The 124117-nt window shown below is 52.0% G+C and overlaps 3 protein-coding genes and 1 non-coding gene across 14 annotated transcripts; 2 read left to right on the top strand and 2 right to left on the bottom strand.

Annotated features, from left to right (window-relative positions):
- Positions 1–11117: 11117 nt before the first annotated feature.
- Positions 11118–39951, bottom strand: PDE4A (phosphodiesterase 4A). 6 transcript variants are annotated; one of them, XM_052644204.1, is made up of 16 exons: positions 39697–39835; positions 39401–39574; positions 27954–28145; positions 26896–26932; positions 26702–26772; positions 25871–25920; positions 25599–25771; positions 22099–22192; positions 20363–20586; positions 18256–18354; positions 17980–18144; positions 17647–17746; positions 17363–17517; positions 16884–17006; positions 15835–16017; positions 11118–13714 (listed from the first exon to the last, which is right to left on the bottom strand). In XM_052644204.1, exons 3-16 carry the CDS (start codon positions 27998–28000, stop codon positions 13016–13018), a joined length of 2220 nt encoding a protein of 739 aa, XP_052500164.1. In that variant the 5' UTR covers positions 28001–28145; positions 39401–39574; positions 39697–39835; the 3' UTR covers positions 11118–13015. The 6 variants fall into 6 exon arrangements, with proteins under 6 accessions (XP_052500164.1, XP_052500161.1, XP_052500163.1 ...); XM_052644201.1 differs by lacking the exon at positions 39401–39574 and having other exon boundaries at positions 39697–39951; XM_052644203.1 differs by lacking the exon at positions 39401–39574 and having other exon boundaries at positions 25599–25711; positions 39697–39951.
- A 22171-nt stretch (positions 39952–62122) lies between these two features.
- CDC37 (cell division cycle 37, HSP90 cochaperone) lies at positions 62123–75124 on the top strand. Its single transcript, XM_052643588.1, has 8 exons — positions 62123–62318; positions 68814–69095; positions 69444–69552; positions 69657–69772; positions 70118–70240; positions 70838–71020; positions 71111–71182; positions 72868–75124. The coding sequence occupies exons 1-8, from the start codon at positions 62217–62219 to the stop codon at positions 73021–73023; spliced, it is 1143 nt and encodes a 380-aa protein (XP_052499548.1). The 5' UTR covers positions 62123–62216; the 3' UTR covers positions 73024–75124.
- A 2424-nt stretch (positions 75125–77548) lies between these two features.
- Positions 77549–77655, bottom strand: LOC128051793 (U6 spliceosomal RNA). The gene has a single exon (XR_008199732.1). It is a non-coding gene; the product is annotated as a U6 spliceosomal RNA (small nuclear RNA).
- A 15706-nt stretch (positions 77656–93361) lies between these two features.
- TYK2 (tyrosine kinase 2) lies at positions 93362–122517 on the top strand. Of its 6 annotated transcripts, none has more exons than XM_052642498.1 (25): positions 93362–93490; positions 94775–94841; positions 95153–95368; positions 99159–99282; positions 99400–99547; positions 99868–100031; positions 104578–104944; positions 105650–105859; positions 105957–106114; positions 110720–110894; positions 110984–111179; positions 111269–111372; positions 111549–111731; positions 111807–111894; positions 112777–112904; positions 114089–114224; positions 114304–114458; positions 115794–115944; positions 116751–116848; positions 117121–117313; positions 117685–117803; positions 118198–118370; positions 118600–118717; positions 120240–120350; positions 120536–122517. In XM_052642498.1, exons 3-25 carry the CDS (start codon positions 95173–95175, stop codon positions 120668–120670), a joined length of 3630 nt encoding a protein of 1209 aa, XP_052498458.1. In that variant the 5' UTR covers positions 93362–93490; positions 94775–94841; positions 95153–95172; the 3' UTR covers positions 120671–122517. The 6 variants fall into 6 exon arrangements, with proteins under 6 accessions (XP_052498458.1, XP_052498461.1, XP_052498460.1 ...); XM_052642501.1 differs by having other exon boundaries at positions 94775–94873; positions 110786–110894; positions 110990–111179; XM_052642500.1 differs by having other exon boundaries at positions 94775–94873; positions 110786–110894.
- The last annotated feature ends 1600 nt before the right edge of the window (positions 122518–124117 follow it).

Below are 124117 nucleotides of genomic sequence, written 5' to 3'. Positions count from 1 at the left end.
AAGCTCCCCCTTGCTTTGTGCATGCTAAGTTGCTTTGGTTGTGTCTGACTCTTTTCGATCCTATGGACTGTAGCCCTCTGGGCTCTTCTGTCCATGGGATTCTCCAGGCAACAATACTGGAGTGGGTTGCCATGCCCTCCTCCAGGGGATCGTCCCAACCCAGGGATCGAACCTGCATCTCCTACATCTCCTGCATTGGCAGGTGGGCTGTTTACCACTAGTGCCACTTGAGAGGCCCCATATCTAGTTTTTTTTTTTCTTTAATCATAAACGGGTGTTGGATTTTCTAGACATCTCTCAATCAGTAGTTGGATGCCAAGAAACTACATTTCTAACAAGTTCCCAGTTGATGCTGATAGGGCTTGCACAGGAACCATATTTGGAGACACTGGTATAGAACAAGAACAATGGGTTAAAGGCAAATTCTGAGAAATGACATTTAAGGAGTAGAGGAAAGTAAGAGAAGTCCTGATAGAAACTCAACAGCAGTATAAAATTATGAGAAAAATCAAGAAAAGTACAGTGTCACAGAAGCCAAGTCGTGAAAAATGTGAGCACAAAAGTTTAAAAGAATCACACTATTGAATACAAAGAGGCTTCCCTGGTAAAGAGAAGCCTGCGCAATCAGCCTGCAGTGTGGGAGACCTGGGTTGGATCCCTGAGTGGGGAAGATCCCCTGGAGGAGGACATGGCAACCCACTGCAGTATTCTTGCCTGGAGAATCCCACGGACAGAGGAACCTGGAGGGTTGTTACAGTCCACGGGATCACAAAGAGTCGAACACGGCTGAGTAACTAAGCACAGCACAGCACATTGCATACAAAGAGGTTGGACTTCCCTTATGGTCCAGTGGTTAAGAATCCACCTGCTAATACAGGGGACACAGGTGAGTTCGATCTCTGGTCCGGGAAGATTCCACGTGCTTTGGAGCAACTAAGCCGGTGCATCACAACTACATCCCATGCCTAGAGTGTGTGCTTGGCAATGAGAGGTCATTGCAATGAGAGCACTACGCAATGCAACTAGAGAATAGCCCCTGCTTGCCACAACTGGAGAAAGCCCACGCCCAGCAATGAAGACCCAGTGTAGCCAAAAATAAATAAATAAAATCTTTTTAAAAATAATCAATACAAAGAGGTTCAAATGCTCACTGGATTTGGCATTCAGACGGTAACTTTACTAAGAGCATTTTCAGTAGAATTGTGAGGGTTAAGCAATAAATTTTGTAAACATTTACTAAGTGCCACCTGAGAAATCCCATGGACAGAGGAGCCTGGTGGGCTACAGTCCAGGGGGGTTACAAAAGAGTTGGACATGACTGAGGACGTACAGCAGAGAAAGAAAAATTAGAACAGCCACTGTTGCCAAGGAGACAACACTGAACCAGTGAAGGATGCTGAAAAAAGGAACATCTCTTTTGAGACATTTGGGTGAGAAGAGGCCAAAAAAAAGGATGCCTGAGTATGCATGACAGCTAGAAAGGAACGAAGGTTTCAGGGAGGGCTTGGGGTTTTGTTTTACGATTCAGAAAACAGAGTGTATTTATAACTGAGGGGAAGTCCCAGGACAGGAAGAGAAAATGAAGGTGATGGTGAAAGACAGAATGCACTCAGTGATGACAAGCAAGTAACTTCCCACTCTGAATTAACTGGGCAATGTCGAAGATACCATTCGGCTCTGTGAAGGCCAGTATAGTTCTGGATGCTAAAGTATCTTGCTTTGTGCAGTACAATGTGCCTTCAATTCAAAGACTAATCTCCTTTGGGAGTGTATTCTGGTGTTTTGGGTTTTTTTGTTGTTGTTGTGTTGGTGTTTTTTAACCAGGCAAAGGAAGGATTTATAACTTGCCACAAGGAAGAATATTAGGGATCCTGGTTTTAAAATATAAATATTAGGGACTTGCTTAGTGCTCTAGTGATTAAGAATCTACCTGCCAATGCAGGGGGCACGGGTTCGATTCCTGGTCCAGGAACTAAGATCCCACATGCTGCAGAGCAACTAAACCCGTGGGCCACAACTACTGAGCCTGCCTGCTGCAACTCCTGAAGCCTGTGAGCCCTAGAGTCTGTGCTCCCTGACAGGAGAAGCCACCACAATGAGAAGCTCTTGCACCATAACTAGTGAGTGGCTCCTGCTTGGTGCAACGAGAGAAAGCCCCCATGCAGCAATAAAGACCTAGAACATCCAAAAATAAAATAAAATAAAAGTGTTAGTGGGAATATATGGTATTACAGAAAGTAGAATTTAAGAAAAATTAAAAGAAAAGAGAATACTGTAGAGAAAAGAGGCTAGGTTTAAGACCCATAAATGTCACTTACTAGGTGCTAATCCTCTTTGGGCCTCGTCTTCCTCCTTTGTAAGATGGGAAATAGTAACAGAATTTAGCACCTGGAATAGTGAAAGTGTTAGTCCCTCAGTCGAGTCTGACTCTGTGTGACCCCATGGACTGTAGGCTCCTCTGTCCATTGAATGCTCCAGGCAAGAATACTGGAGTGGGTTGCCATTTCCTCATCCAGGGGGATCTTCTCGACCCAGGGATTGAACCTAGGTCTCCTGCAGGCAGATTCTTTACCGACTGAACCACCAGGGAAGCACACAGTAAGAAAACAATAAATATCAGTTCAGTTCAGTTCAGTTCAGTTGCTTAGTCATGTATGACTCTTTGCGACCCCATGGACTGCAACACACCAGGCTTTCCTGTCCATCACCAACCCCCAGAGCCAACTCAAACTCATGTCCATCACGTTGGTGATGTCATCCAACCATCTCATCCTCTGTCATCCGCTTCTCCTCCTGCCTTCAATCTTTCCCAGCATCAGGGTCTTTTCCAATGAGTCAGTTCTTTGCATCAGGTGGCCAAAGTACTGGAGTTTCAGCTTCAGCATCAGTCCTTCCCATGAATCATTCAGGACTGTTTTCCTTTAGGATGGACTGGTTGGATTTCCTTGCAGTCCAAGAGACTCTCAAGAGTCCTCTCCAACACCACTGTTCAAAAGCATCAATTCTTCGGAGCTCAGCTTTCTTCACAGTCCAGCTCTCACATCCATACATGATCACTGGAAAAACCATAGCCTCGACTAGACGGACCTTTGTCGGCAAAGTCTCTGCTTTGTAATATGCTGTCTAGGTTGGTCATAGCTTTTCTTCCAAAGAGCAAGCGTCTTTTAATTTCATGGCTGCAGTCACCACTTGCAGTGATTTGGAAGCCCAGAAAAATAAAGTCTGTCACTGTTTCCATTGTTTTCCCATCTATTTGCCATGAAGTGATGGGACCAGATGCCATGATCTTAGTTTTCTGAATGTTGAGTTTAAAGCCAACTTTTTCACTCTCTTCTTTCACTTTCACCAAGAGGCTCTTTAGTTCCTCTTCACTTTCTGCCATAAGTGTGGTGTCATCTGCATATCTGAGGTTATTGACATTTTGCCTGGCAATATATAACAATAAATATAATCATATTGAATAGGAATGAGGCGAGTACTAGAAACCTGAAATGCTAACATTAACCTGACTTATTGGAAAAGACCCTGATGCTAGGAAAGACTGAAGGCAAGAGAAGGGGATGACAGAGGCTGAGATGGCTGGATGGCATCACCGACTTGATGGATGTGAGTTTGAACAAGTTCTGGAAGTTGGTGATGGACAGGGAAGCCTGGTGTGCTGCAGTCCGTGGGATCGCAAAGAGTCAGACACGACTGAGCAACTGAACTGAACTGAAATTTAGATTGCAGAGGTGGGAGAAAGGTTCAAGAGGGAGGGGACAGATATTTACCTATGACTGATTCATGTTGATGTATGGCAGAAACCAACACAATGTCATAAAACAATTATTCTCCAATTTAAAACAAATACTTTTTTCAAAAGAATAATAATGATAACATGTAATGACCTCAGTGCACTATACCTGGGTTATTTAAAACTCCTCACTGGCTCTCATAACCTGTGAAAAACCAGTGCTTCCACCAACCTACTCATCTTATTTTGGTTTTGTAGCTCCCCAAGACCCTCAGCTCAGTCGGTAGAGTTTGCCTGCAATGCAGGAGGCCCAGGTTCGATCCCTGGGTTGGGAAGATCCCCTGGAGAAGGAAATGTAAACCCACTCCAGTATTCTTGCCTGGAGAATCCCATAGACAGAGGAGCCGGGCGGGCCACAGTCCATGGGGTCACAAGAGTTGGACATGATTCAGCAACTAAACCACCACCACCAAGAACCTCAGGGCTGATACAGAAGTGTGGTCTAAAAGAGTACAGCTCCCTCTTGTGGGCCCTTAGGTGAGAAGAGAAACTATTTACAGAGAAAAACACAAGCAAGATTGGATGACCCCCAGAGTGTAGAATGCCCTGACCTTGTCTTGGTCCTATTTTTTTTTTTTTCCAAATTAGGATTCTCCAAAACCTCTGGGAAAATTACATTTTTATAAATGAAAAACAACTTCAAATATGTCCAGGAAGTTACCTATTTAAAGGACTCTCCTAGACGAGTGAGTAGAATTGAAACACATATATTACCATATGTAAAATAGATAGCCAGTGGGAATTTGGAACTCAACCCAGTGCTCTGTGACCACTTAGAGGGGTGGGAGATGGGGAGGGGGGTGGGAGGGAGTTTCAAGAGGGAGGCGACATATGTATCAGTTCAGTTCAGTTCAGTTGCTTAGTCGTGTCCGACTCTGTGTGACCCCATAGACGGCAGCCCACCAGGCTCCCCGTCCCTAGGATTCTCCAGGCAAGAACACTGGAGTGGGCAGCCATTTCCTTCTCCAATGCATGAAAGTAAAAAGTGAAAGTGAAGTCACTTCACTCATGTCCAACTCTGTGGGACCCCATAGATGGCAGCCCAGCAGGCTCCTCCATCCACGGGATTTTCCAGGCAAGAGTACTGGAGTGGGTTGCCATTGCCTGCTCTGGAAGAGATGAGGCAGGAGCAACAAATATTTCAGTACTAACCATGTCCAGGAGATGGTGATGGACAGGGAGGCCTGGCGTGCTGCGATTCATGGGGTCGCAAAGAGTCGGACACGACTGAGCGACTGAACTGAACTGAACTGAACCATATTCCAGCCACTGTGTAGATACAACTGGGAGCAGAAGACATGGTTTGTGCCTTCCAGTAGCCTGTGGTCGGCCCGGGTTTGATCTCTGGGTTGGGAAGATCCCCTGGAGAAGGGAATGGCAACCCACTCCAGTATTCTGCCTGGGAAATATCATGGACAGAGGAGCCTGGCAGGCTACAGTCCATGGGGTCACAGAGTTGGACACAACTGAACAACTAAAACACACAGCCTGTGGTCAATGTGAGTGGGTAGTGGACAGTTATTTGCATTTCATTAATGTACAACCAGAAACTCCTAGAGGATTGCTCTAGGAGAAAGGAGCTTGCAGAAGTCATAAGCAAGCTATTTTTGGCCTTGTATTCATGATTATTCTTCTATTCTTCATCTTGTTCACTATTTTATTTACTGGCACACAATAGGAGCTTCACCCATATTTGAACGCTGAGTAAATTTTTTTTAAATACTTTTATCTATTTAATTTATTTATTTGGCTGTATCAGGTCTTAGTTGCCACCCATGGGATCTTTAGTTGCGGCAAGAGAACTCTTAGCTGTGGCATGTGGGATCAAGTTCCCTGATCAGGTATTGAACTTGGGCTCCCTGCACTGAGAGCATTGAGCCTAAGCCACTAGACCACCAGGGAAGTCCCAAGTAGATGAATTCTTGATCACAATGGATGTATAAGAAACATTTGTGAATGGAATTGGTGAGGCCTCCAAGGGGGTAAATTTCACCAACTCTGTGCAGGAGTAGAACTACTTAGCCTATCCTGATTTTAGTTCAACCCAAGAAGTCCTTTTGACCTTTCTTTAATCGTTACCATCAGATTCCTTGGAACTTCATGACAGAGGAATTGCTCTTTCAGGTAGCAGCCAGCACATATCCAGCTCCATAAGTACCTGCTGATAATGTCAGGAACCGTGAGGAGCTCTTGAGGAATATTTTAAGGCAACTTTAGATCCTTCCTCCAGCTCCCATTTGAGGAGAAACAGCCGCAGTTCCTTAAAAAGTTTCTCAGGGGACATGGTGAGTTCCTTTATCTAATTTCACTACCCCCTCATATATTTTGAGGGTGATTTGAATCTTGCCTTCCCTCTGTCCCCAAGCGCAGGAGGGAGCTTTGGAACTTTTTATGTATGGGGACCACGGAAGCCCTTGGATCCTTCTCGAACTGCAAGGGAGGATGAGATTACCCTCAGAGAGAAGGGGGTTATGGGTCCTGTCAGGGTGTGGGGATGACTATGATGACAAACCATCAGGACGGGAGGGGCAATGCCAGACCCTTTCTCAGGAAGAAGCAATAAGGACCCTTAGGAAGGGGGTGGATGACCCTGAGGGGTCCCATTAGGAAAGGATGACATGGGAGGGGGTCCCTCAAAAAGAGCGTCGGTCTCCCTCAGGAAGGATAATACTGGGGGACCCATCAGGGAGGGGACCGACACCATGATTCCGTAAGGAAGTTGGAAAGACCCTGGCGTCGCTCTCGGAAAAAAGAGATGTTAGGGTTCACACTTCAGGAAGGCGAGAGGATGCTGCGGCCCCCTCAGGAAGAGGGGAATGATGCCAGGGTCCCCCTAAGAAAGTGGGAACGGCGCAGGGGTCACTCCCAGGAAGGTAGACAGAGAGTGATGCCAGGTTCCCTTAGGGTTCCTCGTACCTGCTGGGGTCCAAGCTCCTCAGCTCCGCTCAGTCCTCAGGGGCGAAAAGCTAAGCGGTCGCGCCTGTCATTGGCTGATTTCTTGTCTCATGACAACTAGATAGTCCGTCGTAGCGCGGGGGAAGAAAACCTGCCGCGCGTCCTTGTCACGCCTCCTACCCAGTCGGCGCGTGCGCACCTTTCTGCCTGCTGTAGTTCCTCAGACCCACTCTGGGGGGCGCGCGGGGGTCCTATCGCCCAGTCCTACCTCCCTCGCCTGTGACCCATTTTATAACAGCACACACTTTGAAGGGCTGTTGCGAGTACTAAGTGCAATGATTTATGTAAAATAAACAGTGCCTGGCACAAAGTAATTGCCTGGCAAACCGGTTATTGTTTGTATTTTACAGCGAGGGAAACTGAGGCACAGAAAGAGTAAGTAATATGCTCAAAACTAAGTCATTAACTGGCAGTGGCAACCAGAATCCAGTCTGTGTGCTTATCTACCATGCTTTTGTGGCTCCCCAATAACAAATACTGGCTATTTCTTTCCTCTGATTATGAAATAACTTCCTCTTGATTATAAAAGTAATACATGCCCATTGAAAAATTCAGAAAATATTGAGGACTACACAACAGAAAACACTCTTTTAATCCCATCACTGGAGACACTTAATATTTGGATGAACAAACTGTCTTTTCTATGCACATACGTAAGATGGTATGATGCAGAACATTTTGAAGCCTGCTCTTCTCACTGTGAACATCTTGTCATTTCAATAAATATACACCCAACTCCTTGTTTTCAATAAGTGTATATTACTCCATCATACAGGAAACATAACTTAATGACTTCCTAAGTTTGGACATCTGGGTTTTTAATTCTTCACTATTCTGATCAAAACACCATTTGGTACCTGCAATTTTAGGTACCAGCTGGTTCTTTAGGATACGTAGTTTTAAAAGTGCAACATCTGTGTTGAATGCATGCAGCTACGTTTTTAATAAAGATTGTCAGACCACTCCCAGAAAGCTATATGTGCCAATTTCTACCAGCACTAATGAGCTATGAAAGTGCTTCACCCACCCCCTGAATGGTCCGTCTTTTCATTATTTGCCAATTAGTGAAAAAGGAAAACTGTCTTCATTTTACTTCCTCATATTTTCTGTGCTGAGAAAGGGAGAAATATTACCCACACCTCAGGATTTTGTGCATGTGAACTAAAATAGCAATAATAATATAAAAGTACCAGGCAGCTAGGGTTTCCCAGGTGGCACTAATGGTAAAGAACCTGTCTGCCAGTGGAGGATATGAAGAGACACAGGTTCAATCTCTGGGTCGGGAAGGTCCCCTGAAGGAGGGCATGGCAACCCACTCCAGTATTCTTGCCTGGAGAATCCCATGAACAGAGAAGCCTGGTGGGCTACAGTCCATGGGGTCTCAAAGAGTTGGACATGACTGCACAGATCAGGCAGCTATCATTGTCAAACAGGCATCGGGTAAAAGTAAGATTCCCACCTTATTTCCCTGAATTTTTTCAACACTGTGAGATCACGTCTCAGCCTGTTTCCTCATCTGCAAAATGACAGTGTGTGTCTCAAGAACAGCCCAAAAGCTGATAAAATAGTCTGAGTGATGAGTTGAGCACAAGGCAGGGCCCTCTAAAGGTTGGGCAAGGCGGAGCCATTTGCCCCAGAACCCTGTAGCCTGCAAGTGGCTGATGTCAACTTCATAGAATGAACTGACTCCACCCCTTGCCAGGGCCCCTGTCCTGTTCAGATTACAGAGCTTCTCTGACCTTGCTCATCTTTCCCCAAGGAAAGATGAACTCCCAACAGGAGAATTTTAAAGAGGCAGCTGACGGTCATGTGCTACCTCTGCCCTTTGACCCACATTCTGACTGTCACCAAGTCCCAACTCAGAAGGCATATGGAACATCACACCTTCCCTTTTACACTCTGAGGAAAACTGAGGCCTGGCACAAGGAGGCTCAGCCAATTGCTAATTGCTGCAGGCTGGGATTGATACTGTCGCCTCCTGACCCCCAGCCCGACACCCTTTCCCCGACTCTGCTTGCCTTTGGAACACACTCGGGAAAACATCCATGTCTCTTCAATGCTTCTTGCGCAAAATTCAGATTCCCTGGCAACTTCTGCCTAGTTTTCCAGCTTCGTTCCTCCCCTCTGGGTCCAGGTTGGTCCCTGCTCCTCTGGGCCACGATATCTACACGAATCTTTAAGCCAAAGTGAAGCAGGCAAAGCTTTGTGTGCATTCCATCCTCTACATTAACTCTCTTGCTAAGTGCCAATAAGGAACATTCGGATATAGTTGCCAGTAGCTGCATGTGGCTACTTAATGTAAAAGAAAATTAAAACTCCAATTTGATTGCACTAGACTTATTTCAAGTCCTTAACAGCCACCTGGGGCTTAGTGCTTACCGTTAGATACTGCAGACACAGAACATTTCCACTGACACGAAGTTTTACAGGATAGCTCTCTCTAGTCCGGAACTTTTGTCCTTCCCATTTTACCAATGAAGCAATTGAAGGTCAGAGAGATCACACCCAGGGTCACACAGCTAGAGTTGAGATTCACATTAATCCTTGGCCACTAGAGACAACTAGCAGAATACGTGGTCACGCGTGCATGCTCAGTCGTTCAGTCGTGTCTGACTCTTTGTGAACCCGTGGACTATAGCCCTCCAGGCTCCTCTGTCCACAGAATTTTCCAGGCAAGAATATTGGAGTGGGTTGCCATTTCCTACTCCAAGGGATCGTCCCAACCCAGGAATTGAACCCAGTCTCTTGCATCTCCTGCAATGGCAGGTGGATTCTTTACCACTGAGTCACCAGGGAGGCTTGTCAATCTTTCCTCAAATCCAGGGAAGCTGCCATCATTTTGTTTCAGAAGACTCATGCTGTGAATATATACTGATCCCACTGTGCTTAATGGCTTAAGCACTGCGTGTGTACACGTGTGTATTACACACCAGAGGCAGCCAGTATTCTAACCTGAAAGCCTGCATCACAAACACTTCCTCTATCTTTATCCACAAGGGAAGTTTTGCTTATTAGCATAATGAATGGCAGAAACAGTTTTACTCATGAAATCGAGGCTTCTTAATTATCCTGATAAAGGTTGGAAAATGGGCTCCCATGGGTGGGATTAACAGTATTCAAACATGTGGATTATTTAAAATATATCTGAGACTCACTCACTCCCAACCTTGTATGAAGACACTAGAAAAACAAGAGCTAAAAAGTGGCAGCCTGGATGGGAGGGGAGTTTGGGGGAGGATAGATACATGTGTTATGTATGGCTGAGTCCCTGTGCTGTCCACCTGAAACTATCACAACATTGGTAATAGGCTAAACCCCAATACAAAATAAAAAGCTAAAAACAAAAAAAGAGCTAAAATGCCGAGCCGGTCCTCTGTGAACTTGGGAGGATTCAGCTTGCCTGATATACAGCATTAAGGTTCACAGGCTTTAGGGTATTAATTTTTGTTTTGTTTTAATGCAGCATTGAGGGGGGTTTCCTAGGTGGCGCTAGTGGTAACGAATCCACCTGCCAATGCAGGAGACATAAGAGACTTGGGTTCGATTCCTGGGTTGGGAAGATCCCCTGGAGAAGGGCATGGCAACCCACTCCAGTATTCTTGCCTGGAGAATCCCCATGGACAGAGCAGCCTGGCAAGCTACAGTCCATGGGGTCACAGAGAGTCAGACAGGACTGAAATGACTTACCACAGCATTGATGGTTGCAACACCATAATGACTGGAATTCATGGAACTTTCAGATGTCAATTCTCTTGTGCTGGTGCATCAAGTTTACTGTCTTCACAGCAGAATTTGACCCAGGATCTTTTATCATGACCTGGCCACCAGATGTTGGAGGCGTGGTCAATCAGATCCTCTTGGTTTCCAGGAACAACTTCGTGCTACCAGAAGGACCCGAGTTGCGTCAGATACGCTGCACGTTCAGAGAAACAAGGCTTACCTGGGTCTGTGTGCTCAGTCACATCCGACTCTTTTGTGACCCCATGACTGTAGCCCGCCAGGCTCCTCTGCCCATGTAATTCTCCAGGCAAGAATACTGGAGTGGGTTGCCAGGCCCTCCTCCAGGGGATCTTCCTGACCCAGGGATCAAACACTTGTCTCTTATACTGGCAGGTGGTTTCTTTACCTGGGTTTCCTAGCCTCCAAAAACTGTGTGGTCTGAACCCACACTTTATAACCCGCAGCAGTCCCTATATCTGGATCTGGCCCAGGCCCGGGGGCTGCCTCTTGCCAAGCTCTCAGAACCCCCTCAAGTTCTATCTGGGCAGGGATTGAGTCCATTCCTTACTCCTACCTGGCCCAGACAGACAACTCAAAAGACACACCTTGAGAAACAGGATGGAAAAAGAAGCCACATCAGCCATGAAGATCGGTGAAAGCCTTGGTTTAATTGGAGACAAGATCGAAGGGTTGAGTATCGATCAGCAGACCGACTGATTGATTGTTAAACTGGACAACACTTGAGCAGCTCCGGGGCACAGGGGTCGTCCTGGGCTCCCCTCCCCTGGGTCCCTGGGGACAGGGAGAGGGGCAGCTACTGCCCAGCCCTCACCTCCCCCTCTGATCACATGACTCCCTGTTAAACAGCACTGAGTCCACACTCCTGGGGGTCTATGGTACAGTTTGTATAATACAGCAGGAATGGAGACTCCCCCTGGGAGACCCCCACCCCTCTTTCCCCTGACTGAGTCAGTGGGGGGGAAGGGCAAATTTATTTTCCCTTTTTGCCTCTGTAGAATAATTTACAAACCAACCTTACAGTATGTACAAAAAAAAAAAAAAGAGAAAGAAAGAGAACTGAAAGAAAAGGCCCCCTCCGGTCGCCGGCTGGGACTGAAACTACTTTCGCTACAAAAATGAACCCTGTACAGCATCTTGGGGGTGGGAATGGGTGGTACTCCCCACAGGGAAGGACAGACAGATGGAAGGCTGGGGGGAGCTGGGGGCTACAGTACCGTGTGCTCAGAATCGGAGGGGAGGAAGATGAGAGAGGCCAGTCCTGCCCAGCTGCAGAACCAAGCTGAGGGGCAGAGCGGATAGGGGAAGTGGGGGTCTTTCCTTCCAAATAGTCCCCCCATGGCTTGAAGAAAAATGGCCTTGCGTCTGTCCGTTGTATTGCTCCAGGGAACAGCTAGGGGAAGACAGGGAGGCTTGGCAAGGTGGGGGATGAAAGGAGAAATGACTCTGATGCCAGGGTAGGGTGGGCTGCCCAGAAAGGGGATGTGGGTGTACACCGTTATTGCTTCCTCCTAGGGCAAAGAGTTGGGGGAGGGCAGGAGGATGCTGGGGAGGGGGCATACCCAGGCTGGGAACTCTGGGCCTGGCCCCGCCCCACTCGGGGTGCAAGTGGGAGCCACTGCAACCCCCTCTCCTATGGCCATGGGAACCATTAAGGCAAAAACAAGAGGAGAAGCAGCTGGAAGGAAAGGGGGCGGCTCCAAATCATCCCCCCTCTCCAAACGGAGAAAATTCAAACTGAAACCCGGAGTGGAAGAGGAAAGGGGTGATGGGTAGAGGGGGGAGTGGGATCAGGCCCTCCTCAAACCTCAGATCCCAGGTTGGTGGTGTGAACGTCCCTCTGACACCCTCCCCTTGCCTCCTGAAGCCCAATGGCTCCCTCGAGTCAGTATTGCCAGGTTTGTGCAAAATGAGGCGGAAGACTTCTGGGCAGGGGAGGGCAGAAAGCCAGAGCAGGACTGGAGCTGGGCTCCCCCCTACAGTGGGCGACCCCTCCCCACCCCTAGGGCCCCCACCCAGAATGGCTATTCCTGGCTAGGTTCTAGAGACCCTCCCAAAATTCAGAAGTCTGGAGGGAGATTCTACACGAGGCAAAGAGCCCCAAGAGGCCGGAAGACTAAGCCTGGAACCTGGGTGGTGGTGTTGAGAGTGGGGGGCTGGAGAGGAAGGGTCGGGGGGAGGTGGTTGGACCTGGACAAGGGGAGCCGGGAACAGGAGCGTCTACAGTTGCTGTGTTTCATCCTTTTTTTTTTTTTTTCTTTTTCTAAAAATGTAACAATTAAAATTCCAAAAATAAAATCACTTCCGGGACCTCAGCCCCTGGTTCCCCAGCCCCCACCTCCAAAAAGAGGCCCCTGGGTGGGGGTGGGGGGGGAAGAGGAAAAAAAGAAAAGAGAAAAAAAACCCACTTTTCTGTTTTCTTTTTTCTCAGGAGGCCCAAGAGTCTTTGAGGCAGTGGAGGAGGTCAGGGGGTGATGGTGGTGGCGGTGGCGGGTGGCACGGAGGCCAACCGGGTGCAGGGGCTGACGCTCAGGTAGGGCCACCAGCTGACCCCCAAGCTCCAGGAGCTGGAAGCGCTCCAGGAGTGGGGTCCTCGCTGGCTGTCCCCGTGCAGGCACAGCATGCCCTCTTGGCAGCCTGATGCTCTTTTTGGGCCCCCACCTCGGCTGCCACAGAGGGGAGGCCCAGAAGGCCCGGGTCGTCCTCTGGAGGGGGCGGTGTCCTCAAGGCAAGCGGAGCAAGGCTATTAGGAGACAGGGCAGGGATGTTGCAGCAGCCCACACAGACATCCACGGACGCGCCTCGGGGCACAGACACATCCTGGCCAGCTGCCACACTACCTGTGGAGTCCACTTGCTGGGTCAAGTACATTTCCTCTATCTCCACCTCCGCAGATGGATCCTGGCCATCAACCTCCAAAGGGTCTTCAGGTGGGGAGGCATCCTGGGCCATGTACAATTCCTGAACTGCAACTGCACCCGGGGCACTGCACATCTCCTCCTCCTCTTCCTCGTCCAGCGTCAGCTCGAACTGGAACTTATCTGGTGGTGGGGGGTGGCCCGGTCCCCCAGGCTCCTCCTCGGGGGGTGGCGAGGGGCTCTGCCGAATAGCGCTATAGTACCAGTCCCGGTTGTCTTCCAGAGTGTCCAGGATCTCTTGGGCGTCTGGGTGGACCAAGTCAGCCCACGTCTCCCACAGCGGGTGTACGATATAGTCGATGAAACCCACCTGAGGGAGCGGGAAGGAAGCATAAACCACAGATGGCACCACCATGCTGCAGGATCTGATAAAATTTAAAAGATGCTGAGGCAGGGAACTTCCCCGGCCATCCAGGTAAGGTTAGGACTCTGCACTTCCATGGCAGGTGGACAGGGTTCGATCCCTGATCTGGGAACTAAGATCCTGCATGTCACGCAGTGCAGCAAAAACTAAATAAAAATAAGAGATACTGATACCATTTGACTTAGCAAGTTTGCTTCTCCAGATCCATCCCTGGAAAAACTCTTGTGTAAGTAAGAGGGGAAAAAATCACATATGAGATGTAAACAAAAACTTGAAACACCTCTATATATACATCAGTTGGGAATTACTTTTTTTAAATGGTGGTAAATCAAAGATATTCATGAAAGCCCCCCCTTTTTTTGCCTCGCTGTGTGGCTTGCAGGATTTTAGTTCCCAGAATGCATGTGTTCTCAGTTGCTAAACTGTGTCTAACTCTTTGAGATCCCATGGACTGTAGCCAGCCACGCTCCTCTGTTCATGGGATTTTCCCAGCAAGAATATTGGAGTGAGTTGCCATTTCCTTCTCCAAGGGATCTTCCCAACCCAGGGATCAAACCCTTGTCTCCTGCATTGGCAGGCGGATTCTTTACCACTGAGCCACCTGGGAAGCCCGTGGGGATACTACACAGCAGGGAAAAAGGATGAGCTTAATCCATGTGTAATAAGGTGGATAGATGTCTAAGTCACTGTTGGGAAGAAAAGGTAAGCTATGTAAAAATAAGTATATACTGATACAATTTATACTTTTAACAAAGCTAAGCCCACAAACTATTCCTGTTAAGTTACCTGTGAATATAAATGCGTAACAAAACAAATAAATCTGGTTTTCATCAGGGGTTAGGGGGCTATGTGGATGACCAGGGGACATTTGGAAGTGTCTGGACACAGTTTTGGTTATTACCACAGGAAAGGTAGGGTGTTCCTCGGATCCCATGGGTGGAGGCCAAGGATACTGCTCAACACCTTACAATGTAGAGGGTGGGCCCACCACAGAGAATGAGCCATCCCCAAACTTCAATAGTGCTGAGGGCTGGTTAACCCTGCATGGGAAATATACACAAACCAAGACAGGAAGAGGAGATCTCACCAGGGAAGAGGCTAGAAGCAGGGAGAGTGAGAAACTCTCATGTTCAAAAGCTTTATCCTTTTTATTTTTTTAGGCCAGCTGTGCAGCATGTGGGTTCCTAGCCCTCTGACCAGGGATGGAACCCATCCCCTCTGCACTGGGAGAATGGAATCTTAACCACCAGACCTCCAGGGAAGTCCCCAAAGTGGGGTCTCTTACAAGACCGTGTTTCTGTCCCTTTTGTTAAACAGGCAGATGAAAAAGCTGAGTCATTCCGTTCCATTTCAAAATCCATCAGGACTTCCTGGTGGCGCAGTGGATAAGAATCTGCCTGCCAATGTCGGGGATATGGGTTCGATCCCTGGTCTGGGAAGATTCCATATGCCATGGAGCAAATAAGCTGGTGCACCATAGCTTCTGAGTCCATGGCTCTAGGGCTCCTGAGCTGCAACTATTGAGCCTGTGTGCTGCAATTACTGAAGCCCACGTGCCTAAAACTAGTGCTCCGCAACAAGAGAAGCCACCATAATGAGAAGCCCAGACACCTCAATGAAGGGTAGCCTCTGCTCATTGCAACTAGAGAAAGCCCACAAGCACCAATGAGGATCCATGCAACCAAAAAAAAAAAAAAAAAAAAATCCACCAAAACTCAGGCCCAAAATGAGTGGCCAGATCACAGGGAAACCAAGAGGCTGAATGGACATGAGGTCTGTAACTAACGGTCAGACGAATATTATTACTGATGTTATGGCAGTTGCAACAAATGAGTTAGAACTGTCTGGGCACAAATCTACAAATTAAGGAGTTGGAGGCTCAGTTCAGTTGTTCTGTGGAGCAGAAAGTATTACGTATTTCTCATCATGATAGAGAAGGAAAAAACAAAGAAAAACTTGACACTGTGGATGGGCAGCTTAGGGCCTCCTGGGGGCCTTGGAGCTCGAGGCCAGGATGTGAGGCAGTGGGGCTTTCCCTGCTCCCTTCCAGCACCCCGAGGCTCTACCTGAGACTTCTCCACTGAGGCTGTGTGCTTGTCGCACATGGGACTGATCTCCATGCCTCGCTCACGTTCGCGGTCGCCCTGCTGGAAGAACTCGGCCATGATGCGGTCGGTCCACTGGCGGTAAAGCTCCAGCGGCTTGGTGGGGTTGCTAAGGTCTGCGCAGTGCACCATGTTCCGCAGAACCTGCATGGGGTGAGGGGAGCTTTAGAGGCCATGGCCCCCGACCCAGTTTCAGGCCCCAGGCTTTCTTACTTTCCCTTTGGAAAGATAGTAGGGGAAGGGGGCGGGGGTGGGGCGGTGGGTAAGGGGGGAGATGGAGGGAGGAAGAAGAGGTAAGGGAAAAGGGAGATGAGTGGAAGAGAGGAGGAGAGAGATGAGAGGTGACTGATGAGCAAAGGGCAGAGGAGGGAAGGGAAAAGAGACAGCGGGGAGACAGAGGTGTGGGAGGAATGGAGACAGGGCTTGATGAAGAAAGGGAAAAGGGGGGCTTCTCTGGTGGCTCAGTGGTCAAGAATTCACCTGCCAGTGCACAAGACATAGGTTTGATCCCTGGTCCTGGAAGACCCTACATGCTGAAGGGCTACTGAGCCCGTGCGTCACAACTACTAAGCCTGTGCTCTAGAGCTCGGGAGCCTCAACTACTGAGCCCACATGCCACGGGAACTACCGAAGCCCTCGCACCCTAGAGCCTGCGCTCTGCAACAAGAGAAGCCACCATGATGAGAAGTCTGTGCATTGCAACTAGAGAGTAGCTCTCACTTGCCACAGCTAGAGAAAAACCTGCACAGCAATGAAGACCCAGCACGGCCATAAACAAACAAACAAATTAATAATTAAAAAAACACCCACATTATGTTAGAAAAAGAAAGGGAAGAGGGAATTGAGTGAGATGGGGGAGATGGGAGTTGGAAAGGGTTAGATGGCAGAGGAGAGAAAAGACAAGGAAGATGGGCAACCTGGGGGCTGGGGGCAGAGCGAGGGGCAGCAACCCAGACCTAAGGGAGGGAGGGAGGGAAAGAGCCCTTATATTGTGTGTGTGGGGGGGGCACCTGGATGCGGTCGGAATAGTTATCCAGCAAGAGGACCCCTGAGCTGGTCACTTTCTTAGTCTCCACCATGGTCTTCAGGTCAGCCAGGAGGGTCATGTGCTTGGACATATCCGTGGCCAGCACCTGTGGGTAACGACTTGTCATGGCCTGTCGAAGCCTGGCCACCCTCTGTACCCACCCAACCCAAAGTTTTCACTGAGCACAATCAGCCCCTGTGGAATTCCTTGGCAGACCAGTGGTTAGGACACCCCTTCAGCTTCCACTGAAGGGGGCACAGATTTGATTTCCAGTCAAGGAACTAAGATTCCACATTATGCAGGGAGTGGGTAAAAAAAAAAATCCAACCCCCACAACCCTCTCCCAAAGGACGGCTCTCCTACTCGGGGCCTGTCTATCCCAGACTCAGACCACACCCTCCCCCAATTTCCCTAGGCCCAAAGGCGACCTTCCGCACTGTCCCCACCCCTCGCCCCGCCCACCATGTCGATGACCATCTTGCGCAGGCTCTGCCGCTGGCGCTTGCCGAGGTTCTGGAAGATGTCACAGTTGTCTTCCTGCAGCAGCTTGAAGCCCACGGCCAGGTGGTGATTCTCCAGCACCGACTCGTCGTTGTACATGAGCGCCAGTTCTGAATCTGGGGCCCAGGTCAGGTTGGGGCAGTCAGAAGAAGAGACGACCCACCCAGGATGCCCCCTGCAGGGAGGGGCCAGCATAGGCCCCGCCCCCAACCCAGCAGGCCCCGCCCTCCCGGAGGGCCGCTCACTGGTGTTGATGAGGAACTGATTGGAGACTCCAGGGTGGTCCACGTCGTGGATGGCGGCCGCGAAGAGGGCAGCGAGAATCTCCAGGTCCGTGAACACGGCCTGGGGGCGGAGCGAGGGGGTCAGAGAAAGGCAGGGGTTAGAAAGATGGGGAGTCAGAGAGACAGGGTAAAAGAGAAATGGGAGGATCAAGAAAGATGGGGGTCAGGAGAGAGGAACAGGGTCAAAGAGAGAAGGGAGGTCAGGGACCCAGGGTCAGAGAGAGAAACAGGAGATTCAAGATGGGCAGTGGGAGAGGGGAGGCTGGAGAGACGGGGTGCCCAGGTGGTGCTCACATCCAACGCAGGTGTGGCCAGCAGCACATGGGTGGACTGCAGCACGTCGGCCGCGTGCAGGCTGTTGTGGTAAGCCACGTCCGGGTGGTAGTGGTCCTCTAGGGTCAGCATGTATGTCACCATAGTGTCCACCGGGATGCGGAACTTCTTCAGCAGGTCCCGCTCCTGCGGGCAGAGGTCGGGGGCCGGTGACCCTCCCTGGCCCTCAGCTCCTCAGCCCTCCCTCTCCCTCGCAGCTGGCCCCACTCAAGCCGCCCCCCAGGAATCTCACCCTACCTGGAATACCGTGTACATGATGCAGCTGAGGGAACGGCCCCCAGCGTAATCTGACACGCGAAAGATGTTCAGGCCCCACTTGTTCAGGTTTTCCAGTTCCTGGTGGAGACGGAGGCCACAGGTCAGGAGCCCCTGAGGCCAGGACCCTCTAGACTCTTTTCTAGGAGTTCAGAGGTGTTAGTTGCTCTGTCTTGGCCAACTCTTTGCGACCCCATGGACTGTATGTAGCCAGCCAGGCTCCACTGTGCATGGAATTCTCCAGGCAAGCATACTGGAGTGGGTAGCCCTTCCCTTCTCCAGGGGATCTTTCCCACCCAGGGATTGAACCCGGTTTCCTGTGTTGTAGGCAGATGCTTTACCATCTGAGCCAGTTGTTCAGAACCCTGGTCCGAATAGTGGGACCATTATCACTCAACCAGTGGGTGATGTGCTCAGCAGTATAGACTTTACCACCCAGGTCCTACTGGGCCAGAAAATAACAAAGCAACCCCAGTGTCTATTGAGTGCCTATCAGCTACCCAGCATTGCACTAAGTGCTTGATTTCACACAGCAGGTGAAGGAACCCAAACTCCAAGCAGTGACAAGACTTACCCAAGACCTTACATCTCACAAGTGGCAAGGCTGGGATGTGAACTCAGTATGGCTGACCCAAAAGCACAGTTCAGCCTCAGTTAAACTGCTCTTGGGCACCGGGAGGAAAGGAACATGGACTAATTTTTCATGTCTTCACAGAATTCAGAACAGTGCCAGGGACTTCCCTGGTGGTCCAGTGGATTCTGCACTTCTGCTGGGAGCGTGGGTTCAATCCCTGGTCAGGGAACTAAGATCCCTCATGCCCTACTGCATGTCCAAAAAAAAAGTGCCAGTACACAGTAAGTGCTTAATCAACACTGGGTAACTGCATATAGCACTGACCATTGCTGGCACATGGAGGGTTACAAGAAAAGTCAGCTGAGTAAGCCACTGAGCTTGTGTCGAGTCCACTGTACAAATCAATGTGGGAGTCCTTTGGCCCAAAAATTTCACAGAAAAGCCAGGAGGCGAATCCGGGTTTGGTCTGTAGTGGATGCTGTTGGATTCTGTGCAGATTCCTTCCACTGGTAAGCATGTCCATCCCCCAGCTGCTGGAGCTGCTACACATTCTCACAGCTGTCCCCTCTCATAAATCTGCTCTGGGGGGAACACGAAGATCCCATGTGCTGTGTGGTGTGGCCAAAAAAAAAAACCCTCCACAAAACTGCTCTTTCTGCACTAGAGCTATGTAGAGGGGGTGAGGGCATTCACCCTGGGGACAGCCTCCACCACAGTGCAGCCACCACAAGACTTTCCTGGTGGTACAGTGGATAAGAGTCTGCTGCCAATCCTGGTTCAATCCCTGGTCTGGGAAGATCCCACCTGCCATGGAGCAACTAAGCCTGTGAGCCACAACTGCGGAGACAGTGCTCTGGAGTCCGAGATCTGCAACTACTGAACCCGTGTGCCACAACTGCTGAGCCCACGTGTCACAACTACTGAAGCCCGTGTGCCTAGAGCCTGTGCTCTGTAACAAGAGAAGCTACTTCAAGAGAAGCCCATGCACCGCAACAAAAAGTAGCCCCCACTGCAACTAGAGAAAGCCAGTGCACAGCAACGAAAACTCAGTGCAGCCAAAAATTAACTAATTAAAAAAAATAGGCCAGCAGGCTCGCCTCCGGGTGGTTCAACTCAGTGGTGCTGTTCATACTCCAGAGCCTCGTTGACTCCAGCTGAGACCACCTGCCTCTTTGCTCATTGGCTCCTTCCTAAACTGCTTCCTGGACTTCCCAGAAAGCGCTAGTGGTAAAGAGCCCACTTATCAATGCAGGAGATTCGGGTTTGATCCCTGGGTGAGGAAGATCCCCTGGAGGAGGGCATGGCAACCCACTCTAGTATTCTTGCCTGGAGAATCCCATGGACAGGCACACAGCGCATACTGTTTCCTTCACTCCTCCTTTCCTGAGAGTCTCAAAAGGCAGGTATACCGCAATCCTCATCTCAGTCTGACCCAAAGCCCAGTCCTTCACTGCCCCCACCCCCAGAACCCTGCCCCTCCCTCTCCAGCCCCATCTCCGCTGAGGCCCCACCCACTTGGGCTAGGAGTTCCTCTTGGTCAGTCTTTACACCAAAGCGGGGGATGCTGGAATCGTTGAGGCTGCTGCTATGCATCAGCTTCTTCACCCCAGTTATATGAGACATGGGCTGGAGCTGTGGCCCAGGGGCCAGGGGCTGCTGGCAAGGTCTCTGTCGTGGCGCTTGCTGTTTTTCCCGATCTTTGATCGTGGGTGATGGGATCTCCACTTCATTCCGCTTGTCTGCGGAAGACAGAGGAGAGGCAAGCATGGTTACCCCACTGAAGCTCCCTCATCTGGCTCTCAGACCGTGCCTGCCTTACCCCCTCAAGCCCTGAAAATTCTCACCCAGGAGGGCAGACCTAGTCCTGGTGTCATGCTGTTGGTTGCTTATAGACTGGAAACCAGAGCGGAGGTAGGAATTCTTCTGGGAGGTGGTGGGCTGGAGTGGGGACCCCAGAGCCAGATGAGAGCTGTGGGGTGGCCCCAGTTCAATCACCAGGTTTGGCGAGGGGGTGGCATGGGAAGTCAGGAGGCTGGGTGGGGGCGCTAGAGAGGGCTTCTGCCTGCCTCGGATAGGCAAGGTCCCTTCTCGGGCTGGGAAGACAGCCCCACGGTGAACCAGAGGGCTGGTGGGGGTGGAAAGCGCTGGGAGGCGGGAAGGAAGGGTGGTCTCTGGCTCCATGGGCCCACCCCTACCCTCTGGACATCAGCCTGCCTGGGGGCCAGCCCCAGAAGTCTCTTTTCCGGAGCTCTTTAGGCCTTCCAGAGTCCAGCCAGGGCCACCCATTGTGACCTGGGTCCCAGCAGTCAATGACAGGGCCCAAGAGGGCTCATTTGCATGCTGTGCTCTTATTGGCTGGGTCTTCGGCATTCAGGCACATCACACACTCACTGGTGGGAATGTTTGAAACCTTCTATCCAGCTTGGCTGGGGGGGCAGGTAGCCTGAATTGGGGAACTTTGGTGATCAATTCTGAAGGTGAAATTACCCTGACTTTGTCAGGGATAGTCTCAGTTAAGGCCCTTGGCTTCAGGACGAGGGGAAGGCTGACCTTGGAGGTCCTTGTGAGCTGAAGGGTTGCAGTGAATCTGGGTATTCTACCTTTAAGTTTCTGAGTTAAGGAATTCTCCAGAGTTTGGGGAATCACTGTACAGGTTTAAGCTAAGCAAGAGAATCCTACTGAATTTGGGTATCTAAAGTTTGGGGGTCTACTGAATTTGGGGGTATTGTACCAAGTTTGGGCATTCTATTAAATTGGGGAGATTTCAGCTTGGAAGTTTTTTTTTTTAAGGTTTGGGGGTCTTTATGGACTTTTAAGGGCAGGAATTCCCTTAAATTTGAGAATTCCACTGAGTCCAGGCATCTCTCTTGAGTTTGAGGGGTCTTCTGAGTTTGGGGCAAGGAAATTCAAGGTTGGGGATTCTACTGAATTTTGGGAGACTTTGAGTTCTATTTGAGTTTGGGGGTTTCTTGGGGTCCTTGAGTTTGAGAGTTCCAATGGGATCCCACTGAGTTTGGAGGGACTTTGCAGCTTTAAATGTAGGGGTTCTGCAGGAGTTGGGGGGTCTCACTAAATTTGAGGGTATCAGAGTGTAGGAACTTTTGATGTGGAGACTTTGACCTTTGGGGAGGTAAGTCAGGGTCCCTTGGGCAAATGTGTGCAACAAGACCTAGGGTCTGGGGTGTCCCCCAACAGTCCAGTTATGCATCCCCCCCGCCACACACACACACACAGTGCTGCCCTTCACTCACCCAGGAATGTGGTGGAGATGTACTCAGAGACCTGGTTTCCTGACCTGCTCATCTCTGACAGGTGTGTGAGTTCACGGTTTAGCATCCTCTTGAACTAAAGTGAAGGAGGCAAGAAGGAAGGCATGATGGGGTGATGGCAGGGGTTGGGGGGGCAAGGTCAGGCCTTCCCAAGAAACCTCTGAAGAACCCAGGAGCCCCTCTCACTTCTCTGCTCAGCCAGCACAGCCCTCAGCAGGCTGTGAGAGGGGAGGGGTCAGTCCTTCCTCTCCTCCCAACTCTCGATGGGGGTCCCCAGGCTTGGGGAGTGCAGCTCTCCCTCTCTGAGGAAGGGGGCTTTCTTTCACCATACTCCCTCTTTCTGCCCCCAAAGAGGAGCCAGAGGGGCACCTGTGGAAGGGAGGAGCTCCTGCTTAACAGGGAGCCAATGGGGTGCCAGGAGAATCCCATCACCATGGTGATGGGAGTCTCCTTAGCAACTCCCCCTCCAACCAGCTGCTGAGCTGGGGAAAAGGGGGCAGGCCGTGGGCCCCTTAACCCCTGCCTTCCCAGACCTACCCCTGGCCCTGGTCTTCCCAGACAGGGACCCCACACCCCAGGGTCCTGGCCCCCCAGCCCTCAGCCTGGTTTGGAAGGAAGGAATGAAGTCCTGAAATTCTGGGTGAAGATGTTTGGCTGGGGCAGGGAGAAGGGTGAGCAGAGGAAACCCTAGTTCAGTCACTAGAGGATGGGGGTTTCCCATCATAGCCCCCTCTTCCCCCAACCTCAGAGGGGTGGACAGATGCACAGATGGACAGGGGATGCCTAGAACCAGGCCTGGGGGCTCCTTTGGGTCTCCCTGTCTCTCTTCACACAAGTGGCTGCTGTGACATTGTGCATGAGGAGAAAGGGCATCGGCTCCCCACCCCCAAGCTCCACCAAAGCGCCCCCTGAGCTGGAGCCGACTGTCCAGAGAGGCAGGAGGGACTCTTGGCAGGAAGGGTGAGCCCGCCCGGCCGGCCCACATCGGGAGGGGCACTCACTCCTCCCAGGGCTGCCAGAGGCCCTGGGCACCCATAGAGAGACACACATCCACACACAAGATGGACCCACAAAGTCACACAACTGCACAGAGTCACAGACTCCCCACTCACACAGTGCTACACAGCCCCCAGACACACACATCAAGGAGCACACACAATAAAGCAGTCACTGAACTCAGGGTCCCATGCCCCAGAAAAATCATGCAGCTCTGGGCTCATAAACATGGCCCAAAACACACCACCACAATCAGAACCATGTGATCTTGGCCAGGGCCATCCCCCGGTCCATGATCCAGGCACACAAGCCCACGGGCCTCAGGCAGCCCCCCACCACTCCAGACACACACACACATGCACGCTGACGGTCACACCCAGAGAGAGACCCACACCCCCAGCCACCCACCTTCCACGCCCAGCCCCGGGCCACACACAGAGACACAGTCACCAGGCTTCATCTCCAGGCCACACACGTGCACAGATGCACACACAAGCCCAGACTGGGGGCTGGAAGGTGCGAGGTGGGAGGGCCAGAGCTGGGTCTCTTGCCCATCCTCCACCCTGAGTTCCCCTACCTGGTCCCACCAGCCCACCAGCCACGGCTTGGAGCAGGTCTCGCAGAAGAAATCCACCAAGGGCATCGTGGAGTCTTGGCCCCGCTCAGGGCTGCCGCACACAGAGGCTGGGCTTGGGGAGTCCCGGGGTTAGCAGCTATTGTGGCAGGGGGCGGGGTGCTGGGCAGTGGAAGGGGGAGCCGCGGAGGGGCCCGGGCCGGCCCAGCAGGGCTGGGGGGCTCCCTTCCCCTCCGCGCTCCCGGCAGCAGCCCTGGTTACATGGTCTGCCTGCCGTGGGCCCTGCTGAGGCCCCCTGCGGCAGCAGCAGTGGCTGGAGGTGGCCGGGGACCCCTGCCCATGGGGGGAAAGTGCAGGGCGAGGGTCCCGGCAGGAGGCTTCGGAGGCTCTGGGCTCCGTGTGTTCGCCTGTGTGTGTGCGTGTGCGTGCTCACTGCAGCACTGGCAGGCTGCATGCGATGTCAGGTGGTGCTGGGGGTGGGGGGGCATTAAAGGAGCACTGGAGCCCACGGGCCTCAGGCAGGACCCAGGTGAGGTTGCCAGGGATGGGCAGGGAGGCATACGCACCTGGTAGAGGGCATGCCCCCCACCCCGCCGTGGACACACCCAGCGACAGACACACACACCCACATGCTCCACACACCAACACACAATCAGACACAAACTCCACTCCACACCACTACAATCAGACACTTGACAGACCTGACCACACTCTGACACCCAAATGCTTTCAGTCCTATGCTAACCACACAAACACACACACACACAGTCACAATTCTGTTGTTCAACACATTTCTAGGTGTAAAATTGAGCACACAGAGGTACAAATACCTCTAGACACCCATTCCCAGAATATGGACTCACAACCAGAAGTGCAGGCACACACTAAGGGATAAACACCCAGATACTGGACACACTTGCAGACACACTCAACACACCCACAGACACACTTGTAAACAAACATGAATACCCGTATGGCCTCAGACACAAATGTGCCCTGACTAATCTATAAGGGAATACGCACACTCACACCCACGGCTCCACAAGGCACACACCCCATTGCAGAAATACACCCGCAGACCTACATTCAGACACACAGTCACATTCTCAGATGCTTCACACATACCCTCAGGGACACAATTGCCCTCAGACTCACATGTTCCCAGACAAACCTCCACCCACGGGTGTGCGCACCTCCCAACACAGACGCCCCCACCTGCACATTCATTTCCTGACAGGCATCCTCCCACCAAGCTGTACAACTCCAGGCGGCATCATTCACATTGCCCGCTTCCTGAATGGCGCCCCCTGGAGTTGTGCAGTGCACAGTCAGCACAACTGTACATGGATGCCTTGCACTCTCTCCTGTGGCCTTGCAAGCACACACACACACACACACACACACACACATACAGAGTCACAGACACATGGAGATACACACTCAGATTCACATCTGGACTGACTCACACCTCTAGACATACACCCCCCCCTGCTACAGCCCCCTACACTGACAGCCCCACATTGTCAGCTGTGCATACCTTTACACCCTCCATAGATACACTTGTGCATGCCACTCCTGATGGATCTTATTGGGTTACCCCCCACTCCCCCTCCCCTCCTCCCTTCCCAGCACTGCAATTGTATAGCCAACCAACAGCCAGTCATATAGCCACAGATACACACTCATAGACCATACAAACATACAACCTGCTCCCCCCAGGAGAGAAGGTCACCTAGGGACACACACACACACACACACACACACACACACACCCCACACACACACACACCAGGTCTACAGGAGATACAAAGTCACCCACAGGCTCTAATCACAGGTCGACCACGCCCACTGGCCACGCCCCATAGCTACCCCCGCCCCCAGCAGTTGGCTCCACCCCGCTGCTCCTACACACCTTATGGGAAGCCATCTCACTGACGGAGCGGTAGGTCTGCATGGTTTCCAGCTGCTCCAGACACCAGTCCAGCTCCTCCAGTGTCTCTCGGGCCAACTGCTGACACGTCTCCTCTGGAGAAGGGGCAGCCGGGGTGGTGACTGTGAGGGTTCGCGTGGAGACCCCCAGAGGTGCTGGGGGCCGGTCAGATGAGTAGGGTGCTGGGAAAGGGGCTGAGGGACCCCGCACTGGGGCACCACGAGGGGCCCTTCTCCTGCCCCGGGCTTAGTTACCTGATAGCGTGGCCTTGCAGATGGGGGTTGGGCCGCCCAGCGGGGACCGCCTGCAAAAAATCGGGCCCCAACCTCAGCCTGGCCCTCCCCGCATCTCTGCCTTCCTCTCTGCATGAAGAGTACTGACCTTCCTTTTATTGAGCCCTCTCTGTGTGTCCCAGGCATGCTGCCATTTACTCTGCCCGCTGCCTCTCACAGAGCCTCACAAAAACCCATTTTACAGATGAGGAAACTGAGGTTCACGAAGTTGGAGCCAGCTTCTTCAAGACTATATGGCTGGTTGGGTCAGACTGTGTCTCCAAAGTCCCTGCTTCCCTAAGCACCCCTCCCCCGAGTTCCTTGAGCCCCAGGATAACTCTGCCCCCTCCCCACAGGGCTCCCAGAGGAACCAGCAGCTCTCAGCCTCACCCCTGCCCCCAAATAAGAACTACTTCTATTCAGTGAGCACTTACTATGTGCTGGGCAATATTCTAGCACTTTCTATACATCACCTTCTCAACTTCTTACAGCGGTCTCCAGTTGACAGAGGCAACACAGGAGGCTAATTGCCTGGCAAGCTGGCATCACTGCCAGGAGTGGCCCAGAGGCTGGGGTGGCTGGCCACTCATGACCTCAGCCCTGAGTGTCCATACCCCTCCATCTTTGTTTATAAAAGTTTCCCCGACTTAAGAATTTGAATCGCAATGGTTTACTGGCTCAGTGGCAGCTGTTGGCTAAACAGAGGCTCAGAGAGGTCAAGTGCCTGCCTGAGGTCACACAGCAGCTGTGAGAGTTGGTCCCAGGTATGTTGAGCTTCATGATCACAGGCCCTGGGGCCTAGCCTCCACTTACTTGTTGCTGGGAATGGGCACATTGGTCAGGAGGGAGAAGTTGCTGCGAACGCTCCGGAGACTGGCCAGCACCTGGGTGGGGGAGCTAGGGTGAGGAGAGGGGTCCACCCAGAGCGGGGAGCTGGGGCTGGGCCCCTGTCCCCAAGTGTGGGGGAGAGTCAGAGCCCCTTCCCTTCTTAGGGAAGGAGGTCTTACCTGGGCAAACGGCGTGACGATGAGGTCCTCTGCATGCCTGCAAGGACAGGGGTAGGTCAGGGGTCCTCACAGTGGGGCTCCCAAGGGTCTGGGGTGGACAGGGGCTGGGGCTACCAGAAAAGCAAGTCCCTAGGGTGTCACTCTGTGGGGGACTGGCCCCCGGAAGGCTGGTGGACAGGAAGGGGGCTCTGTGGGGTGGGGGAGGGGTGCTTATACCTCACAAGGATGGTCATGCAGGGGCTCGTTCTGAAGGAAATGGTCAGGGAGAAGGGTTCAGGTGGGGCAAGGTGAGGTGGCGCAGAGACAAAAGGAGGGCGGTGAATACACCTCAGAGGTTGAGCTTGGGGAGGGGGCGGAGGACAGGAGCTGGGGGGAAGGTGAGAAACGGATGCCTCACCGGACAGGGCTGGAGGATTCAGTGAGAAGGAAGCGGGCTGAGGAGACGGGGGTGCTCACACCTCTATGCTACTGTTGTTTAGTTGCTTCAGTTGTGTCTGACTCTTTGTGACCCCATGGATTGTAGCCCGTTGGGCTCCTCTGTCCATGGGATTTCCCAGGCAAGAATACTGGAGTAGGTTGCCATTTCCTTCTCCACACACCACTATAGGTGGTCATGATAAGGGGGGCTGGTTTAGGGAAGCCTAGACATGGGGAGGAAGAAGAGGGTCAGCCAAGGTGGACCCTCTGGAAGTGGTGACCAGGAGTGGCTCAAGTGGGGTTCCCTTGCTGGAGAGATGGGATAAGGTGGCACCAGGCCCCTGAAACCAAGGGGTAGGAGTGGGCATGGGCAGGTTGGGTGGGTGGGCACTGTAAGGACATGGGTGGGGCTGGGCCTGGGCTCAGAGTGGCTGGGTGGCAGGGCAGAGACAGGGTGGGCATTCATACCTCACTGGGTGGGTATGCTATAAGGGGGCTGAGTCCTCAATAGGGAATAAGGGTGCTGTTTAGTTTTTGCCAAGGACCACGGGGTGGGGTGGGGGTTGGGCAGCCCCCGCCCCCCTTTGCTGGGGCCAGGAGGCCTGGAAGAGCCAGCCAGGGGGGAGATGGCGGGTGCTCACGCCTCGCTGGTGACCGATGAGTTCCGGGACATGGTCTTGGGTGACATGTCATAGTCGCTGTCTGAGCGGTAGAGAAAGGACTCCCGGCGCTGGCTGGTGGCCACCCCGGCATGCAGCACGAGGCCCGGGCTCGCCTGCGAGTCCAGCGGGCTGCGGCCTGGCGACGGTGTCGGTCCATTCTCTGCCTCCAAGCTGCAAGGGGTGGGCGGGAAGAGGGGTCAGGGGGCTGAGATGACATTGGTCGGGGAGAGTCGAGAGGAATAAGGGGACCCAGGAAATTCCTGACAAGAGACAGATACCTCCGAAAAGGTGGGAGACAGGAAATTAGAGAGACCACCTTTGTGTGCCTGGTCCTGCTGCCAGAGCTAAGGGAAACTGCCGTGACCCAGACAGACCATGATCTGTGCCCCTCACAAACATGACACCAGGAGGGCTGGTCTAGAAACAGGCTAACTGAGCAGCACTGCACACCCCCAAAAGTTGTGGGGTCCTCCTTGCTCTGTTCTTTCCTTTGTACCTCAAAGCAATCAAATCTATTCAAGAATAATCCGTCTGCTTCATACCCCTTCCTTGGCCAGCCTCCCCACCATCACTTGCCTAGGCCAGGACGTTTGTCTTTGCTCTGGGCCCTAGCTTCTTCTGTCTATACCCCTGTCTGCTTCCCTCAGCCGCCAGAGGAAGCCTGTGAATACCTGAGTTGGGCCACATCCCTCCTCTGTTTAGAACCTTCTCTGGCTCCCAGTTTACTCAGAGCCAAAGCCGAAGTCCTTGCTGTAGCCCACAAGGCCCTGCCCCCATACCCACTCTGCCCTTCATGGACTCTGGTGCAGCCATAATTGCTATCTGGCTGGTCCCCAAATATTCCAGAAACATTCCTGCCTCAGGGCCTTTGCACAGGCTGTCTCCCTGGCCCAGCTCTCCGGCGGCTCCCCCTTCACCTCCTTCAGGCCTCCTCTCAAATGTGGCCTCTTCAGGAAGGCCTCCCTCAACCAACCCATCTGAAATGTCATCCCCTGCCCTTATATTTCATATTTCCCTTCCTTAAAATAAATACTACTTACCCAGCACATTCTATGTTTTACTTCTCTGCTGTTTGCCTTCCCTTCCAGAACTAAGCTCTACAGAGCAAGGATTTTGGTCTGCTTTGTTCGCTGCTGGATCTCTGGCTAAGATCATGGCCTGGACGCCCAACAAATGTTTAATGTATGAATCAATCTATGAATGAATGAATGAATACACAGGCTGGATGGTGCCATCCAGGGAATTAAAACTAGGTGGGTGGCTGGAAAGGTGATTTTTAGCTGCTGTGGTGGAGGCAGGTCTCTCTGAGGAGGTGATATCTGAGCAGGGCCTGCAGGATGAGAAGGAGCAGGCCATGGGTCAGGAGGTGGGAGAAAGCACTCCAGGGTGAGGGAACAGTAAGTGAAAAGGCCCTGTGGCAGAATCTGTTTTTGTTGGAGGACCAGCAAGGAAATTGGTGTCAATGGAGTGGAGATATAGACAGATAACAGAGACACAACTACATAGAGGGTACAGCAGGACTCCATTCTGTTGACACTGGCAAGACAGAGCCTCTGGATGAGGTAGGAAAAAGCTGGCTATGCCACTTCCCAAATGTACAACTTGGGGGAAAAGACCAAATTTCAGTTTCCTCTTCTGCAATATGGGGGCAACCACTACCTGCCTCAGGTCATCCAGGTAACCAGAGTTAACACAGGTAACATGCTCAGGATGGTGCCTAACAGGGAAGGGAGCTCAAGAAACACTGGCAGCTGTAAATCTATCAGCCCCCTAACTGTAAATCTATCAGTATCCCTGGGGAGGGAACTCAGCTAGGCAATTGATATGAAGGTTTGAGGATAAGCGTGGGGAGCTGTGTGCCTGTGACATGCTGTGTGACCTCGAGAAGGTCACTGCCCTCTCTGGTCTGTGACTGTTAAAATGAGGGTGTTAGACTGGTCAGCAGATTTCAGGCTGTGCTCTGGTGAGTACAACCGGGTAGGGAGAGAGGAAACAGAATCCTCCCTGCACTTTCTGGTCCTACTATTGAATGTCAGTCTAAGATTTTATTTGAATGTTCCCTCTGCTAAGAAATAAATCTGAGGGAATTCTCTTGCGGTCCAGTGGTAAGGACCCTGCATTTCCACCGCAGGGGGCCCAGGTTCCATCCCTGGTCAGGGAACTAAGATCCCACATGCCATGTAGCCTAGTAAAAAAAAAAAAAATCTGAAATCTCCTAGACAAGGGCAGCAATACCAGCTTCTATGCTGCTGCTGCTACTAAGTCGCTTCAGTCGTGTCTGCCTCTGCAACCCCATAGACGGCAGCCCACCAGGCTCCCCCGTCCCTGGGATTCTCCAGGCAAGAACATGGAGTGGGTTGCCATTTCCTTCTCCAATGCATGAAAGTGAGAGTGAAGCTGCTCAGTCTTGTCCGACTCTCCGTGACCCCATGGACTGTAGCCCACCAGGCTCCTCCATCCATGGGATTGTCCAGGCAAGAGTACTGGAGTGGGGTGCCATTGCCTTTTTCCACCAGCTTCTATACATGGACTCTTTTTCCTGGGCCAGCCCTGGGACGGAGGGATGGGGGCGGGGGGCGGGACTTCATTGCCTCCATTTTACACATGAAGAAACTAAGGTTCAGAGAGGATGATTGGTTCCAGGTCACACAGTAAGGTCATGGTGCTGTCAGAATTCCACCCCAAGTCTTGGGACTCCTCAGATCAAAATGTTAACTGCTGCCCTCTTGTTGACGACCCCTCAGGGCACATTCCTCTCATTAGAGTAAATTTTTCCAGGGGCCAGGCAGCCAACATAAAAAGCAGAGTGGGGCTGGGGGCCCTGGGTTCCAATTTTAGGAAAGAAACCGGAAATTTTAAATAGTTGAAAATGCAAACTTCTTTTGAAAACAAACTTCAGAAAGCATTTTAAAAACACTGAACCCTGCTCTGCAAAAGACACTGTCAAGAGAATAAAAAGACAAGCCACAGACTGGGAGAAAATATCTGACAAAGGACTGGTATCCAGAATATATAAGCAGCTCTGAAGATTCGATAAGAAGAAGACAGATGACTTGGACTTCCCCGGTGGTGCAGTGGTTAAGAATCTGCCTGCCAATACAGGGGACACAGGTTCGAACCCTGATCCAGGAAGATCCCACAAACCGCAGAGCAACTAAACCCATGCGCTACAGCAACCAAGTCCACGCGCCTAGAGCCTGTCTGTGTTCCACAAGAGAAGCCACTGCAATGAGGAGCTGGCGCGCCAAAACTAGAAAGAGCCCTTGTGCAGCAACGAAGACTCAGTGGAGCCAAAAATAGATAAACGAAAATTTAAAAAGAAGACAACTCAATGAAAGAATGAGCAGAAGTATGGAGAGTTCACCAAAGAAGAGACACAGATGGCACATTAGCACAGGAAACATCATTCCTCCTTGCTGCTGCTGCTGCCGCTAAGTCGCTTCAGTCGTGTCCGACTCTGTGCGACCCCAGAGACACCAGAGCCCACCAGGCTCCCCCCCGTCCCTGGGATTCTCCAGGCAAGAACACTGGAGTGGGTTGCCATTTCCTTCTCCAATGCATGAAAGTGAAAAGTGAAAGTGAAGTCGCTCAGTCGTGTCCGATTCTTTGCAACCCCATGGACTGCAGCCCACCAGGCTCCTCCATCCATGGGATTTTCCAGGCAAGAGTACTGGCGTGGTGTGCCACTGCCTTCTCCATCATTCCTCCTTAGAGAAATGCAAATTAAAACCATGAACTATCCCTTCACACCTACTAGGGTGCTAAACAAACAAAAACTGACAAGGATACCAAGTGGTGATGAGAAGGATTTAGAGCAACTGGAACTCCCATTCACCGCTGATGGGAATGCCAAGTGGTGCAGCCACTCTGGAAGACAGTTGGTTATTTTCTTATGAAATTGAGCATACCCTAATTGTACAATCTGACAACTGCAGTCCTATATATTTACCCAAGATAATTAAAACATATCCACTCAAAGACTTGCTGACTAGGGACTTCCCAGGTGGTCCAGAGCCTAGGACTCTATGTTCCCAATGCAGAGGGCCCCAGTTCAATCCCTGGTCAGGGAACTACATCCCTCATGCTGCAACTAAGAGTTCACATGCCACAACTTAAGATCCTATATGCCACAACTAAGACCTGCCCAGCACAGCCAAAATGAGTACATATATATATATATAAGCCTGCTGACTGGTGTTTGTAACAGTTCTCTTTATAATCACCAAAAACTAGAAACAACCACACCAAACATACATCAACAGATGAATGGATAAATGGTAGCAGATCCATGCCATGGAATGTGTGTATGCTCAGTCATTCAGTGGTGTCCAGCTCTTGCAACCCCATAGACTGTAACCTGCCAGGCTCCTCTGTCCATGGGATTCTCCAGGCAAGAATACTGGAGGGGGTTGCCTTTTCCTTCTCCAGGGGATCTTCCTGACCTAGGAATTGACCCCAGTTCTTATGCATTGCAGGCAGACTCTTTACTGATTGAGCTATAAGGGCATTCAGCAATTAAAAAATAAAAATAAAAATAAACTACAGACCTGCTTTGACTTTTTAAACTGGGGTGTTTTATTAGTGGCTTGGACTAAGATGTTTGTGGTGAGTTACTGAGAAATGATTGTATTTGGAACTTATATTTAAAACCTAAGGGATTTATTTTTGAATTATTTGTATAGGATGAAGGAGAGGAGTCAGTGATTTCCTTGACTTATGATATGTCCTGATAAACCCATTGTAAATTGAAAATATCAAGATAGCCAAGGGCTTCCCTGGTTGTCCAGTGGTTGAGAATCTGCCTTGCAATGCAGGGGATCCCTGGTCTGGGAAGATCTCACATGCCACGGGACAACTGAACCCGAGCACCACAACTACTGAGCCTGTATTCCTGAGCCCACAAGACGCAACTATTGAGCTTTTGTGATGTGACTGCTGAAGCCCACACGCCCTAGAGCATGTGCTCTGCAACAAGAGAAGCCACCACAAGGAGAAGCCCCGTGCACCGCAATTAGAGAATAGTCACTGACTGCTGCAACGAGAGAAAGCCCTTGAGCAGCAACGAAGACCCAATGCAGCCAAAAATAAATACATAAATTTGGAAAGGATAGAGAGCCTAGAAATAAACCCTCACATATATGTGGTCAAATGATTGTCAACAAGGAAGCCAGGACCATTCAATGGAGAAAGGACAGTCTTTTTAAAAGATGGTGCTGGGAAAACTAGTTACCCACTTACAGAAGAATGAAGTGGGATCCTTACCTTATACCATACACAGAAATTAACCCCCAGTAGATCAAAGATCTAAATATAAGGGCTAAAACTATAAAACTGTTAGAAGCTTCATGACATTGGATTTGGCAATGATTGTTTGGACATGACATCAAAAGTATGGGCAACAAAAGAAAAAATAAATTAGGGAGTTCATCAAAGTTAAAAACTTTCGTGCATCAGAAGACTATTCAGGGAGTACAAAGGCAATCCATAGAATGGGAGAATATTTCTTTAATAGTCCTTTTTTTCTTTTTTCGGCCGCACCATGGGGCACATGAGATCTTAGTTCCCTGACCAGGGATTGAAACTGTGCCCCTGCAGTGGATGGAAACTTGGAGTCCTAACCACTGGACTAAGGGAATTTCTGGGAGAACATTTTTGCAAATAACATATTTGATAAGGGATTCATGTCTAGACTGGGCTTCCCTGATGATTCAGACTGTCAAGAATACAATGCAACTCCTGCAACACAGGAGACCTGAGTTCGATCCCTGCGTCGGGAAGATCCCCTGGAGAAGGAAATGGCAAGCTACTCCAGTGTTCTTGCCTCGATAATTCCATGGACAGAGGACCCTGGTGGGCTACAGTGCATGGCGTCACAGAGTCGGACAGGACTAAGCAACTGAGCGCACATGCAGTGTCCAGACTATATAAAGAACTCCTAAAACTCAACAACAACAGAACAAACAACCTAATTAAAAAGTGGGAGGGAGTTCCCTGGTGGTCCAGTGGTTAGGGTTTGGAGCTCTCACTTCTGATATCCTGGATTCATTCTGGTTAGGGAAATAAGATCCCACAAGTCACGGGCATGGCAAAAAAAAAAAAAAAAGTATATCCTTTAAACATTTCTTCAAAGAAGACATACATATAGACAATAAACACATGAGACGATGCTCAACATCACTGGTCATTAGGAAAATGCAAATAACCCCAATGAGATACCACCCATCAGGATGGCTATTATTAAAAAAAAAAAGGAAAATAACAAGTGTTGGAGTGCATGTGGAGAAACTAGAATACTTATACACTGCTGGTGAGAATATAAAAAGGTGCAGCCACAGTAGAAAAGAGTTTGACGGCTCTGCAAAAACTTTTAAGTCCAGAACTACCATGTGATCCAGCTATATGCCTTCCAAGTACGTATACCCCAAAGAATTGAAAGCTGGGGACTTCCCTCGTGGTCCAGTGGCTATAACTCCACACTTCCAAGGCAGGGGCCCTGGGTTCGATCCCTGTCAGGGAACTAAACCCCACATGTGGCAACCAAAAGATTCAGTATGTGGCAACTAAGAGCCAGCACAGCCAAATAAATAATTTTTTTAAAGAGAAAGGAAATTCTGACATAGGCTATAACGTGCATGAACCTTGGAAACATCGCACTAAATGAAATGTCAGACACAAAAGGACAATATTGTACAATCCCACTTACATGAGGTCCCTGGAGGAGTTAAATTCATAGAAAAGAGAAAGCATGGTAGGGGCCGGGGGCTGAGGGAGGGGAATGGGAGTGAGTGTTCCATGGGGACGGAGTTTCGGTTTAGGAAGATGAAAGTGTCCTGGCAATGGATGGCGGGGTGACACTTGCACAACAATGTGTGTGTACTTAATGACACTAAATTGTACAGTCAAGTTAAAGTGGTAAATTTTATTACATATATTTTACCACAATTGAAAAAAAAAAAAAAACCTCTCATGCAACACATACTAAAAAGGGTGAATTTTGGAAATCCCCTGGAGGCCCAGTAGTTAGGACTTGGTGCTTTCACTGCCGGGGGCTTGGGTTCAATCCCTGGTCAGGGAATTTAAAATTCCACAAGCAGCAGGGTACAGCCAAAGGGGGGAAAAAAGTCGAATTTTACTATATGTTAAATTTTTAAGTCAATTAAAAAAAAAAACAGGAGTAAAAATACTCTTAGATCATGAACTTTGGCCTTTGATGATAATGCCCATTTATTGAGCACCTGCTGTGTACTGAGTGCCAGGTTAGATCCTTTTAGATTCATAGGAATAATAAGGTTGCTGTTTAGTTGCTCAGTTGTATCCGACTCTTTTGCGACCCCCTGGACTATAGCCTGCCAAGCTCCTCTGTCCATGGGATTTCCCAGGCAAGAATATTGGAGTGGGTGGCCATACCCTCCTCCAGGGGATCTTCCCCACCCAGAGATCGAACCAGTGGCACTCGGATTCTTTATCCCTGAGCCAACAGGGAAGCCCCAATAATAAGATACTCAGTATTCGCCTTGTGCCTGGTACTATCTGTAATTTTGTGTGTTTGCCATTGTTTTGCTCTTTATCTTTTGGCCACACCACATGGCACGTGGGATCTTAGTTCCTGGACCAGTTCTTGAACCCATGTCCCCTGCATTGGAAGCGCAGGAGCTAATCTCTAGACCATCAGGGATGTCCCTCCTGGTGCCATCGAAGTGCTTTGTACACATGAACCCAATCAGGTCTCTCACCAATCCTATGAGTCGGGTTCTATTAATGTCCTGGGTCAATATGGAGGCTGAGGTGCAGAGAGGGAGCAAGGGGCTAGTGGCCTTCCTGCCTGTGAATGAGATCCTGTCTCCCAAGGCCCCACCTGGATTTTGGGGCTCTGCTGAGTGCCACTGGGGAGGGGAGGAGAGGGACACATACCTGCATCCTGAGGACCTCAGGCCCACCCCAGGAACTGAAGCTGCAGTTGGGGGGACTTGAGACTCAAGCCCAGAGGACACCCAACTAGACTTGTGGGCAGATCCCACAGCCCCAGGGGGACTCAGCTCACGTAAGCAGGAGCCCAGAGGCCCAGATGGGAAGAAGAGGTTCTCTGGGGCCCTGCTGTTTTTGCTTCCAGGAGCGAATGTCCCCTGGGCTGTGGAAGGACAGAGGAAAGAGGATCAGGTGTGTTGAACAGCAGCCTGAGAGGGACAGAGAGTGTGTGTGTGGGGGGGTGGCGGGCAGGTGTCTCAGCTACCCCTCAGAATCAGACCCAGAGCTGTCGGCATTCACTCCTCACTGACCTGCTACTGCTCACAGTAGCCAAAGTCAGGTTGGAGGTGGCTCCAGCAATGTCCCAATGGGACCCAAAGCTGCAAACCCGAGTCAAGGACAGCCAACAGGCCCTGACCTCACAGGCACATACCCAGACACTTCATCAGAAAGCAAACTGAAGGACTTCAGGGACTTCCCTGTTGGTCTGGTGGTTAAGACTTCCAATGCAGGGGGAGCAGGTTTAATCCCTGCTTGGGGAACTAAGAGCCTACAAGCTGCACGGTGAGGCCAAAAAAAAAAAAAAAAAAAGGAAAGGACTTGCCCAAGACTCTCCTTTGGACAGGCTGACCACTTGATGGCATTCAGATGGAGCTGCTACCTGCCTCTGCTCCTCTGAGGGCCCTGGGCCCACCCACCTGGGCTCCTGGAGCATCAAACTGGGCCCCTGGAGGACTGGGCAGCCCAGGGACAGATCCAGGCTTTGGAGTTCTGCCGCACAGGCCGATACGAAACAAACAAGCAGTGGAGGTGGAGGGGGCAGGAGAGGAGACGCGTCCCCGTTGGTCAGACTCATAGCAATCACAGTAGCCAACTGCTATCAAATGTCACATGCTAGGCACTCTGGTATGCCCAGACGGGTCCTCATGCTCCATTTTCCACAGATAAAAACTGAGGCACAAATAGGATAAGTAACTTGGCTCATGGTAAAGCACGATTTCAACCAGGGCCACCAGGCTACAAGGCTGCTGCCCAGTAAATCACTGGGTGTCTGTCTCCCCCAGGCAGGCCTGGCGTCTCCCCGGGCTCCCTGCCCCACTCCACCTGACTCCCTCGCAAGAGGTGCCAGGCAGCCTTCATGGAAAGGCCTGGCATTTGCTTTGTGAAGGTCACACGGAGGTTGGGGGCGGGCGGTGGTGTGTGTCTGCCAGGCCAGCGCATGGTGCCAGGTGACACGGCAGTGTGTGGGGCTGGTTTGCAAGGAGGGTCTGTATATGTGGGAGTCCAGGGGTGTGTGTGCATGCTCTGGAGCCCCCATGTGCATACACTCGTCTGTGTGTGTGTGCAGGGTCTCTGTATTGGAGTCTGCATGGATCTGTGTGTCTATGTGTGTGTGAACTTGGGAGAGGGTACCTGTGTGCTGCGACTGTCCCCGACTCCTCAGGGGGTATGAGACATGATGCTCCTGTGTGTAACAGAGGGCAGGTGGAAATCGGTCCTGAGTGTGTGTTGCAGTGCGAGTGTGCTCCTGCAGTCAGTGTAGTGAGTGCAAAGGGGTGTGAGACCTGGGTTTCTGGGGTGTGTTTGTCACCACAGCCACGGCTCACCTGTGCTCCATCAGCCACAAGACCCATGCCTTGCACAGACCACACCAGGTGACCTCAGTTACCCTGTGTGGGGGTGTGTCTGTGTTTGTGTCTTATGTGGCTGCGTCTGTGGATTGTGTGCACCCATGTGAGAGTGCATGTGTGTGTCTCGGTGTCTGAAGGGGTTGATGCAGCGGAGCAAGAACAAGACTGGAGTACTCTGAGAATTCTGAGAACCTAGAGACCACTTCTCTGCCCCAGTGCTGTCCAGCAGATTCGAAATGGCCCCCTACCCCAGGAGTTCCAGCAGGAACCTCCTCCCCACCCCCACCCAACTTGGTTTTCAAGCCTGGTAGCCCCAGCAAGGAAGGAGAGAGGGTAAGGTTGGAGGCACTGAGCAGACAGGGCCAGAGGGACCTGGCTTGAAGCCAGTGGCCTGGGAGTGGAGCCCAGGTGACGCAGGACACCCATATTTGGTGCCAGGGTGAATGCCAGAAGCCCAGGTTTAGGGGCACAAGGAGCGTGGAGGAATCCTGGGTAGGTGGGAAGGGGGCAGGACCCAGCACCCATTCTGGGGGCCACCACCTGCAGGAAGCCCTAGGCAGCACCCAGACAGTTTAGGGCCAGAGAAAGAGGGTGAGGCTCCAGGCAGAAACTAAGAACCACTTTGGGGACTCCTCCAAGGCAGACTGCTCCCAGCACACACCCCCCCCCACCCCCCCCCCCCCACACACACACAAAGCAGTCAGAGCCCTCCGGTGGCAAAGGAGGGGACTGGCCGCGGGCCACCCACCTGACAGATCTGCCTGGAGGGTACCAACAGGTGTCCTCTTCGCTGAAGGAGAAGTGGACCAGTGACTCAGGGCCCGCGGGAGGCAGTGCCAGGGCAGGGGGCCGGGGCCGGACCCGGGGTGCCGCACTGGAGCGCATGAGTGCCAAGCGCCGACGGCGTGCGCATGGGTACGACCGCGCGGCGGGGTGGCACGCACTGCTCGCCAGGCCCGAGGTGTTTGCGACGGCTACGGCCGGCGCCGCCTCCACACCCGCCCTCCCGGTGACCCCCCCAGGGACGTCCCCGGGCGTTCGGGCGTCCCCTCGTCCGCTGCGCCGGGGAGGGCTCCGCGCCTGCCTCCTCCCGCGGGGGGCCCTGCGGAACTCTGCGCATACTTCCCGCTTGCCTCCCTTCCCCCGGGCCTCGGAGGGTGCCCCAGGCTCCGCTTTCCCGGGCTCCGAGCCCGCCTCTGACCCCGCCTTCTCTCCCGCTTCCCTGACGTCGAGCTGGGCCCGCTGGAGGTCTCTGAACGCCTCGTGTTCCCCGGGGGCAAACGACTTGCCCGCGGGTGCAGTACAGGGTCCGGTGACATGGATGCGGGGGAGGAAGAGTTGGGGGCTTGGGGGGCGGCGCATGTTGAAGACAAGAGACACAGAGAGAACCCGGAGGCAGGCACTGACTGCCCCGCCCAGCCCTTTCCAGCCCCAAGCCTGGCTCCCAGGGACCTCGACCCCTCCTCCTGACCGTGCCCCGCCCCATCTCATCCCCAAGTCCCCTGACTCGGGTTCTAAACAAGAGAGGGCCGGAGAGTACAGAGGATGATGGGGGCTCCGGAGAAGCGCCCCCCGCCGTCAGCCCCGCGCCTACCTCTGGGCCGCCAATCTGCAGTTTCCAAGATAAACGGGACACCGGAGAGTCACACCGGATGTGGCCTCTCGGCTCCGCACCCCGCAGGCTTCCCGCCCCCGCGGCCCACCCTGGGTCTGGGTACGAAGGAAACTTTCATTTGCCCTCTTTGTGCCTCCTGGCAAGGCAGCCCCCATAGGGCAGCGCTGGCCGCATTTCACAGGCCGTTCCATTAAGGATAACACAACCCAACGTACGTCCCCAGACCATCCTGGATGGCAGGTGGGCTCCACTCGGCCCCAAAGCCCGACCGCAACTTCAGGTCTGCACAGGAAGTGGGAGGCACGTGGCGTTTATTGAGCGCCTACTGCATGCCTTATCAGATGTCTCCACGGCAACCCTGACGGGCAGAGATGATTTTTATCGCTGCCCTGTGACGGAAGAGGAAAAAGTGAGGCTGAGCGAGCTAGTTGCGAACCCCAAAACCCGCGCGCGGCTCGGCCCTGATGGCCAGGGTGGGGACTTGAACCCACAGCCACCGGTGTGCACTTACCCGGCCCAAGCCTGGCGGCCCAAATCCTGAAAGCCACGGAGAAGTCGAAGGCGCCTGCGAAAAGTTGGGGATGGGCTGGCAAAGAAGACTGGCGAGGCAGGCGGAGAACGTGGGCGGCGGGGCGCGCGCGGGGCGAGGGGCTCGGGCAGGAACGCCTCGTCCTCGGTGGCCGCCGCCGGGAAGGCCTCCAGCTGTCGTTCACGGATGCGGCCCAGGCCGCGCGGCCGCGCCATGGCCTGGGGGGCGCGGGGCGGCCCCGCCTCGGCGGGCGCTGGAGAGCAGCGCCGCCCGCCCCGCGCGGCCCACGCAGGCCGGCCGCCCTACCGCGGGGCCCACGGGCCCCTCCCCTCCCGTTCCCTCCCGGCCGCCTCGGCCCTTCCGGCTATGCGCTGGGGCCGCCCCTGGGGCGGGGCGGGCCAGGGGCCCCCGCGCGGCCGCGGCGGGGACACCCCACACACCCCGGGGGCCCCTGCAGTTCCCCTACAATCTCTGGAAGCGTCTCTAGAAACTCTGGGGATGCCCCCTATATTTCTGGGGTGCACTCACACACACCTCCCACGATGTTGAGAGGCCCCACAGACCTCAGGGGCCTGAGACCCAGAGCCCCACTATCCCAGGGAGTGCCCACACACAACCTGAGATACCCCCAAATTCCTGGGTTCCCCCACAAAATCCAGATGCCCTGAGTCCCATAGACCCACACACAATCTCATGGCCCCTCTGGTGTCTGCTCTTTGTTCCTGAGACATTCCCACAATGCCAGGGGCACCCCAAGAATCTCAGGAAGCACCCACAAATATCAGAGGTGCTTTGAGAGCCCAGGAGAAACCCCTTCAGATCCTAGGACAATCTCTATGGTTCTCAAATGCCCACCAAACCCCCTAGAGCGTTCCCACCAACCCTGCATCATGCTGAGACCCTCCAAACACCCCAAGAAACTCTGACAGCTAGAGCATTCCCACAGATCTCCATGAAGGCCTCCCAAATCCCAGGGTCCCTCACAGACCTCAGGACTGTTTCCACAGTCCCTCAGATTTCCCACCCCCATAGCTCCACAGCACCCCTGAGATGCCTCTAGTGCCGAGACCCCAACATAAACTCAGGGGTGCCTTAGGCTTCAGGGGATGTTTCCGTAACTATGGGGATGCCACCAAAATCTTGGGGTGCCCCATGGACCCCAGAGGCACAACTAGATTCCTCTATAGCTCTTAAGACAGTCCTGACACCCTGTGCTACCCCTGGAATCCAAGATGTACCCACAATCCTTGGGGCAGCCCCAGAATACCCCCCACAGCCTCCGAGACATGCCTCATAACTCTTAAGACACCCCCGGAAACTCTGAGTGTGCTCACAGCCCGCAGACACTCCTAGGGCTCCCCCAGTCCTGCTACTCCTTAGACTCTCTGAGGTATTCTTTAGAATCAGGGCCCCCTCAGCTCATGAGGTGGCTCCAAGAACCTGACCTCCCCTCAGCAGTGATTTCCATGGGGCCCAGTGGTGGTGGCTTTGAATGTGCAGTCCCTGTGACTCTGTTGCGGTGGCCTATTATCCCCTTTCACAGATGAGGAAACTGAGGCTGAGAGGGGAAGATTCTTGAATAAAGTCAGTTCTGCCTCTGCTCAGTCACTTCAGTCACGTCGGACTGCGACTCCATGGACTGTAGCCCGCCAGGCTTCTCTGTCCATGGGATTCTCCAGGCAAGAATACTGGAGTGGGTTGCCATTTCCTTCTCCAGGGGATCTTCCTGACCCAGGGATCAAACTCAGGTCTCTTGCATCTCCTGCCTCGGCAGGTAGATTCTTTATATACTGAGCCACCTGGGAAGCTTGAAAACCAGCTGCTGCTGCTAAGTCACTTCAGTCGTGTCCAACTCTGTGCGGCCCCATAGACGGCAGCCCACCAGGCTCCCCTGTCCCTGGGATTCTCCAGGCAAGAACACCGGAGTGGGCTGCCATTTCCTTCTCCAATGCATGAAAGTGAAAAGTGAAAGTGAAGTCGCTCAGTCGTGTTGGACTCCTAGCGACCCCATGGACTGTAGCCTACCAGGCTCCTCCGTCCATGGGATTTGGCAGGCAAGAGTACTGGAGTGGGTTGCCATTGCCTTCTCTGTGAAAATCAGCTAACTAGTTATAATTCCAATGCCTACCCCTCCTGTCTGTGACTCTGGGATTAGGGAAGAGGGAGAAGTTTGTTTAAAATAAGAAAATGGGGCAAATCTCTAAATCTAAATCATCTCTGTGAATCTCTTCCCCTTTCTACCTGTTGGCTCCCAAGTCAAGGGGCCCAAAGCTGGACTACCTAGGCTTGAGGCTGGCCTCCAGTATTTCTTATTCATCTGACCTTGAGCCAGTCACTTCATTTCACTGAGCCTCAGTTTCCCCACCTGAAAAATGGGTTCAATAACACGACACACCTCAGGGATGGATAGGTAAAAGGCTCAGAGAAGTGTCTGGACATAATAAGCACTCACTGAATGTTAGTTACATTTTCTTTTTTAAAGTTTGTTCCAACTACCAAGCGCTGGGGCAGCCGGTGACACTTCAGGGAATTTTGAAGGGCTGATCCTTAGAACAAGCGGTCCTGGCAGCTGGTATGGCCCTACCCCCAAATTCCTCCACCAGGGCAGCAAAGAGAAAGCAATGGCAACCCACTCCAGTACTCTTGCCTGCCAAATCCCATGGACGGAGGAGCCTGGTAGGCTACAGTCCATGGGGTCGCTAGGAGTCCGACATGACTGAGCAGCTTCACTTTCACTTTTCACTTTCATGCATTGGAGAAGGAAATGGCAGCCCACTCCGGTGTTCTTGCCTGGAGGATCCCAGGGACAGGGGAGCCTGGTGGGCTGCCATCTATGGAGTCGCACAGAGTCGGACACGACTGAAGCGACTTAACAGCAACATCAGGGCAACAAAGCTCACGACACCCATGTCAAAATTTGTTCCCGAGTCCAAGCTTGGACTCCTCATCACACAACAGGTCAGTAAATTAAGAGATGAGTTGTTGGGGCAAGAAATATCGACATTATTTGGAAAGTCAGCAGGCCAAGGGGATGGTGAACTCATGCCCTGAAGAACCATCTAGCAATGATTATTGTTATTGGAGAAACATTTATGGAGAGCTTATAATGTGTAAGCCGTGCACTAAGCAGAGGATATAGACAATGGTTATGATGATAATGATGATACAGCAGCTAACCTTCAGAACGCTTCCTGTGCATTCACCACCTCTAGCTCTGATCTCATTTAATTCTCACAAAACCACCATGGAGTGACACTAGTGTCTCATTTTACAGATGGGACATCTCAGTCTTGGAGAAAAACAGCCTGCTCAAAGTCACACAGCCAATGAGTGGCTGAGCCAGGCTCTAGCTCAGTGGCTGTCTCTCTTTATTTCATGACTGCCCCCGAGTGCCTTTTTTTTTTTTTAATTTTTTCTTTTTTTTTTTTTGCCACACTGCATGGCATGTGGCATCTTAGTTCCCTGATCAGGAATTGAACCCAGGCCACCTGTACTGGAAGCATGGAGTCTTTTTTGTTGTTGTTGTAGTGCTGGGGCTTCGTTGCCACATGCTGGCTTTCTTTCCTTGCTGTCAGTGGGAGCTACTCTCTACTTGCGGTGCACAGGTTTCTCATTGCGGTGGCTGCTCTTGCTGGGGAGCATGGGCTCTAGAGCAGGGCTCAGTAGTTGTGGCTCACAGGCTCTAGATCGCAGGCTCAGAGGTTGTGACACATGGACTTAGTTGCTCTGCGGCACGTTGAATCTTCCTGGACCCAGGATCAAACTCGTGTCCTCTGGATCGGCGGGTGGATTCTTCACCCCTGGTGCTGTGTACTCAGTCTCTTCAGTCGTGTCCGACCCTTTGCAACCCTGTGGACTGTAGCCCGCCAGGCTCCTGTGACCATGGGGATCCTCCAGGCAAGAATACTGGAGTGGGTTGCTGCCAGGGAAGTCCTCCTGAGTGTCTTTTTAGATGCTCCCCTCCCCCCGACAGTTGCCTCCTCCATGTAATAATGTTAATGACATAGATATGCTGTCTATCTATTTACATACTGGGTGTACATCCAGGCTTTATACATTAAGCTTTTTTTTCACATATCCGCTCCAAGAACCAGATTTCACCTCCTTGGAGGGGACGTCACCTTGTTGAGAATGCAGGGTTTCCCTATCTTGACACTATTGACATTTACCACCTATGATTCTTTGTCCTGGGGGGCAGTCCTATGAGACAGTAGCGGCAGCAGTCTAGCGCCTCCCCGCTAGATGCCAGTAGCAGCCCTGACACCCAGTCACAAAGACTAAAATGTCCCCAGCCATTGCAGATTGCCCCTGGTTTGGAACTATTGCTCTAAACCCACTAAGACCCATGCCCTGGCCACCAGGACCCTTCAGTCCAGGTACAAACAAAAAGGAAAGGCCTTCATACTTACCTGCCCTCAGGGTTCCTTGCATTGTTTTGCTGATTCTTCAAACCAGACTTTGAGAAAATAGGGTTCACACTAGGCCCATTTCGGAGATGGGGAAGTCAAGCCCACCAATTCCCTGGTGATCCAGTGGCTAAGACTCTGCACTGTCAACGCAGGGAGATCAAGTTTGATTCCTGGTCAGGGAACTAGATCCCGCACACTGCAAATAACGACCTTTGGTTGCCTCAGCTAAGACCTGGTGAAACCAAATAAAAATAAGTGTTTAAAAAGAGAGAAAGAGATGGGAAAGCTCAAGCCCCAGAAAGGGAAGTGACTTGGCAGGAGTCACTCAGCCTGGAAGGAGCACAGCTTGATTATGATTTTTTTTTTTTTTTTGACCACACCATACAGCTTGTAGGATCTTAGTTCTCCCACCAGGGATCGAACCCTGGTCCCTAGCAGTGAATGCACCAAATCCTAATCACTGGACCACCAGGGAATTCCCTCAATTATGTGCTGAGTTGTCCGATTTGGAGACTGGAATTCTGCCCAACAGGGCCTTCATGGTTCAGTTTCCTTCCAGCCGTTTGATCTTTGATCCTTCCTAGGAAGTCAGATATAAACTGAGGTCTAGGGACTTCCCTGGTGGTCTAGTGGCTAAAAGTCTGTGCTCGCAATGCAGGGGTCCTGGCTTGAATCCCTGGTCAGGGAACTAGATCCCACATGTTGCAACTAAGACCTAGCACAGCCAGAGAAATTAATAATATTCAAAATAAATAAAATAAAGTGTTGGTCTAAAGCCAACCCTGACCCTGACCTACAAGGCCCTACATGAGCTGCTCCATCACCTCCCACCTCATTTCCTTCCAGCACCCCTTGCTCGCTCTGTGCCAGTCACACCTGCCCTCCATGCTTTTCCTCCAGCATGTAAAATGGGTTCCTACCTCAGAACCTTTGGTGTTCCCTCTGCTTGTTACCCTCATAGCATCTTCTCTCACTTCATTTAGGTCTCTGCTCAAAAGTCACTTCCTGAAAGAGACCTTCCCTGACTTCAGGGTCCCTCTTCTCTTCATGTCCCATTGTCACCATCTGAAATTACTGAATGCCTTTCCGTGAGATTTCCTCCTCGCTGACTAGTCTGAGAACTCCAGGATGGCAGGACTGGGTCCATTGCATTCTTCACCACAGGCTGAAGATGCTCAATCAGTGTTTGTGGAATGAATGGCCCTGTTACCTATGAGGAAACTGAGGCTCAGACAAGGGAAATCCTTTACTGAGGTCACACAGTGAGTCAAGGGCAAAGGCTGGATTTGGGCTCTTAGAAGTAAGAAAACAGCAGGCTCTGATGTACCCCCCAAACTCTCTCCTCACCCTGAAATCTGCAGTTTCCCAAGGCCCTAGTTTCTTCCAACTCAGAGGAGCTTGCTGGTCAACGAGGGGGCACCCTGGCAGCCAGGGTTTGAGGTTTGGGGGATGCCCCCTTTCTCTCTCTCTACTGAGGAAGTGCCTTTTGAGGAAGTGCAGGGTCTCAAAACACTAGCTCCAGACTGCATGGCCCCAGTGTCAGCCAGCTCAGCCTTACCACAGCCCTACCCAGATCTACCCAGGGCAGATCTTTTTCAGCCCCCGTTTACTGAACAGGAAACTGAGGCACAGAGAGCCGTGATGCTGGTCCGAGGTCACACAGCGAGTCAGCGGTTAGGGCTACAATCTGAATCTCACCTACTGGTCTGGAGTCTTGTAGACTTGGTTTTTAACATCAGTTCTGCCTTGCCCGTGACCTTGGGCAAATCACTCATCTCTCGGTTTCCTCGGCAGGAATGCAAAGCCAAAGATGCCGGGAGTTAAAACGCAGGTTGGTGTTGGGAGACCGTAGCATCGGCATCGGCTTGGACCAGGGCGCGCGGGGGCGAGCCGGGAACTCCGCGTCCTCAACTTCGCGCGCCAAATTCCTCTGCATCCGCCAGGCGGCTGTCTCCACCACGCTCGGCCAGGGGTGGAGGATGGAGGTGGTAGCCTGGTCCCAACCTCGGGTGGGCGAGGACCTCACTCGCGAGCCTGCGGTCCGCCGGCCTGGCGTCCGCTCTCCCGGGCGCTCAATAAACATGCAATAATAATCCGGGGGCTCCGCAGCAGTGGCGGCGGCGGCGGCGACGTTGCTCGACTCTGGGGGACGAGAGTCCCGGGGGCAGGTCCGGACTCGGAGCTCATACTCAGCCTGTGCCTCCCTTGTCACCCAGCAGAGGGCGCGCGGAGGGCGGGGCGCGAGGAGAAACCTGCTCTCAAAACACACACGCAGGGATGTGGGGGCGCCAGGGACTGGGGAAGGCGAAGCCCCAGTGGAAACCACTGGCCAGAGAGAGACCCCAATCCGGCTTCGTCCAACCCCTCCTGGGACCAGGCAGCGCCCCTCTCGGCGGGGAGCGTGTGGAGGTACCCAAAAGGGGTCTCTACACTGGCCTCGTGCCTAATTTCAAGTTCCCCCACCGCACCACCAGAGTCCTCTTCCTCCGGCTCCATCTGCTTCTTGACAGTTCGTGGTGGTGCCGTGACTCAGCCCCACAGGGCGCCGGGAGCTCAGGCTCTTACAGTCCCAGGTCTGGAGGGGGTTGCGCATGCCATCTCAGATGGAGGATGGAGTGCCTTCTCTTCGGAGGTTCCTGCGATTCAAGTCTAAAGGGCTCTCCGGGTCCCTTTTTCAGTGACTGCATGAACTCTAATGTGGGTGGTACTGGAATCCCGCATGTGTGCACCATTTCTGGTGAACTGAGCTGGCTGAATGCCCATTTCAAACGAGTGCAGTTCCCACTGGCCGCCTCTGTTTCCCCTTCTTCCTTCTGCCTGGGGGTGGGGAGGACGCTGGCACCATTGCCCTCCCTCCAGTCGCCAGAGGCTGCACAGGCCCACAGCGGAAGAGAAACCTGAGCCCCTGCGGGGATGTGGCTGAGGTTCCTGTTTTTCCCTCCAGTACTAGAGGGGCAAGCTTCCCTGGTGGCTCAGATGGTAAAGAATCGCCTGCAAGGCAGAAGATCCAGGTTTGATCCCTAGGTCAGGAAGATCCCCGGGAGAAGGGAATGGCAACCGACTCCAGTATTCTTGCCTGGAGAATTCCATGGGCAGAAGATCCTGGTTGGCTAGTCCATGGGGTCCCAAAGAGTTGGACATGGCTGAACGACTAACACACACTAGAGGAGCAGGGTCTACCTAGGTCCCAGCTCCTCTCCCAAATCCCGGTCCCTGAGTGACTATCTACCAAGCACTTTACACACATCCCCAGTCTCACAGAACTCTCAAAATGAGCCCTACAGGGGACCTTCCTGATGGGCCAGTGGCTAAGACTCTGCACTTCCAATGCAGGGGGGCTGGATTTAATCCCTGGTCAGGGAACTAGATTCCAAATCCTGCAACTAAGATCCAGCACAGCCAAATTAATTAATTAATATTTTTTAAAAATGACCCCAGGTGGTCCAGAGGTTAAGAATCCACCTTCCAATGCAAGTGACACAGGTTTGATCCCTGGTCGGGGAACTGGGACCCCACATGCTGTATGGGCAAATAAACCCAAGAGCCACAAGGAAAGAGAAGTCCTTGCATTGTACCTAAGACTCGAAGCAGCCAAAAATAAATAAATGTATTTTTTTCAAATGACCCCCACAAGGCAGTTCCAGGAACAGCCTCGCTGTACAGATGGGGAAACTGGGGCTCAGAGAGGTCAAGACACTTGGGCCAGGGTGCACAAGAATCAGAGGGGACCTGTGTTGGAATGAATTTCAGCTCTGCCATTTCCTGGTTGTGTGAACCTGGGTAAGAAGGAGAACAGGCTTTGCCCCTCTGGGCCTCTGCTTCCCATGTGTCCAACAGGAATACCTCATGGGTCACCGGAGATGAAGTGTGGAAAAGTTCCCGGCATGGAGCCCAAGAGCAAGCCATTATGAGTTGGATGCCACTAGGATAATGATGGTTATTATCACTCAGTCATTGTCCCAAGAGAGTCAGCACCCCAGAGACCAGGGTAGGAGGAATCTCTGGGGCCTAAAAAGGGAATAACAATCTGTTCCTATTGCACCCCACCCCCTTGTGGGTATCTCAGGACAGTGACCTGAGCCAGTTTGGCAAGTTGCCCCTGGTCTTTGGCATTTCCTGTTGATTCCAGCTTTGTTTTCCTTCAGTTCCCTCTGGGAAATAGCAGGCTGTGAGTACTGGATCCATGACACTTGCTTCCTGGGATGGGGTCAGGGATGCTGAGGCTGGGGTGTTCCCTGAATGGAGGTGGGTGGGTGATCTAGAGGCTGTGGTGCCAGCTGGAGGTCCCCAGAGAAGGCCAGAATAGGAGGGTCCCAGCCTAGAGGGGCCTCCCTCAGGAACTCTGAGAGGCCTGCATCTGACTGGCCCAGTGATGTTCCAAACTCCCATGGGAGTCAGACAAAGCACACAGTCAAAGCCATGAGTCACACATGTCACCAGGGCACAAGGTCAGACACCAGAGCACATAGGAACATTAGGTAATTAGAGCTCGGCACGCCAGGGAGTCAGATGCACACCCCAAAAGTCAGAGCACCAACACCCAGGCATGGGGCACACAAGTAGCCTAGAGCAGTGTCTCAATCACAGTGTCTCAGGGAGCACGAATAGTTCTGTTGACACAATCACATGGCCCCCAGGAGTATACACATCACAGGGTAACCATCACTGCATCCCAGAGACACCCTGTCACAATCACTGCCCTACAGTCACTCTGTCTTAATGACGGTCCCAGGAGTCTGTCCTGAGTCTGTCACCATCACTGCCCCAAAGACACACCATCACCTTGTCATAATCACTGTCCCAGGAGCAGACAGTCACTATGTGACACTCACTCATGGGCACGCACAGTCAGTGACACAATCGCAATATCCTGTGAGCACACACAGCCATGCTGTCACAATGACAGTGTTCCAGTAACATGCACAGCCATGCTGTCATAATCACAGCATCCCAGGAGCACACAGAGTCACCCCTGCAAAGTCACTGTGCCCCAGGGCTACATGAAGTCACCGTCACAGTCACTGTACCAGAAGCACATAGTCACATAAGCACAGACCCGGAAGCACACACAGTCACAGGGTCCCCCATCACCATGTCCCTGAAGCACACAAGTCACACAGACAACAATCACTGTCCTGGGAGTACGGAGTCAGCATGTCACAAACTACACTATCCTGGAAACATACACAGTTATGCTGTGACAGTCACAGGACCCCAGAAACCCAGGCAGAGCATGCAGCCATGGCTGGCCATTCCCAATAGATGGATGACCAACTCAGGTCAATGAGAGGGTACCCAGCACTCATCACTGTCATCAGAGGAGGCACGGATTCCCTCACCCTACGTTGGTACTGTGCGCCCCCTGAACACTGCTCCCTCCCTCTAGGCAGCTACTGAGCCTTAACATTCCTGCCCTGAGAAGGGGCTCCCACATCGCGCACAGCCCCCAACACAGGGCCCCCTCAGAGGCCCCCTTTAGATGACTGACCCCAGCTGCAGCGCAAGTCCAGGAACCCCACTCCCAATAGGCTCTTGCCGGCTCTAGAAGGACTCTGAGAGCTCGCCAGTCTGCAGGAAGCATTGTGGTCCTAGCAGGCACGCCACCCCCCACCCCCCGCTACAGAGCTCCCCAAACACAGTGAATCTAGCCCTTAAAACAGCATCCCCAGGAAAGCCCGGTCAAGTGGTTCCCAGCCTAGCCATTGTCTCGCTCTGTCACCGTAGACACCTAAAGTTGCAGCCTTCAGCTAAGATCCCCGTTAACAGCACACGCAGCATGGCGCCTCCTAAGTTGACCCCAGGATCAGCTTCAGCTGGACGCCTCGCTTGCGGTGCACGATCAGGGGGCCCAGGTCCTGGACGCCCCCGCAGAACTCCCCTTCGGTCCCCGTCAGTCACACTGACCCCACCCGCAGCACAGCGCCCCCTGCGGTCAGTGGAAAGAGTTGCGTCCTCTCTGCGCGCCTATCCGCTCCGCGCGCGTCCGCAGCTCGGAGTCTTACCGCCTGCAGCTGCCTCCGCCCGCGCTGCCGCTGCCGCTGCCGTGAAAGGACGAGGGCCAGGACATGCGGGATGTGCGCAGGCCGGGCCGGTCGCCGGTGTCCACGGCGTCGGCGCGCTCTATGGGCCGGTGTGGCGGCCGTTCGGGCTCCGCGCGCTCTGCGCTGTCCGAGTAGCCGCGCTGCTGGATACGGATGGGGGTCCGCGGCTGCCGCCACAGGTGCTGGGGGGGCGGCTTCAGGGTGGCCTGGCCCTCCCGGGGCCCAGGCAGAGACAAAGACAGGCTCCTCTCCGAGGGGACGGCCGGGGGCTCCATGGCCCCGGCCCCCACCTGCACCCTAGGGGCCCCTGGCCTCTCCAAAACAGCTGAACCCTGTTCAGCTGCGCGCGAGCTGATGCGCCCGGGGTCCCGCAGGTGCGCCTGGCCTCGGTGGGGCCATGGCGTCCCGGGGAGAGACCCGGGGGCGCTGCGGGCCGATCGCCCCCGGGCCGGGCGCGGAGGTTTCCTGTCGGCGCCTTGGCTCTCCGCTCGATGCTCGGCAGCGCTCTCGGCGTTCAGCGTCCCGCTCGGAGCCAGCCCAGGCTCCCCCGCCCCGTCCCGCCTCTCCCCGCCCCCCGCCCGCCGCGGCTGTCAGCACCGCCCCCCTCCTCCTCCGTCCGGGCCAGTGGGGGGCAGCCACCCAAGGAGGGGGCCCTTCCCGCCCACGCAGAGCCCCGCTCCCCGCGGGGAGGGGGAGCCGGAACTCGGCTCTCTCCAGAGCTCCCTGCCTTAGTCGCGGTGCACACGGGTACCAAGGAGTTAAACGGTTAATCCGATCATGAAGGAGACACCCGACTGGTTGCCAGTGTGTCAGTCAGTCTGTCCATCACGGTGGGGGCGGAGCCCAGTGCGGACTTGTCCTCGCCGCTACCCCTGGCCAGGGGGAGCTGGTGAGGAGTGGTCCCGGTGACACGGACGCGGTCCCTGCAGCGGGCTGCGACGGTGTTCGGGGAGTCTCCTGTTGGTGGGTCGGGGGATGGCGATGGTGTGTGCCTGGGGCGGGATGTGCGCGCACGTGGCCTCTTCCGAGGGTTTGTCTGTGTTTTCGTTGTCTGCTCGAAGTGTGTGTGCGCACGTGGTTGGCTGCTGCGATCTGCCTGTTTATCTGGATTTCGCTGTGCGTGTATCTGCGTGTCTGTGTCTGAAGGAAGTGTGTGCACGTGTGCTGCCTGTTTGGAGGGTGTGCGCCTCTACAGGGTCTGTTCTGGTGGCCTGGGAGCTGTGCCTGTCTTCCCACGCGATTGGGTGTGTACTGTGGTCGGTCCGCGCTTGCGGAGTTTTGCACTCGACTCTGCCTCTGTTGTTTGACTGGTGTCTGAGAGAGTCAGCGTGTGTTGGTGTGTGTGTATGTGGTCGACCTGGGGCCGCTTTGAGGTGTTTCCCTTTGGTTTCTGTGTGGCTCCGGGAGGATACCCGGTGGCTGATACCCCGACTGCCCGCCCACCGCTCTGTGCGTCTCTGCCTCTTCTAAAGCGCCTCTGCAGGAGGTAAACTGAGGCAGGTCCCGGGCAGCCGCGGGACGCACTCCCGTGCCCTTTTCAGGCGAGTAAACAGCCGCGCCTCCTCCCCGCTGCCCCCGCCAGCAGAGCCCCCCTTCCGGCACCTAAATCGGGAGTCGCCGTGACTCACGCTCCCGCCTCCCTCAGCGCCGCGCCGAGAGCGAGCGAGCAAAGAGCTAGCGGGATCCGAGAGCTCTCCCACCCCCCGCCCCGGTCCGGGGCCGAGCCCTGGTGAAGGAGGCTGCGGGGCAGAGGGCCGTGTACACACCCTTGTGCCCCATCCCCCAACCGTGCCCGGGCCGATGCGCGCTCGGATTAAGGAGCTCGGAAGCCAGTCCACGAAGCCAGGCCCCGCCCCCATGCGCCCCCCTCAAGGGCTCCCCCGGGCAGGCCGTGCCGTCTGCCACCGCCCTCCCTCTGCACTGTTCTTATTAAAAAAAAGAGAGAGAGAAAGCTCCAACCCCCACAGCAGTTTTTCTCCCTGCCAGAGGGGGCTCCGGGCGTGGGCGAACGCGGAGCTAGAACCGCCCTGCCATTAGCAGCCGCTGAATGTCCTAGAGGCCACAACTGTGTCCCCCACTTCTCTCGGGGACCCTCCCCACAAGTGCATACCCAAAAAAGGCTTCTAGGGGATTCACAAGGGCTGTGGGTCCTCCCCAGATCACTTGAGGGTCTTGGGTTGGACCAAATTCTTGGGGTCAGTGGTGTTGTTGGGTTGGCCAAAGCTCAGAGTGGGGTAAATGGAGGAGGGGGGATCAGGTCACAGCGGGGGTGGCAGAGAAAGGAAGGCCCAAGGTAGTGGGCCAGAGTAGGTCACTGGCTCTGTGGCCTGAAGGAGGCTAGAGGGATTTGGAGGAGGTGGGGGGGGGGGGGTTCGTTAAGCCATTTGGAGAGGAGAATGACAGTCACTTCTTCCCTCATCTGGAAATGAATCATTGTAGCATGATCCAAGCAGAGACCCTGGAGCCCTCTGACTGACTAGACAAAGGGGCGGGTGGGGAGATTGAGGCTGCAGAGAATAGTAGCCCAAGGAGGGCAGTGGGGACAGGCCCCGCCAGCTGCCAGGACTAGCTGTCATCTGGCTTTCAAATTCATCCTTGGGCCAAGAGGAGGGTTGAAGTACCCTCTGAGGGCCCCAGATGAGAAACAGCAAGGAAGTTCAGTGTGAAGCTAGGCTCAGAAGAAAGAAAAATGCCAGTCCAGACCGCCTCCAGTGTCCCACCATCCCCTCTTAACGCCTTGAAGAAATGACATCCTCTTAGAAAGGGAAATAGAGGGGCACATGGATTGGTGGGATGTGTACTCCCTAACCTGTTTCAGCTTTCTGATTATGGGAGCGTTCCTGCAGACTGGAGGGTCCAAACCCTTTCTGAAACCCTGCCCCTTGCTGGCTGAGGCAGCTGCAAAATGGAAGAAGGGGTTCCTCTAAAGGCTGCAAGAGGTGCCACTTAGGGGCGGCGGGATGTCACAACCTGACCCACCAAGCTCCAGGAGAACTTTCAGCTGGTTTTGCAAAACTCAGGAAGCCAGGAGCCCGGAGCAAAGGAAAGGGCTGGTGGCTGGAGTTAGCCCAGCTGGCCCTGTTTCTCCATCCCACCTCCCAGCCTGGTCCACCTCCCGCCTACCTATCAGCTTTGGTGATGGAAATTCTTGGAGGGATCAGCAGCGGCAGAGTGGTGGGCCGGGGAGGCAGAGGGACCCCAGGATCCAAGGGCTCAGGCTCAGCCCAGCCTAGGCCTGGACCCGTGGAGAGGCGACGGCGAGGGCGTCGGAGGTCAGCCCCCAGCATGTTGGCTTGGCCCGGCTCCGGGGTCTCTCGAGGCCTCTGAGGTGAGACAAGGGTGGGATAGGGGTACAGCCAGGTCAGGCAGCTCTGAGCCCCTCCCTGCAATAACGTGCCTCCCTGGCCATCTGAGAGGGTCGCCTATGGGGATTAAGGCTTCTGTGCCCCGCTCCCATCTTAGCATCCCTCTCACAGTGGGGGCATTCCCAGTTCTTACATCTGAAAGGTGCCCTTTCTCAGCCATAATTTTTGTGGGATTCCCTTTTGATGTCTCCGTCCTGGGGCTTCTGGGCCCTTATGTCTGTAGTCTGTCCTCACCACGAAACCCTTCTAACACATCACAACCTTCCACGTCTACGAAGCCTCCTTCGTAGAGAAGGCTAAATGTATGTGGCCTCCTCCCTTCCTTACATCTGAGACCCTCAAGACCTTCACCCCCAGCAACTCTCCGCACCCACCCTACAATCCTCTCCCTATTGGGAAAATCCCTGGAAGGCCCTGCCTTCTACCCCTGGGCTAAGAGCCTCTTAATCCGGGCAGCAGCAGAATAATGAAGTCAATGGAGTAAACTGAGGCACGAGGAGACAAGACTTGCTGCCTCGAGGAAGTGGGACCAGGCTTAGTGAGCAGCTGTGGTCACTAGGGGGCTCCCGACCCCCAACCCAACTCAAACCTCGTCCCCAGCCCCGCCCCGCCTCTCGCACCTCGTCTCCGGTTCCGGTCACCGACAGGACACTGCGACTCCTCTTCATTTCGCCAAACTAGCGCGTCGGCTTCATGTCATGCCCCGGCTAGTGCCTCCTACAGGACCAGGCCAAAGGCGTCTGCCATTAGCGCCCTGGGGCTCCCCCTGCGGGCTGAGCATGGAATCCACCCCCGCCCCTCGCCAATTGCCTCTCCCGGGGCGTGACGTCAGCGGGTGACTGACGCACTGCCTGTTGGTGACGTCGCATGCATGTTGCCAGAGCAACAGCTGACGCATGGCCGGGCTCTGAACAGTGTCAATGCCTAGATTGGCCACTGGGGGGCCGGGAGCCTCGGGCCCGGGTCGCCCCAGCCCCCACCGGTCCTCCTGCGGGGGCTTCCGCAGCCTGGGGATCCCTCAGAGAAGACCGGGAGCTCCCAGAGCCGGCCACGTGTGGCGCGTGGTCTGAGCTGGGGGCCGGAGGAAGCGTCTCCTCCGAGCTGTTGGGATTTTATGCCTAAACCCGAAATAGATCCGGTGTGCGGGGGCCGGGCGCAGCGAGACGGCGGTTTGGGCACAGATGGGGGACGCGCAGGCAGAGACGCGCGGAGACAGACAGGGACGCATGGAAATAGAAACAGACAGACAGGGACACAGACGCAACTCCCGGTGATGAGTGCGCTCTGCTGCCGGCAATCCCTATCTAAAAGCTTGGGGGAGGGGAAGCCTGGCTCGCTCTACCTTTGCACCCAGGCGCTGCAAATTATGGCTGCATGGCCGTAGGTCAGTGCATTAAACTCTCTGAGCCTGTTTCACCTCTGCGAAATGGAATGATAATTCTTACAGGTTCTATATGAGGAAGAAATGAGATCAGACCATATTGAATTCTTGAAGAACTGGCACTCAGTAATTGCTTAATAAATGCTATTGACATCCTAGCCTGCTGCTGTTCAGTCGCTAAGTCCTGTCTGATCCTTTGCGATCCCGTCGACTGCAGCTCACCAGGCTTCCCTGTCCTTCACCATTTCCCACAGTTTGCTCAAATTCATGTCCATTGTGTCGGTGATGCCATCCAAACACATCTCATCCTCTGTCACCCCCTTCTCCTCCTGCCCTCTGTCTTTCCCAGCATCAGGTCGTTTCCAGTGTGTCGGCTCTTTGCATCAGGTGGCCAAAGTATCTGAGTCTGTGGGAGCCCGTTAGAACCCACATCAGTTCATGACCCTCCTCTGCTCAGAGCCCTCCATGGCTTTCACCTTCTTCAGAGGAGACATCAAAGTCCTCAACAAGAGGATCACAGAGTCCTGCATAATCTCTCTGTCCTCATTCCTCCCACTCTCCCCCAGGCTCACTCTGCTCCATCTACACTGGCCCCTTGACTGTTTCTGGACACACTCGGCATTCTCTAACCTCAGAACCTTTGCACTTTCTGTTCCCTCTGCCTTAAATATCCACAGGTCCCTCACATCCTTCAGGTCTTTGTAACAGCTCACCTTTTCAGTATTTCTCGCCTCCCCACTGCTGTTTAAAGTTGCTAGCCTCTCAGGATTCCTGAATTTTCTTATCCTGCTGTATTTTTTTCATAGAATTTATCACCTAAACACATACTATGTAATTTACTTATTACATGTGTTGTTGGTCTTGTTCTACACCAGAATATCAGCTGCAGGAGAACAAAAATGTTTTATCTGTTTTATTAATTACTATATGCCCAGTGCCTAGAACTGAATCTGGAACATAGTATTCTCTTAATAAGTTTTTGTTCAATGTCTGGTTATTATTTTGAGGACTCAAGAGCATATTTATTAAGTTCCTAGCAAGTCTGCTATGGACTGGCCACATTACTCCCTACCTTGGCTCTTATTACTTTTTCTTGCCTTATAGCTCTAGCTATAGCACTTCAGTTCAATGTCAACTGGTAGACATGAATATAAACATCATCTCACCCATGCAGTGCTTAGCACCAGGCAAGCTCATGACAGACAGCTGTTGAACAAATGGATGTATGTATGAATATTGTTCATTGGTCACCTTCACTTCTCCACCAGACTCAATCAGTCGGTGCCCTGGGCTCCCACTGCTGCTTATTCTGCCCCTATTAAAGCACTCATCATTTGAGGTTATATTTTTAGTCCCCACTACAGCTCGGTGAGGGCAAGAAATGGTACCCATTCATCATGGTCTCCTGCACATAGTCTCAATGAATGCTGAAAGAATAAGTGAGGGAACAAATTAGCATAAAGAGAAAGAGGCACCCTCTCTTCTGTATGTAGATAGACCAGACACATATGCTCAGACAGGCAGAGAGAGGGTCAGGTAGTAAGGACCATGCTTCGGCTCCAGTGTTAACACTGACCTGTGTTCAAATCCTGACTGTACCACTCCTCATTAGCTGTTTACCTGGGGGCAAGTTTCCCGGCCTCTTTGAGCGTCAGTTTCCTGATCTTCAGTTTCCATCGTAAAATAGAGATAATATTCCTACCTACCTGAGGAGGTTGTCGTAAAGATGAAGTGAAGTAATGCATGTAAGGTTCTGAGCACAGTGCCTGGTTCTGAGTATGTGCTCATGGAACAGTAGCCACTATCATAATAATATTATCACTGTTGTTGATTCAGTGGACCTATAGACATATTCCCAGGTGACACTAGTGATAAAGAACCCTCCTGCCAGTGCAGGAGACATAAGAGATGCAGGTTCGATCACTGGGCCAGGAAGATTCCCTGGAGGAGGGCATGGCAGCTTACTCCAGTATTCTTGTCTGGAGAATCCCATGGACAGAGGAGCCTGGAGGGCCACAGACCATAGGGTCCCAAAGAATTGGACACGAATGAAGCGACTTAGGAGCACATTAACAGAGATTCCTCCCATCCTCCCCCTCATCCCACTGGCCTCCTCCCTGTTCCTCAAACACTTTGAGCATATTTTGATATTAGGGCCTTTAGGCTTGATCTTCCCTCCCCTGGAAAACCACCCTCAGATATCCTGTGCTCTTCCCACTCCCAATCTCCCTGACTCCACCTTAATTTTGTTTTAGAATTATGACATTCTAACAAGATATATAATTTACCTATTCATTTATTAGCTATTGCCTGTCCTTTGGTTAAGACATGAGGTCAATATGTTGATCTGTTTTGTCCCCTGCTAAATCTCCAGGATCTTGGACAATGCTGGTAGACAGTAGGTGCTCAACAAATGTCTCTTGAGTGGATGAATAAAACCACTTGACTCCCTTATCTCCTTCACCTCTCTGCTCAAAGTTACCTCTTTTCAGAGGCCTTCCGACATGGATGCCTCCCCCTACCCCATCTCCTTCTGCCTCTCACTCAGCTTTGTTTCTCTCCTCAGCATTCATCTCCCCTGGGGTATTATATATTTCTGTTTTTGCTTGCCCTACCCCTTAGTTCCATGCGGTCAGGGGATTTTTCTGTCTTGTTCTAGGGCCAGCATCATGGACACATGACCTGAGCAGTCACACAGGGCCCCATGCTTAGAAGGTTTAATGTGCTACTGTCATGGTCTTATCGTGGTCTAAATTCTTACATTAAGAATTTTTTTAAATTAAAAATTAATTTTTGGCCACTCAGCATGTGGGGTCTTAGTTCCCCAACCAGGGATAGAACCTACTCTCCCTGCATTGGAAGTTCAGAGTCTTAGCCACTGGACTGCCAGAGAAATCTCTTAATAATAATTTTAAACTGGGGTCTTGCATTTTCATCTGGCCCTGGGCTCTGCAAAATTCTGTAGCTGATTCCGGCTATATCCGCAGTGCCCAGAACAGCCCATGGTAGGTGTTCAAGGATTTGTGGAATGAAGGAAGGAGTGGAGGAGGCCAAGGGGTGGAGGTGGAGACACACACATGCCACCACTGCCTGGACACTTGTGCAGCTTTGTAGAAATCAGCCCTGGCAGAAACCTGGGCATGAGAGGCAGGTCCTCAGAAACTGGCCTGAGTGCCCAGGTGGTGGGGGAGCCGCTAAACCTGCCTTCCCCCAACCCTGGGCAGCAGCCCACTGGGGAAGGGGTCCAGATGGCCAAGTAGGCTCAGGCTGAGGAGAGGCCTCTTGACTCATCCAGCCGCTCAGTGCTCCTGGCCTGACAGGAGCACTGGCTTCACCCAGCCCCCACCACCTTCAGGAGGACATGGTGATGGGTGGCCAGAGAGGGACGGAAATGACGATAAATGCCCTTGTCTGCAGCTTGCTCAGATCGTTCAGGCCTAAGTAGGGACAGTGACTACCGAAGCTCCATGCCTTGGAGCTGGGAAGGACTCTCAGCTCCACCCCCTCCCCACGGGGCATATGTGTGTGTGCACGTGCATGTATGTGAACACGAGACTTTGTACATGGTTGTCCATTTGTAGCTGGACGGGTAGAACTCGCTGGGAGTCTGAGTATTGTATAGATGAAAGCAGATCATACTTGCCAGGAGTGTGTGTACGTGACAAAATGATACCACATCAGTCTATGTGGGCATAAGGCTGGCTGTGTGTGTGTGTGTGTGTGTGTGTGCACGCACACATGTGAGGAGGGTGCCTGCATATGGATGCAACATTTTACACTGGTCAGAAATGTGGATTCTGGGTTCAGATCTTTGCACAGCCACCCAGTAGCTATGCAGCCTCAGGCACTTTTGGTTCTCCAGCCTGTATATGGTGTTTGTGTGCCTACGTTTGTCTGGATCAAAGTGTGTGTGTGTGTGTGTTTGAGGAGCAATACAACTCTTCTGGGAGGTCTTCCTGGATACCCATCCCAAAGTGGAAGCCTCAATTTTTCTCTTTTGTGAATTGAATTGTTCAGTTGCTCAATCAGGGTCCATTCTTTTCGACCCTGGACTGCAGCCTATCAGGCTCCTCTGTCCGTGGAATTCTCCAGGCAAGAATATTGGAGTGGGTTGCCATTTCCTCCTCCAGGGGATCTTCCTGACCCAGGGATGGGAACTGTCTCCTGTGATTCTTTACTGCTGAGCCACTAGGGAAGCACAGTTTGTTGTTATATATTTATGTTGCTGTTTCTTCACTGATTACTAAGTGTCAGCTCCTTGGGGGTAGGGGGTTTTGATCTGTTCACTGCTGTGTCCTGATCACTGGGTACACAGTATACAGAGTAAATACCGTTTCAATGGATGAACATAGGGCTGTGTCTGTGTGGTATGAGGAGAGAGATAGGGGCTGATAGACGTCATGGGTGCCTGGAGGGACCTGTGCTCAAGTCGGGTCTCTATTCTCTTCCATTCCCAGCTGTTCACAACCATTTCTTCAGCCGTCCTCACTGTATGGGAATGACAACGTCCGATCAACTTCCTGTACTGCCTTTGATGACATCTTTCCCCTTTTCTGGGTCTAAGGGACTCACTTGCCTCAACTGTAACATGGGAGAGAGGATGGGTTGGTTCATGACCAGCCTCGTATTTGACCTAAAGCACTATGAAAATAGTTTCAATCAAATTCCCTCTTGAATTAATTCAATATTTATTATGCACCTATTGTGTACCAGGCACTCTTCTAGACCCGCCCTGCCCCCGTAGCGCAGAAAGTGAATGATGAAGGCAGATACAAACCATAAAATCTCATTGAATCTTGGACACCCTCTCCTGAAATCACTCTCCATGCCTCATGGAATTTTAGTCTTCACAGTCTAAAATCACTGAGGGGATTTCTCTGTTCACATACTGATCTTGCTCCCTCAGCAGTCTCCAGGGTCAGCCAAGCCGGGACCCAGCATGTCTCTTTGGTTGCTGTAGTCTGCCCACCAAGCCACAGGGCCCTGACATACAGTAGGCACTTGGGAAATACGTGTGGAATGAGCTTGAAAATAAATGACGGACTAACGAAGACTGGAAAACAAGACCTCCCCTAATCCTGGGTGAGTCATCACCCACTTTGCAGATGAGGAAATTGAGGCTCAGGAAGGCAAAGCCGTTTGCCCAGTCCCACAACCGCAGCTAAGCAGTGTGTGGCTGTGGGATGCAGCAGAGGAAGCTTGGGAGCCCAGAGGAGCATTCCCACACCCCCACCCCCACCCCAGAGATGCCACACATCCAGCTGGAGATGTGCTGATGGGGGGTGGGTGGTTGGGAGGTCGAGGGACAGTGCGAAGCAACTCAGGGGTCTCTGTCTCAGTCCCCAGGAGTGGAGATGATGTGTTGGCAGGAGATTAGTAAAAGCCTGGCGCTGATGGGGGAGCTTCCGGCTCCCTGTCCCCAATTCTGGGAGCTGGGGCTCCTGGGACCCTGATTCGTTGGGGCCGGGCAGCTCCAGTCTCCGAAGCTGGGTAGACATCCCCCGCCCCCACCTTTCCCCCCCTCCCCGAGCCTACCCGGGAATCCCGATTCGGGGTCCTCCCTATACACCCTCAGCCTGGAGGCCAGCCTGCAGCCCTCAACCGGCTACGTGGGGGGGCCCTGCCTTTCTTGGGGAGCGATGGAATTCCCCCCTCCCCGCCCGGAGCCCCTCCCTCCCAGGGGCCAGGTCCCCCTCCCGGCCGCAGTCGTAGTCCAAAGCTTACCTTGCAGGGGGGCTGGGGAGGGGATGCCCCGCCCTCTCCGGCCTGGGGGGCAGGAGGGGACCGGGGTGTCCAGACCCTTTGTTTGCCGGGGTGTGTGTGTGTGTGTGTGTGTATGTGTGAGATCGGGAGCCCCGCTGGGATGTAGGTCCGTGCGCGCGCGTACCCGGGCCTTGACGGCCGCTGTGATGCTGAACTGCCAGGGTTGGAGGAGGAGGAGGAAAGGGGGACTCCCCCGCCCCCGCCCGCCTACTCGCGGGTTTGAATGGACCGTGAGGGGGAGGGGCAGCGGCGGGCGGGCGCTTTTGTCCGAATGGCCCCACCCCTTCCCGGGGCCGGGGAATCCCCCACACCCCACCCATTTAAAGACCTTTACTCCTTCCTCTCCAGCGCCCCCCCAAACGCCTGCTTGGTTGGGGGGAGTCCGGAAGAGGCGCCCTTCACTCAAGTGGCTGAATCTCTACCCATTCTCCCTGTCCCCCGCCCTGCGCCCTTTAATCTGAGATAATCCTGGCCCTAGGCTGCAACGCAGCCTTTTATCCCGGTATCAAAGCGTGGGTAGGGATACATGAAAACGTGTGGCTGCGGTCGCCCAAGCTCAGTATAATGGAGTTCTTAGAGTCTGGAACGAGGAAGGGGATCCCAGACGAAAGAGGGAGGGACTGCGAAGAGTCCCAGAGTACCTCGACGGAGAAAGACCCCCTGCGTGCGCACTTCCAAGCTCTTCCACCCCTCCCCCACCTGGCGCGGGGCACCCGCACTGGCCGCTAGTTAGACACTAGCGACACCCAGCGGACGCATGGGGAGCCGCCGTAGACAAGCTCCTGAGGCCCGTTAAGTGCGGTCGGGTGATTCCAGAGCGGGCGTGTATGCGCGAATCCCCGCTAAGGAGTGGCAGAAGATGGGGGAGGCAAGAGGGGAAGCTGTGGTCCGAGCCAGGGAAACACCAGTTCTCAAGGCAGGGCCACATCGCCCCCATCTCGACTCCTCGAGGGCAGGGCCACAACCTTCCTTCACTTAGACCCTCCTAGAGCAGGGCCTTGTACTCCTTGTACTGGGAAGGTCCTTTCCCATCAGGCACCATCTCCAGGACAAAGTTAAGTCCCTCTTCACAAAAGACGGGAGCGAGGTCTTTTCGCTGAGGCCGAGCCCCAGTAGTGGGCTCAGGCTGACGTCACTGTGGCGTGGCTAAGAGGACAATCCTCTTTTTCAGTCTCGCCAACTGCCCCCTCTCCCAAGGCTGCCGTAAACGCCCACCGTGGGGTAGCGGGAGATGAGGGGGGCTCGAGGTTGGAGAACCCACCCGTAAGTCCCCAGGAGGGGCCTAGTAGAGGCCGGAAGCCGGATGAGGTCTCAGCGGACTCCGGAGAGCCGGAACACGTGCGCAGGGCTCTTTAAGAACTTGGTCGCCAGTGCCGCTGCTGAGGTTACTAAGGATGTGACGTCACGCGAGGGCGGGGTGTGAGCGTCAAGGCGGAAGCGGAAGGGGCGGGGCTCCGCGGGCTCAGTTTCAGTGCTGCCGCTGCTGCCGCCGCCGTCGCCGCCACCGCTACCAGAACCCTGGAGGGCTGGGCCCCGAGGCAAGATGGTGGACTACAGCGTGTGGGACCACATCGAGGTGTCTGATGATGAAGACGAGACGCACCCCAACATCGACACCGCTAGCCTCTTCCGCTGGCGGCACCAGGTAGAGCTCGCGCGCCCAGCCCCTTCCCCCACTCCCGGGACTCCGCTTCAGAGTTCTGACCCCCTGATACTGCCGGGGGGCCCCAGCCATTGATACCTGGGATTGCCCCCTACAGCCTGGACTTTCCGAATAGCCTAGGGTTCTTCGATTCAATTCCGGGGCCATAGAATTGCCGGGACCCCTGAGTTCCTTGCCCGCGATGCCGGCGCCGCCCCCCCACCCCCACCCCCACCGCCCCGCGCTTCCAGTTTCTTCTTGAAACGCCAGGTTGACCTGTACGGTATCGTTTTAGAGTTTAGACTGCCAAGACAAGCTTTTGACGTGCCTCCCAATCCTGCTTGGGATCTTCCATTTACACCCAGATTTCTACCTCAGAATCTGGATCCTGAACCTAGTCGGGTACCCAGTTAAGATCTTGGCTGTTCCATGGCCCCTCCTAACCCCTGTGCTCAGTCGCTTCAGTCGTGTCCAACTCTGTGACCCCATGGACTGTAGCCCGCCAGGCTTCTCTGTCCGTGCGATTCTCCAGGCAAGAATACTGGAGTCGGTTGGCATTTCCTTTTCCACGGGATCTTCTCGATCCAGGGGTCGAACCCGCGTCTTTTATGTCTCCTGCATTGGCAGGCAGGCTCTTTACCACTGGCCCCGTCTGGAAGTCCTCCAAAACCCTAGAGTTCCCGATAGTTTAAGTCTGTTCTGCGACCTGCTTTTCTGGATCCTTATGGTTCAGATCCAGAAGTCTTACTCCTCTGAATAAAAGAATTCTGTCTTCCCCTGAGATTTCTATTCCTGGCTTGGGACTCCAACCCACACCCAGGACCCCTCCCCTAGAACAAAGATTGGTACCCCCTCCCCCCAAGGCCCTCAGTCTCATCTAGGCCTGGAATTTTGAAACCTGGGTCCTGTTCAGAATGAACCACCACCTCCACCCTGATGGAGCCTCCAATTCCGGAGGCTCTCCTTTAGCCTCTGGTACTGTTAGACCCAATTTCCCATTACATCAGGAAACCCTACCCACGTGGCTTCCTGCCCAGCCAGAACCCCTGCCCCTCCTTGGTACCTCACACCCAGTCCCCGCCCACCCCCAAGACAGACTTCCAGTGGGAACCTTTGCCAGCTTCAGAATGCCACATTCAAACCCAAGTCCAGGACCCAAATCCACCCCATCTCCCTTCTGACCCAAACTTGGTGTGCTATTCTTAGACATCCACAATGACCCTGCTGTTACAAGGAACCCGCCCATCCTGATTCCAGATTCACCGCCCCTTCTTTTATCTATTTTCCCCCAAATACAGACCCCCAGAATCCCAAGTCTGTATGTTCTTTCGACAGCCTGCAACCCCCCCCCCCCCCCCCCCCCCCCCGCCCCGCAGCCGCTCAGCTGTGCTCACAGGCCAACAGAATGGCTCTCCTGAGACCTTGTGTGCTAACTTCTTGCTCCACCAACTCAGAGCTCCTACACCCACATTCCAGGGGCTGCTCTGCTCTCACACTTATGGAATATACCTTCTAGAACTTTCCAGTTAGGAAAGCCTCATTCTGTCTTTCCATGTATCAGCTCGCAGTTGTTTATCCAGAAACACCTAGAAGCGCCCTTCCTCATCCTGCTGAGACACAGTATCCGTGCCTACATCTAGTCCCAGTTCTGGGTCCAACCCATTACTTAAAGCAGCAGCCTCCTGGCTAGGGCTTCCCTGGTGGCTCAGATGGTAAAGAATCTGCCTGCAGTACAGGAGACCCAGGTTCAATCCCTGGGTGGGGAATATCTCCTGGAGTAGGGAATAGTGACCACTCCAGTATTCTTGCCTGGAGGGAGAATCCCATGGACAGAGAAGCCTGGCGGACTACAGTCCATGGGGTTGCAAAGAGTCGGATACGATTGAGCGACTAACCCTTTCATCTGGCTAGTGTACCTGGTGGGCAAGCCACTGGAGTGGAAAAAGAAAGTTCTAGTATTTCTCTCTTGCCACATGTGACATTTTATGATGAAATATTGAAGCTCTCCGCAAAGCTCTAAAGCCCATTCTTGGGAACACCTATTCTTGTCACGAAGTTGATCTCTATCACCAGGTTTGGTCCTGCTGGTTTGGGAGGCCATGCCCGCTCTCATACAGCGTCCTCCTCTCACCACGCCCAACTTCCTCCTGGTGCAAAACCTTTCCCTGTCCAACCGCTCAGGACCCAGGGCTGTCGTGGAGATGAGTGGAGGCAGGGAGCCTAGTGTCTCCAGCACGAGGTTCAGCTGCCAGTGACTGGCAGCCTGGGCTCCAGCCCTGCCACAGGACCATCACTGCTTTGGGGGAGCGGGCCCTCCGCCTCCATGAGGCTGTTGTGAAAATGAAATGAGATTAGATCTGGAAAGAACTTGGCTCGGGGCCTGGGAGGAAAGAGTAAGCAATACCAAGAGTGGAAGAGGGGATTAGCCAAAAGGTAGCCTGGTACCCTTGTGAGCGCAGGCCTGCCGGACTAGGTTCATATCCTGGTCCTTCTGCATATCACTGACTTGCTATGATCCAGTGAGGGTTTTTGTTTTTTTTTTAATTAATTTGACCGCACAGGGTCTTAGTTATATTGTGCTGGATCTTTAGTTGCAGTATGTGGAATCTATTAATAGTTCTCTGACCGGAGATCAAACTGGGGCCCCTTGCATTGAGAGCACAGAGTCTTAGCCACTGAACCACCAGGGAAGTCCCCAGAAGTGAGTTTTGATCGCTGTGTGCCTCAGTTTCCCCAGTTGGCAATCTTAATAGTATCCACCCAATAGGCTTGTGAGAGCCACCTTATGAATTTAACATGTGTACTGCTTGCAGGAGAGCACTGGAACATAATAAGCTTTTTGGAAACTTTAGCTCCTGTCATCATCATTGCTTGGATAATTCATGCTCATGGTAAAAAATAAAAACTAATCCCAAGGCTCCAGAAGGGGACAAGTGAGTCTTCCCAGTTCCAGCTCCCTGGCTCCCTTGGCCAGAAACAGCTGCCAACCCTGGTTTCTTGTGGCTCCTTTCAGTGAGCCAGGCGGCATCCAGGTTCTGTGAGCCTTGGGTCCTCCCGTCTCTGTGTAAGGCAGGGAACAGGGACGCCTGTGGCCCCTTCTCACCACTGAGCTTTCTGCCCTGCCTAGCCTGACAGCCTCTCCCGGAGGTGTAAAGTCCAGGTCGGGCAGGCTGCCACCCCCAGCTGCTCCACGAGGCCTTTATTTAGCTTTGGCCTCCCTGGCGGCTGCTCAGAGGATGCTGGAGGATTTTGATGGCCACCCAGCAGACACCAGCAGTGTGGTAGGTTCCTGCTGTCCCCTGAGGCCAGCGGTGATGCCAATAACCCCTCTCAAGGCAGGGGGAAGGTTTCAGAAGGACACAGGCCTGTCGTGAAAAAAGGGAGGCAACAGTGGCTGCAAGGCCTTAAGGGTCTTGTCCACCCCTTAACCAAATGGGAAAAGTGAGGCTCATGATTGGCCATGTCAGTCCAGTGGGGTGTGAGAGAAGGGCTCGGGTCTCCCGGTTCTCACCCATGAGTGCCTGGCCTGTGCTGGAGCCTGGAGATGCAAGCTCGAGTAAAGCACAGAAGTCAGTTAGCAAACCATTCTGGTGACCGTGGCCATGGCGGTGGTGAGGACAGGATGTTGCAAGCGGTTTCCTTGAGGTAACTCATTTAATCCTCACAACCACCCTGTGAGGCCCCATTTCATAGGGCTTCCCAGGTGGCACTGGTGGTAAAGAACCCGCCTGCCAGTGCAGGAGACACCAGAGTTGCGGGTTCGATCCCTGGTTGTGGAAGATCCCCTGGAGAAGGAAATGGCAATCCGGAGGAGCCTGGCGGGCTGCAGTCCATAGGGTCACGAGAAGTCGGACACGACCGAAGCGATTTAGCACACCCATTTCATAGAGGGGGACACCAAGGCAGGGGGAGGTGTAAGCGACTTTGCTAAGGTCACACTGCCGGTAGGTGTGGAGCTGGGTGCTCTGATGCAGTAGCAACTGCTCCCAGTTACCAGGCATGTACCAGGTATCGAGCTAAGCACTTGAAGTGCACTTTCTTGTTTGAGCCCCAGTACCATCCCCAGAAAGGGAGACGGTCCTGTTGGACAGACAGTGATGACAGCAGCCAGTGTGGTAATGGGCTGACTGCACGTCCAGCACAGCTCTGGCTGTACAGCCTCTTTTGTGTCTTCCAGTGCAAGCTCGTGAGGTTGGCACTGTTTTCTGCCTCTGACAGATGAGGAAACTGAGGTTTGGGGATTGGCCCAGAGACTCCCGGCCATTATGTGGTGGCCGTGGGGTATGACCCCCGGTTTGGGGTCTCAAGGCTTTCCATCAGCGTGTCATCATGTCACCTGATGACCACTGAGGGGCCTTTGGGGTTCAATGACTCTAGGGGTCTCGCACTTGGGGAAGGCTTTATTGAAGCTGAGACTTATGGACAAAGCAGATGGAGCGAGGGGAGTTCCAACAAGGAGGAACAGCATGTGCAGAGGCTAAGAGGCAGGAGAGAGCTGGTCCGTTTGGGGAGCCACGAGGGCCGGCGTTGGTCTGAGACCCAGCCCCTCAAGGAACGTTGGTGCCGTCTGGGCAGCTTGGGGCAGGAATTTGGGGTCCCCTCTGAACAGGGAGGGCTGTGGTCAGATGGGTGTGTTTCCAGGACTCCTCTGGCAGCTTCTGAGCCTGGAGTGGGGGGATGGTGATGGCATCTCTCAGGGTTCAGTGTGGCTCTGGGTTGAACAGATGCTGCGGGGAACCAGGGGCAGGTGATGGAAAGCCGTGGCACCTCTCAGTGTTCAGGCTGTGGCTCTGGGTTGAGCAGACATTGCAGGGAGCTGGGGGAGGTGATGGGGAACTGGGGCAGGGGTGGACAGTGACAGAGCCCTGTGATCCATTGAGGGGTCTGGATGAGGAAGCTGAGCTGACGTGTCGTCACTGAGCTTGGGGTTCAGCAGAAGAGTTCTGAGGAGCACCGTTTAGGATGGGGGTATACAGGAGTCTGGTGGGTCTGCCCCACGCTGGGCTCCAGAGGCGTGCTGGCCTGGAGATAGCTGAGTGGGCCCTGCGGATCCAGGTGCAGCCCGTGGGGTGGAGCACATTAGAGGGACGACTGGAAAGGAAAAGTGTGGTGATTTGGTGGCAGAGAGGGAGGGAATGACTCACAGCAGGCCTCAGCTGGGGGCAGGAGGCAGGGGCGAGGGTCTTCCCTGAGGGAGGACACAGCAGAAAAATAGGTTTGGGGGAGCTCAGGTAGGGGGTTGAGTTGGGGAGTTCAGTCTTGGGCACAGAGCTGGTGGTGCCTGTAACACACCGAGACAGCAGTGGCTGGAGGGCCATGTGGCCAGAGTAGGGTGCCTGAGTGTTACTGAGGGTGCTCCAGGCAGGAGGGGAGCCTGAGACCCTGGGGAGGGGGGAGGCCTTCTTCCAGCGTGTGATTATTACATCCAACAAGTCTTAAGTCGCTGCTGTGCACCAGGTTCCTGGCTCTAGAGTCACAAGAGTGACCAGATCCCCACCTTTGTGGAGCCAGTCTCCTTGGAGGTGGACAGCACCCAAAACAGGAGAGAGAACTGTCACAGAATGTTGTCAGGTGACAAGTGCTGAGGAGGAAGATCAGGCAGAGCGGGAGAGGGGGCGGTCGTGACCCTCAGCAGTATCAAGGAAGGCCTCATCTGGAAGGGACATTTTTTTTGAGTGCACTGCATGACTTACAGGATCTCAGTTCCCCATCCAGGGACTGAACCCTGGTCCCCAGCAGTGGAGCCTCAGAGCCTTAATCACTGGACCACCAGGGAATTCCTCTAAGAGACATTTGAAGATGATGAAGATGCAGGGTCTGGGGAGGTGGGGTGGTTCTGAAGAGAGAGCATTCCAGGCCAAGGGAACACACAGGCAGTGCAAAGGCCCTGAGGCTTGAAGTGAGTTCGGGAAAAGGTGAGGCAGCCAGTGTGGCTGGAGGGAGGGGGTGAGCAGGAGGAGATGAGGCTGTGGAGGAGACCAGACAGGTTGTGCTTGGCTTTATGGGCTCCGGGGAGGACTTAGGCTTTTGCTCCAAGTGAGGTAGGAGTCATAGAAGGTTCTTATTTTTTTTTTAACATTTATTTATATACTTGGCTGCATTGAGTCTTAGTTGTGGCACACAAGATCTTTGTGCCGCAAGATCCTTGATTCTGTGTATTGCAGTACACAGGCTCTTTAGTTGTGACCCCGGCTTAATTGCCCCAAGGCATGTGGGATCTTAGTTCCCCAACTAAGGATCAAACCACTTTCCCCTGCGTTGGAAGGCGAATTCTTATTCACTGGACCGCGGGGGACGGCAGCCATAGAAGCTTCAGTGCAGAGAAGGCACCCGCCCTGGCTCAGGCCTACCTTAGGGGTGAGAGCGGGAGCCGGGCATCCAGTGCGTGGAGGTCGGTGTGGACCTTCTCTGGGGTCATCCCAGGTGCGACTGGAGAGCCCGGGGCTGAGGACAGGGCCAGGCTCTTCCCCAGAGTGACGGGCCATGCCCAACCCTCAGGCCCGGGTGGAGCGCATGGAGCAGTTCCAGAAAGAGAAGGAGGAGCTGGACAGGGGCTGCCGTGAGTGCAAGCGCAAGGTGGCCGAGTGCCAGCGGAAGCTGAAGGAGCTGGAGGTGGCCGAGGGCGAGGGCAGCAAGGCCGAGCTGGAGCGGCTGCAGGCTGAGGCGCAGCAGCTGCGCAAGGAGGAGCGGAGCTGGGAGCAAAAGCTGGAGGAGATGCGCAAGAAGGAGAAGAGCATGCCCTGGAACGTGGACACGCTCAGCAAGGATGGCTTCAGCAAGGTTGGCGGGGCCTGGGCCTGACGGGCAGCGGGCAGGGGCAGGGAGCACTGCGCACGTCCCGGAATGGATGGATGCTGGCGGAAAGGGGAGTAGTGCCAGAGGGGAAGAGAGCAGGTGGGGGGGCCTGGCCGGTGAGGCACCCCACCAGTACCCCTCCCTCTGATCTGCCCGAAGGCCCCAGTCCGAGGCCACACCTGCCACGCCCACGCCACACTGATGTGCACGGCGCCGTCACCGCCTCCGCTGTGGATGGGATGGGCGTTGCGGCCGCGGCCGGCCCGGCCATGTTCGAGGCGCCCCACGGCCGCAGCCTCGCCCCAGCCCACTCCCCTTCTCGCCTCACCACAGAGCATGGTCAACACCAAGCCTGAGCAGGCAGAGGAGGAGTCGGAAGAGGTGAGGGAGCAGAAACACAAAACCTTCGTGGAAAAGTATGAGAAACAGATCAAACACTTCGGTGAGTTGGGCCCAGGCGTGGGCTCCAGGTGGGTGGTGCGCATGCGGTAGGGCTGGCCCTCTGCGTCCGGGGGGCTGGAGCACCTCACCATCACCTTCTGGTAGGCATGCTACGCCGCTGGGACGACAGCCAGAAGTACCTGTCAGACAACGTCCACCTGGTGTGTGAGGAGACAGCCAACTACCTGGTCATCTGGTGCATTGACCTAGAGGTGGAGGAGGTGTGTGCAGACAGTGCTGAGTGGGGGGGGTTGGGAGGGCCCAAAAGGCTCTGCCTTTTTTTTCTCATATTTTTAAAATTCTCTTCATCATTCATGTTTGTTCAGAAAATTACAGTAGGCATGAAGGGAAAAAGAATGCATTTTTAAACACTGTCTGGAGTCTAATATAGGAAGCCATACCATTATCTCTTAGGGGGAAAAGGGCGTTAATTTTACATTGAAGTTAAATATTAAGACCAGCGTCCAAGTAAGCCACGGATAAGATTTAAGTGCAAGTTGTGTTTTCACACAGTGGGGGCTGGGGACAGGAGCCTGCCACTCGGTGACGCTGTCCTCCCTTGGCAGAAATGTGCCCTCATGGAGCAGGTGGCTCACCAGACCATCGTCATGCAGTTCATCCTGGAGCTGGCCAAGAGCCTCAAGGTGGACCCCCGTGCCTGCTTCCGGCAGTTCTTCACCAAGATCAAGGTAGGGAGGTGGTCCTCCTCAGGGATCCAGGCTGCGGGCCACTGGGGGAGGCAGACACGGATCCACTCGGACTCAAGCCTCTGTGATCAGAATCTCATCCATCAGCAGAGGATTAGTCCGTGGAGGAGCTGGGTAGTGGGTGGCTCCAGTGGAGATTTGGAAAGCTAAGCTGGCAGCACGTGCTGAAAATCCCAACCTAGGTGAGGGCCGGAGTCATGAGCGCCTGTGGGTTTCTTACCTGAACACCTGAAGAACAGAGCTAGGGGAGATTCAGGGCAGACCGGAGGATGATTAAGGGCAGCTATGTTGAGTTTGAGGTGCCTTCGAGACTCCACAGGAGGATGTGGAGCAGGTGGGTGCCACGAGTCTGCAGTATAAGGGGACGTTCAGTCAGATGATTGTAAGTACAGGGGTATAAGGCTGAGCTCAGAGAAGACAGAGGAGGCTAGACAGAGCAGAGGAGAGGCCTGAGCCTCAGAGTACCTGTGATTTAGTTCAGGACCAGCTGTGGGGAGCCCTGGGGCGCCCTGAGGACCTGCACTGGGAGGGTCCTGGGCTCCCAAGTCTCCCCTGGTGAACACAGTCCCTCCCCTGCAGACTGCCGACCGCCAGTACATGGAGGGCTTCAATGACGAGCTGGAAGCTTTCAAAGACCGCGTGCGGGGCCGTGCCAAGCTGCGCATTGAGAAGGCCATGAAGGAATATGAGGAAGAGGAGCGCAAGAAGCGGCTTGGCCCTGGCGGCCTGGACCCTGTCGAGGTCTACGAGTCCCTTCCTGAGGTGAGGCTCCCCAGACCCTGGCAGGTGGCAGGTGGGCTGTCAGCAGGATCCCTGGGACCCAGGCCCTGACCCTGCCCCCTGCACCCACAGGAACTTCAGAAATGCTTTGATGCGAAGGATGTGCAGATGCTCCAAGACGCCATCAGCAAGATGGACCCCACCGTGAGTAACCACACACCCAAGCCCACCTGGTCAGGCAGTGTGTCTCCCCCACCTCCTCCAGCCCTGCTGACCACGTTGCTGCTGGCAGTGCCCCTCCTGGGCTTCTCAAAAGAGTCAGGGAGGTTTTGTCACCATGTGGCCAGCACACAAGATAGCCAGGCTTCATGCCCCACGCTCTCTCACTTTTGTTGAGCAGCTGCTATGTGCCCATCATCTAGATTGAGTGTCCCTGTCCCTGTGGGCTGTTTATGAGCTCACCCAGCTGACTCCACCTTTGCCAGCAACTCAGAGCGGCCCGCTCCACAGTCTCAGTTACCCCATCAAACCAGTATCTCTCAAAAAACATATTAACTCACAAAATCCATAAGCAGGGCCAAGTATGTGGTTGGTGCTGGTGAATCTCAGCTCTTTGGAGCAGTAGCAGCGCTGGTGGATGAGTACCCTGAGTCTTAATAAACCTCTGTTTAAGCCCCTTCCTGCTGCTTGGCTCACTGGTTGGCCACACTGGTTCCCTCGTCTGTAAAATGGATCTAGTTTCTAGACCAGCTCAGGGTTTCTAAAAGCTTCTATGGGGATAAACATGTAGACCAAGGGTCTTCAGAGAGTCTGGCTCAAAGGTTCACTGCCTGTCTGTAAATAAAATTTTGCTGGAACCGCAGCAGCCAGGCTGGTTTATTTTCATCTTGTCTGTAGCTGATTTTGTGCTGCAGCCATATTGAGGTGTGATGGAAAGAGAGGTTTTGACAGGGACTACAGGGCCTTCAAGCCAAAAATATTTGCTGTCTGGCTTTTTTTTTTTTTTTTAAGTTAGCTGACCCTTGTTCTAGACCTACACTTTTAAATTTGAGTTGTTCGTGCTAAGTTGCTTCAGTCATGTCTGACTCTGTGACCCCATGGACTGTAGCCTGCCAAGCTGCTCTGTTCATGGGATCCTCCAGGGAATAATACTGGAGTGGGTTGCCATTTCCTCCTCCAGGGGATCTTTCCGACCTGTGAATTGAACCGGTTCTCATGTCTTCTGCATTGGCAGGCAGGTTCTTGACCACTCGGATTCCCAGGTGGTTCACACAGTAAAGAATCTGCCTGCAGTGCAGGAGACCTGGGTTCCATCCCTGGGCGGGGAAGATCCCCTGGAGAAGGGAACGGCTACCCACTCTGGTATTCTGGCCTGGAGAATTCCATGGATTATATAGTCCATGGGGTCGCAAAGAGTCACACATGACTGAGCAGCTTTCGCTTCACTTCTTTACCACTAGTTCCACCTGGGAAGTTAACTTTGAATTAAAGTTACGTAAAATTCAGGGACTTCTCTGGTGATCCAGTGGCTAAGACTCCACGCTCCCAGTACAGGGAGCCCAGGTTTGATCCCTGGTGAGGGAACTGGATCCCACATGCCACAACTAAGACTCAGCTCAGCCAAATAAATGTATTAAAAAATAAATGAAGTAAAATTTCAAGCTCTGTCCTTGCCTTGCACCAATCACATTCGAAGTACTCAGTAGGCACCCACGTCTGGTAGCTGCCATGTTGGATAGCACAGATTACAGACAAAGATTACAGTTTACCCTCCTCCCAGACAGCTCTGATGTAGAAAGAGCAGAAAGCGGGCTTGGGGATGCGCAGGGGACGGGGGTGCCACCACCAGGCGGCAGCCCAGCCTCACCCACCCACCCTTCTCCCCACAGGACGCGAAGTACCACATGCAGCGCTGCATCGACTCAGGCCTCTGGGTCCCCAACTCCAAGTCCAGCGAGGCCAAGGAGGGGGAGGAGGCGGGTACTGGGGAGCCCTTGCTGGAAGCCACCTCCAAGTCAGGCGACGAGAAGGATGTCAGCGCGTGACCTGCCCCGGCTGCCGCAGGCCCCCGTGCGCCCCTTTTCAGAAAACAAAAATAGATGCCATCTCCCCAGGTCCGGGCTTCCTCCGCTTTTGCTGCTCCCCCACCTAGCCCGGAGGGGCCCCCTATGCCCCTTCCATCGCCCCCCTCTCCCCCAGCCCTCATCCAAGTCTTTGCTTTGAGTCAAAGGGGCTTCACTGCCTGCAGCCCCCCATCAGCATTAAGCCAAAGGCCCGGGGATCCAGGGAGGGGCAGAGGTTGCCAGATTGGTCCATGGGCTGGGGGTGGCTCCCCAGCCAAGGGGCCTGCTCCAGTCACCGTGGGCTCTGTTTTCACTGTTTGCCCGCGTCAAGTCTTCTATATGGTAAACAACAATTATCTTCCAATAAAGGATTTCAGCTGCTCTGTGGGGCATCACGAGGGCTGTGGGCACAGCTCTTCTCTGGGGGGTGGGAAGGGACCTGTGAGTGTTGGCGGTTGGGCCCATGACACCCCTGGCTTTGCCCTCCAGCAAATGGGCTGTGTCCCCCATCCACACTCCAGGCTCTTCCATCACCTGGAACCCTTCCTCAGGTCACCTTTGGATCAGAGCTCTCACCCCACCCCCGTGAAGTCTCTGGCTCATCCCATTCCCCTAAGCCCCTCCCATCATCCATTTGGGAGCATCGCCCTCCGCTGTGTCTCACCTTCCACGGGACCAGCTCTGCCTCCAAGATTGATCTTGAGTCTGTCCACTGCCCTTCATTCTCCACCCTGGTCCAGGACCCGTCACCTCTGGCCTAGACCCCTGTCCCCAGCCTCCTGTCTCTTCCACCTTCACAGGACCCCAACAGGCAGGCAGGGAGCGCCTATGAACACGAGTCCCAGCACATCCTGCCCCAGAGCAGAAGCCTAAGTTCTTGCAGCTCACCGGGGCCTGTACCATCTGCCTGGCCCCCTCCCTGCCCTCATCACCTCGTGGCCTCCCACTGCCCCTCTCGCCAACTCCCTCCTCTCTGCTCTTTGAGCACTCTATCAGTGTGACCTTGAGCAGCTTAATCAGCCTCAGCACTCGTCTCTGTATAGTGATAGAAATGTTCGTGCCTTCTTCCCAGGGTTGTGATGAGTGAGTGAGAGAGATGATGAGCAGGTGCGCATAGCACCTGGTGCATGCTCAAGATCTGGGCCCTGGCATGTCCCTGTCCCTCACCCTGAACACCCTTCCCTGCAGTCTTCCTCTACAAAGTAGTATTTGGGCCCCAGGAAAGACTTAAAGAATAATATCATAAACAAGGACACAGTTTTTAAGACGTGAGGTAATCGAGAATCCAGCTGAAGCCCACTAGCCACCTCTTCTGGGGGATACCACCACCTGGCCAGTGCTCAGCCTGACCAGAGCTCTGGTACCTCCTCGCGGAAGTTTCCTTGACCCTCCTTCTGAGTCATCCCTCACATCCAGCCATGTTGCTTCTTCACCTGCCTGGCTTTGCCAGCCTGTGTATTGCTGTCTCTTTTATGCTGTGAGCACCACCCGGACACAGAGTCTTGGTCCTAAAATGATCCCAGCAACCCTCAGATTCTGGCCCTCAGTGAATGTCTTTGTGCCCAAGGTGATTGCCACCAGAGGGCAATAGTGAACTGCAAACAAGTGGTGTTGCCCGATGCTTTTCATAGAGATTAAAAAGGCAGAGACTTCCCTGGTGGTCCAATGGTTAGGACTCTGTGCTTCCAGTTGGGGCGGGGGGTGGCAGGGGCGGGAAACGGGACGAATTCAATTCCTGGTCTGGGAACTAAAATTCCATACGCCACATACATGGCTGAAAAATAAAGATTTTTAAAGTATTTAAAAATGGCAGGTGGAGGATTGGAGGATTGGGGAGACCCTCCTAAACCCCGTTTATCTGAGATCATTTCAAAATTGTGAACTTTTTAATTCTTTACCACGAAAACTTTCAGAGGTAGAATCTGTATTTCTGGTATTTCCTTTCACCTCGGCCTCCAGTACAACTCAGCACTGCTGTTACTGATCCTTGACTTAAAATTTAAATATTTTGTTCATCATGGATTTTTTTTTTTTCACATTAATGGTGTTTTTGGAAAATATTACATTAAAATATTTATCTTGATTACTGAGTTTGTGACCTCTTTGCTTTCATGTCACATGTACCTCACCCTAGCACTGTTTAACATTTAAAACATCAAATGATATTGAGATACACAGTAAAGGGTCTTTCCTGGCAGTCCAGTGGTAAAGACTCTGGGCCTACACTGCAGAGGGTGTAGGTCCCATCTCTGGTTGGGGAACCAAGATCCCAGATGCCCCATTTCCTTTGTGGCTCAGTGGTAAAGAATGTCTGCTAATGCAGGAGACTAGGGTTCAATCCCTGATCCAGGAAGATGGACCAGGCACGACTTGGAGCCCCTAAGCCCATGCACCACAACCACTGGGCCCGTGCTCTAGAACCTTGGAACCGCAGCTACGGAGCCCAGGTGCTGAAACTGCTGAAGCCAGTACACCTCGAGGCTGTGCTCTGCAGCAAGAGAAGCCCAGGCAGCGAACTGGAGAGCAGCCCCTTGCTTGCTGCAACCAGAGGAAAGCCCACCCAGCAACAAGGACCCAGCACAGCCACACACACACAAATCCCACAGGCCGCAAGTCAGGGCAAAAACAAACAAACCCGGTTCCCTGCCCGCAACCACGGAACCCCATTGTCTCTGGTGTCTTGTGACTTCTTCCAGGGTTTTTCTTTGTAAGATCAAATGTAATCTTATCCCTTCCGTTCCTTTCTACACAAAGCAGAACACACTGCAGTCAGTGACGCATCTTCCTTTTTTCACTGAACCCTGTGACCCCGCAGATCTTTTCTTATCAGTCCATCGGCACTTCCTCATTCTTTCTACTCTGGTAGTCTGTGCTCATCTCAGCATTTATTTCACCAACAGTTTTTTTGAATTAACGCTTGCCGGTTTGTTCGTCTACTTCTACAAGCAACGCAGAGAGGAGTACCCTCCTGCACCATTGCTCACAAGGGCAGGCATCCTACCTAAAGAGTAAGCTCCCAGAAGCAGGATTGGCTGAGTCTTAGCGGCAAACAGAATCCCACCCAAATGTTTCACTAAACAGTGTAATGATGGGGACTTCCCTAGTGGTACAGCAGATAAGAAGGCTTCGCCTGCCAAGCAGAAGACCTGAGTTCAATTCCTGGGTCAGGAAGATCCTCTGGAGAAAGAAATGGCAACCCATTCCAGTATCCTTGCCTGGGAAATCTCATGGACAGAGGAGCCTGGCGGGCTACATTCCATGAGGTCACAAAGAATCCGGCATGACTTAGCGACTAAACAACAACAGTGGATGAATCTGCTTGCCAACACAGGGGTCACCAGTTCAATTCCTGATCCAGGAATATCCCACAAGCAGAGGAGCAACTAATCCTGTGCGCCACAGCTACTGAGCCCCTGCACCCAGGGCCCGGGCTCTGCAACAGGAGAAGCCACTTCAATGGGAAGCCCACCCGCTGCAACGGAAGAGTAGCCCTGGATCGCCACAAATAGGGAAAGTCCACTCGCAACACGAAAACCCAGTGCAACCAAAAATAAATAAATATATATATTTTAAAGTGTGATGATGTGAGTGGGGTAGGAGACCAACAGAGTGGATTCACTTTCTGGAGCTGCTGTAACAAATCACCACATTTAGTGGCTTCATCACAAACAGATTACTTGCACAGGTCAGAAATCTGACGTGGGTCTCTTTGTGCTGAAATCTAGGCACTAGCAAGGCTGTGATCCTTCTGGATGTTCTGGGTAGGATCCATTTCCTGTTTCCAAATTCTAGGGGTTGCCTCCATTCTTTGGCTCACAGCTACCTCCTTCCATCTTCAAAGATGGCAAAGATGGGGCCTTCCCTGGCTGTCCAGTGGCTAAGGCTCCGAGCTGCTAATGCAGAGGGGCTCAGGTTCGATTCCTGGTCAGAGAATTAGATCCCACATGCCACAAGTAAAGATCTCATATGCTGCAACTAAGACCCAGTGCAACCAAGTAAACAAATTCCTACCCCCCTCAAAAAAAAAAAAAAATGACAAAGATGACATCAACCATGTCACTCTGACCTCTTTTTCTGCTTTCCTGTTTCATTTGTAAGACCTTTTTTTTAAAAAAAAAAAAATGTATGGTTTTTATTTTTATTTACTTATTTATTTTTGGTTGTGCTGGGTCTTCATTGCTGTGAGGCCTTTTTCTAGTTGTGGCAAGTGGGGGCTACTCTCTAGTTGTGGTGCCCGGGCATCTCTTTTTGTGGAGCACAGGCTCTAGTCACACAGGTTTCAGTAGCTGTAGCACGTGGGCTCAGTAGATGTGCTCAGTAATTGTCGTGCATGGGCTTACTTGCTCCACGGTATGAGGGAATCACCCTGGGTCAGGGATTGAGCCCATGTCTCCTGCTTTGGCAAGCAGGTCAATTGCCACTGAGCCACAGGCAGTCCCTAAGGACTTTTGTGATTACCTGGAATCCACTAGGCTCATCTCCCTATCTTTTTTTTCTTTTTTTTTTTTTAAACATAGAATGATTCAGGCATTTGCATATCACCTTTCTGCAGGGGCCAGGCTAATCTTCTCTCTATCTTTCCAATTTTAGTATACATGCTGCTGAAGTGAGCTTGCTAATCTTCTTTCTGGCAACGCCACATGGCATGCGAGATCTTACTTTCCTACTCAGGGATGGAAACTGCAGCCCCCTACTCAGTGGGAGCAAAGAGTGTCAACCACTGGACCACTAGGGAAATCCTCATTTTAACTACTTTGAGGGGGTACAGTTCAGTGGTGTTAAGTATGAGAAATTCTGTACCCATTCAACATTTAACTCCTCACTCCTGAAATATCTGTAACTTCGTGCCTGGCTTATTTCACTCAACATAGAGTTTTCAAGATTCATCCATGGAGCAGTGTGTGTCAGAAGGTCTCTCCCTCTCTTTTTTTTAAAAGGCTTTATAATATTCCATTGTAGAATACATCACAGTATGTCCATCCATTCATCCGCTGATGGACACTTGGGTTGCGTCCACTTCTTGGCTGCTGTGAATAATGCTGCTATGAACTCTGGACGTGCAGGGACTTCCCTGGTGGTCCAGGGACTGAGACTCCGAGTTTCCAACACAGGGGGCCTGGGTTCAATCCCTTACCAGGGAACTAGGTCCCCCATGCCACAACTGAGACCCCAACACAGTCAAACAAATATTTTTTTTAAAAACATGGCAGATTCATGTCAATGTATGGCAAAACCAATACAATACTGTAAAGTAAAAATAAATAAATGAATGAATAAAAACATGGATGTACAAATATCTGTCCGAGTTCCTGCTTTCTTTGTTACATACACCCAGAAGTGCAATTGCTGGATCACATGTTAATCATTTTTGAGGAACCACTAAACCATAAGCAAGTTTTGAATTCAGTAATGAGTTGGATGTCAGGAGCCTGGAAGCAGAGTGGGGACTTGTCCTCAAACCCATTTTGTGCCTTTTTGATTTAGAAATTTGTGAATGAATTACTTACTTAAAAATAATTATCTAAAATAATTTTTAAAAAACATTGAAAGGAAAAGAAGAGCAGGATCGGCTTGTTTCCCGGAGCCATTGAAAACACAAAATTGGAACTCACACAACTATCCATGGCCTATTAAAGTGTATAATGGGGCTTCCCTGGTGGCTCAGTGGTAAAGAATCCCCCTGCCAATGCAGGAGACGAGGGTTGGATCCCTGGGTCGGGAACATCCCCTGGAGGAGGAAATGGCAACCTACTCCAGTATTCTGGCCTGGAAAATTCCATGGACAGAGCAGTCTAGTGGGCCACAGTTCATGGGGTTACAAAAGAGTTGGACACAACTGAGCGCATGCACTTAAACACCAATGTGTACAACACTGCGTGATAGAGCAGTGAAGCTAAAGAGAGTGATTCACACCTAGATGGATGAAATTCATGAACAGGAACTCCAATGAACAAGCAAGTTAGGGGGCCCAACAGACAGATAGGAATTACATCAAGTCCAAGAACAGTGTCTCCTCCAGACCTTGGCCTCCGCTCTTCCCCCTGCCTGGTACACCCTGCCCTGACATCCATGTGGCTCCACCTCAGCTCCCACAGATCAGAAAGATGGATCTAGAACCCCCAGACCTCCAATGACATCGTCTCCTTCCTTGCTTTGCTTCTTCTATAACATGTCACCATCCGCTACGCTATATATTTTTACTTGTTTATCCTCATTCTTGGCTGTTGTCCCACCTAAACGTGCAGGGAATTTTATCTACTCTCTACTCTGTTCCCAGGACCTAGAATTGGGCCGAGCATACAGTAGGTGCTCAAGAGGTATGTACTGATGAAATGGAAAGCAACCCTTCCTCATTGCTTTAGAGGGTGGAAGGGGAAACATCCACTTCCCTCCAGGAATGAAAACGGAGAGTGGAACTCTGAGACCCACCATGGGCTTGATGCTGTTTTGTTTTTTGACCTGAGTGGATTGAATACAATTTTTTTTTTTAAGTTTTAGAAAACTGAGATATAATCGATACAGAACATTTATGTTAGTTTCAGGAACAACAGAAGGATTTGACGTCTGTATACCTTGTGAAGTGATCACCACTATAAATCCAGTTCACATCCGTCACCATACAGAGATACCCGTTTTTTTTCTTGTGATGAGAACTTTTAGGATCTTCAATCTTCTTCTTGTTGCTGTTTGGTAGCTCAGTCCTGTCTGACTCTTTTCGACCCCATGGATTGCAGCACGCCAGGCTTCCCTGTCTTTCACCATCCCCCCGGAGTTTGCTCAAACTCATGTCCATTGAGTCAGTGACCCCATCCAACCATCTCATCCTCGGTTGCCTACTTCTCTTGCCCTCAATCTTTCCCAGCATCAGGGTCTTTTCCAGTGAGTCAGCTCTTTGCATCAGGTGACCAAAGTATTGGAGTTTCAGCTTCAGCATCAGTCCTTCCAATGAATATTCAGGGTAGCAACTTTCAAATATACAATACAGTATTATTAATCATCACACTGTGCAGTACATCCACAGGGCTTAGTTATTTTATAACTGGAAGCTTGTACCTTTTGACCACCTTTGTCCATTTCACCACCTTTGTCCATTTCACCAACACCATTTCTTGCTGATTAAAAAAAAAAATTTATTTCTTTATTTGGCTGTGTCTGGTCTTGGTTGTGGCATGTGGGATTTGTAGTTGCAGCATGGGGGACCTAGTTCCCTGACCCGGATTGAACTAGGGCCCCTGCGTTAGGAGCATGGAGTCTTAGCCACTAGACCACTAGGGAAGTCTCAGGGATTTCCTTTCCTTTTCTTTTCTAAAACTTTAAAAACATTTCACTTATTTATTTTCTCTAGCTGTGGTACACGGACTTCTCATTGCGGCGGCTTCTTCTGTTGCAAAGTAATGTCTCTGCTTTTGAATATGCTATCTATGTTGGTCATAACTTTTCTTCCAAGGAGCAAGCGTCTTTTAATTTCATGGCTGCAGTCACCATCGGCAGTGATTTTGGAGCCCCCAAAAATAAAGTCTGACACTGTTTCCACTGTTTCCCCATCTATTTGCCATGAAGTGATGGGACCGGATGCCATGATCTGCATTTTCTGAATGTTGAGCTTTAAGCCAACTTTTTCACTCTCCTCTTTCACTTTCATCAAGAGGCTTTTGAGTTCCTCTTCACTTTCTGCCATAGAGTGGTGTCATCTGCATATGTGAGGTTATTGATATTTCTCTCGGCAATCTTGATTCCAGCTTGTGTTTCTTCCAGTCCAGAGTTTCTCATGATGTACTCTGCATATAAGTTAAATAAGCAGGGTGACAATATACAGCCTTGATATACTCCTTTTCCTGTTTGGAACCAGTCTGTTGTTCCATGTCCAGTTCTAACTGTTGCTTCCTGACCTGCATACAGATTTCTCAAGAGGCAGGTCAGGTGGTCTGGTTTTCCCATCTCTTTCAGAATTTTCCACAGTTTATTGTGATCCACACAGTCAAAGGCTTTGGCATAGTCAACAAAGCAGAAGTAGATGTTTTTCTGGAACTCTCTTGCTTTTTCCATGATCCAGCAGATGTTGGTAATTTGATCTCTGGCTCCTCTGCCTTTTCTAAAACCAGCTTGAACATCTGGAAGTTCACGGTTCACGTATTGCTAAAGCCTAGATAGCATATTCAAAAGCAGAGATATTACTTTGCCAACTAAGGTCTGTCTAGTCAAGGCTATGGTTTTTCCAGTAGTCATGTATGGATGTGAGAGTTGGACTGTGAAGAAGGCTGAGCGCCGAAGAATTGATGCATTTGAACTGTGGTGTTGGAGAAGACTCTTGAGAGTCCCTTGGACTGCAAGGAGATCCAACCAGTCCATTCTGAAGGAGATCAGCCCGGGGATTTCTTTGGAAGGAAAGATGCTAAAGCTGAAACTCTACTACTTTGGCCACCTGATGCGGAGAGCTGACTTATTTGAAAAGACCCTGATGCTGGGAAAGATTGTGGGCAGGAGAAGGGGACGACAGAGGATGAGATGGTTGGATGGCATCACCGACACAATGGACATGGGTTTGGGTGGACTCCTGGAGTTGGTGATGGAGAGAGAGACCTGGCGTGCTGCGGTTCATGGGGTTGCAGAGTCGGATACGACTGAGCGACTGAACTGAACTTAACTTTTGGATGCCTGAAATATTTCATACTAAAATAGTTCTGGAGAATTCCCTGCTGGTCCCGTGGTTAGGAAGTGCTTTCACTGCCACGGGCCAGGTGTGATCCCTGATCAGTGGGAATGCACTCCAGTATTCTTGCCTGGGAAATTCCATGGACAGAGGAGCCTGGTGTGCTATCGTCCATGGGGTCAAAAAAACAGTCAGACACGACTCAGCGACTAAGTGACAACAGTGACGCACAACTAAGAGCCCACAAGCTGCGTGGCACGGGGGTGAAAATCTACACATAGTGCAAAAGAAAGATCTCTAAGAAATTCTGTGTGATAAAGAAGATAATAGCACTTGGTCTGCACCTGGCTCTGTTTTAAATTCTTTGCTTGTTTGGGTGCATGCTCAGTCCTGTCTGACTCTGTGACCCCATGGACTGTAGCCCACTAGGCTCCTCTGCCCCTGGGATTTTCCCAGGCAAGAAAACTGGAGTGGGTTGCCATTTCCCCCTCCAGGGGATCTTCCCAACCCGTGGCTCCCACATCCCCTGTATTGGCAGGTGGATTCTTTATCACTGAGTCACCAGGGAAGCCCCCTTGCTTCTGGAAACCAGCACAGAACGAACTTGCCTGTGGCTCCTCATGAGAAAGTTTAAGAGGCCATGTATTCACACATACACAGAGAAGGGTGTGGAGTTTCCTTAGAGGGATTCTAAACCCATCTCAAGGTTATTTGGGGGAGGAGGCTGACTGTTCCCTGAACCCTCCCATTCAAAAAGACACAAAGGGATTTTTGTTTTTAATTTATCAGCCCTTGACTTTTCCCAGGCTTGGTGGGAGCTCTAGGAAGGTCCCATAAGACCGCTGAGTCTAGGGAATCCCCCCGTTCTAGCTTCCTCCTAAAAAACCCACTGGGGTAGGGTGACTAGTTGTCTCAAGTTTAGCCTGGAAAGTCCCTGGTCTGGGAACTCCCCCTCACTTCTAGGCAAACCCCCATAGTTGGTGGGGTAACCCAGAGCTTCTGTGCTGGGTCTGGACCCCCACTGTGATGTAGGAGTTCAGCAAAGAGGTCACAGGCATGAGGGGCTGCCTGTGAGCTTTGCCAGTGGCATCCATGGCCTCTTTTCTCTCCATCTGTCAAGCGGTGTGCTGGTCCCACTTTAAAAGAACCCGAGGGACTTCCCTGGCAGTCCAGGGGCTAAGACCCCAAACTCCCAATGTGGGGGACCTGTGGTTGGTCCCTGGTCACAGAGCTTCTCTAGTGACTGTAAAGAGTCTGCCTGCCTGGGTTGGGAAGATCCCCTGGAGAAGGTAATGGCAACCCACTCCAGTATTCTTGCCTGGGAAATCCCATGGACAGTGTAGCCTGGCAGGCTACAGTCCATAGGGTCACAAAGAGTGGGACACAACTGAGCAACTAACACTTTCGGGAACTAGGTACCACATGAGGCAACTAAGACTGGGCACAGCCAAATAAATTAAATTAAATTAAACAAATAAACATTAAAAAAAATCTGAGAGAGCTCAAAACATTCTTAGCACCTAGGCCTGGGCCCAACTGGCATCCAGGCTGGGAAAATGCAAACTATTATTAGAGTTTATTGTTATGACTGGGTTTATTACTATTATTGTTATTGGGCTTCCCTGGTGACTCAGATAGTAAAGAGTCTGCTTGCAATGCAGGAGACCCAGGTTTGACCCCTTGGGTCAGGAAGATCCCCTGGCAAAGGAAATGGCAACCCACTCCAGCATTCTTGCCTGGGAAATCCTATAGACAGTGGAGCCTGGTGGGCTACAGTCCATGGGGTTGCAAAGAGTCAGGCACAACTGGAGAGCTAACATTTTCACTTTCATTGATGTTATTAATCACCCCACCTGACAATTCCTGTTGGTCTGGCCTCTGGGCCCAGCAGAGGCCACCCCATCTCATCACGCTGGGGCTGGCTGTTGAAGAATCTGGCCCACTCCATTTCCTGCTATTGCGCAGTGCTAGTGGCAAAGAGGAAGTCGAGGTGGAAGGCCATGGCCAGCTCTTCCCGAGTGGGGCAGGACAGTTGCCCAGGGCCTAGATGTCTCTGGAGATCATTCACTCCACCAGCTTCTTGGCACCTAAGGGTGCCAGGCACCATTACAGGTCCTGAGGACACTGTGGGGAACCACACAGATCCCACTCTTTTGTGGAGCTGACATTCTAGAACGGAAGTCAGGCCTTAAAAATCAGTGCTCAAAGAAAGTTCCAGTGAAGTAGACTCTCATAAAGGCTGCTAAGCAAATGTAGCTGGTGAAGGAAACAGGAAAACAGGCTTGCAGATTCAGAATGAGTAGCTTCTGGGAGGGCTGAGGGTTCTGGGCCTGGGTATTTGGTTTGTTGTTTTTTTCATTTAAACACTGGGCCTACAGTGTGCGTTAGTCACTCAGTCATGTCTGACTCTTTGTGACCCCGTGGACTGTAGCCCCCAAGCTCCTCTGTCCATAGGATTTCCCAGGCAAGAATACTGGAATGGGTTGCCATTTCCTTCTCCAGGGCCTATGGTGAAGCTCATGAAAATTTTCTTTCTTCTTCTTCTGTTGTAAAATATTTATTTTCTTGGCTGTGCCAGGTCTTAGTTGCTGCATGCAGGATCTTTGTCAAGGAATGTGACATCTTTAATTGTGGCTTGTGCATTTGGGAGTGTAGAGTCTTAACCACTGGACCACCATGGAGGTCCCAAAGTTTTCTTTAAAAAAAATTTTTTTTTTTTAATTTTAGGATTTCCCTGGTGGTCCAGGGGTTAAGAACCCACCTACCAATGCAGGGGACACGGGTTCAGTACCTGGCAGGGAAGATTCCTTGTGCTGCAGAACAACTAAGTCCATGAGCCACAGCTACTGAGCCTGTGCTGTTTTCAATATAGCAGTGTGTACATATCATTTTCAAACACCCAGTCTATCCCTCCCCTCAACACTTCCCCTTAGAACCATAAATTCCTTCTCTTAAGTCAGTGAGTCTGTTTCTGTTTTGTAAATATGTTCGTTTGTATCTTTCTTCTTTTTTTTTAAGATTCCAACTATATTCCACATATTTTCCAAGGGCTTCCCTGTGGCTCAGATGGTAAAGAATATCCCTGCAATGAGGGAGACCTAGGTTCAGTCCCTGGGTTGGGAAGATCCCCTGGAGGAGAGCATGGCAATCTACTCCAGTATTCTTGCCTGGAGACTCCCCATGGGCAGAGGAACCTAGCGGGCTACAGCCCATGGGGGTCACAAAGAGCTGGACACGACTGAGCGACTAAGCACGGCACACATATGAGGGATATCATATATCTGTCTTTTTCTATCTGACTTACTTCACTGAGTATGATCATCTCCAGATTTAGCTATGTCACCTCATTAGCATAAACTTAGGTATGGTTGCACAGGTTTATTATGAAACACAAAAGATGTTCTTTTCACCTCTATCAGTCAAGATATTGGAAAGGTTTTAGGAGCTCTGAGCCAGCGACTAAAGCCAAATGCTACAGTGAATCACGATGCTATCCACCTCTTTCGCTCAGGAAGTTTCAAGAGTAGTCGAAGTTCTGTGCCAGGAATTAGGGATGAAGATCAATATATATTTCTTCTTATGTCACCGTATCACACATGGAAGGGCCAATTCCCTCAGACAAGGGTATTGATGGGTCAATGTTCTCAGGCTCATCTTTTATTTTATTTTAATTTTTTGGCTGCCTTGTGCGGCATGCAGGATCTCAGTTCCCCAACCAGATTGAAACTTTGCCATCTGCACTGGGAGTTTGAAGTTTTAACCACTGGACCGCCAGGGAAGTTCCCCTCTCAGGCCCATCTGTGTCTGCCCAATATTCTCATTCCAAACCTCTAGGACCCCCTCCTCCCCAGTCAGTGCTCTCACCTTTGCATAAGAGATCCTTAGCATTTAAAGTGAAAGTGTTAGTTGCTCGGTCACGTCCGACTCTTTTCGACCCCATGAACTGTAGCCCGCCACGCTCCTCTGTCCACGGGATTTTCCAGGCCAGAATACTGGAGTGGGTAGCCATCCCCTTCTCCAGGGGATCTTCCCGACTCAGGGATCAAACCCGGGTTTCCTGCATGACAGGCAGATTTTTTACCATCTGAGCTGCCAGGTTAGCATTTAAATGGTGTTACAATGCTGTAATCCATACAATCAGGCTCTGAGCCTGATCACTCATATCTATAACGGATAAGAGATTGTGCTCAGATGCTCACAAATACTGTGGACCATGCAGGGAGGCCAGATTGAGGTGGGGGTGGGCGGGGCAGGGGGAGGAGCCTCAAGACCCTGATAGAAGCGACTTCATTGGTTCAGGAGAGTGATGGTGGGACTGGACCAAGTGGCGCGAGATTTTGCTGATGAACCAAAGATGGGTGTGAGAGAAACGTGAGATTTCTTTTCTGCATTTTGATTTTTGCTGTTGGTTTTTTGGTTTTGTTTTTGCCGCGCCACGGGTCATGTAGGATCCTAGTTCTCCACAGGGATTGATCCGCACCCCCAGCAATGGAAGCACAGAGTCCTAATCACTGGACCCCCAGGGAAGTCCTTCCTGAGATTTTCTGAAAATTTTTTCCTTGAACTAACCAATATTTCTATATTTCTCTTGAGTTCTTCCACAGGTGGGCTGAGCAAACACAAGAAAATATAGTACATTCTTTTTATTCTATATATTCTTTTTCTTTCGTCAGGCGAGCTTATGCTCCTCGGTTTTGTTTCGTCACAACAAAGATTTGGAGTGACAGACGTTAAAGCTGTCAGCGTGTCACAGTTCTCGGGTCTTGGACAGATCGTGTTATAGCTCTTAGACAAATCAGTGTTACAGCTCTATTTTATTTAGAGAATAACAGGAATATCCATCCTCCAGGCGTGAAGGCATGTCGACCCAAAGTCCCGAAGCAAAGAGCGCCTCAGCGCACGCGCGGAGTGGGGGTGGGGGGCTCTCTGCCCCCCAGCCCTTTGGCTCCTCTTTTTATGTCCCCCCAACCCCCCAGGCCTGCCCTGTGTAAATCGGGCCAGCCAGGAGTGCTGTTTGTTCTCCCTGAAGTCCTCACTCCGGTCCTCAGACCTCCCTTTGTTCTATTTTCGCGTGCTTTTCTCTTCCTTATCTTTTAGCCACCGCCATTCTGCACTCCTTTTCCTTATTCTAACTACCTAACACTTTCTTTCTGGCCATGCCACTCAGCATGTGGGGTCTTAGTTCCCTGGCTAGTGAACAAACCAGGACCCGTGAAGGCAGGGAGCCTTAACCGCTGGATCACCAGGAAAGTCCTATTCTATATGTTCTATATATTTCATTCTCTGTTAGGAAATATACAGACACTCTGGAGATGTCACCATACCAGTACAGAATTCTGCTTTTTTTTTTTCCTTTTTTCCCCAGCTGCAAATGATTCTCTTGTCAGGGTGAATCACTATTAATTCCCCAATCCCCAAGTTCCCAGCACTCACTATCCTCCAGGCTCTAGGCTAAGTTCTGTTTACAACTTCACATGGAATCTCCATAGCTGCCCTGTGAAAAAGGGTCTGTTTTCCCCCGTTTTCTCAGACTGAGAAGAGTAGTCACATGCTCTTGGCCACAGCTGTTATGGCTCCAACTTCAGAATTAAACCTGGCTCTGCCCTTTGGTGCTTTGGGACCTGGAAAAGTTCCTCAGTTCAGTTCAGTCACTCAGTCGTGTCTGACTCTTTGCGACCCCATGAATCGCAGCACGCCAGGCCTCCGTGTCCATCACCAACTCCTGGAGTTCACTCAAACTCATGTCCATCGAGTCCGTGATGCCATCCAGCCATCTCATCCTCTGTCGTCCCCTTCTCCTCCTGCCTTCAATTCCTCCCAGCATCAGAGTCTTCCAATGAGTCAACTCTTCTCATGAGGTGGCCAAAGTACTGGAGTTTCAGCTTTAGCATCAGTCCTTCCAAAGAGCACCCAGGACTGATCTCCTTTAGAATGGACTGGTTGGATCTCCTTGCAGTCCAAGGGACTCTCAAGAGTCTTCTCCAACACCACAGTTCAAAAGCATCAATTCTTCGGTGCTCAGCTTTCCTCAGCCTCTGTTAAAGACAAATTTATACTGATACTTGTTAAAAGTCGTTAACTAAACGAAACTTTTAGGTGGCGTTTCGGGGGGTGGGGTCGGTTCCGAAGATCACCAGTCCTCCTTTATGTCTTGGTGCAGAAAAGAATTCAGCAAAAGTCAGAGTGATGGATACCAAGTGATTTATTAGAATAGGATGCTTGTAAAGCTTACCAGTGGGCAGGTGAGAGGGTGCCGAGCCCCTCAACTTAGTGGGTTACAGTTTTATAGTCAAAGGAAAAGTGGGGAGAGGGGAAAGACCGCTTTCTTCCTCATTCTTTTTTAAAGTCATATATTTGTTATTTATTATTTTTTAATTTATGTATTTATTTGGCTGTGCCTGGTCTTAGCTGCCACACACAGGCCCTTTTAGTTGCAGCACCCGGGATCTAGTTCCCCAACCAGGGATCGAACCTGGGCCCCGAAGCATTGGGAGTGCAGAGTCTTACCCACTGGACCACCAGCAAAGTCCCACTTCCTCATTCTTGAGTAGGTGTTGTGCTTTGATCATCAGCTCCTCCTCCAGACCGGGCAGGGATGTTTTCTTGTCCCCACATGGTTAAGCTGAAACTCATAACATAATGGAAAAATTATTTCAGGTTTCAGTACAATGGGGATATTTACTTTGAAATGTCACTTTCCCATAAATTATTGTTTTCATGTGTGCAGAAAGCATGTCCTAGACCTTGCTGAGCTCCCTGGGAAGGCTGTGGGTCTCATGCTGCCATTGTTTTATTGTTTTGAAGCTGGCCTCCTGTTTGTACTGCATGCTTTGTGGTTAAGCAAGCCTGCTTGGTTTTGTGGTTAAGCAAACCTGTTTTCTTAAGTGACCATTAACTTACTGGGGTCTCCCATATTTTTTCTACTTACAATCCCCTAGTGGGATTAACTATTTAATCACCTACTTTGTCCCTTTACTCTGCCCTTATCATAAATGGTACAGATGAACTTATTTTCAAAGCAGAAATAGAGACACAGATATAGAAAATAAACTTATGGATACCAAGGGGGTAAAGAGGGTAGGATGAATTGGGAAACTGGGATTAGTTATTGCTAGATAATTAATAAGAACCTACTGTAGAGCACAGATAACTCTACTCAATGCTCTGTGGTGACCTAAATGGGAAGGAAATCTAAAAAAGAGGAAATATATGTATATGCATAACATTCACTTTGCTGTACAGCAGAAACTAACACAACACTGACAAGCAACTCTACTCCAATTAAAAAAACACACAAACTGTCAACTGGGACAAAAAAAAAAAAAAAAGCACAACCTAAAAGTTGAGAGTTATATTTTATTTGGCAGACAAACTGAGGACTGAAGTCTGGGACACAGCATCTCAGATAACTCTGAGAGATTGCTCTGAAGAGGTGAGGGGGGAGCCAGGATATATTCAAGCTCTTACAACAAGGTTATTGTTAATTAAAGAAAATCAGATATCTCAAGTTAAAGAGTTTAGTGCTTTTCTATGTATGGGAAGATGCAAGAGTCTGGGCTCACTGAAATCATTCCTTTGACAGGTACCTCAGCTGACCTGTGCTTTCTCATCCTGAGTCTCCTCATGGTGCATCTCTGCAAGGGTGGCTGCAGTGACTTCCTAGGTGGCGCTTGTGGAAAAGAAGCTGCCTGTGCAGGATTCGTAAGAGGTTCGGGTTTGGTTCCTAGGTCAGGAAGATCCCCTGGAGGAGGGCATGGTAACTCACTCCAGTATTTTTGCCTGGGGAAACCCACGGACAGACAGTCTTTAGGGTCGCAAAGAGTTGGACATGATTGAAGTGACTTAGCACGCACCCATGCATTGCAGTGACTGACGGGTGGATGGTGGGCATCCTGTTTCTATCCTGAGTTCCCTCGGGGCTCACCATCTGTGCGGCTGTGATGCTGATCTCTGGTAGCCTCCACCTGCAGCGGTTTGAGGCAGGGTTTCGGTTCCCCAGCCAGAGATTGAAGTCAGCCTGAGGCAGTGAGATCGCTGAATTCTCACCACTAAGACCATCAGGCCCTGGTCTGTCAAGTGTGTAGAAATTAATTTCCACATAGAGACAGGAAGTAGTGAAACAAGTAGTGATTATTAGGAAGGAAAAAGGGTATGTGTGGATAGACACAGAGGCAGGCTCAGAGAGAGAGTCACACCCTTATGGTAGGTTGAATCACTTTTATGGGGCAGGTCTTCCAGGTTTCCTTTGGCCAATCATCTTTCTTTGCCTGGTTCTGAGTACATATTTGGTTTATCTCAGTCCTCCCATGTGTGCATGCATGTCTTAGCCAAGATGGATTCCAGTGAAGAGGCCTATGGGTAGGCTGACGTCACTTACTATGAGGTGACACCCCCTCCTTTTTGACCTCCAAGGAGCCTTTCTGTGCATGTATAGTTGGGGTCTCCTTGACTTGTTGTTCAGTCACCAGGTCGTATCTGACTCTCTGTGACTCCATGAATTGCAGCATGCCATGCTTCCCTGTCCTTCACTCCCTCTAAGAGTTTGCTCAAATTCATGTCCATCGAGTCGGTGATGCCATCCAACAATTTCATCCTCTGTCACCCCTTCTCCTCTTGCTCTCAGTCTTTCTCAGCATGACAGTCTTTTCCAATGAGTCTGCCTCCACTCTTTCCCAGAATGAGGGTCTTTTCCAATGAGTTGTCTCTTCACATCAGGTGGCCAAAGTAATTGGAGCTTCAGCTTCAGCATCAGCTCTTCCAATGAATATTCAGGACTGACTTCCTTTAGGATTGACTGATTTGATCTCCTTGCTGTCCAAGGGACTCTCAAGAGTCTTCTCCAGCATCACAGTTCAAAAGCATGTGTTCTTCAGCACTCAGCCTTATTTATGGTCCAACCCTCACATCCATACATGACTACTGTAAAAGCCATAGCTTTGACTATAAGGAACTTTGTCTGCAAAGTGGTGTCTCTGATTTTTAATTCACTCTCTAGGTTTGTCATAGCTTTTCTTCCAAGCAGTGTCTTTTAATTTCATGGCTGCAGTCACCACCCATGACTTGGAGAATGAGAAATATGTGGTCTCTATCTTTTACCTGAGCAAAGCTTAGCTCTTCTGTCTCCTGTTAATTTGGAGTATCCATCCACAGGGGAGAAACCAGCCGTTTACCCTGAGGCCCATCTAGCTCCTATTCAATGTGATGGCTGGATGACTGCAATATCCTTTGTTTACAGATATGGCAGGCAATATTTTTGACTCACAAAACGGTAAGGGAGACTATTCAGGACAACTGCAATGGGGGACTGCGAAAGGGGAGAGCACTGGGCTCAACTCTGAATGCAGCAAAGACATCTGGGGATTGCCAAGCAAAGAACAGAATGAGGGTGTGACGGGGGAGGGTGGGAGGGGAGATTCCCTGGTGGTCCAGTGGAATCCACCATGTAAGGCAAGGTACACTGGTTTGATCCTCAGTCCAGGAAGATCCCAAATGGCGCAGAGCAACTAAGCCACTGTGCCACAACTACTAAGTCAGTGCTTTACAGCCCAAGAGCCTCAACTACTGAAGCCCATGTGCTGTGACTACTGAAGTCCAAGCACCTAGAGCCAGCGCTGTGGGAAGCCCAAGCAGCAAGGGCAATCCTTAGCTGATCCCCAAAATAAATAAATGAATAAATAAACCTTAAAAAAAAAAAGGATAGGGATATTCTTGCTAAACTGACCTCACAGGATTCTTGCTAAAGAGAGGATGAATATTTATACATCAATGGTGGAAACTGAAAAACCTGATCAGATATTAGGGGTCAGGGGATGACTGTGCAGAACAAAGACAGGACTGGGGCCAAGGTTGAGGGGTAGTCAAGAAGAAGGCTCAGGGCTTCCCTGGTGGCTTAGGGTTAAAGAATCCACCTACCAATGCAGGAGATTAAGGTTTGATCCTTGGTCTGGGAAGATTGCACTTGTCACAGAGCAACCAAGCCCAAGCAGCACAACTATTGAGCCTGTGCTCTAGAGCCCGGGAGCCGCAACTACTGAAGCCCAAGCACTCCAGAGCCTGTGTTCCACAACAAGAGAAGCCACAGCAATGAGAAGCCCTCACACCACAACTAGAGAGCAGCCCCTGCCCTCTGCAACTAGGGAAAAGCCAGCCCATGCAGCAATGAAGACTCAGGACAGCCAAAAATAAAAGTAAATAAAATTATTTTTAAAAACAGAAGAAGGCTCAGAGGACTAAAGTTTGGGCAAGGAAAGAGTCTTTGTCACCTCTCTGTACCGCGGTTTCTTTCTCTAAGAAATGGGGATAAGAGATGCCAGAGGACTACTGCTAACATTAGATTGTTAGGGGAACCCACTGGCTGAAACCTGCTGCCCTGGCCAGGCTTGATAGTAACTACTTGAGTGAGTTATCTTACAGCAGGAGGAATGGAGAACTAACAAACTACTAGCAACCAGAAAGAACTCGGGAAAGGTCAAAAGGAGAGAGAAAATGCCAATACATACTCGGACCACCTCCCAGAATCCTTGCTAGAATTCATCTAGGCTGATCCACGAATGCACCACCAGGAAGGACTCTTGAGTCAGAATGATTGGCCAGAGACAACCCAGAAACTAACCCCATCACCATCAAACCCGAGACTGACAGCCATGCAGCAGAGCAGTTCTCCTGGGTTCCCTTATCCTGCTGCTCTCTTCCCCCGCCCCGGGGCGCCCCTTTCCGATAATGTCTTTTGCTTTGTCAGTACATGTGTCTCCTTGGTAATTCATTTCCAAGTGTTAGACAAGAGCCCACTCTCGGGGCCCTGGAAGGGGTCCCTCTTCCTGCAACAAAATGAAATAATGTGTATGAAACGCTGAGTGCACAGCCTTCTCTGTAAATATAAATAGCAGCGACTTGTTTTGCAGGGATCAGAACTTGGATCAGATGGGACGCCCAAGCTGCTACCTTGAGCAAAGAGGCCTCGGAGAACAGGATGTTGTTGCTGTTCTTCAGTCACTCTTTGCCACCCCATGAACTGAAGCACGCCAGGCTTCCCTGTCCTTGACTATCTCGCAGTGTTTGCTCAAACTCATGTCTATTGAGTCAGTGATGCCATCCGACCATCTCATCCTGTCGTCCCCTTCTCCTCTTGCCCTCAATCTTTCCCAGCGTCAGGGCTATGGGTGATCAGAAAAGGAATGTGAGCGGGTGGGCCCTGAATGCCTCCTCCAGAAGGCGGGGGTGGAGGTGGTTGGTGGTTGGTGGGGTGTCTCAGCTCTGAGAAGCAAGGCTGGCCACGCAGACAGGGAGGAGGCAGGACGGAATGGAGGGCCACATGGCAGCGGGGTCAGAGGACTGAATGGCAGCCAGCTGCAACCTTGATCGCCGAGATGACGATCTGACCTTGCACCAGGATAAGCTCTGGAAGCCTGACTTGCTTGGATCCACTCCTGCGTGGGTAATTGAAGTCGCGGCGCCGCAGAGAGTTTACGCTCTCCCGCCCCAGGTTGAGCGAAACTTGAAGCCTGAACCAATAGGGGAGCCACCGTAGTAGTGAAGGGGCGGAGCAGGACAGCGACCAATGAATGTGCCCGTTTCAGGCGACCAATGGGAGGTGCTGTTCCAGGGGCGATCAAGAGGCGGCTGCCCCGGGCGTCGGGGTGGGGTCCCGGGTTGCACAGAGTTCCGGGGAAAGGGTGAGTCTGGAAGGGGGCGCGAGGGAGCACGCCCTGGAGATCATCGGGAAGGATGCAGCTGGCGGAACTGCCCTTTGCAGGAGGTGGTTAGAAGCCCCCACACTGCCTTGTGACTGATCGATGCCGGGTGGGTACACAGCACGGTTCCTGCCCCTGCCAGCAGGGTTTGGAGGTTTCTGGCGGGGAGGTGGGGGTGCTTAGGGGGTTGGGGGCTGCGGACCTCGCTTAGACCTCATCATCGACCTAATCTTCAAAGCTAGATCTGTGCCCAGAGGGGATGAGGAAGGAGGAGATGGCCACTACAAAAGCCCGATCCCTAGGGTCTTATCTCAAAGAAAATCATTTCTTGTTGTTCAGTAGGTCAGTCGTGTCCGACTTTGCGAACACTTACCAAGCGTTTGCCAGGCCCCTCGCGGAGCCTTTTCTCTGCTTCAAGCTCATTGAATCCTCCCAACAACCGTTTGAGAGAGAGACTGTTTTATGCCTATTTTCCAAATGAGGAAACAGACTCCGAGAGAAGTTGATTCCTGACAAATCCGGCATTATGCAATTGCGATATTCTGTTTTTCCCTCATCACGGTCTTAAATGAGTAACGTCACTCTAATTGCTGACAGTCCTTCTCCGGAAATACTCGGAGACCTCAGGAAGCCTGGACCCTGGGTCTGCCTCTCAAAAAGTTCCAGGTTGTTGCGAAAAGAGCTGAACAGAACCCCTCCGCCGCTCAGGGAGCCAGCAGGGACCAGGGTCACTAGTAGGGGTAGATGTGGGAAGCAGGAATATTGGCTGAAAGAGAGAGACGACTGTGATTATAAAATTAATGATAATGACTTCATGCTTGATTTTATCATATTTGTTATTTGGTCATGCCTGTATCAAGATTCTTAATGTGTAACATACAGAACTGTGTTGAACCATCACAACCTAATTGATTTATAACTCTAGTTTTTAAAAAACGTAGAAAAAAATAACCATAACTACAATTTATAAAAAATGTGAAGTGTAACAGCAGTAATCAAAATGTGAGGTGGAGAATTAAAAATGTAAAATTTACAAGTTCTACTAAAGGGAAGCTGTTAGCTTAAAAGAGGGTATTGTCAGTGTGAGGTATGTTTTGTAGGTCTCATAACGCATCTTAAACTTATTAAACTTAGGGTAACCACAAGGGAAAAACCCTGTAGTAATTTCATCCAAACACAAAGACAGACAGCAGGATAAGAAACAAGGAAGAACCTGTCTACAAAACAACCAGAAAACAACAAAATGGCAATAATAAGTCTTTACCTGCCCACAATATGGTAACAGCAGTGCATAATTCCCTTACAACTCTAGTATAAAAGTTTCTTTAAAAGGAATGTAGAAATGTCACAACTGTCTCTTCATGGCAACACTCTCAGCATGTCTGTTTTCCAGATGGGGAGACTGAGGCCCAACATGACTAAATGACTTGCACTTGAGTCGACGCAGGATTCACCCCCAGGTCTGTCTGACCACCCAGGTTATTTTGGAAAGGTGGGTTCTGGGCAGACTTATGTATTGGTGAATTTGTCCAGTAAAGGGGTTGGTGGTGGTGCTGTTCATGACTGATGTAGCGTGGGGGGAGGGTGTCGCAAACCCCAGCTCCATCAAACAGATGTGGAAACTGAGGCCCGTGGAGGGGAATTGGGTGCCTAAGTTTGCACAGTGAGGGGTCCCAAATCTTTCCCTTCAGTTTGGAGGTAGGAAGGTTGAGGTACTAAAAAGGGCCCTCAAGGCTGAGGCCTGGGGGGTTGATAGGATGTTCCTCCACAGGCAGGCCAGCTGTCAAGAACATGCCTCTGTGCCAGTGGAGGACCACCACCAGGGGCAGGAAGCCCAATGGGGACGGAGCTCAGCCCATGGCCACCAGAGAAGGCCTGAAAGTACTTCTGCACTGGGCTGGCCCCAGTGGCGGGGAGCCCTGGGTCACCTTCACTGAGCCCACACTGACCGCGGAGGATGTCTGCATCCACATCGCACACAAAGTTGGTGAGTCCCGGCCATCGGCCCCATGGTGAGGTGGAGGTGCCAGCAGCCACTGGGCCCTGTTTATCCAGTTGTCTGCCCATTCATGCCTCCCGTGTTGAGTGAGCACCTTCTGTGTGCCAGCCCCCAATTACTGCCTCTGTAATTTGCAATCAGTCTTGTAAAAAGCTGATATTCTAATGAAAGTGAAAGTGTTAGTTGCTCCGTTGTGTTCAACTCTTTGCAACCCCATGGACTGTAGCCCGCCGGGCTCCTCTGTCCATGGGATTTCTCAGGCAAGAATACTTCAGTGGATTGCCATTCCCTTCTCCAAGGGATCATCCCAACCCAGGGATCAAACCTAGGTCTCTTGCATTGCAGCTGAATTCTTATAGGGCTCAGCAAGAAACGCAATAAATAAGGAAACTGAATAGGAGGTAAGAGATGATGGTAAAAGATTTCACACTTGGGGACTTGCTTGGTGGTCCAAAGGTTAATACTCTGAACTTCCACTGTGGGGATGGGAGCCAGGGTTCGATCCCTGACTGGGAACTAAGATGCCACAAGCCGCATGGTGCAGCCAAAAAAAAAGATTTAAAACTTGAGTAGATAAGGGAGCAGGCCACAGGACATCTGGCAGCGAGAACAGCAAGTGCAAAGGCCCTGAGGTGGGAACTTGCTGGTAACTGTGAGGAGGCCACACAGTTAGATACGTACTCTACAAACACTCAGCTCATGTATTCCCTTCACTCACGTGGCATTCCCTTCACTCACGTGGCTACAGGGATAGGTGAGGGTGAACAGGTGATGGTGCCGGTTGTGCAGAGCCTTTTGGGCCTCAGGGAAGACTTCAAATTTTACTGCAAGTGAGATGGGAGCCATGGAGGACTGAGAGCAAAGGAGGAACATGGTTGAACTCAAGGGTCAAAGATGCTCTGGGTCTTGTGGCGGAAGCAGAGTGTGGTGGGTCAGGTTAGGAGCAAGGAACTCCAGGAAGGGAGATGATGGGTGAGAGGTCAGCCAGAGTCAGGTCTTAAACCTTAAAGCTTAAGGGCCTTAAACCCCAGAGGGAGAGTCTAGAGTTTAGACTTTTTCCCAGGAGCAGTAGGGAAACATGGAATGGTCATGAGAGCTTGCAGTGGATGTGCTCAGAAATCTAATGTCTTCTGCCAGAGGAGGAGAGGGCATCTTCAAGGGGACTTACCTTCCCCTTCCTCCAGGACACCCTCTCAGCCCCCCGCCCCACAGCTGAATGGGGGCTTTCTGGTAGATTTCTATAGCACTTCATACTTTTCCACTGATGGCTGATTCTTTTTTTTTTTAATGTATTATTGACTGCATCAGATCTTAGTTGTGGCACTTGAGACCTTTAGTTGTGACATGTTCGATCTAGTTCTCTGACCAGGGATAGAACGTGGGCCCCCTGCACTGGGAGCGCAGAGTCTTAGCCACCTGACCACCAGGGAAGTCTCTGACCATAAAGAAGTTAGACAGGTTTGCTAGGTGTGTGAATCATGCCTAGTCAAGGTCCCGAGAACCTAATCTGTTTGAGGAAGGAAAAGATCTTAAGAGTAACTGGAGAATCAGTTTCAAGAATTTAGAAGGGAAACTAGAAACTGAAAGCAGAGCATGACTATCTGGGTCCAGGTCATGGTTGTTCATTGCTGAGGGGTTTGAGCTTTCTTATGGGGCAAAGAGGGAGCCGTGGAAGGTTTAAGCCAGAGAGTGAAATAGATTGGTTCTTTTTTTTTCAAAGAATATCTTCCTCTAATATTTGTCTTTTGTTTTTATTTTAAATATTAATTTATTGGCTGCATCAGATCTTTGCTGCAGTGTAGGAACTCGTCACTTGTGACTTATGGGCTTAGTTGCCCTATAGCATTTGGGACCATGGTTCCCAGACCAGAGATTGAACCTGCATCCCCTGCATTGGAAAATGGATTCTCAACCCCTGGACCACCAGGGAAGGCCCACAGATTGGTTCTTTAGGAAGCTGTCTCACAAGGAGGCGTGCTCCTTCTTTGGGGTGCAGTACACTTGGATGTAACAGTTTTTTTTTTCTTTTTTTTTGGCTGTGCCATGTGGCTTGTGGGATCTTAGTTCCCCAACCAGGGGTTCAATCTGGATCCTCAGCAGTGAAAGTACCAAGTCCTAACCATTGGACTTCTGGGGAATTCCTGGATGCAGTGATTTTTGTAGAGCAATTTGGCATCATATAACCTGAATACATTCCCTGAGGGCACACAGTTCCTCTCCTAGATACGTACTCTACAGACACACAGCTCATGTGTTCCAGGAGACACACACGAGAATGTTCAGAGCAGCCTCATTTATTTTACTGAGAAATAAGAGGCCATCTCAAAGTCTTTGTAGAGGAGAATGCACAGATCAGTTGCAGTGTGGTTGAACACTGAAATACTATGCAGCCAGGAAAAAGAAACTCAACCAAAGTTACATGTATCACGTGTGAAGCTTAAAAGCTATCATAGCCTGAAAAAACAAATTGCTGAAGGATACCTATGATATAATACCACACTCAAGGTTATAGCATTTAAAACTAGGTCATAGAAAATATGAAAATGATAAACTCTAGTTCAGGAGTATGGTTACCTCTTTGCGATAGGGGAGAGGAGGTGGATGTAGGTGGGGGTTTCAGTCGGATTTGCCAAGTTTTATTTCTTTAGTGGCTGGTACTTAGGTGATTATAAGTTATTCCAAAAGAACTATTTTATATACAGTTTTTAAGTGATGTACGTGTGAAAAAAGATGCTTAGGTGGCCAGTATGGGGAATGACAATGAATCCGGAGGCTGAGCTGGGACTGGGTTTTGTATTTGAAGGAAGTGGCGGATCCTAGAGAGAATGAAGGGTGCAGAAAGAACAGGACTTGTGACCAATCTGATTTTGAGGGGGTGGGACGAGTTAAGGACAAAGATGAAATCCTGGCTTAGAGAACTATGCTGACAGGGGGCAGGTCTGGGGACCTCAGATGAGATCTGTTTGGAACAAAGCACATCTCAGGGGGCCAGAGATATCTACAGTGTGACAGCCAAGGGTAGTTGGGTATTTCTCTGGGGCTGGAGTTCAGAGAGAGACAGGCAAAGTGCCAGCAGTCTGAAGAGCTGTGTTAGTCAGTCTACGCTAGGTTTGCTCTAGTAACAAGCAGCATCCCCCAAATTCTCCTGGGTTAAGACAATGAAAATTTACCATAAGTCTGATAGTGAAAGTGTTAGTTGCTTAAACATGTCTGACTCTTCACAACCCCATGGACTGTAGTCCACCAGGGCCCTCTGCCCATGGAATTCTCCAGGCAAGAGTACTGAAGTGGGTAGCCATTCCCTTCTCCAGGGCATTTTCCCGAGCCAGGGATCAAACCTGGGTTTTCCGCATTGCAGTCAGAGTCTTTACCATCTGAGCCACCAGATGTAAGCGTTTAATGCTGATGCCCTAGCATTTAGTGCTGGTCAGATGGTTCCCCTCTATCTTGTAGTTTCACCACTAGGCATGAAGGGTCTCCAACATCCCTAGGGTAGGGAAGAGGACAGGAGAGTTTATTTCTAGACCTGGAAAATGTATATTCCTTCTGCCCACATCCCATTGGCCAAAAAACTGTCCAATGCCCTCATCCTAGCTGCAAGGGAGACTGGGAAATGTAGTTTTTCTGTGTGGCCACAGCATGGTCTACATATTGCATTGTCTTCTTTTGGCAGGGGAGGAGGCCAGGGAGAGGTTGTGAAGGGAGACAGCAGGTCTGGGAGTCCACGAGGCTAATGGCAGCAGACATCAACTTCCTGACTCATTTCTCCCCTGTGCAGGCATCACTCCACCCTGCTTCAATCTTTTTGCCCTCTTCGATGCCCAGGCCCAGGTCTGGCTGCCTCCAAATCACATCCTGGATACCTCCAGGGACTCCAGCCTGACGCTGTACTTCCGCATGAGGTGGGCAAAGTCCCCTTAGAAGGCTTTTGTCCTCTCCCCTCCCTCCCCAGTCCCCACCTGCCAAGACTTGGCCTGAATCCATGCTAACCCTCAACTGCACCCCCTCCTTTCCTGCAGGTTTTATTTCCGAAACTGGCATGGCACGAATCCTCAGGAGCCGGCTGTGTACCGCTGCGGGCCCCCAGGGCCCGAGACTTCCTCAGAACAGGCAGAGCAGGGGGTGCAACTCCTGGACCCTGCCTCCTTTGAGTACCTCTTTGAGCAGGTGTGAGCAGGGCTGGGGAGGCGTGACTATTTGTGAGGGACCTTGGGCAACTGAGGAGCCCCCACTTCCCTCCCAATTTGCTATAGCTAGTGGGTTTCAGTCATGCCATCTGGGATCCTTCAGCTGCCTGAACAAAAGGGTTTTGGACTCTTAGGGTTGCAGGGGTAAGAGGACTGTGGTTGATTAGTGATGTCTATCACAGGCATAGGATTGGGCAGATGAAGCATACATATGGGGTCCCTCCCTTCCTGAAAGTAACCGGAAGCTGGGGAGTGAACAAGTTCTCACGCCTCCCTTTCTGCCTGATTCCCCATCCCCAGGGCAAGCATGAGTTTGTAAATGACGTGGCATCACTATGCGAGCTATCCAGCGAGGAGGAGATCCACCACTTTCAGAATGAGAGCCTGGGCATGGCCCTTTTGCACCTCTGCCACCTCGCTCTCCGCAGTGGTGTCCCGCTTGAAAAGGTGGCCAAGAAGACCAGGTATCTGGGAATGGGGCGGGGACATTGCATAGGTGGGTGGACATGCCTGGGTATCTGAAGGCTAGGGTAGACCTTGTGCACTGCCATGCCTTCATTCATTCAACAAACATTTATCGAGCACCTGCTGTGTGCTGGTACTAGTTTTGGGTGTTGGACACAACAGTAAACCAGGTAGATGAAATCTGTGACTTCTTAGAGCTCACTTAAAAAAAAATTGTGTATTTATTTTGGCTGTGCTTGGTCTTAGTTGCAGCATGCAGGATCTTTAGTTGTGGCGTACAAACTCTTAGTTGTGGCACATGGGATCTAGCTGTGAAGGGAGACAGCAGGTCTGGGAGTCCACGAGGCTAATGGCAGCAGACATCAACTTCCTGACTCATTTCTCCCCTGTGCAGGCATCACTCCACCGATCACTCCATCGATCCCTGACCAGGGATTGAGCCCAGGGCCCCCTGCATTGGGAACACAAGAGTCTTAGCCACTAGGACACCAGGGAAGTCCCTGGAGCTCATATTTGATGGAGAAGACAGGCAATAAACAAAATACCAAAGTAAAATGGTAAAATGTATATAGTGTTTTTGATGGTGACGAATGCAATGGGGAAAAATTAAACTGGAAAAGAGGAAGGGGGTATCAGAGAATGAGGGGTGTACAGTTTAAAACTGGGTCATCAGTTTCTCACTGAAAAGGTGACATTCACTTTCAGAGATTTGAAGGAAGTAAGGAGGGAGCCAGGTGGGTATTTGTGAGAAGAGAATTTTCCAGAGGTATCAGCCAGTACAAAAGCCCTGAGCCCGGGCTCTGCCTGATGTGTTGGAGGAAGTATGGCTGGAGTAGAGTGAGCTTGGATGACTCCCTAGAATTCAAGGGAAGGGAGAAGGCAGAAGTCTGGGGAGTTACTCACCTCCACTGAGGTGAGGACTGGAGCAATCGGGGCATACTGCCTGGAGGAGGCAGCCCTGCAGTTTTTTGTTTTTCATTTTTTGGCTGTGCTTATGTAGCTTGTGGGATCTTAGTTCCCCCATCAGGGTTTGAAACCAAGGCTACAGCAGTGAAAGCGCCAAATCCTAACCACTGAAAACAACCAGGGAATGTCCTAGGACCTGCATTTAAAAAAAACAAAAATTATTTATTTTATTTTTGGCTGCATTGAGTCTTAGTTGAGGTATATGGAATCTTTGGGATCTTCTCTCTAGGTGCAGCATGTGGGCTAAGTTGCCTCAAGTCATATGGGGTCTTAGTTCCCTGACCAAGGGTCGAGCCTGTGTCCCCTGCACTGAAAGGCATATTCTTAATGACTAGACCACCAGGGAAGTCCTAGGACCTGCAGTTCTTTTTGAAATTATTTATTTACTTATTTTTGGTTACGCTGGGTCTTTGTTGCTGCGTAGGCTTTTCTCTAGCTGTGGCGAGCAGAGGCTACTCTCTAGCTGCCGTGCACCGGCTTCTCATTGCAGTGATTTGTTGCCAAGGACAGGCTCAATAGTTGTGGCGTATGGGCTTAGTTGCTCTGCAGCATATGGAATCGTCCCAGATCAGGGATTGAACCCCTGTCCCCTGCGTTGACAGGTGGATTCTTTACCTCTGAACCACCAGGGAAATCCTAAGACCACAATTCCTTTTTTTAAAAAAAATTTATTTTTAATTGGAGGATAATCACTTCATGGCAAATAGATGGGGAAACAGTGAAAACAGTGTCAAACTTTATTTTGGGGGGCTCCAAAATCACTGCAGATGGTGACTGCAGCCATGAAATTGAAAGATGCTTACTCCTTGGAAGAAAAGTTATGTATGACCAACCTAGATAGCATATTAAAAAGCAGAGACATTACTTTGCTAACAAAGGTCCGTCTAGTCAAGGCTATGGTTTTTCCAGTGGTCATGTATGGATGTGAGAGTTGGATTGTGAAGAAAGCTAAGCACCGAAGAATTGATGCTTTTGAACTGTGGTGTTGGAGAAGACTCTTGAGAGTCCCTTGGACTGCAAGGAGATCCAACCAGTCCATTCTGAAGGAGATCAGTCCTGGGTGTTCTTTGGAAGGAATGATGCTAAAGCTGAAACTCCAGTACTTTGGCCACCTCACGCGAAGAGCTGACTCATTGGAAAAGACCCTGATGCTGGGAGGGATTGGGGGCAGGAGAAGGGGATGACAGAGGATGAGATGGCTGGATGGCATCACCGACTCGATGGACATGAGTTTGGGTAAACTCGGAGTTGATGATGGACAGGGAGGCCTGGCGTGCTGCGATTCATGGGGTCGCAAAGAGTCGGACACGACTGAGTGACTCAACTGAACTGAATTGCTTTACAGTGTTCTACAAATCAACCATAGGTATATACCCATGTCTCTGCAACTCATAAAGCACATATTTTTCAATCCTTGTCGTATTATCACCGTGGAGGACCAGGGCCGTGACCATGAAGCCAGGATGCTGAGGAGCACAGAGGAAGCACCCTATCCAGCCTGGCGATCAGATGATGCTCCTGGGGTGACATTTCTGCTAAGACCTGAAGGTTGAGTTGGCTTTATCCAGACGTGGACTGCTTTGGCAAAGCATTGGAGGCAGAGGAAACAGCATATACAGAGGCCCAGAGGCAGCAGGCAGCAAAGGCCTGTTTCCAGGGGAATTGAACTTGGAATGCAATTGCCCAAGTGTTGGAGTCAGCCAGGCACTAACTGGGGGTCTTTTTCCCTCCAGGTCTTTAGGGGGCCCTGGAAAGCTTGGGAATAGGGGCAGAAGACAGCTAGAACCTTGAGCTTTAGGATCCCTCTATTCAAGGGATGGAAAAAATGTCTTGGGACATGGAAGATAAGGCTTGTGTGTGTGTGTCTTTAATTGCTCAGTCATGTCTGACTCTTTGCAAGCTCATGGACTATAATTCCCCAGGCCCCTCTGTCCATGGGATTTCCTAGGCAACAGTACTGAAGTGGGTTGCCATTTCCTTCTCCAGGGGACTCTTCCTAACCCCGGGATGGAATTCGCATCTCCTGCATTGACAGGGGGATTCTTTACCACACTGAGCCACTGGGGAAACCCAGGATGGGGTGTAGAAACCTGTAATCTGAATGGGCTATGCTGGGGACTTTGCTAGTCTAGGAATCCACCTGCCAGTGCAGGGAACTTGGGTTTGATCTCTGGTTTGGGAAGATCCCACATGCCACCCCTGTGCCAGAACCACTGAGTCTTCTTTCTAGAGCCTGTATTCCCCCAGCACAACCGAAAAATAAAAAAATACATATATCCATACATAATAAAATAAATGGGTTCTGCTGGTAGGTGGTGCAGGCAGAAGAGGTGAAGAGTACAGCTTTGTGAGGAGCAGAGGGGCTTCCCAGAGCTGTCCTTTTATTGGTAATCATATTAATGATCAAAACAATAGTGACTTCTCTAGTAATAACAATAGCCAACACTCATATAGTCTTTATTTTGTGCCAATCAATAGTCCTAATTCTCTTGTCAGCCCTAGATATGGGTACTGATTCCATTTTACAGATGAAAAGACGGAGCTCCTCAAAGCTTAAGGAATTCACCCAATATCTGGAATTTCAGCCACATAGTCCCCTCCAGAGTCCTGGGCCCTGGCCCTGACACCATTTGTCCTTGCTATGTTTGCGCTTTATCACATTCTCTTTCCACTTTCATGACAGCCTGCTTGCTTTTTATTGTTTGTACTTTTATTCAATTTTAATATTTTTTTAGGTTTAATATTTTTTGATTGACATACAGTTGATTTATCATGTGTTAATTTCTGCTGTACAGCAAGGTGATTCAGTTATATATTTTTTAAAAATACCATTTTCAATTATAGTTTATCACAGGATATTGAATACGGTTCTCTGTGCAGTACAGTAGGATCTTGTCTATCCATACTAAAGCTTTCATCTGCTAACCCCAGCCTCCCACTCCGTCCCTCCCCCAACTCCCTCCCCCTTGGCTACCACCGGCCTGTTCTCTATGTCCATAATTCTGCTTCTGTTTGGGAGGGAAGTTCATCTGTGTCATATTTTTTTTGAATTATTAATTTTTAAAATTTCTGGCTGCACCGCTTTCTTCTTTATGTTGTGCAGGCTTTTCTAGTTGTCGTACATAGTCTCTAGAATGCACAGGGCTCAGTAGCTGTGGCACACAAGCTTAGTTGTGGTATGTGGGATCTTAGTTCTCCAACCAGGGACCAAACTCAGGCCCCCTACGTTGGGAATACAGAGTCTTATCAACTGGACCAACAGGGAAGTCCCTGTTGGGTTTTAGATTCCACATATAAGTGATATTGTATGGTATTTGTCTTTCTCCTTCTGACTTACTTCACTCAGTATGACAGTTTCTAGTTGCATCCATGTTGCTGCAGCTGACATGATTTCATTATTTTTCATGCTGCATAGTATTCCGTTATATATGTATACCACATCTTTATCACCTCATCTGTCGATGGCATTTAGGTTGCCTGTTTTCTAGACGAGGCAGCTGAGATTCAGAGAGGTTAAACCACTTCCCCGTCATGGCCTAGCCAGGGCCCCTGAACTGCCCCTCTTGGTCATCCCCACAGCTTCAAGGATTGCATCCCACGCTCCTTCCGGCGGCAGATCCGGCAGCACAATGTTCTGACTCGGGTGCGCCAACGGAGCATCTTCCGAAAGTTCCTGCAGGCCTTCCAGCCGGGCTGCCTCTCCCAGCAGGTCGTCATGGTGAAGTACCTGGCCACGCTCGAGCGACTGGCACCCCGCTTTGGCACAGAGCGTGTGCCCGTGTGCCACCTGGAGTTGCTGTCCCAGGCTGAGGGGGAGCCCTGCTACCTCCGGGACGGTGGGCAGGCCCCTGCCGATCCCGGGTCTGAGTCTGCTGCCGGACCCCCCACCCACGAGGTGCTGGTGTCAGGCACGAAAGGCATCCGATGGCGGCTGGTAACGGCAGAGGTGAGTGAGGTGCTTCTACCATCTAACAGTGGAGGGTGTGGGCTCCTGCTCAGCCACCACTTTCAGAAGGTGGCTGTGGCAAAGGTGGTTTTCCCTACATGGCTCTGGGATATGTTTGTCTGTGCGTGGGGGTCTGTTTCTTGGATAGTGTCTTAAAGGCTCTAATAAGGCCTGCAATCAAGAATTAATTTCAGTCTTAATGTTCTGCCTAAGCTTTTCCAATGCATGTGGGTTCCAGAACCCTTCCAATAATACGACATTCTTCTAGTCTGCCGTGGAATTAAAAGTCTATGCCACATATTTGGTTACCTGGTCAGCCTGGATCAGCTCCAGGCCAAGCCCATGTCCTTCAGCTCGGCCCTCAGTAGAGGGACAGCAGCTATCTCAACCCTATGGTGATAAATCCTCTGCCTGCCCGCCCTGGGGAGCTGATGGCTAGGGTCTCTGCTTCTGGAGAGCACCTTTGACCTCTGGAGCCAAGAGGGCTAGGAGCCCCCTTTCTGCCCTCCCCAAAGTTCCATCTTCTGGTGACTGTATCTCTCTGGATGGGTCCCCCGTCCAGCCTGTGACACTGCACTCAAGGATAGGTGCCCGAATAGGTAACCTGGCCCTTCCGGCTTCTGCCTCTCCCCAGGGAGGGAAGAGCGGGAGGACTGAACAGGCACAACCCTGCTCTGTTCACCTGCCCCACATGCTGGCTTCCAGGGGCCTGCTGATGGTGGTGGTGGTGGCGGCAGTACGATGCCTGATGCTGACCCATCTGGGAAGAGAACGAAGGCCAAGGAGGCGGGCGGCGAGCCAGTGGACAGGCCTCGGGAGACCTCCTGGTCCTACTTTTGTGATTTCCAGGACATCACCCACATGGTGCTGAAGGAATGCCACGTCAGCATCCATTGTCAGGACAACAAGTGCCTGGTGGGGCCTGGGGCTGTGGAGCTGGGCTGAGGGGGGGAGATGCCTCTGGCCTGTGATGCCTGCCTGATGATCCCCCGCCCCCACCCCCGACCTGCAGGAGCTGACCCTGCCTTCCCGGGCTGCGGCCCTGTCCTTGGTGTCGCTGGTGGATGGCTACTTTCGCCTGACCGCCGACTCAAACCACTACCTGTGCCACGAGGTGGCTCCTCCACGGCTGGTGATGAGTATCCAGGATGGTATCCACGGCCCCCTGCTGTGAGTGCCTCAGGGGTGGTGGGGGGCGGTGGGGACAGGGCAGGAGGGGCAGCTGCCAGCTGGACAGTGAGCTCTAGGGGCTGTGGAGTTTAAACGAAGTGTGTGCACATTGATGTCTTAATGTGTGCCTGTGCGTCTTGGGGTGAAGGCCTGTGTGTCCACCCACCTGTATGAGTGCACACTGGTGTGCAGACATTCAAGTCTCAGTGAGTACGTATCAGTGTGTGTGTGGGAGTGTGTGTGTCTCGTGCGTACACGTGTCTGTATGGGCCTGCGTGTACTGTGTAAGGATTCACTCATACCACGTTGTACATGTGTTCATATCAGTGAGTGCTCACGTGGGCGCGCGTGTGACCCATGCATGTGTGCAGGGAGAGAGGGCATCCGTAATGGCGTGGGTGGTGTGCCATCCTGAGAGTGCCTGGCTTCGGGGCTGGGTCCCCATGCCTGTCTGGATGTTTAACAGCTGTGTCACTGCTTTGGTGACTGCATTTGATTTTGTTTTGTTTCTCTTGTATTTTTTGACATTGCCATGAGGTTGTGGGAACTCAATCCCCCCGACCAGGGACTGAACCTTGAACCCATGCACCCTGCAATGGAAGCACAGAGTTTAACCGCCAGACCCCCAGGGAAGTCCCCCAGCTGCATTTTAAATTGTCAGCGTGTATTTTCACACCTGACTGGTGACTTCTGCGCGGCTGTGCGTTTCTCAGATGCTGGCGGCCATTGAGATATGCACGTGGGCGTTTCCACCCCTGGAGTTGTAAAGTGACTCACCCCTGGTCACTGGGAGGCACTGCACATGCCTGCCTGGACGTGTGTGGCTGAGAAGGTTGAGTGTCAGGGCGTATAAGGTCATTGATGTGTGTGTGTGGCTGTCCTGTTTGCTGCCAGGTTGGGGTTTGTGACTGTCAGCTCCTCTGGCCTTGGGTATCGCTTGTCCTACCTGTGACGCTGGGACTAGTTCCCGGTGGGGGAGGGGGGTGCCTAGTCTGCACACCAGAGGAGGGTGAGGGCTCCTCACCTCTCAAGGGGCTGGGGCCTGATGGAAGTCTGTGGGCCATGTCAGCATCTCTTAGTCCATTCAAATAGAATACCAATGGCTGAGTGGCTTAGAAACCACAGACATTTCTCAAGGTCTGAAGTCCAAGTGCAAGATGTTAACAGATCCGATGTCTGTGAGAGCCCCACTTCCTGTTTCATAACCGCAAGCTCAGTCTTCTGGCTGTGTCCTCATATGGTGGAAGGGGTGAGTGAGAGCTCTGGGGTCCGTTTTTTGTAAGTCACTAATCCCATTCGTGAGGGCTCTACCCTCATGACTCATCACCTACCCCCTGGCCCACCTCCTAACGCCGTCACTTGGGGGTTAGAGCTTCAACATAGGAACTGATTGTATTCTTTTTTAAACTTCTCTTTGTTTAGTTAGTTCTGGCGGTGCTGGGTCTCGGTTGCTTCACTCAGGCTTTTCTCTAGTTGCAGCGAGCAGGGGTTGCTCTCTAGTTGCGGTGTGCGGGCTTCTCATAGCTGGGGCTTCTCTTGTTCTGGAGCATAGGCCCTAGGGCTAGCGGGGTTCAGTGGTTGGGGCTTGTGGGCTTAGCTGCTCCACAGCACGTGGAATTCTCCCAGAGCAGGGATCAAACCCGTGTCCCCTGCGTTGGCAGGTGGATCCTTATCTGCTGAGCCACCAGGGAAGTCCAACACAGGAATTTTAGGGGAGGCAAACATCCAGTCTGTGTAGCTGCACGGGCCCTTGGGGCTATGTCACCTTGCAGTACCTGTTTGTGTTTATGACCGTGCTCACCTCTGGGTCTGGGATGCCAGCCCCTGGCATGTCATGTTACACTGGGGGAGCAGCTGTGTCTGTGACCTTTGACCTTTGTGTGTGTGCCAGACTGTATACTGTGTCAGCCTGGGAGTGGCGATACAAGTAGAAGGTAGGAAGTCAAAAAACACCTGGAGTAACAGGCAAATTTGGCCTTGGAATACGGAATGAAGCAGGGCAAAGGCTAATAGAGTTTTGCCAAGAGAACACATTGATTATAGCACACACCCTCTTCCAACAACACAAGAGAAGACTCTACACATGGACATCACCAGATGGTCAATACCGAAATCAGATTGATTATATTCTTTGCAGCCAAAGATGGAGAAGCTCTATACAGTCAGCAAAAACAAGGCTGGGAGCTGACTGTGGCTCAGATCATGAGCTCCTTATTGCCAAATTCAGACTTAAATTGACGAAAGTAGGGAAAACCACTAGGCCATTCAGGTATGACCTAAATCAAATCCCTTATGATTATACAGTGGAAGTGAGAAATAGATTCAAGGGATTAGATCTGACAGAGTGCCTGCAGAACTATGGACTGAGGTTCATGACATTGTACAGGAGATAGGAATCAAGACCATCCCCAGGAAAAAGAAATGCGAAAAAGCAAAATGGCTGTTTGAAGAGGCCTTACAAATAGCTGTGAAAAGAAGAGAAGCAAAAAGCAAAGGAGAAAAGGAAAGATACACCCATTTGAATGGAGAGTTCCAAAGAATAGCAAGGAGAGATAAGAAAGCCTTCCTCGGTGATCAGTGCAAAGAAATTGACCAAAACAGTAGAACTGGAAAGACGAGAGTTCTCTTCAAGAAAATTAGAGATACCAAGGAAACACTTCATGCAAAGATGGGCTCAATAAAGAACAGAAATGGTATGGACCTAACAGAAGCAGAAGATATTAAGAAGAGGTGGCAAAAATACACAGAAAAACTATACAAAAAAGATCATCATGACCCAGATAATCATGATAGTATGATCATTCACCTAGAACCCGACATCCTGGAATGCGAGGTCAGGTGGGCCTAGGAAGCATCACTAAGAACAAAGGAGGTGATGGAATTCCAGTGGAGCTGTTTCAGATTGTAAAAGATGGTGCTATGAAAGTGCTGGCTGCACTCAATATGCCAGCAAATTTGGAAAACTCAGCAGTGGCCACGGGACTGGAAAAGGTCAGTTTTCATTCCAATCCCAAAGAAAGGCAAAGCCAAAGAATGCTCAAACTGCTGCACAATTGCACTCATCTCACACACTAGTAAAGTAATGCTCAAAATTCTCCAAATGAGGCTTCAACAGTACATGAACCATGAACTTCCAGATGTTCAAGCTGGATTTAGAAAAGGCAGAGAAACCAGAGATCAAACTGCCAATATCCGTTGGACCATCGAAAAAGCAAGAGAGTTCCAGAAAAACATCTATTTCTGCTATATTGACTATGCCAAAGCCTTTGACTGTGTGGATCACCACAAACTGTGGACAATTTTTAAAGAGATGGGAATACCAGACCACCTGACCTGCCTCATGAGAAATCTGTATGCAGGTCAGGAAGCAACAGTTAGAACTGGACATGGAACAACAGACTGGTTCCAAATAGGGAAAGGAGTACATCAAGGCTGTATATTGTCACCCTGCTTAACTTATATGCAGAGTACATCATGAGAAACACTGGGCTGGAGGAAGCACAAGCTGGAATCAGATTGCTGGGAGAAATATCAATAACCTCAGTTATGCAGATGGCACCATCCTTATGGCAGAAGGCAAAGAAGAACTAAAGAACCTCTTGATGAAAGTGAAAGAGGAGAGTGAAAAAGTTGGCTTAAAGCTCAACATTCAGAAAACGAAGATCATGGCATCTGGTCCTATCACTTCTTGGGAAATAGATGGGGAAACAGTGGAAACAGTGACAGACTTTATTTTTGGGGGCCCCAAAATCACTGCAGATGGTGACTGCAGCCATGAAATTAAAAGACACTTACTCCTTGGAATAAAAGTTATAACCAACCTAGACAACATATTAAAAAGCAGAGACATTACTTTGCCAACAAAGGTCCATCTAGTCAAAACTATGGTTTTTCCAGTAGTCATGTATGGATGTGAGAGTTGGGCCATAAAGAAAGCTGAGCGCTGAAGAATTGATGCTTTTGAACTATGGTGTTAGGGAAGACTCTTGAGAGTCCCTTGGACTGCAAGGAGAGCCAACCAGTCCATCCTAAAGGAAATCAGTCCTGAATATTCATTGGGATATTGCTGAATATTCACTGGACTGATGCTGAAGCTGAAACTCCAATACTTTGGCCACCTAATGCGAAGAACTGACTCATTTGAAAGGGCCCCGATGCTAGGAAAGATTGAAGGCGGGAGGAGAAGAGGATGACAGAGGATGAGATGGCTGGATGGCATCACCGACTCAGTGGACGTGAGTTTGGGTAAATTCTGGGAGTTGGTGATGGACAGGGAGGCCTGGTGTGCTGCAGTCCATGGGGTCGCAAAGAGTCAAACACGACTGAGTGACTGAACTGAACTGAACTGAACTGGGAGTGGTGGGGCCTGTGGCTGGGCGTGGGTCCAGCTGCCATCTGACAGCTGTTTCCTCTGTGCTTGTGTGTGTCGCCTTGTTTGCCATGGTGTCTGACAGTTATTATGCATGAGTGTCTGCTCCGTGTCTGTGTGTGAGTTTTCATGCGTGAGATAGTGTGACATTTCATGTGTGTGTTCAGACACAGTGTCTGACATTTCTCCCAGCTGGGAGTGCCTGCTGGGCAGGTTTTATGTGTTTTTGTTGCCAGGCGTGGGTCCAGCAGTGCCCCCAGGTGCCGTAATGGTCCCCCGCTCCCTACCCACCACCCACCTAGGGATCCATTCGTCCTGGCCAAGCTGAAGCCTGAGGCTGGCCTCTACCTTATCCAGTGGAGCACCAGCCACCTCCACCGCCTCATCCTCACAGTGGCCCAGCGCGACCAGGTGGGCGTGGGGCGGGGGGTCCTGGGCCCGGGCTGGGTGCGCTCCCTGCCTGGACCCCTGCTCACCACCGCCACCCCTGCTGCCGCCAGCTGCAGGCTCCCGACACCAAGGGCTTGCGCCTGCGGAAGTTCCCCATCGAGCTCCGGGCCGGGACAGTCATGCTGGAGGGCTGGGGCCGGTCTTTCCCCAGCGTGCGGGACCTGCGGGCTGCCCTGCAGGACTGCTCGCTGCGGGCTGGCGACGACTGCTTTTCCCTGCGTCGCTGCTGCCTGCCCCGGCCGGGAGGTACACAGATGGGGGCGCCTTAAGGGAACTGGGGTGGGGGGAGGCCTCTCCCATCTGTGACAGCCCTCAGGGACTACTCCCACCCTCAGAGATCTCCAACCTCATTGTCACACGGGGGCCTCAGGCCAGCACCAGACAGCTCAACCTCAGTCATCTCAGCTTCTACCGAGTCCGCCAGGAAGACATCACCCAGGTGCGTGGCAGGGGTGGGGGTGGGAGGGGGGTTGGGGGGGCTGGAAGGGGGATGAGACTGGGATAGGGGATGGGGGGTAGGATGGGGGGAGGGGAAAGGAACCCTGCAGGTATGGGACACCAGAGAGGCAGCCTTACGCCGTTGTCATGGAGAGCTTCCCCTCCACGTTCCCCCAGCTGTCCCACTTGGGCCAGGGCACAAGGACCAACGTGTATGAGGGCCTCTTGCGAGTGGGGGGCGGAGACCCCGAGGAGGACAAGGCAGATGGTGAGGAACCCCCCACGCCCACTGGGGACTGTGGGCAGGAGCTGCGTGTGGTGCTCAAGGTCCTAGACCCCAGTCACCACGACATCGCCCTGGTGAGTGAGCGCAGCCCGGGGGCAGGGGACAAGATTGAGGGGTCTGCGGCCCTCTAACCCGCTCCGTTCCCTCAGGCCTTCTACGAGACAGCCAGCCTCATGAGCCAGGTCTCCCACGTGCACCTGGCCTTCGTGCACGGCGTCTTCGTGCACGGCTCTGAGAGTGAGTGTCCCTGTCCCCTGCCCCTGACACACAGACCCCCAACATCCCTGCCCCGTTGACAGCCCGGCCCCACTTAGACTCTTGACCTTCATCCTCATCCCTGACTGTCCACTGACCTCTTGACTACACTGCAAGCCCTGACCGCACCCCAGTCTGTGCCTGTTCGACTCTCACCTACACCCTGAACCCTGTCTACACTTTAACCCTTACCTGCACCGTGATCCCTGGCTACTCCCCAACCCTCTACCTCCACTCTGACTCTAGACTGCATCCCAAACTCCCTTTACCACCAGACACCTCTACAGCCCCACCCTTGTGTACCTTCTGACCCCTTCTATGCCGTGGCACCATGCAAACCCCAGCCTTACTGGCCCCCCTGTCTTCCCAGAGCTCAGCCCCTGTTCCTCCACCCTGCCTCCTCTGCGTGTTCTTCATTGTATAGGGCGGCCACGGGCAGCCCCCAGACCCAAAGCTCCATCTCCTGCTTTCTCCCCAGTACTGGCCCGCATGCTGACCTAGCACCTCTCCCAGTACCCAGGCACCCCAGCCCTGGGGGATGCAAGTGTCACTCAGGCTCCAACCTCCAGCTCCTCTCCCTCCAATCATCTACGCCTTCCCCCAGGCCCCTCCTGACCTCCATCACTTACTCTCAGCCTCCTCTCTGCCGCAGCCCTACCTTGGACCCCAGTGCCACCTTGCACCTTGGCCTCACCCTGCCCCCACCTCAGCCAGCACTCCAGCCCACGTTTCTCTTCTCCCTGAAGTCACTCCACGTCTCCCCTGGCACCCTGCCCCAGGGGAGCCTCAGCCCCTGGGTCCTGCCCCCTGGCGCTCTGGAGGGTGTGAGGGTGTGCAGCATCTAAAGTGACTGGGCCTTTGCAGACATCATGGTGACCGAGTATGTGGAGCACGGGCCCCTGGACGTATGGCTGCGGCGGGAGAGGGGCCGCGTGCCCCTGGCCTGGAAGTTGGCAGTGGCCCAGCAGCTGGCCAGCGCCCTCAGCTACCTGGTGCGTGGCCTGCCGGCCGGGCCTGGGTGGGTGGTGAGGGCCAGGGCAGCCCCTGCATTCAGGGGAGCATGCTTGCTAAGTCACTTCAGTCGTGTCTGACTCTTTCCAACCCTGTGTGGACTGTAGCCTGCCAGGCTCCTCCATCCATGAGATTTTCTAGGCAAGAATACTGGAGTGGGTTGCCATGACCTCCTCCAGGGGATCTTCCTGACCCAGGGATCGAACCCACATCCCTGATGTCTCTTGTATTGAAAGGTGGGTTCTTTACCACTAGTGCCACCTGGGAAGCCCCCGCATTGGGTATGGAGGCCTCAACACATCCCTCTACCCACTAGATCTTTCCATGAACCTCCTCTGCTCACCCACCCCTGTGGCTCCCATGTCCCCCTGACTCCCCAGCTTGATATCCAAGACCCTAAGGGAGTTGTTTCTGTTTGCTCTTTCTTGCCATTCATCCTCAGCCCCCTTCGGTCCAGTCACCCATTTCCAGAACACCCTCTGTGTGCCAGGCTCTGTCCTAGGCCCTGGGGACCCAGGAGAGAAGAAAATAGGCAGACGTCTCTGTCCTTGGGGGAAGCTGGCATTTTACTTGGGAGAGATAAACAAGAAACATTTGGCTGGTCAAAAAGTCTGTTCTGGCTTTTCCATAGCATCTTACAGAAAAAACTGAATGGACTTTTTGCCCAGCCCAGTAATAATTAAGTATATTACATGATGTGTCAGAAAGTAGCAAGAACTATGGGGAAAAAAAGCAGAGGTGGAGATGAGGATTTGCTGCAGTTTAGGGAAGAGGTGAAGCCTTAAAATAGGTGGGTTGGGGAAGGTCTCACTAAGGGCACCTGGAGGTGATGTGGGGCAGGGGTGGGGGGAATGAGGACATCCAGGGGCAGTGCGTTCCAGGCAGAGGGAGCAGACAATGCAAAGGCCCTGGGGCAGGAGTGTGCCTGACATGGGCTGAGGACCACAGTGAGGTCCTCTGGCCTTTTGCCCTGAAAGCCTTGGCCTCCAGTGCTGGGAAAACAAGAAGGACTCACTGGGGACCCTGGACTGCCTTGTCACTGTGACAGCGTACTGCCATATCCATAATAACCATAATTGTCTTTTTCACATGGGCCATGTGGGATGGGTAGGGGTAGTATCTACAGCCCTCAGTGACCACACCCCCTTTTTCCACCCCACTCCAGGAAGACAAAAGCCTGGTTCATGGCAACGTGTGTGGCCGGAACGTCCTGCTGGCACGGCTGGGGCTGGCGGAGGGCACCAGCCCCTTCATCAAGCTGAGCGACCCCGGCGTGGGCCTGAGTGCCCTCTCCAGGGAGGGTGAGGACCCAAGAGGTGCTGGACACGGGACGGGCTGCCCCACTCCTTTACCTTGCTGACCTCTGACCCTGGCCGCCAGAGCGGGTGGAGCGGATCCCCTGGACAGCCCCCGAGTGCTTATCTGGTGGAGCCAACAGCCTGAGCACCGCAGCCGACAAGTGGGGCTTTGGTGCTACCCTCCTGGAGATCTGCTTCGACGGCGAGGCCCCCCTGCAGGGCCGCAGTCCCTCTGAGGTATGGCTGGAGCACCCCTGGGCCCTTCCCACAAAGAGGGCTGGCACCCCCCAAGGAATCCAAAGGGCATGTTTCCGGGTTCAGAGCTGCCTTCCCTCTGGCTGTGCAGCCTCATCTTGCTGGGGCTCCATCAGTTTCATCTGTCAGCTGCAGTGAACTGCAGTCCCGACCTCATAAGGTTGTGCATGTTCAGTCACTTCAGTCGTGTGTGACTCTGTGCAACCCTACAGATTGTAGCGCACCAGGCTCTTCTTTCCATGGGATTTTCCAGGGGAAAATGCCCTCTTCCAGGGGAATCTTCCCGATCCAGGGGTCGAACCCATGTCTCTTACATCTGAATTGGCAGGCTGGGTCTTTGCCACTAGCGCCACCTGGGAAGCCGCATAAGGTCATGGTCACAGCAGATAGTCACATACTTTATTTATTTTTATAAAGTGATAGTTTTTAATGTATTTATTTATTATTATTGTTTTCTAATTTTGGGTGCTCTGGGTCTTTGCTGCGATGTGCCAGCTCTCTGGTTTGGCACTTGAGCTCTAGAGTACACAGGCTCGGTAGTTGCAGCACGCAGACTTCCCTGGTTGCGGCGCAAGGGCTTAGTTGCCCAGTGGCGTGTGGCATCTTTAGTTCCCCACCCAGGGGTTGAACCCGCATACCCTGCACTGGAAGGCGGATTCTTAACCCCTGGACCACCAGGAACATCCCAGGTCACATGCTTTACTTTTAGGCAGTGTCCAGGCCATCAAACAGGCTGTCGAGAGGAGAGGTTCCCAGAGGATGCCCCTGACCCAGCTGAGGATTGGGACAAGACTTCCCAGAGGAACTTTTAATTCAAGTGCAGAAGTACCACAATGTCCCAGGCTGGGAAGGGCAGCCTAGGTGGCGGACACAGCTTGTGCAAAGGCTGGGAGGCTTTAGTGCATTCAGGGAGCTGAAGACCGTAGGAACTTCCTGGGAGTTGGTGGGTGGGGCCAGCAGGACCTGGCCAATTAGAGGCTCTCAGTCCCAGGTGGAGGATACTGTTCGTAGACACCAAGGTGAGCAAGGCCTGGCTGCCTCCTTTCCATCCTCAGAGGCAGGTGGAAATCCAAGCAGAAAAGGCCAAGGTTGAGATGCTCCAGTACAGCAGTCAGCTGGACTTGGGTTCCAGTCCAGACTCTGCAGTGATGGCCAGCTCTGCATCCCTTTGTGGAGGCTCAGTGGCCTCATCTGTAAAATGGGGATGACAAGAACAAGGAGCCAGCTGGTCTACCCTGTCCCTCTGAGGACTTGACTCTGCCTCCTGCGGGACCAGGACTGAGGGCGTACACTGACTCCTAGTCTCCTCCCCACCAGAAAGAGCGCTTCTACCAGAAGCAGCACAAACTGCCCGAGCCCTCATGCCCAGAGCTGGCCACGCTCACCAGCCAGTGCCTGACCTACGAGCCAGCCCAGCGGCCATCCTTCCGCACCATCCTGCGTGACTTCACTCAGCTACAGCCCCAGAGTAAGCACCACGCCAGGGCAGGGACCCTGGAGGAGGGAGGGAGGGGCTGGGATCCCTGCTGACACAGGAATGGTGTCCCCAAGTCTTGGTACAGTGGCTTAGAGTGTGTGTGGGTTTCTAATTCACTTAAGCAGAGGGGATGGGATATCCAAGCTCTCCATTTAAAGAAAAGATTTTTTTTTTAAAAATTGTTTGACTGTGGTGGGGTTTTGATGCTGCGTGTGTGGGCTTTCTCTAGTTGTGGTGAACACGGGCTATTCTCCAGATGTGGTGCTTGGGCTTCTCATTGCGGTGGCTTCTCTTGTTGCAGAACACTGATTCTAGGTGCATGGGCTTCAGGAGTTGCAGCGTGTGGGCTCAGTAGTTGTGGCACATGGGGCTTAACTGACCCGCAGTACGTGAGATCTTCCTGGACCAGGGATCAAGCCAGTGTCCCTTACATTGCAAGGCAGATTCTTAACCTCTGGACCACCAGAAAAGCCCCTCCCCGTCCTGCCCCCACTCTCAGTGTTTTCCTTGCGGAGAGCCACAACTTCTTTGGATGAATTAGACCCTGGCAAATGTTTTGGTTGTTAATGAAAAATTTGTGCCCTTAACCCAATCTCAAAACATCCCAGGTGTCGATTTTGGTCCAGTCAACTATGCATTTTAGACAAATGGAATTTTTCAGCCCTTGCAAAAAAAATTTCCTTGTCTGGAAGTTCAGAGCTGGGGGGGGTAGCAGTCATCGGCTTTCTGTGCCCCCAAGTATGGGCTGTTTGGGGGAGAGAGCGGTCGTCTGGACTCACCCACTGTGGCTCTTCCAGATCTCGCTGATGTCTTGTCTGTGAGCCCGGATTCACTGGCTTCAGATCCCACGGTTTTCCACAAGCGATACTTGAAAAAGATCCGGGATCTGGGCGAGGTGAGGGCGGAGCCTTGAGGGCTGGGGGCGGGGCCTGGATGCCCAGGGTGGGGCCTGGAAGACCGGGGGCAGGGCCTAGGCTGTAAGAAAGCTTTGGCCTTAAAGACCCTCAGCATCAGGGGAGGCCCTGGGAAATTGAAAGGGAGGCCTCGGCTCCCAGGGGCCCCTATCAACAAGGAGCAGGCGGGGCCTAGGATTTTCCAAATAGACCTGCCTGGAAAGTGGGCTTGGGGGGCTGGGGTGGGGCTGACCCTCCTGCACACTCCGGGCAGGGTCACTTCGGAAAGGTCAGCCTGTATTGCTACGACCCCACCAACGACGGCACTGGTGAGATGGTAGCCGTGAAGGCTCTCAAGGCAGGCTGCGGTCCCCAGCTCCGGACGGGCTGGAGGCGAGAAATCGACATCCTACGGGCGCTCTACCACAAGCACATCGTCAAGTACAAGGGCTGCTGCGAGGACCAAGGTGGGCGGGGCCCACAAATGTAACAGGGCGGGACTAGCGCTTGGGTGGGGCTTTGTGGCCGGGGCCAATATGACCTGGTCATGACCTCCGCCTCTCAGTCCCAGGCGGAGGATGCAGTTTGTGGACACCAAGGTGGGTGAGGCGGGGCTGCCTTCTTTCCATTCTGAGATACTTTTCTGAGATCAGGATGGGTGGGAGCCATGTCAGCTCCCTTGCCAGGGGACGAGTCGAGATTTGATGGTCCCCCCTGAGGACAGGTGCTAGTGTGGACGGGTCTTGGCTTTCCCTCCTCACCTTGGGATTCGGGGGTGGAGGGTGGACAGTGGTCCTAGCCTCCACCGCCCTTATGGGCTGCCCCTCTCTGGTGTCAGGCGAGAAGTCGGTACAGCTGGTCATGGAATACATGCCCCTGGGCAGCCTCCGAGACTACTTGCCCCGGCACAATGTCGGGCTGGTCCAGCTGCTGCTCTTCTCCCTGCAGATCTGCGAGGTGGGCCGGCCCGCCCCTACTCCCAGAACCTGCCCCCTCTTTGACCTGGCCTGAGCTTCCGATCCCCTCTGCTGGCCTCGACGCGCAATCCCTGGGCGGGCTCTCCATCCTTGTCCATCCAGCTGATCATCCATCATCGGGCCACACCCCCGCCGGCCCAGGTCCCCAACCCACGTAATTCCCACCGCTGACGTGGTCCCGCCCAGCGCCTGGCTCCTCCTAACTCTCTCGCCCCCAGCCCGGGAGCGCCCCCTTGTGGCCCCTCCTCTGCCGTCAGGCTCTGCTCCCGCCCTATCTGCTGTCCTGCCCGCTTCTCCGCCGGTCCGCGCCATCCTGGTCACGCCTCCTCAGGCCGGGCCCTGCCCCCACTGATCCAGACTCGCCCCGCCCCTAGGGTATGGCCTACCTGCATACACAGCACTACGTGCATCGAGACCTGGCCGCGCGCAATGTTCTGCTGGACAACAACAGGCTGGTCAAGATTGGGGACTTCGGCCTCACCAAGGCCGTGCCCGAAGGCCACGAGTATTACTGCGTGCGCGAGGATGGGGACAGTCCTGTGTTCTGGTAAGCAGGCGGGACCCAGTGGAAGGGATGGGTGGGCGGTGCCGCAGTCACCCGGAGTAGACAGGGTGGAGTAGATGGATGCTGGGGCCTCAGACAACAAAGCCTGGGTTCAGTGACCTTGCCCCTCCACTCTTAAGTGGGGGCCCTAACTGGGGCCACAGGGCTCCTAAGCCTCAGATAAGGACTCCAATCTGGCCTGGCCCATGGCTTGAGTACCCTTTCTCCCCAGGTATGCCCCGGAGTGCCTGAAGGAGTGTAAGTTCTACTATGCATCAGACGTCTGGTCCTTTGGGGTCCTCATGTATGAGCTGCTGACCTACTGTGACTCCAGCCAGAGCCCTCCCTCGGTGAGAGCCAGGCCTGCACACCAACCCTAGGGATGTGCCTCACAGTCCTATTCTGTAAAGTTGGCCACTTACATTGCAGAGGGCTTTGACTGTGACAGAAACTCGCTCAAATAGGAACAGTTAATTCTGCCATTTGCAAACCCCAGGGGGACAGTGAGAACATGGCTTGATCTAGATCCTCAGATGTCATTAGGAACCCAGTTTTCTCCATCTCTTAACTCTGCCGTTCTCTGTAGTAGCTTCTTCCCAGCCCGCCCCCCCCTCCCCCCCACCGCCACACCATGCAGCAAGAGGGATCTTAGTTCCCTGACAGGGATTGAACCTGTGCCCCCTGCAGTGGGACCTGGAGTCTTAACCACTGTTAGCGTTTCTCACGGCTTTCCAAGTAGCTCAGCTGGTAAAAAGAATCTGCCTGCAATGCAGGAGACTCCAGTTCAATTCCTGGAAATAGGCTACCCACTCAAGTATTCATGGGCTTCCCTGGTGGCTCAGACGGTAAAGAATCTGCCTGCAATGCGGCAGACCTGGGTTTGATCCCTGGGTTGGGAAGATCCCCTGAAGGAGAGCTTGGCAACCCACTCCAGTGTTCTTACCCGGAGGATTCCATGGACAGAGGAGTCTGGCAGGCTACAGCCTATGGGGTGGCAAAGAGTCGGAAACGACTGGGCGACTAAGCACAGCACAGCACAACATTTCTCAAGTGGACCTTCCCTTTAAAAAAAAAAAGCAAAGCAAGCCCGCCCTCTGCTTTGGCTGCGGTGGACTTAGCTGAGAGGAGGAGGATTTTTCTCTTTCCAGCATGATTCAGGACTCTCTGACTGGTCCAGCTTGGTTCACGTGCCCTCAGGGAAGCCAATCACTGTGTAGTTCTGGGCCGAGAGGCGGAGCCTGCAGTGAGTGAGGGCTTTATGCCCAAAGCCAATCAGAGTGCGTATATTGGAGAAGAGGAAATAAGATTCTCGACAGGCAAAAACAGCTAGCTGGGAGGCTTAGTAGTAACACCAAACCTCTAATCCAATCCAGACTTACACTATGAATATTAGTTTATCTAGGGACTTCCTTGCTTCCAATGTAGGGCATGCAGGTTCAATCCCTGGTGGGGGAACTAAGATCCCAGATGCCACATGGTGTGGCCAAAAAAGAAAAAAAAAAGTTTTATCCAACTTCACAATAACCCCAGGTGGTAGATTTTATCACCCATTTTACAGATGAGAGAACCAAGGCCCAAAGAGGTGAAGTCATAAGTCTGAAGTTATACAGCTGAGAAATGGTTGTGGTTCATTTGGCAAGACATGTCTGAATTCTTGCAACTCCATGAACTGAAGCACGCCCTGTCCCTTACCATCTCCTGAAGTTTGCCCAAGTTCATGTCCATTGAATCGGTGATAACCATCCAACCATCTCATCCTCTTATCAGCCCCTGAGGGTCCCTTAGAATCCCTGCCATCCAGCTCCTGGCTCCTGACCTCTATTGAGGCAGCTCTATCTCTTATAAAAACAGCTACTCTTGTTTCTTCTGTAGAAATTCATCGAGCTCATAGGCCTCACCCAAGGGCAGATGACTGTGCTGAGGCTCATGGAGCTGCTGGAACGAGGGGAGAGGCTGCCACAACCAGAGAGATGCCCCTCTGAGGTGAGATCCTCCCTTTCCCCTTCCCCACTATGGGACCAGGGAGAGAATGGAGTTCACAGCCTGGCAAAGCCAGCCTCCCCGACTCCTGGTGCCCTACCGCTATCCCGAGCCCCCGCCCCAGTGAACTGACTTTCCTAGACTTGGCTCTGTTTGGACTGCTATAACAAACTTTTTCCTTTCCCCAGATCTATTGCCTCATGAAGGACTGCTGGAAGGCGGAGGCCTCACTCCGCCCGACCTTCCAGAACCTCGTACCCGTCCTCAGATCATACCACGAGAAATACCAAGGCCAGGCCCCCTCGGTGTTCAGTGTCTGCTGAAGCCCACCAGCAGCTCTGTTTGAGGGGATTGGAGCAGACAGTACCCACTGAGAGCAACTCCTGGTCCTTAACCTAAGTGGAGCTCGAGATGGGAGGCCAGCCTCACCAGCTCCCTGTGCCTTACCCCTATCGGGAGACCCCACCCCAGTGAACGGACTTTCCTAGACTTTCTCCGTTTGGACTGCTATAACAAAATACTGCAGACAGAGTAGTTTATAAACAACAGAAATTTATTTCTCATGGTTCTGGAGGCTAGGCAGTCCAAGATCAAGGCACCAACATGGTTGAATTTTGGTAAAGGCCCTCTTCCTGGTTCATAGCCTATGCATTCTCACTGTGTCCTTGCAAGGTGGAAGGGGGCAAGGCATCTTTCTGGAGCCTCTTTTATAAGGGCACTAATCACAGTCGTGAAGGCACCACCCTCATGACCTATGCACTTCCTAATACCATCACTGTGTGTGTGTGCACGTGCACACGCATGCATGTGTATGCTCAGTCATGTCCAACTCCCTGCAGTCCTATAGACTAGCCCACCAGACTTTTCTGTCAATGGACTATTCCAGGCAAGAGTACTGAATGGGTTGCCATTTCCTACGCCAGGGTATCTTCTCGACCCAGGAATCGAGCCTGCATCTCCTATGTCTCCTGCATTGGCAGGCGGATTCTTTACCACTGAGCCACCTGGGAAGCCCCATTTTTGGAATTTAGAATTTCCACATAGGAATTTTAAAGGAACACAAACATTCAAATCATGGACCCTTCCAAAGTCATGAGCTTGACACAGACCCCTGAGGGGCCCAGGACAAGCAAGGAGCTGACCAGGCCCTTGAATTTGATTCTTTTTTGGCCATGCCACTCAAAGCATGTGGGACTTTAGTTCCCCAACCAGGGATCAAACCCATGCCTCCTGCAGTGGAAGTGTGGAGTCTCAGCCACTGGACCACCATGGCAGTCCCGAAGCTGATCTTTCTGTCCTCCCTAGCTCCTGCCCTTTGAGCCCACTATCTCCCCTAACAGGGTATAAACTGGTATTTCCTCTGCTAGAGCCGTGGTCCCTGGGCCCTTTTTCAGCAAGGATCTGCTCCCCTGAGGAATGCAGCTAGGGCCAGACACTCACAGCAGAAGAAGCGAGATTCAAATCTTCAGCCTTTGCTCACCTGTAAATAACCAGCCAGCAATTAGACCAGTGCCTAGAACACAGAAGGCCCTCAAGATATATGTTAAATATATCAACGAAGGACTGGGGGACCACATGCCATGTAGATAAGATTGCTAGTTCACCCTTTTCTCACTGTGTGACCTCAGGCACATGGCTTCCCATTTTTGAGCCTGAGCTCTCAACTATAAACTTGGGATGTTCCTGCTTGCTGCCTCGTTGTTCAGTTACTATTGTTCAGTTCGACTCTTTGCAACCCCATGGACTGCAGCATGCCAGGCTTCCCTGTCTTTTACCATATTCCAGAGGTTGCTCAAACATGTCCATTGAGTCGGTGATGCCATCCAACCATGTCATTCTCTGTCACCTCCTTCTCCTCCTGCCTTCAGTCTTTCCCAGCATCAGGGTCTTTTCCAGTGAGTCAGTTCTTCGCATCAGGTGGCCAAAGTATTGGAGCTTCAACATCAGTTCTTCCAATGAATATTCAGGGTTGATTTCCTTTAAGGAGCATGATGTCCGTGTGAGAGCTGGACCATAAAGAAAGCTGAGTGCCGAAGAATTGGTGCTTTTAAATTGTGCTAGAGAAGACTCTTGAGAGTCCCTTGGACAGTATGGAGATCATGCTGCCTTGTAGGACTAATGTAAAGAGCTAGTAAGGTCATCAAATGCTTAGCAGAGAGATATGCAAACGAGTGCTTAATAAACATTTGATATTATTTTTAATCTGGTGTTTGCCAACCTGTTCCTACTTAATGGGTGTTCTTGAGGTGGGTCAGTTACATTGTGAAATGAAAGTCAGTCATGTCTGACTCTTTTCGACCCTGTGGACTATATAGTCATATAGTCCATGGAATTCTCCAGGCCAGGATACTGGAGTGAGTAGCCTTTCCCTTCTCTAGGGGACCTTCCCAACCCAGGGATTGAACCCAGGTCTCCCACATTGCAGGTGGATTCTTTACCAGCTGAGCTGCCTGGGAAGCTACATTGTGGAAGACAGTTAAATTTCTTTCCCCAGGGATTTCTCAAGACCCTCTTCATTGCAGCTTTCCTGGCTGGACAACTTCACACGAATCTAGTGATATTTTCTTTATATAACAGTTTTTTCTTTTCTTTTCTTTTTTTGGCCATACGTGCAACTTGCAGGATCTTAGATCTCCGAGCAGGGATCAAACCCATGCCCACAGTGGTGAAAGCATGGAGTCCTAACCACTGGTCCGCCAGGGAAGTTTGTATAATGGCTTTTAAAATTAAATAATCAGGGAATTCCCTGGTGGTCCAATGGCTAATCCTCCACAATCCCAATGCAGGGGAGCCTAGGTTCAATTCCCTGGTCTGGAAACTAGATCCTACATACCACACTAAGAGTTCACAGGCAGCAATGAGAGATCTCATGTGCTGCAATGAAGATCGAAGCTCCCATGAGCCAGCAACTAAGAACCGCTGCAGCCAAATAAATATTTTTAAAATAAATACTCGAAAAAGGTTGATTAGGTTAATTTCAAAATAAATAAAATATTCAGTATAATTCTAAATCCTCTCCCCCTCTCTTTTTTGGATGGGTAATATTGACATAAGTACTGAAATGTTTCCCTCCTCTGTCCTTCGGCCACCATTGTCACCTCCCTGGGAGACAACTAATGTCATCTGGTTTCCTGTTCTGGCTTCCAGACACATTTTATCCAGACATAAGGTAATCTGTACACATGTTTTCCCGTCATTCACAAAAAGAATAATATGCGCTGCTATCTAGAGCTCTAACCTATTCCCCCACCCCCAGCCCCCACATAACAGGTCTCGGAGGCAAGCTTTCTATTTTATGGTTGTGTTGTAACTCACCATTCAAAAGGCATCAGTGGGCTTTCCCGATGGCTCAGTGATACAGAATCTGCCTGCCAGTGCAGGAGACGCAGGTTCGATCCCTGGTCCGGGAAGATCCCACATGCTACAAAACAACTATTGAGCCTGTGTTTTAGAGCCTGGGGACTGAAACTACTGAGCCCATGCTCTGCAACAATGAGAAGCCCAGGCACCACAACAAAGAGCCGCCCCCCGCTCACCACAACTGGAGAAAAGCCCCGCGCAGCAACGAAGACCCAGTGCAGCCAAAAATGAATAAATCTTAAAAAAGAACGCGCTTAAGAAAAAAAATATATCAGCGTTTGTTCCCTGCCGAGGCTCATGTAGTCATTCCTAATCCTTTGCTGCACACGTGCTGCCGTTACAGTGAGTGACTGTGTGCTCACAAGGCATCCCCCACGTTCAAGGGCACCTATAAGACAGGTTCCCAGCAG

The sequence above is a fragment of the Budorcas taxicolor genome, chromosome 7, assembly GCF_023091745.1.
Source record: "Budorcas taxicolor isolate Tak-1 chromosome 7, Takin1.1, whole genome shotgun sequence".
Lineage (NCBI taxonomy): Eukaryota > Metazoa > Chordata > Mammalia > Artiodactyla > Bovidae > Budorcas > Budorcas taxicolor.
This window is presented reverse-complemented; position numbering and strand designations above follow the sequence as displayed.

Coding starts and splice junctions, on each gene's coding strand:
- TYK2 (XM_052642498.1), top strand. CDS start 95,173: ATGCCTCTGTGCCAGTGGAGGACCACCACCAGGGGCAGGAAGCCCAAT. Junction 106,115..110,719: donor GGTATCCACGGCCCCCTGCT/GTGAGTGCCTCA, acceptor TTTTGTTGCCAG/GCGTGGGTCCAGCAGTGCCC. Junction 110,895..110,983: donor CAGTGGCCCAGCGCGACCAG/GTGGGCGTGGGG, acceptor TGCTGCCGCCAG/CTGCAGGCTCCCGACACCAA.
- CDC37 (XM_052643588.1), top strand. CDS start 62,217: ATGGTGGACTACAGCGTGTGGGACCACATCGAGGTGTCTGATGATGAA. Junction 62,319..68,813: donor TCTTCCGCTGGCGGCACCAG/GTAGAGCTCGCG, acceptor CCCAACCCTCAG/GCCCGGGTGGAGCGCATGGA. Junction 69,096..69,443: donor GCAAGGATGGCTTCAGCAAG/GTTGGCGGGGCC, acceptor GCCTCACCACAG/AGCATGGTCAACACCAAGCC.
- PDE4A (XM_052644201.1), bottom strand. CDS start 39,929: ATGGCGCGGCCGCGCGGCCTGGGCCGCATCCGTGAACGACAGCTGGAG. Junction 17,518..17,646: donor TCAGTTCCTCATCAACACCA/GTGAGCGGCCCT, acceptor CCTGGGCCCCAG/ATTCAGAACTGGCGCTCATG. Junction 16,018..16,883: donor ACTATTCCGACCGCATCCAG/GTGCCCCCCCCA, acceptor CACCCCATGCAG/GTTCTGCGGAACATGGTGCA.